The following is a 144,179-nucleotide window of genomic DNA, read 5'->3' as shown; positions in this document are numbered from 1 at the left end:
TTTTTCCTTACTCATCTTTTCTGATGGTTTTTTTTACTAGTTTTGCATTTGGCTAGGGTCAGTGTCACTACTGGTAGGATGAGGCAATACCTGGATCCTATAGAGGTTGCACAGGCAGTCCAACTCCTCCAGGATGGCGCATCAGTACGTTCCATTGCCAGAAGGTTTGCTGTGTCTCCCAGCACAGTCTCAAGAGCATGGAGGAGATTCCAGGAGACAGGCAGTTACTCTAGGAGAGCTGGACAGAGCCATAGAAGGTCCTTAACCCATCAGCAGGACCGGTATCTGCTCCTTTGTGCAAGGAGGAACAGGATGAGCGCTGCCAGAGCCCTACAAAATGATCTCCAGCAGGACACTGGTGTGAATGTTTCTGACCAAACAATCAGAAACAGACTTCATGAGGGTGGCCTGAGGAACGGACGTCCTCTAGTGGGCCATGTGCTCACTGCCCGGTACCATGGAGCTCGATTGGCATTTGTCATTGAACACCAGAATTGGCAGGTCTGCCACTGGCGCCTTGTACTTTTCACAGATGAGAGCAGAGTTCACCCTGAGCACATGTGACAGATGCAAAAAGGTCTGGAGAAGCCGTGGAGAATATTATGCTGCCTGTAACATTGTTCAGCATGACCAGTTTAGTGGTGGGTCAGTGATGGTCTGGGGAGGCATATCCATGGAGGGATGCACAGACCTCTACAGGCTAGACAATGGCACCCTGACTGCCATTAGATATCGGGATGAAATCCTTGGACCCATTGTCAGACCCTCTGCTGGTGCAGTGGGTCCTGGGTTCCTACTGGTGCATGACAATGCCCGGCCTGATGTGGTGAGAACATGCAGATAGTTCCTTCAGGATGAAGGAATTTATACCATTAAATGACCCCCACGCTCGCCTGACCCAAATCCAAGTGAACCCCTCTGGAATATTATGTTTCGGTCCATCCAAAGCCGCCAGGTTGCACCTCAGTCTGTTCAGGAGCTCAGAGATGCCCTGGTCCAGATCTGGAAAGAAATACTCCAGGACACCATCCGTCCTCTCATTAGGAGCATGCCCTGACATTGTCAAGCATGCATACATGCACATGGGGGCCAAACAAACTACTGAGGAACATTTTGAGTTGCTGCAATTAAATTGCAGCATAATGGACTAGCCTGCTGCATAATTTTTTCACTTTGATTTTCGGGATGTCTTTGAATTCAGCCCTCTGTAGGGTGATAATTTTCATTTCCATCAAACAATGTGGCATCCTTTGGTTCCTTACACATTACCCAGTCCATATCAGTATAGATCCTAACACATTACCCAGTCCATACCAGTATAGATCTTAACACATTACCCAGTCCATGCCAGTATAGATCCTAACACATTACCCAGTCCATACCAGTATGGATCCTAACACATTACCCAGTCCATACCAGTATAGATCCTAACACATTACCCAGTCCATACCAGTATAGATCCTAACACATTATCCAGTCCATACCAGTATGGATCCTAACACATTACCCAGTCCATACCAGTATAGATCCTAACACATTACCCAGTCCATACCAGTATAGATCCTAACACATTACCCAGTCCATACCAGTATAGATCCTAACACATTACCCAGTCCATACCAGTATAGATCCTAACACATTACCCAGTCCATACCAGTATAGATCCTAACACATTACCCAGTCCATTTCAGTATAGATCCTCCTAACACATTACCCAGTCCATACCAGTATAGATATCCAGCATGAGATTTTTCCAAATTGAGATCTGATGTGTTTTCAAAGTGTTCCTTTAATTTTTGTGTATATACACTCATAGATACACAGTTTGTTAAGCAAATATGTTAGGCTTGGGGAGGGGACTGTATTAAATGTAGATATGGTTATCCCGAGATTCCTCTTTGATTTATTGTCTTTTTTTGTCCCAAAAAATCATTCAGGATAGTGGGTGGAGCTATGGAAATCATTACTTTATACCTCTGGGCCAGCTGCACCTCCAAGGCTACTGGTTTATAGTATAGATACAGTCTAATAAAATAGAGCCCAGTGACGGGACATGGTGAAAATTCCATATCTTGCATAGATTTTTTCACAAATTGGTAAGCATAGGTGTTAGGAAGGAAACATTTCAGGGTTATCCCGGAATTCTTCTTCATTTTAATTTCCCTTTGGGTGTTCTATAATAATAAAAGCAGTTCTGGCTACAAAGCTCACTATCAATCAGGAGCTGTTGCAGTAGCTCTTCTGTGCCATAAGATGTCCTCACTCTTCCAGGTTGAGTGATGTCCAGCATAATTCAACCCAGGAGACTAAGGAAAGATGGTGTCTGCAGGGCGTCATGCCTCAGTCACCTTAGAGTAGCTCTTCCTGCAGTATATTGATGCAGAAAGTGAAGATCATGTAATCACATTAGAACTTGTGGTGCGCCAAAATGAAGATTCTGGGCCGAAAACCGAAACTGTCAGTTTTTAAATAATATATAATTGTATTATATTCGCCTTTTTAATTAATAGTTTTTGAAAAGCATTTGCGTTAAAAAAAATTAAGCACAAGAAAAGCTCAAGAACAACGTATCCCTTAAAGTTCTATGTATGTCTTCACACTGGTCTGTTACGCCTCCGTGGCCGCATTTTTTTGCATATTGTTTAAATATTTGGTCAGTTACAAAAATGCATCAAAAATGCACCTCCCCATTGAAATTGCGGTAAAATGTTTTTCAGTGCCCGTTTAGGGCACCTTGTTTTCTATCGACAAAACGCAATCCTATATTCTACTGATAAGGGGCATCCCAAATTAGAACCACTCCATCCAGGACTGCTCATTGATAGTAGAGGACCTAGTGGATCACATAACCAGCCAGAACACATCGAAAAAAGGTATGTAAAAAGAAAGCAAAACATACTGTTGGAGGAGAGGGACACATGTTGGGGAGGAGGGAAGAGAGTCTGAAGGTGGGGATTAAACCTACATGTGAGGTGGTCCAAAAGGAACCAAAAAGCCTCCACTGAACCACAATAGAGCCTTCTCAAAGGAGAAATCCCAAAAGATTGCTCAAGACAGTGGGTGGAGCCATGAAAATCATTACTTTATACCGCAGACCAACCATCCAAGGCTACTGGTTTATAGCACAGATACAGCCTAACAATACAGAGTCCAGTGGCAGGACAAAGTAAAAATACTAAACCTTACATAACATGCATACAATTTGCACGGTACAGAATGACATGGGAAACCAGACTGAATTGGGGGGGGGGGGGGTATGACATGTAATGTACCCAATATATTCCAATTATGTCTGCCATGGGCTTAAGTTCCCTCAAAAGATGAAATGTCGTAGACCATGCTTTCGTAATACAGACATGGCTTATAAAACCTCATTGACATTGTTAATGAGTGACTCATCCTACAGGCTGCTCAGTAATCAGTGATAATTGATTGACGGCCCAGACAAACGTTTGTTTTAACCCTTTTTTGCTGGTGTAACGCATATACACTATATTACCAAAAGTATTGGGACACCTGCCTTTACACGCACATGAAATTTAATGGCATCCCAGTCTTAGTCTGTAGGGTTCAATATTAAGTTGGCCTACTCTTTGCAACTATAACAGCTTCAACTCTTCTGGGAAGGCAGACCACAAGGTTTAGGGGTGTGTCTATGGGAATGTTTGTCCATTCTTCCAGAAGCGCATTTGTGAGGTCATGCACTGATGTTGGACAAGAAGGCCTGGCTTGCAGTCTCCACTCGAATTCATCCCAAAGGTGTTCTGTTGGGTTAAGGTGGGCCAGTCAAGTTCCTCCACCCCAAACTCGCTCATCCATATCTTTATGGACCTTGCTTTGTGCACTGGTGCAAAGTCATGTTGGAAAAGGAAGGGGCCATCCCCAAACTGTTCCCACAAAGTTGGGAGCTCAAAATTGTCCAAAATGTCTTGGTATGCTGATGCCTTAAGAGTTGCTTTCACTGGAACTAAGGGGCCAAGCCCAACCCCTGAGAAACAACCCCACACCATAATCCCCCCTCCACCAAATGATTTGAACCAGTGTACAAAGCAAGGTCCATAAAGACATGGATGTGTGAGTTTGGGGTGGAGGAACATGACTGACCTGGCCCTTAGAAACCAGGGCCAGGCCAGGAATACAATTCAGCCCTGGGAATAATTTCATACCAGCCCCATAGCATTATTATACCAGCCCAACAGCATAACATTATTATTTTCTTGTTCATAAAAGGGAAAACCTAAGACGAGGTTCCTGGGTCTCCTGGATCCCGCATGGGCACATGCATCCACAGATAGGTTATTGATCGTGGTAACAAGACTCTGTGGGTCTGAGGTGCGGGGTGGTAGTAAGTCCATGATCTACCACTATAGATGAATCTGGGACGTGGTGACCAATAAACTTGTTCTCCCCCAATTCCATGATCACATCCCGCTATGGCATAACACCCTGCTCCCTGAGTTCTGCTCTATCCCCGGATACGCATGCATGGGCTCAGTTTGGGATCTGTTTCCTTTCACATGTACTCAAGAATGGAGCGCTCAGGACCTTTGATACCCTAAAAAGTCAATATAGATTGCCTAACTACATGTACTTCCGCTACCTGCAGAGCCGTCACGCGTTTCAAACACAGCTCCCACAACCTGTTCAAGACGTTGCACCAGTCCCTATACTTGAGGTTATCAGGAGATCGGATCCTAAGCATCTCATCTTGATCATCTACAACATGCTCCATCTACCTGCCTCTACGGTGATGGCACATGCCCCCAAGATTAAATGGGAGGGTGATGTGGGTGAGCTGGAGGATGAGGAATGGAGTGACGCACTGGATACCTGTAAAACGGTTTCTCCCAAACTGTCTGACCACCTCACCCACTTGTATATCCTTCCCGGCTCCTACCTCACCCCTCTCATTACCACCAGGTACAGGAGAGATGCATCTGTCCTATGCCCTATGTGCCAGCTGGATCACGGTACCTTTTACCACCTAATCTGGAGCAGTCCAGAACTGCAGGGATTTTGGACGCAAGTTGTCAGATTCCTGCACAACACTATGGGCTCCCCTCTGACGCTGCTCCCTAAACCGTGCTTATTGGGGAAATTTCCTGACACCAATATAGACAAGTTTACTACCCTCTTCTTACATGAGACATTGTTTATTGCTAGAAAAATTATTGCATGACACTGGATGCGCGACAAACCCCCACATTTCATGACTGGCTCCGAGAGGTTAATAACACTATTCCGTACAAAAAAATGAATTTATATCCACCGGGGCTGCCCCTCCAAATTCAATAAAATATGGGACAGATGGTTACAGGCCCCAGAGACGTGTATGTGAACTTCTATCTTACATGACCCCGTGGATTGGGTGCCCCTGGTTTAACACGGCGCCCCAACAGGACTCCACTGATTATAGTTTTAATCAGGGATTTTTTTCACAGAGAATAGGTGCAGGAACTCCCCCTTTTCAAGTCACCTCTTGTCTCCGCCCCTACCCACCTCCGAGCACCGTTTCTTGGTTCCACCCATTACCCACCTCCCAAGACCACCCCTTTTAGATAATACAGTAACATTTGTGGTACTAACTAATTTGTATTGAGCTTGGTAATGATAACAAGAAAAGCAGTAGAATAGATCCCCTGCAGCCAGCAACAATGGACCACTCACAACAAAACATCCCCCTCCCTAGCAGCAACAATAGATCTCCTCGCAGCCAGCATCAGCAGACCCTCTGGAAGAATAAATTCTCCTCCCCAGCAACAATGGACCACCTACAAGAAAATACCACCCCCTTCCTCAGCAACAATAGACCCCGGAAGCAACAACAGATCTTCCAGCAGCCAGCAACAATAGACCTCTTCCTCAACAGTAGATCCCTCCCAGAAACGACTGACCCCCTAGCAACATAAGACCCACCCTTAGCAGCAATAGATCCCCTGCCAGCAACAATATATCTCCCCAGCAACAGACCCCCCTGCAATAATAGATTCCCTCCAGTGACAATAGATCCCCAGCAACCAGCATCAACAGACCCTGCAGCACACCTCCAGCACCCCTTGCCATTACATACATTCAGTCCTGGAGGTGACGGAAATGCATTCCCCCCCGTTCCCGCTGCAAAAAAGCCCTGGTTTTACTATGTTGATGGCCCCTTCAACCATATCCACTACACCTCCCATGTAATATCTGTTTAGGAACTAAGCCCATTCCTGTTACTGCTACGCATCTCTTCTTCTTGTTTGTATGAGACGGATGTACTTCTGTATATTTGATATTCCATGCTTTGCTGTATTCCCATGGCATTTGTTTTGCTTGTTTACCTGTATTTTTCTTTCAAATAGAGAACCTGTTCTAAAACCATGCATTTTAAAGCACATTTAAAGAGTGTATATATATATATATATATATATATATATATATATATAGATAAGACAGATATGAAAGCACATAGGGCTTTATATATAAGAGAAAATTCCGGTTAAAAGTGCTGACATGGTACAGGAGGTGGTCAAAGGCTGTGTGGATATGATACAGGAGTACATGTCAGAGGCTGTGGACATGATACAGTAGATGCAGGGGCAGCGGACATGGTACAGGAGATGCAAAGGCTGCAAGCATGGTACAAGAGATGCAGGGGCTACGGTCATTGTACAGGAGGTGCAGAGGCTGCGAGCATGGTACAGGAGATGCAGGGGCTGCGGGCATGGTACAGGAGATGCAGAGGCTGCGAGAATAGTACAGAAGATGCAGGGGGTGCGGTCAATGTACAGAAGATACAGAGGCTGTGGGCATGGTACAGAAGATGCAGAGGCTGTGAGCATGTTACAGGAGGTGCAGGGGCTTCGGGCATGGTACAGGAGATGCAGAGGCTGCGAGCATGGTACAGGAGATGCAGGGGCTGCAGGAATGGTACAGGAGATGCAGAGGCTGCGAGCATGGCAAGGGAGATGCAGGGGCTGCCGGCATGGTACAGGAGATGCAGGGGCTGCGAGAATGGTACAGGAGACGCAGGGGCTGCAAACATAGTACAGGAGATACAGATACTGCGGGCATGGTACAGGAGAGGCAGAGGCAGATAAGCACCTGATTAGAGCCAAAGGCTCTGATAGGCTTCAAAAATGGGTGGGCTCGGGGCGCAGTACCCAGTTGTGTGACAATAGCGAATGAATATTCACAATTGCCACACTGATTCTCCTCCCGGCCAATCAGGAAGTGGGTCCTGAGACCTGTTTCCCGATTGGCCGAAAGGAGAAGGCATCCTATCGGCCAAGAAGGGGGGAGGAGACGGACGCTGAGAAGGGACATGAAGGAGCCTGAGGGGGAAGCCACCACCACCTGTCATTCTGGAGGAACAAGGTAAGTAAACTGGCGGGTGCGGGGGGAGAGATGTGGTGGTGCAGGTGATATGGGGGGGCAGGTCCGTCTGCCGCCCCCCCCCCCGACTGATGGAGCACCAGACGCCACACACGGTGTGCAACATGGGAATGCTATAGCGGAAGGTGAGCTGGGACTGGAGAGAGAAAACTGAGCAGCAGAGGCTCAGAAGAGCTGGGGGACTAGAGCAGGAGAAACTAGCAGATGTCACATGCGGTGTGCAGTGTGGGAGCAATATAGCGGGAGGTGACTAGGGACTGGAGAGAGAAGACTGATCGGCTTAGGATCAGCAGAGCTGAGGGACCAGAGCAGGAGAAACTAGCAATGTCACACATGGTGTGCATTGTGGGAGCAATATAGCAGAAGGTTAGGGGGACCTGGAGAGGACTGAGCAGCAGAGGATTAGCAAAGCTGGGGGACTAGAGTAGGAGAAACTAGCAGATGTCACATGCAGTGTGCAGTGTGGGAGCAATATAGCGGGAGGTGAGTGGGGACTAGAGAGAGAAGACTAGTCGGCTTAGGATCAGCAGAGCTGAGGGACCGGAGCTGGAGAAACCAGAAATGTCACACATGGTGCGCATGGTGGGAGCAATATAGCAGAAGGTTAGCATGGACTGGAGAGAGAGGACTGAGCAGCAGATGTCACATGCAGTGTGCAGTATGGGAGCAATATAGCGGGAGGTGAGTGGGGACTGGAGAGAGAAGACTGATCGGCTTAGGATCAGCAGAGCTGAGGGATCAGAGCAGGAAAAACTACCAATGTCACACATGGTGCGCATTGTGGGAGCAATATAGCAGAAGGTTTGTGGAGACTGGAGAGAGAGGACTGAGCAGCAGAGGATCAGCAGAGCTGGGGGACTAGAACAGGAGAAATTGGCAAATGTCACATGCGGTGTGCAGTGTGGGAGCAATATAGTGGGAGGTGAGTGGAGACCAGAAAGAGAGAGAGAGAGAGAGAGGAGGATCAGTAAGCCAGAAGATCAGCAGAACTGGGGGTTACTACTATGTAGGGAATTAGCAGAGCTGGGAGATACTATCGAGGGGGGAACAGCAGAGCTGGGGGTTACTACTGAGCGGGGGATCAGCAGAGCTTGGGGTACATCTAAGCAGGGGAATCTGCTGAACGAGGGCACTCAAAAACTGGGGATCTGCTGAACAGGGATACTACCGAGCTGGGGATCTGCTGAACAGGGGTACTAATGAGCTGGGGATCTGCTGAGTGGGGGGGGGGGTACTACTAAGCTGGGGTTTTTCTGGGCCCCTTTAAAACAAATCAAACAGAATATGACACAAAGGTTGCACCACTCCAGGTGAAGCATGAGATCTCTCGCTGCTATGACAAGTGCCAGCCCTGATCCGTCACCAGAATATGAACCCCAGAGAAAGACGATGGCGGAACTTCCAGCTTACCCACTTAAGCCCCGGAGGATTTGGCTGCTTAAAGACCAGGGCCTATTTTGCGATTCGGCACTGCGTGATTTTAACGGACAATTGCGAGGTTGTGCAACACTGTACCCAAATGAAATTGATATCCTTTTTTTCCCCACAAACAGAGCTTTCTTTTGGTGGTATTTGATCACTTGTGCGATTTTTATTTTTTGCGCTATAAACAAAAAAAGAGCGACAGTTTTGAAAAAATAACAATATTTTTCACATTTGAAATGAAATTCCCAAAAAAAAAAGTAAAAATCAAAATTTTTTAACATTTTAGGCCAATTTGTTTTCTGCTACATATGTTTGGTAAAAAAAAACAAAAAAACAATAAGCGTATTTTGATTGGTTTGCGCAAAAGTCATTGCGTTTACTAACTAAGGGAAAGATTTTTATCATTTTTATTGTTTTTTTTTTTTTTAACGCGTAATGGCGGCGAGCTGCAATTTTTTTTTGCGGGACTGCGACATTGTGGCAGACAGATCGGACCCCTAACTGACATTTTTGAGACTTTTGGGGGTACCAGTGACATTACTACAGTAATCAGTGCTATACATATGCACTGTTACTGTAAAAATGACAGTGTCAGGGAAGGGGTTAACTTTATTAGAGATGCAGGGGTTAAGTGTGTCCCTAGGGGCGTGATTCTAACTGTCGGGGGGCGTGGCTTGTTAGATACTATCCTACATAGCAGGATCGCATAGCCTCTGTCATGATCTAAGGGAGAATGACAGACGGCTGTGTCTACATCAGCCGTCTGTCTTTCTTCCTCTCCTGAGCGAGATCGCGAGTGGCCGGCGGACATCAGAGCCGCTGGTCACAGGCACAGGGATGGCAGGGAACGAGCGGGGGTGGGAGTGCCGCTGGCGGCGCGAACTCGCCCCCTACAGGCTCGTGGGCGAGTGACGTACCCATACGTCACTTTGCCTGTAGGGGGCTGACTACCGCAGTATATAGTGGTGCGGCAGTCGGCAAGTGGTTAAAGCATTTTTGTTGAGAACGAACATTCCCCTCTGGGTGATCTCTGTACATTGCAGGGATTATAACAAACGTTGTTGCAGATTTCTATCTTTTGTTATTCTGAAGAAATCATTGTTTGTTCCTCTGTGCTGAGTGGGTCTAATGGGAGTGGTTTCATAATTATCTATCAGCTGTGGCAGCTGCAGAGCACTAATGAGGAAATCTGCTGGGTCTGCATCCCTTTAGACGTGTTCCTATTGGGAGTATCTCACCAAAAATGACATTTTTGTTGCAGGGGATGCCAGAAATCTGACTTGTATCTTAGTGCAGACTTCTGGGAAAATTGGTGAGCCAATCACACAAGCAGGAAATGATGTTTCTGGGGGGTGTGGTCAGTATACATTCTGTGTACAGAACAGCTCCAGGCGGCCATATTGTATTGCATTTTCAGAAAATGACAACAGCTGCAGAATGAAAAGGAAAGGGAATTTTTAATAACATTCAATTACAATATGATTTGTGTCGCAATTGTATACGCTATATTGTTTGTTTTTTCTTTATTTGCTATTTTTTCTTTCCCCATGAAAGTGGAGCTACCCTTTACGTTGCTTTTGTAAAGGTCAGGAAGTCAAAAATTTGGTTCTAAAGTTAAGGCGAACGTTCCCCTCTTTTTTCGACACCAATGCCGGTTGTGGTTGTATCATCGGGCCGGTCTTTCCACTTGCATGAGGACGATGGTGAAAGGATGGATGGGTGGGGGAGGGGTGCACAGAGGGATGAAGCTCTTTTTGAGTCCTTGTAAAATTTCCAGTCACAAACAGACGATGCCGCCAGTGACTGATGCAAGGTTCCACCGAGTTTTTCTAAGATAACAATAGGACAGCCATTGAGGTGAACCCGATGTCAAGGCCCACTAGGAGGAAAGAAGAGGAAAACTCCACTCCGGCCCGTGTTCAACCGTCGTCTTCTACTACGATGGGAATTTCCATAGCTTGGGGGTCACTTTAACCCCTGCAAAGTTCAGCATCAGAAATTGACAATTGAATTAAAGAGGAGTTCTGCCCCCCCCCCCCCCACTTTCAAAAATTAAAAGTCAGCAACTATACATACTGTACACACACTGTACACACACTGTACACACACTGTACACACACTGTACACATACTGTAGCTGCTGACTTTTAATATTAGGACACATTTACCTGTTCTGGAGTCCAGCGATGTCGGCACCGCAGCCAATGTTTCCATCGGTTGTCGGGTGCTGCCACCACCATTGCCGGTAAGGGAACCCGGCAGTGAAGCCTTGTGGCTTCACGGGTATGTCCCTACTGCGCATGCGTGAAGCGGGCTGCAAATTAGGATTGACTCAGCGGCGGGGGAAGGAGGAGGGAGCCAAACTTCCGAGGGACGGCGCCACGGCGCCGTATCCCAGAAGTGGGAAAGGGTACCTGTCAAAAACATGTACCCTTCCGCCCTCCCCCCTGAAAGATGCCAAATGTGGTACCGGAGGGGGGGGGGGGAGCAAATGACTGGAAGTTCCACTTTTGGGTGGAACTCCACTTAAAAATTTTGAAGAGCTTTTGATTTCCAGCTTGCTCACGTGTCACTTCTGGACCGGAAGGATTTGCTGCCTTAAAGTGGAGTTCCACCCTAAAATTATACTTACCTCCATCTTCTCGCTCCGGGTCACCTGAAAAACAAATGGATAATCGCAATTTTTTTTTTTTTACTTACCTCGTTTAGAAGAAAATTTACTTACCTTACCATCCACTTCCTCCTTCCTCGGCCGCGGCCCCCGCCGTCACTTCCGCTTTGCAATGATTCCTGGGAGCTGAACGTCATCGCTCCCAGGAATCAATGCGCCCGACGTCAGTTCCGGTGCTGGCGCCGTCATACCTTGCAAAACAGCTTCTGGGCATGCCCAGAAGCTGTGCAGGGATGACACTGCAGACCTGGAAGTGACGGCGGGGCCGGTGCAGGGCATCGTGGGACCGAAGAAGACGGAAGAGGACACAGAAGAGGATCGCGCTGGCTTCAAGCTGCCCACACCTGAGATGGTAGCGCTGGAGAATACATTTTCAAGGTAAGTATTTCTTCTTGCAGGTAAGTGCAACCCGGGACAGATCAGAGGCTAGCCATTGTGAAATGCACTAGCTCTGACTGTCCCGGGGGGATTTTTATTAAAAAAAATGTTCACTGGGTGGAACTTGCAGTCCTGCAACATTGTACCCGAATAAAATTGATGCTCTTTTTTTCCCACAAACAGAGCTTTCTTTTGGTGGTATTTGATCACCTGTGCGATTTTTATTTTTTGCGCTATAAACAAAAAAAGAGCTACATTTCTGAAAAAAAAAAATATATATATATTTTTTACTTTCTACTATATAACATTCCCAATAAAAAAAGAAAAAATCGAAATTTTTCGTCGTTGTAGGCCAATTTGTATTCTGCTACATATTTTTGGTAAAAAAAAAAAAAAAATTGCAAAAAGCGTATTTTGATTAGTTTGCGTAAAAGTTATCGCATCTACAAACTAGGGAAAGATTTATGTCATTGTTATATATATATATATATATATATGCATATATATATATATATATATATTTTACTAGTAATGGTGGCGATCTGCGATTTTGCGGCAGACAGATTGGACCCCTAATTGACATTTTTTACACTTTTGGGGGGACGAGTGACATTACTACAGTAATCAGTGCTAAAAATATGCACTTTTACTGTAATAATGACATTGGCAGGAAAGGGGTTAACCTAGGGGTGATCAAATGGTTAAGTGTGAGCCTAGGGGGGTTTTCTAACTGTATGGGGGAGGGGCTTGTGAAATGATCACAGAGGTCTGTGTTCCTGTATAGAAGGATCACAGGCGCTCTGTGATCATTCCAGGGAGAAGAACGGTCAGCTGTGTTTACAACAGCCCACCGTCCTTCTCTCTCAGTGGGGAGCGATCGCAGGTGCCCAGCGCCAATTGTGGCCACCGGTGTACTGCCGAAAACTCCAACCTGCCGAAATCTCCAACCAGGTTATTTCCGGTGAGTGTACACTGGGAGTAATTACAGATTTGTAGCACTTGGTGTTTTCACACAACACCGGCAGCCTATACACCCCGAGTACATGGTATAATTAGTGCAGATTCTTACTCCGCCCGGTAGTTGTCGTCGCCTCGGAGGCGGCCATGTTTTTGGTTACTAGCGGGCAGTGAAAGAATCTGCACTAATTATGCCATGTACTCAGGTGTATAGGCTGCCGGTGTTGTGTGAAAACACGAAGTGCTCGAAATCTCCAATTATTCCCAGAATAACGTGGTTGGAGATCTCGGCAGGTTGGAGTTTTCGGCAGCACACTGGCCCTGTGCATCGGCATCCCCACTGCCTAGTGACACGTGCGCGACCGTTGTAGAGCTATGTCGTTTTGTGCAGTTGAGCCAGCCTGCCGCAGTAAAACTGTGGCGGGTGGTCGGCAAGTGGTTAAAAAAAAAAAAAAAATAAAAAATTCTCCCACTCCTGTGACTAAGGCTCCGTTCACATATTGGCGTCCCGGATTGAGGGCAGAGTTGCCACAATTCTGCCTGCGATCCGGGACGCCAATATCTGAACGGAGCCTAAGATCCAGTCCTAGTGGATTCTGCATGTTGGTGGGCAGGTGGCTCAGCCCCAGCATTGTTAATGCTCCTTTTACATTGGCCATACTTGGTCAATGATTTCGGCCCGCATCTGCATTTACCTTTCAGCCAGTAATCTGTCATACATCGAGGAGAAGCGTGTTTCTCCTTTCAGTAGCAGTTCATTCATCATGACTGATGAGAATCGGCATTGCTGGATGGATTTACATTGTGGGACATTTTCTGGGGACTTGTTAAAGTGTATAATGTGTTTATTTACTCTTTAGATTTTTCTGTGAATTGAGTAGGGGTAATACATACCCCTTACAGATTCCCATAGGGGAAGGGGGGGTAGTGGAAGTATCGGGGTTCCCCCTTAATTTGTTAAGGGGGCTTCCAGATTCCAGTAATCCCCCTACTCACAGACCCCCTTGTGACAGTGTTCACCGTCACTGGGAGTGAAAGACATATAATTAATGGTTTGCATTGCTTCAGATGAGACAGTACTATTTGTCAGCAATATCTTCATATAGAAATATGAAGATTTATTCCCACTTCACACTGGGAGACTTAGACTGTTATCGACCATTGCCATGAAGTCTGACTCCTAAATAATGTGTGTATTCCATGTCCCTGCATGCCAGACAGGCATACCCTATTGCAGTGATGGCGAACCTTGGCACCCCAGATGTTTTGGAACTATATTTCCCATCATGCTCATGCACTCTGCAGTGTAGTTGAGCATCATGGGAAATGTAGTTCCAAAACATCTGGGGTGCCAAGGTTCGCCATCACTGCCCGATTGTTTGTGTATTGAAATAGAATGTGGATTGTGCCTGTCCCATTGTTAAATGTTAATGACCTCACATTGTTCTGCCCAGATGGCTAGATAATTAGCTCAGGTTAATTCTGTTCCTCTATACACTTTCATTTGCATATGATACTGTAATCAGCCAGAGGGGAGGGATTGTGTACACTGTATGGGATATAGTGTAAAACCCTGTTTCTATTGGATTGTGAATGTCATGTCCTGTTCCCAACAAGGTCCACCTGGGCGGTAACCTTGTGGGGGAAAAGTGTATAAAAGAGCAGCTGTACCATTAAAGTTTGAGTTCTACTTCACCCTCAATCTAGAGTCCTGTCTCTCACATTGGGGTAACCTGTTATAAGGGATTGCTATGCTCTTCATACTCCCTTGGATAATCACTGAGCTCTTGTACAAGCTTGTGTAAGAGCTTGTTCCTGCTTCACTCTCTGGGGAAAGAGGGTGGGTAGGATACGGTGAGACCCCAACCAAGCTGCGGCGGTTCATGGGGTCTGAGGTGGTTATGGTGTCTGGTGGAGTGCTTGGAGCCCTCGGGCAGCACTAGGAGCATCCGTCAACGGAGGTACCCAGTCGGGGTGCCGGTTGATACGTTACAACCCTCATGACCATTGGGCTAGGGCTGTGAGGAAGGGGCCCTTGCCTTCGTTAACATGACAATAATGTGCTTTGACACGGCATGTCCCCCAAGATACCTTACCCATGTTGTTTTTGTGAATGAGTAGGGGTACTACATACCCCTTACTGATTCACATAGTGGAAGGGGGGAAGTGTCTGTATCTGGGCCCCACTTATTTTTTAACTACTTTACGACCACCCGCCGCAGTTATACTGTGACAGGCAGCCGCTCCTGCGCACCGCCGGTGGCACGCTCCTGCCCCCGCTAGTCAGCGGGGTAGCCGATGCATGGGGCAGGTGGCTCCGATTGCCGCCTGACACCTGCGATTGTTCTCCGCTGAGAGAGAAGAATGGTCAGCTGTTGTAAACACAGCTGACAGTTCTTATTCCTGGAATGATCATAGAGCCCCTGTGATCCTTCTATATAGGAACACAGGTCTCTATGATCATTTCACAAGCCACGCCCCCCAGTTAGAATCACTCTCCTAGGCTCACATTTAACCCCTTGATCACCCACAATGTTAACCCCTTCCCTACCAGTGTCATTATTACAGTAACAGTGTATATTTTTAGCACTGATTACTGTAGTAATGTCACTGGTCCCCCCAAAAGTGTCAAAAATGTCAGTTAGGGGTCCGATCTGTCCGCCGCAATGTCGGAGTCCCGCAAAAAAACACAGATCGCAGCTATTACAAGTAAAAAATAAATAAATAAATAACATAAATCTTTCCCGTAGTTTGTAGATGCGATAACTTTTGCGCAAATCAATCAAAACATGCTTATTGCGATTTTTTTTTACCAAAAATATGTAGCAGAAAACAAATTGGCCTAAAATGTTAAAAAATTTTGATTTTTAAATTTTTTTTTGGTAATGTTATATAGCAGAATGTGAAAAATATATATATATATTTTTTTTTCAGAATTGTCACTCTTTTTTTGTTTATAGCGCAAAAAATTAAAATCGCAGAGGTGATCAAATACCACCAAAAGAAAGCTCTGTTTGTGGGGAAAAAAGGAACATCAATTTTATTTGGGTACAGAGTCGCACAACCGCGCAATTGTCAGTTAAAGTAACGCAGTGCTGAATCGCAAAATATGGCCTGGTCATTAAGGAGGCAAATCCTTCCAGTTCAGAAGTGGTTAAAGGGACTTCCAGATTAAGTCCCTCACCCCATAAGACCCCCCAAAACCACCGGGCCAGGGTTGTGCTTTGACAGGGGTGACCCCCATGGTAAAGTATCCTACCCATGTTGTTTTTGTCAAAAGGTAGAGGTACTAGAGGAGGCTTCCAGGTTTCATTTTATCTGGATGATGGCAAAGGGAGTTATGGGGGTACTACATATCCCTTACTGATTCACAAAGGGTGGCAGTATCTGAGGTCCTCCTTAATTTGTTAGGGGGCTTCCAGTTTCCATTAAGCCCCATTACCACAGACCCAACCACAACCACTGGGCAAGGGTTGTCGGGAAGAGGCCCTTGTCCTCATCAACATGGAAATAATGTGCTTTGACAGGGGCCTCCCATATGGAAATGTACCCTTCCCCTGTTGTTTTTGTCAATGAGTAGGGGTACTACAAACCCCTTCCTGAGTCACATGGGGGTTGGTGGTAACTGGTGCCCCCCCCCCTTTATTTTTAAAGTGGGCTTCCAGATTCCGATAAGCCCCCCATCCATAACCACCAGGCCAGGGTTGTCAGGAAGAGGCCCTTGTCCTCACCCACATGGAAATAATGTGCTTTGACAGGGGTGTCCCCCATGGCAAGATACCTTACCCATGTTGTTTTTGTGAATGAGTAGGGGTACTATATACCACTTATTTATTCACATGGGGGAAGGGGGGAGTGGCATCATCTAGGGCCCCCCCCCTTATTTTCTAAAGGGGGCTTTCAGATGTCCATAAGCCCCCCACCCACAGACCCCCACAACCACCAGGCCAGGCTTATGGGGAAGAGGCCCTTATCCTCATCAACATGGGAATGATGTGCTTTGACAGGGGTGTTCCCCATGGTAAGTTACCCTACCCATGTGGAAGGTATGTTTCTATTTTTTTGTGTTCTAAGTATTAGGTAGTAGGTTAAGATCAACTGTGTGCATAGGATTGTGTAGATGGGATTGTATGATTCTTTTTTTTTTATTGATTGAATTGGATGGACTTTTGTCTTTTTTCAGCCTGACTAACTATGTAACTAAATGTAAGTAGCATTTTAGCTCATGTAGCTTTTCAAGCTCTAGGCTTCAAACTACAGGCAATAAAAAGTATATACACACGGTGGCACAAGCAAATAGCATAAGAAACAAATAAATAGTCCATAGGGTAGCCATATAGGCTGCCCTGATTGTCCTTGTGGTGTCAGAAGAAAACAGTCTTTGAACTCAGGGCCACCTTAGTGGGGAGCGGAAGCAATCTCCAGACATGTAAGAAAACAAAAGAGAAAACAGGCGCCTCTGAGTAAAGACTGTAACATTTATTTGGCAAGCTTTTTCATAGAGCTTGAAAAAGGAGCGCGCGCTGGTATTCCATCGCAGTGCGCATGTTACGAAACGCGTCGTCAGCGCGCCGGAAGATTCCAGACGGCAACGGTTTCGCTCACCCTGCGGTCCAGGCCTCGGTCTCATTCCACTAACGTCATCTCATTTCCTGCTGAACAGGAACCGGAAACACAGCGAGGACAGTTGACCTGTAGCAGTGGCTCCATGCCGATTCCCTAACACCGGACGATCCACATACCTGCATTTACTTACCATGATGTAAGTTTTTAATGTACCTTGCCAAATAAATGTTACAGTCTTTACTCAGAGGCGCCTGTTTTCTCTTTTGTTTTCAAACTACAGGCCTCTGAGCACTCATAAGTGAACAGTCACCACTGAAATACATGGAATTCATTATGTATAGGGTGGAAGTAAAAGATTTGGTTATAAAGCTGCGGTGATCTTTCCCAAAGGGAAAAAGGAGGGTACTACATACTCCTTACTAATTCCCAAAGGGGAGGGGGGGGGGGGTTGCCAGTATCTGAGGTCCTCCTTAATTTTTTAAGGAGACACCTCAGATTCTAATAAGTCCCATTACCACAGACCCAACCACAACCACTGGGCAAGACCTTGTCCTCATCAACATGTAAATAATGTGCTTTGACAGGGGCATCCCATATGGAAAGGTATCCTACCCCTGTTGTGTTTGTGAATTCCTGAGTCACATGGGGGGGTAGTGGGTCCTGGGTTGGTTCCTCCTGGTGCACGACAATGCCTGGCCCCATGTGGCGAGAATATGCAGCCGGTTCCTGGAGGATGAAGAAATTGATACAATTGAATGGCCCCCACGCTCGCCTGACCTAAATCCAATAGGACACCTCTGGGATATTATGTTTCGGTCCATCTGACGCCGCCAGTTTGCACCTCAGTCTGTTCAGGAGCTCAGTGATGCCCTGTTCCAGACATGGGGGGAAACACCCCAGGACACCATCCATTGTCTCATTAGGAGCATACCCCGACGTTGTCAGGCATGCATACAAGCACGTGGGGGGCATGCAAACTACTGAGGACCGTTTTAAGTTGCTGCAATGAAAGTTCAGCAAAATGGACTAGACTGCTGCATCATTTTTTCACTTTGATTTTTTGGGTGTCTTTGAATTCAGCCCTCTGTAGGGTGATAAATTTAATTTCCATCAAACAATGTGGCTTCATTTCGTTCCTAATACATTACCCAGTCCATACCAGTATAGATACTAACACATTACCCAGTCCATACCAGTATAGATCCTAACACATTACCCAGTCCATACCAGTATAGATCCTAACGCATTACCCAGTCCATACCAGTATAGATCCTAACACATTACTCAGTCCATATCAGTATAGATTCTAACACATTACCCAGTCCATACCAGTATAGATCCTAACACATTACCAAGTCCATACCAGCATAGATCCTAACACATTACTCAGTCCATACCAGTATAGATGCTAACCCATTACCCAGTCCATATCAGTATAGATTCTAATACATTACTCAGTCCATACCAGTATAGATCCTAACCCATTACCCAGTCCATATCAGTATAGATCCTAACACATTACCCAGTCAATACCAGTATCAATCCTAGCTCATTACCCAGTCCATATCAGTATAGATCCTAACATATTACCCAGTCCATACCAGTATAGATTCTAACACATTACTCAGTCCATACCAGTATAGATCCTAACCCATTACCCAGTCCATATCAGTATAGATCCTAACACATTACCCAGTCCATACCAGTATAGATCCTAACCCATTACCCAGTCCATATCAGTATAGATCCTAACGCATTACCCAGTCCATATCAGTATAGATCCTAACCCATTACCCAGTCCATACCAGTATCAATCCTAACTCATTACCCAGTCCATATCAGTATAGATCCTAACATATTACCCAGTCCATACCAGTATAGATCCTAACACATTACCCAGTCCATACCAGTATAGATTCTAACACATTACTCAGTCCATACCAGTATAGATCCTCCTAACCCATTACCCAGTCCATATCATCCTAACACATTACCCAGTCCATACCAGTATAGATCCTAACACATTACCCAGTCCATACCAGTATAGATCCTAACACATTACCCAGTCCATATCAGTATAGATCCTAACACATTACCCAGTCCATACCAGTATAGATCCTAACACATTACCCAGTCCATACCAGTATAGATCCTAACACATTATCCAGTCCATACCAGTATAGATCCTAACACATTACCCAGTCCATACCAGTATAGATCCTAACACATTACCCAGTCCATACCAGTATAGATTTTAAGCATGATATGTTTCCTCATTGAGATCTGATGTGTTTTCAAAGTGTTCCTTTAATTTTTTTGAGCAGTGTATATTTCTCTCTTTAGCAGGCTAAACTTGAATTGCCCCGGTGATTTGCACTGAGGCAGTTGCAGTGCACTGTGCGCTGTCCAGGGTGCTGAAAAGAATGCACACAAGCCAGGATTGTCTCCATGCAATGTTTACGTGGGAAGCCAAGATATAACCAGTGACCTAATGACAATATCATGTCTGCTGGAGGAAAGGTGATAGAATTTTACCAGCCTCTGTCATGGAAATTTTTCTGGCTGCTCTAACAGGTAAGTCGCAACGTTCCAGGAACCAGGAGGAAGAGCGTGCAGAGAGAAGGATGTGAAGGTGTCAGATTCAGAAACTGTCCCCATTGTCATCGGTCTGTAAACACGTATTTAATTACAGTATATCCTTCAGGAGTGATTTCATCATACCGCCATCATGGCGCCCCCCAGGGTGAACTGGCACCCTCTGAATGGGTAATAATGCGGGGTTTTTGCAACTGTTGCAATGTTTGGAATGCAAATGTATCATCTTTAGTAGTAATACGGAGCCAAGAATATCAGGAGTGACAGTAAACGATACGCAAACCTGTTTGGTTTACTCACTTTAATAAAAGTAAAGCAACATTCACAAGACATGACGTATAATGGAAAATACCTGCATACAGTAAAAGAATTTGAGTCACTTATATGGCTCTGACATATACTGCAGGGTTGTACAAAAAACGCTGAGCCCATCTCATCAGACCTTAAACTATAAGAGCTTACGCTCTAATGCCCCCCCCCCCCCCCCCACAGTCATTTACTACTATTATTTTACATTTATATAGCTCTGAATAACATCAGTGTCTGTACCAGAGGAACTTACACTCTAATATCACCACCAAAGTCATACACTTTTTATTATTATTATACATTTATATAGCTCTGACATATACCGCAGTGCTGTACAGAGATCACTGAGCCAGTCACATCAATCTCTCCACAATTTGGTGCTGCTGGCTCACACTGCTTTGGTCTCAGCTGGAGGAAACATCAAGCCTGGGAGCTTTCCTACTGGCTTCTTCCCAATCACCATGCAGCGGCTGGGGGAGGACGAAGGTGGAGGCTCTGCAGAGGCTCTGAGGACTTCACCATGTGCTCAGGCTGCAATGGATCCTGGCAGGGGCATAACTACAGTGGTTGCAGGGGTTGCAATTGCAACCGGGCCCCATGCTCCAGGGGGCCTGTGCAGCTCCCCTGTACACCTTAATAGGAGGGGCGGTGGGGCATCGTGTAGAGAAATGACTGTCCTCCTTTTTTCCTCTCCTTTATGTAATTTACCAGCTCCCTCCTTTTCTGAATGGACAGAGTCATAGTCACTGACATTGTAAAAAACATAAAATGATAAAAAATAATACAATTAAAATACCAAAAAATAAAAACTACTGACACCAGTAGGTGAACTTCCAGGATCGTAAAGGTCACAATTGCAACCGGGCCCTGGCATTGCACCAACGTGGGGAGGCCCCAAGATGGCAGGAAGGGGTCCCACTGCAGAACGTGTGAAAAGGTCCCTGCTACGAGAGTAAAGGGCCCCAGGATCAGTGGGAAGAGCCCCAGGCTTGAAGGGAAGGGCCCCGGCAAGGGTTCCGGTGGGCCCTTCATGGTTTCTTGCACCGGGGCCCTGAAGGTTCTAGTTACGCCTCTGGATCCTGGGCTTGTCTCTATGCAAAGGGGAGTCCTTACCAGCCTTCCAGGATGGAGTGGTGAATAGACTTTGCCCTATTATTAAGGAGGAACAGAAGCTTGCTGTCCTGAAAGCAGATTTTTCATGAAAAATAAATCTTTGCACAGTACGACTGGGAACAGTAAGAAGGAAGACTCCAAGCTGAAGTCTCTGGAGGAGGCATTAAAAAAAGCAAGAGAAGTTTGTGGCCTCTCTGAAGGAAAGCAGTGGTGTGTTCAAAGAGAAGTATGAGAATGAGGAGAGATTCCAATAGATGAAGGAGAGTGCCAGTGTGAGTACCAGCAGGAGGGTGGATGCCACAGGCACAGCGACAGTACGGATGAGGGGTAAGGAAGTGACTTTACATGGTGGCCCCAGTACTTCCCCTGTCTCAGGATGTGTTGAGTCTGAGTCAATATCTGCCCCCCTCCCTCCCCAGCAGCCTGGGCCATCTCAGGTGGAGGTTGAAGAAAATGGCGGATTGCTGCAAGCCATTGCGGAAATGGAATCTCTCTTGAGTGGCAGGAAGTTTTGGTTTTCCACTGACTCATCAGATGAAGATGAGGAGGAGGATGTCGTCCCTCAGCCTGTAAGGGAAAAAATTGTGTAAAAATTTTTATTTGTTAAGTCTGATCAAAATGGCGGCAATGCTACAGTGTCTGCAAATGGTGGACATGCTGGAACTGTTTCAGTGCAGAAAAATGCTGGTAAAGGAGTGCCTATGGAGAATCTGTCTCAGTGTGTGGAGGACTTTCCTGTGATTGCTGCCACGGACAAGATTGCATCTGTCAATGAATTCTTGCAATCGGCAAGGAATGCAGAAGATGGCGAGAAGCCATCTTCTGCATAAGGAACAAAATATTCAGAGAAAGGAGATACAATAAGACACGAGGCCACTCACTAAAACTTGAGGAAAGGCGGTTTAACCTTAAAGTGCGTAAGGGGTTCTTCACTGTAAGAACGGTAAGGATGTGGAATTCTCTTCCACAAGCAGTGGTATCAGCAGGGAGCATTGATAGTTTCAAAAAACTATTAGATGGACACCTTAAAGACCACAACATACAGGGGTATACAATGTACGGTTAAAGCAAACACACACACACATCATAGGTTGAACTGGATGGACTGATGTCTTTTTTCAACCTCACTAACTATGTAACTATGTAAGCCAAACAAAGAAGTTCCTGTTGTCTGTGAAAGGAGCAGGTGTCCCACATGGACACTAAAACCGCAGAGCAGGAGTGCTGTATGGACACAAAAACCACAGGGCAGGAGTGCCACATGGACATTAGGACTGCAGAGCAGGAGTGCCGTATGGACGCTAAAACAGCTAGTGTGTTTTCTAAACAAAAGACTTTACCTAATAACAGAACTGCTGGTAATTATGGTACTTCTGGGACTATGGTGAGCGGGACTGCAGTGCTGGAGGACAGTAGGGAGGATCAGGTGGTGGGTAATTTATCATGATTGCAGAGGTTCTTAGATTCCTAAATGTGTCTAAAAACCTTAACTCTGTGCCATCTGTCCCGGGTAAGAGCTATGCTAGGGCTGTATCGGGCCAAGTTCTGCTGCTGCTAGAAGGGAGCCAGTTGTGGGACTTTCACCTAACGCACCTTCTTTCTTTAAACCCAGGAATGTGGTGCAGTTCAGGTGAGAAGGAGGAGGTATTCCACCTCTCGTTCCATGGCAGACTCTATGTGAAGGGCAGCTTTGCGGAGAACCGTGGTTTTTCAAGAGTGGAGCTTGGCGGTGTGGAGGAGACGATGGACCATTTCTTGCTTCAGTGCCCCTTCAACATAGAAGTCTATAAGCTGGTGGGTGGGGCTCTGGGTATCCCTTTCCTTTCCCGCTTGAGTTATGCAGAGTGGTCATACGGGTCTTTTGAGTCGCATTGGGATTTTGATTTTGAGACACTTTTTTTTAGTTAGCTTAGTAGTCCGTTACTTCACGTGGAATGCACTATTAGTATACATTTATATAGCTCAGATTAACATCAGTGTCTGTACCAGAGGAGCTTACACTCTAATGTCCCAACCAAAGTCGCTTATTATTATTAGAATACATTTATATAGCTCTGACATATACCGCAGTGTTCTACAGAGAACACTGAGCCAGTTACTTCAGTCTCTGTACCAGAGGAGCTTACACTCTAATGCCCCCCCCCTCCCCACAGTCACACACTTTTAATATACTTTTGTATAGCCAGGGGTCAAATCCTGGGGAAAAAAGTGGGGAACTCACCCAAGATCCCCCACCTTAAAGATAAAAAAGTGTGTGTGTGTGTGTGTAGGTACTGTGTGTGTATATTGTGGGGACTCACTCGGTGGTAGGCGTATGGATGACCCCTTTGGGGGGTGCGTTTACACAAGGAAGATAGCCGAGAAGTGGTTGCAAACAGTTTGGTTTATTCATGCAATTTTCTTCACCAGACTGCATGCAGCAAAAACATCCAAAATAAAATAAAACACAAAATAAATCCTTGCCACTGTGGGCGGCTACCTTCTCACATACCGGAACCTATCTTATGAAGTCTGTCCCCAACCTACTGTTGGGCAGACTTGGCTGATCATACAGCAGACTCTCAACAGTCCATGTTTTATCTTCACACAACAAATGTCCATTGGACATGTCCCTTTTCCTCTTCACATTGAACATGTCCCTTTGCTTGTCGCTTCACATAACAAACAGTTCATTTATTTCTTCCACATAGAAATAGTTCAAGACCTCACCTTGAGTAGTCTTCACACTTGTTAATTTCCCCTTCACACAGGAAATGTCCATTGGTTTCTTTTCACCTAGAAACGATCCCAGACCTCACTTCGAGTAGTCTTCACACTTGTTACCCTCCTCAGCTTCACATCGCTTCAGGAGGTCTTCCCCATGCTCACACAGCTTTCAGGGGGCACACATCTGACTGTCTTCCTCTCCCAGCCCACACGGCGACAGGAGGCAGCAGTCCTTCTCCCATGCCCACACGGCGTCGGGAGGCACACGTCTGACTGTCCTCCTCTTCCCAGCTCACACAGCGACAGGAGACAGCAATCCTTAGACTTCCTTTGGACAAATTATAGAGGCCTTAATTTCCTCACTCTGAACAGCTGAATGGTTTTCAACTTCCTGCTGGCTCTCTCTGCAGCCGACACCCTATAGTAATTGGTGAACTTTCCAAACCAGGTGGGAATGTATCTCCTGTCTGTGACTACATCCACAGATTTACCTGACTTCCTGTCACAATATATATATATATATATATATATATATATATATATACCTTTTGAGGAGCGAGGGCCACTTTAGCGACTTGGTAACCAGTCGCGGGCCACATTGACCAGAGTTGGCAGATATCTGGAGTCAGCATATGCAGAGCGGACACGGACACAGCTCACTCTACTCTATGGGCCCTCCGATCCGCTCAAACAGAAGGGGACGAATCTCCTTCTGTTTTTGTTAAGTGGATCAGATTCACTCAGACTTCACTTCTTCCACGGGATTGCTGTAGGTATCACTGGCTGATGCTGTTCCCCAGGCGGGTATGGCTGGTGGCTGCTGCTGACTGTCCTCCAGGGCTGGTACTGCTGGCTGGATCTGCTGGCGGTTACTTCTGGCTGATACTTCTGGCAGACACTGCTGGTGATACTTCTGGCAGACACTGCTGGTGGGTACTACTGGCTGGTACTGAAGGTGGGCACTGCTGGCGGGTACTGCTGGCGGGTACTGCTGGCTTGTACTGCTGCTGGGTACTGCTGGCTGATTCTGCTGGTGGGTACTGCAGGCTGCTACTGTTGGTGGGTACTGCTGGCTGGTACTGCTAGTGTGTACTGCTGGTGGGTACTGTTGGCTTGTACTGCTGGCGGGTACTGCTGGTGGATACTGCTGGCTGGTACTTTCGGTGGGTACTGCTGGCTGGTACCGTTGGTGGAGTACTACTGGCGGGTACTGCTGGCTGGTACTGCTGGTGGGTACTGTTGGTGGGTACTGCTGGCTGGTACTGCTGGTGGGTACTGCTGATGGGTACTGCTGATGGGTACTGTTGGTGAGTACTGCTGGCTGGTACTGCTGGCAGGTACTGTTGGTGGGTACAGCCGGCTTGTACTGTTGATGGGTACTGCTGGTGGGTACTGTTGGTAGATACTGCTGGAAGGTACTTTTGGTGTTTATTGCTGGCAGGTACTGTTGGCTTGTACTGCTGGTGGATACTGTTGGTGAGTACTGCTGGTGGGTACTACTGGCTGGTACTGCTGGCGGGTACTGTTGGCTGGTACTGCTTTTGGGTACTGCTGGCTTGTACTGCTGGCTTGTACTGGTGGCTGTAACTGCTGGTGGATATTGCTGGCTGATACTGCTGGATGGTACTGCTGGCTGGTATCACTGATTTGTACTGTTGGTGGGTACTGCTGGCTGGTACTGCTGGCTTGTATTGCTGGCTGGTACTGCTGGCTGGTTTCTGACCATCAGTGTGACAGGAGCTGCGCTGAAGGAAGCATGCAGCTGCAGTAGAGAGCAGAGCCGATGCTTCCTGTATCGCTCCTGTCACAAGCGGAGTACATTTAGTATCACTTCGCCTGTGACAGGAGCTGGCGCTATACAGGAAGCATTGGTTCTGCTTCCTCCAGTGCCGGCTCAAGTCCTTCAGTTCCTTCACACCAGGGGGTCAAGTTCTGGAAAAAAAAGTGTGGGAACTCACCCAAGATCCCCCCCCACCTCAAAAATAAAAGAGTGTGCGTTTATGTACTGTGTATATATATATATATATACCTGTTGAGGAGCGGAGCGGGCAGATGACAGGTCTGTGTCCACTCAGCATATGCAGAGCAGACACGGACACAGCCCACTCTACTCTATGGGCCCTCCGATCCAATCTGCCCAGACAGAAGGGGACGGATAACCTTCTGTCTTTTTAAGTGGATCATATTGGAGACAGGCAGACCCGATCGGACTGATCGTGCAAAAAGGGCCTATGGCTGCTTTCACACGGATGCACTGCAGTTTACCTGCACCTTAACTGACCTTAATCTTCACTTCTTCCTCAGGATACTTGCAGGTATCACTGGCTGCTGCTATCCCCCAGGCAGGTATGGCTGGTGGCTGCTGCTGACTGTCCTCCAGTGCTGGTACTGCTGGCTGGAACTTCTGATGGGTACTTCTGGCTGGTACTGCTGGCAGATACTGCTGGTGGCTACTGCTGTCTGGTACAGCTGTCGGTTACTGCTTGTGGGGGAACTGCTGGCTGGTACTCCTGGTGGGTGCTGCTGGTGGGTACTGTTGACTGGTACTGCTGGCTGGTACTTCCTGTGGTTACTGCTGGCAGGTATTGCTGGCTGGTACTGCTGGTGGGTACTGTTGGCTGGTACTTCCAGTGGGTACTGCTGGTGGGTACTGTTGGCTGGTACTGCTGGTGGGTACTGCTGGCTGGTACTGCTGGCTGTTGCTTCTGGTGGGTACTGCTGACTGGTACTGCTGGCTGGTACTGCTGGTGGGTACTGTTGGTGGGTACTGCTGGTGGGTATTGCTGGCAGGTACTGTTGGCTTGTACTGCTGGTGGGTACTGTTAGTGGGTATAGCTGGTGGGTACTACTGTCTGGTACCACTGGCGGGTACTGCTGGTGGGTACTGCTGGCTGGTACCGTTGGTGGGTACTGCTGGTGGGTACTGTTGGCGGGTACTGCTGGCTTGTATTGCTGGCTGGTGCTGCTGGCGGGTAGTGCTGGCTGGTTCCTGACCATCAGTGTGACAGGAGGCGCACTGGAGGAAGCATGTGGCTGCAGTAGAGAGCAGAGCCGCTGTTTCCTGTATCACTCCCGTCACAGCCGGAGTACATTTGGTATCACTCCGCCTGTGACAGGAGTCGGCGCTATACAGGAAGCATCGGCTTCACTTCCTCTAGCGCTGGCTCAGTTCCTTCACACTGATGCTCGGGGATGGCAGGTTGGGAACCTGCAATCTGGGCTTACCGACCCGCCATCCCAGAGTTCACTGAGCCAGTCACATCAGTCTTTGTAACAGAGGAGCTTACACTCTAGGCCCGTTTTCAGCCTCTCCTCCACTGAACAGCAGCAGAAGCGGCAGTGAGATCGTCCAGCAGGGGGCGCCTGCATCTGAGCCACCAGGCTGTTTCTCAGCCAGCATGGGATGCCCTGTCTACATTAATCCGGCCCTGAATCCGGGGACAAAACCCGGAAACTGGATACGTTTGGTCACCCTACATTACATAAAGGGCTAGGCAATTGGTAGTGTACAGAGGATAGAAAGAAAGATATATTTCTGTGCAGCTCACTGGAAGTGTTCTAAATCAAATGCCTCTTTATACTGTATGGTCACCTGCTGACTTGGCACCATCCACAGGCAGCATAACTCAATTAGACACAGAAGTTGAATCCAACACAATTTGACTTCTGTTAAAGTGGAGTTCCACCCATTTTTAATAAATTGGATTACATAGATGTATGTAATCCCCTTTAAAACAACTTTTACCAATGGAAAGGTTTTTTTTTTTTGTTGCTAGTAAATACCTTATTTTCTGCTTTATTTATCCTCTTCTCACTTCCGGGTCTGGTCGGCGATTACGTCATTCGGCGATTCGCAGTGTGTGCTGGGATGGCATGAAATCTTGCATTATTACACAGGAGATGAGCTGCACTGCGTGCTCTGCCCCGCCTCCGCCCCGCCTCCTCTCAGTGAGCTGTATGTATGTAGTGTATTGAGGCTGTGCTCCGCCCCGCCTCTGCCCCGCCTCCTCTCAGTCAGCTCAGTGAGGATATAATGCTTTCAGTCCTCGCTCACTGAGAGGAGGCGGGGCGGAGGCGGGGCGGAGCACGGCCTCGATACACTACATGCATACAGCTCACTGAGAGGAGGCGGGGCGGAGGCGGGGCGGAGCACAGCCTCAATACACTACATACATACAGCTCACTGAGAGGAGGCGGGGCGGAGCACGGCCTCGATAGACTACATACATACAGCTCACTGAGAGGAGGCGGGGCAGAACACACCGTACAGCTCATCTCCTGTGTAATAATGCAAGATTTCATGCCCTGAGATAAATCCCAGTACACACTGCGAATCGCCGAATGACGTAATCGCCGACCAGACCCGGAAGTGAGAAGAGGATAAATAAAGCAGAAAATAAGGTATTTACTAGCAACAAAAAAAAAAAACTTTCCATTGGTAAAAGTAGTTTTACAGGGTATTACATACATCTAAATTGACTAAAATGGGTGGAACTCCACTTTAATTGCAGTACAGAGGATGTTTTTCCAATCTCTTGAAGTGTAATAACATACCTCCCAACTTTCTGAAATGGTAAAGAGGGACGCCTATTAGCAAAAGTATGTAGGCATAGGATACACCCCCTGCCACGCCCCCTTAAAGGAGAATTGTACAAAAAAATGATTGGTTAAACCCTCAAGTTCGTATTTTTTGTCACTACTATTCCTTTCTATTGGCTTTTGGAATTTACAAATGCGGCCAATTTAGAAATTGGATGGAAGGTTTAACACTGGGAAACACTTGTTGATAGATAAATAGTGCATTTTATGTACAACTATATAAATCAGACCAAAACGAGGGACAAATGAAGAGGAAAGAGGGACAGTCTCTTGAAATCAGGGACAATTGGGAGCTATGTACTAAGACTAACACTGACTGGGGAAACATGGAAGAAATAGGGAGGATCTAGCAAAGCCCAATTAACCTCTTTACGACTGTCCGCCGCAGATGTACTGCGGGAGGCAGCCACTCCCAAGCAAATCACCGTACATGTACGGCGCTCACGAGCACGAGGCTAGTTAGCGGGGAAGCCGATGCAGTGGGTAGGCGGCTCCGATTGCACAGAATGGGGGGATCCCCCTAGGGTGTGGGACTTTACCGGCAAACACACTTCCACAAATGTATAAAAGTTAAATGATTTTATTAACAAATGATAAAATAGATCTTACATAGATCTGAAATGTTGCATAAGTTTGTACAGAAAGAATAAATTATGTAGTATTCAAAGAATATATGTAAAAATAATAACTGAAAAAAATGTGGTGATGCATATACTCGGAGGTATATGTTGGTTACTTGAAGGAAATCCTCCCACCCGACGCGTTTCAGGCACGCAGGCCTTTCCTCAGGGGTCTAAAAGTGGGGGGGATTTGTGATTTCCTATATAACATAATAGATATTGTATAAGTTAATTGCATGGAGAATTATGTCAATTTCAATATAGATAGATCTCAAACATTCAATGTTATACCTGTAGATAAGTTTAGGATAAAAAAGTTTCTTATACCTGTGGGTTGTTGGAGGTGTGACAAGTGAGTCACTGCTGCTAAGAGAAAGAGAGGAAAAAAGGGGGTTCCGCTGTGTTGAGTGCCGATGTATGCACCTCTTGGTCCCTGAGGGTGTGGATCTTCCCAAATGTGGCCCCAGCGAGGATGCCCAAAGGGGGGTCGCACTTGTCTCTGTGTGAACGTATATGCAGGAGAATCAGTATTTTTAATATACTCAAAAGGATAGATAATATGATCTTGGGATGATTGCGGTGGTACGAGAAAGAATTACCTTATGGCAATTGTCTCAGCATATATAGTTGGAGATATGCCTGTTGCACTGAAGTTCAAAGGGTAATTGGTATAATCCTCTTAAAAAGATATATATATATATATGTATATATATGTATGTTTCTTGTTGTATATTGAGGTTGGATCGTGTCAGAAATTTTAACAAGGAGAATGTATATATTCATACCTTAATTTGTACCCTGTATATGTTCAGGAAAGATTTAGTGGCAGGGAGCGTATTGTTGATTCTCCGTCAATAGAGAGGGAGTGTGGTCCCTAGGTGAATATTAGGATGGAAGCACATCAGGTTAGGGGAGAAGGTGTGAGGCTGCATTCACATGTCAGCGTTTGGATCGCGGGCAGAACCGCCGCGGTTCCGCCCGCGATCCGGAGATTTATTGCAAATCGCGGGACGCCTAGCGTTGCCCGTTGATTTGCAATAGCCCCCCAAACGCCGAGCGATGTTGCCGCGATTTCCGCCTGCCGAATCAAGTACAAGAGCTTCTTTGGAGCGTATTGCGTCCCGCGATTTTGTTTGCGCGATGTTGCCGCGATTCGGCAGGTGGAAATCGCGGCAACATCGCTCGTGTTTGGGGGGCTATTGCAAATCAACGGGCAACGCTAGGCGTCCCGTGATTTGCAATAATCTCCGGATCGCGGGCGGAACCGCGGCGGTTCTGCCCGCGATCCAAACGCTGACATGTGAATGCAGCCTTAAGAGTATTCATATTTGTAAATATTGATTAGGATATACCTAGATAAAGTAAGTCACTCCATATTTGGTTCTCCCCTCTAGGTTGCTGAGAAGTGCGTCTAGGGACCAAACACATAGCATATATGTTACACACAGTGAGATGATGAGGAGTAAAAAAGAGTGGAGGTTTGGGAAGTTTGAGGGGTATGTCTGGCTGGTGAGTTACCTGGTATTAGGGATGGTGATAGGTGTTCAGGCTGGGATCGACTGCCTTGTGATGTCCCTGAAATGGTACATTTCTTGTTAAGACCAGCCAGTAATAATAATGGTAGAGGTGGCTTGGCAAAGTAGCGAGTTTCCGGGTGTTTACCTGTGGTTGAAGAGATCCTGTGTGCAGTCACAGCGGCGGATGCTGTAGCTGGCATCCGCCGCTGTTTAAATGTCGGTGAGGGACTCAGGGGCATGCGCAGTGCGGACCGCGAGCACGCTCCGACGTCATTCGTGCGGCCAATGGCATCCACCGCACGATGGAACGCAGGACACGCCCCCGGATGCGGAAGCGCGGCCTGCGTTCCAACGGCACCGACGCAGTGATTGGTCCCAGCGCACCCGCGATTGCTCCCCACTGAGAGAGAAGAATGGTCAGCTATTGTAAACACAGCTGACCGTTCTTCTCCCTGGAATGATCACAGAGCTCCTGTAATCCTTCTATATAGGAACACAGGTCTCTATGGTCATTTCAGAAGCCACGCCCCCCCCCCCCCCCCCACAGGTAGGATCACTCCCCTAGACTCACATGTAACATCGGGGGTCTGTTTAGACTCCTGATGTTTCACTAAAGCCCCCTCCCCCCTAACAGGTCAGCTAACCTCTTCCCGACTGCCTGCCGCCTTTTTACTGTGGCAGTGCAGCCCTCCTATGTCGGTTGCGTGCCTGCAGCTAGGGGGCGAGCGTGTGCCGCCCGTGGCGCGCTCCCACCCCCACTCGGCAGCGGGGAAGCTGATGCACGGGGCAGGCGGCTCCGATTGCCACCTGACACCCGCGATCGCTCCCCGCTGAGAGAGAAGAACGGTCAGCTGTTGTAAATACATCCAACTGTTCTTCTCTCTGGAATGATCACAGAGCGCCTGTGATCCTTCTATATAGGATCACAGGTCTCTATGATCATTTCACAAGTCCCTCCCCCATACAGTTAGAATCACTCCCCTAGGCTCACATTTAACCCCTTGATCACCAACAATGTTAACCCCTTCCCTGCCAGTGTCATTAGTACAGTAACAGTACATATTTTTAGCACTGATCACTGTAGTAATGTCACTGGTCCCCCCAAGAGTGTCAAAAATGTCAGTTAGGGGTCCGATCTGTCTGCTGCAATGTCGCAGTCCCACTAAAAATCGCAGATCACCGCCATTACTAGTAAAAAAAAAACAATAAAATTACATAAATCTTTCCCATAGTTAGTAGACGCTATAACTTTTGCGCAAACCAATCAAAATACGCTTATTGTGATTTTTTTTTTTTTACCAAAAATATGTAGCAGAAAACAAATTGGCCTAAAATTTTAAAAAATTTAGATTTTTACATTTTTGGGGGGGGGGGGGGGGGAATGTTATATAGCAGAATGTGAAAAATATTGTTTTTTTTTTAGAATTGTCCCTCTTTTTTTGTGTATAGCACAAAAAATAAAAGTCGCACAGGTGACCAAATACCACTAAAAGAAAGCTCTGTTTGTGGGGAAAAAAAGGATGTAAATTTCGTTTGAGTACGGCGTCGCATCACCGCGCAATTGTCAGTTAAAGTTGCACAGTGCCGAATCACAAAAAGTGGCCCAGACGTAAGACAGCAAAATCCTCCGGTGGTAAAGTGGTTAAGGGGGCAAATCCTCCCGGTCTTAAAGTGGTTAACCAGCACCAAAATAAGTTAAGGGCAGAGAAAGGCACCAAAATCAAATCCGCTTGCTGAGGGCAACCTGAAAGAGAACTGGATAGTGCCCTTTTTTTTTTTTTTTTTGGTCACTTACCTTATTAAAGAAGAAAATATACTTACCTTCCTTCCACTTCCTCTCACTACGGCCGCGGCCGGCGCCGTCTCTTCCTGCTTGTATTGACTCCTGGGAGCTGAACGTCATCGCTCCCAGGAGTCAATGCACCTGCACCGGCCCCACTCGTCACTGCCGGTGCAAGCGCAGTGTTCTGTCAGAATTCCATACCTCCGTATTTGCTGAAATGTTCTTAGTTTGAAAAAAGAAAACCAAGGCAGCCAAAACATCTATGGGCTGTAAACTGCAACATATTACATTGTTTTTGTTTTTTAGTGTAGCTATCCTTGAACTATCTCATTAGAGTTCAGCTTGAAGGGAATAGACCGCATTATTTTTGTCCCATAATAAGCATTAAAAAAATGATAATTCCATGACCATGCGTCAAACAGGAGCAGACAAGATGCCCCTGTCATACAAGAATAAATGATTTCTTCAGGACTTTGTCATATGCTCATCACATGTTAGACACGCGGCTGACGGTCACACATGCAAAGTCCCCCCCGCCATGCGGTCAGCCACAAGGGATAAACACTTATCTTTCTGGGAGGTCTCCCTACACAAATCATAACTGCCTTCCCCACACAGTATGAGCCGAGAGAAGAGCGCCGAAAGTTCAAAATCCATCAGTTTACTGTTAGCACTAAAAATAGCTGAAAAGGCGGCTAAACGGCTCAGAAACTGTGCTGCTTCCTGCGTGGTTAGTGCAGGGGTGCTGATCAGACTGAGATACGGGGCTATGCTGCTGCCTCATCCGTCTTACCATAATCCCCCGCTCTCCTTCACATGATGACAACCTATCTCAGCAATCTTTCAGCAATGATATCTAAATGTAAAATAATGCACTTACAATATTTCAGATGATTGCAAAATGAGCAAAACAGTGTGACTAGACCAAGGGGAAAGTGATTCGAATTATGGGGTGCATCACTAGAGGGCTCATCAGCAGGAAGAAGGAGGTCCTGATTCCTCTATATAGATCTTTATATCACTAAAGGGGTCACCAGCAGGAGGAAGGAGGTCCTGATTCCTCTATATCAGGGGTGGGGAACCTACAGTTTGGGGGCCGTATGCGGCCCCCAAAGTCATCTGGTCTGGCCCCCCATGCAGCTGAGTCTGTGTCTCTCAGCTGATCTGTCAGAATGGAACCGATGCTTCCTGTATAGTTCCTGCTCTGTTATGACAGTCTGAGTGAGTCACAGGCAGAGTGATATCAAATGCACTCTGCCTGTGACCAATACAGGAAACATCACCTCTTCCATCCAGAACCAGCAGTACCAGCCAGAGCCAGTAGTACCAGCCAGAACCAGCAGTACCAGCCAGAGCCAGCAATACACACAGCAGTACCAGCCAGAGTCAGCAGTACCAACAGCAGTACCAGCCAGCAGTACCTACAGCACAGTACCAGCCAGCAGTACCAGCCTGAGCCAGAAGTACCCACAGCAATACCAGCCAGCAGTACCAGCCTGAGCCAGCAGTACCCACAGCAATACCCGCCTGAGCCAGCAGTACCAGCCAGCAGTACGCACAGCACAGTACCAGCCATCAGTACCAGCCTGAGCCAGCAGTACCCACAGCAGTACCAGCCAGCAGTACCTACTGAACAGTACGAGCCTGAGTCAGCAGTACCCACAGCAGTACCAGCCAGCAGTACCCACAAGCCTGAGCCAGCAGTACCAGCCAGCAGTACTCACAGCACCGTACAAGCCAGCAGTACCAGCCTGAGCCAGCAGTACCAGACAGCTGTACCCACCAGCAGTAGCAGCCAGCTATACCCACCAGTAGTAACCGCCAGCAGTTCTTTTCAAAACTTACCACCACAAAAAAGTCGACTGCGCTCCAGACTGACCGACGCAAACCTGGAAAATCTGTTGCAACATCATCAATACCAGCTAACATCACACACCTCACCAAAGAGAAGCAGTTGCAGCCATCACATTAGGGGTGAGTTAATTAAATGTTTGACCAAATATAACAGGCTAATGTTTAAGTTGATCATTTTGTACGGCCCCCGAATGATTTTATAAATACCCAAATGGCCCTTGGCAGAAAAAAGGTTCCCCACCCCTGCTCTATATAGATCTTTATATCACTAAAGGGGTCACCAGAAGGTGGAAAGAGGTCCTAGTTCCTCTATATAGATCTTTATATCACTAAAGGGGTCACCAGCAGGAGGAAGGAGGTCCTGATTCCTCTATATAGATCTTTATAACACTAAAGGGGCCACCAGAAGGTGGAAAGAGGTCCTAGTTCCTCTATATAGATCTTTATATCACTAAAAGGGTCATCAGCAGGAGGAAGGAGGTCCTGATTCCTCTATATAGATCTTTATATCACTAGAGGAATCACTAGCAGCAGGAAGGAGGTCCTGATTCCTCTATATAGATCCTTATATTTCTAGAGGGGTCACCAGCAGGAAGAAAGAGGTCCTGGTTCCCAGGGCTGGCCCTACCATGGGTCCCCGTGGGTCCTTTGGACCCAGGCAGCACTTGGAGAGGGGTGGCAAATTGACTCCCAAGATTTTTTCCCAGCAGTTTTGTTTTTCATCAGTTTGAGGCGCGTTACTGGCGGCATTTCCCCATCTCATCCTGCCACACGTATTGCAAACTGATGAATATGAGAATGCAGAGCGTCTCCTCCAGGGAACGTCCCTCAGGTGATTGTGGCGTAATGACGTCAGACATCAGCGCGCTCCATCTCACGCAGAGCAGGCTAGATCTTCTAGGTGGTGGGCCCGGCAGACACAGGAGTGACAGGAGGACTGAGAACAAACAATGTGTGTTTGGTGGCCGGTCCACTGGTAAGATATGGAAGAAGATAACAGTATATATAATGTTTTCTAAATTTTACATTTATATAAAATAATGAATGTGGGGGCCTTTTGTTGGGCGTGACTTTTTTTTAGGGGGGGGTGCAGCATTTCATTCTTGGACCCAGGCAGCACAATGTCGTGGGCCAGCCCTGCTGGTTCCTCTATATAGATCGTTATATCACTAGAGGGTTCACCAGCAGGAGGAAGGAGGTCCCAATTCCTTTATATAGATCCTTATAATACTAAAGGGGTCAACAGCAGGTGGAAAGAGTTTCTGGTTCCTGTATAAAGATCTTTATATCACTAGAGGGGTCAACAGCAGGAGGAAGGAGGTCCTGATTCCTCTATATAGATCTTTATATCACTAGAGGGATCACCAGCAGGAGGAAGGAGATCCTATTTCCTCTATATAGATCTTTATATCACTAGAGGGATCACCAGCAGGAGGAAGGAGGTCCTGATTCCTCTATATAGATCTTTATATCACTAGAGGGATCACCAGCAGGAGGAAGGAGATCCTATTTCCTCTATATAGATCTTTATATCACTAGAGGGATCACCAGCAGGAGGAAGGAGGTCCTGATTCCTCTATATAGATCTAATGAAAAAACATTGGGATAGAAAAGGCTGGGCTTTGCGGGCCAGTGGGAGTAGAAGGATCAGAGACAAAACTGATTATAAAACCAAAAATACATTTTATTGATATATAAAGAGAATAAAAAACACGCATGGGCTACCATGCATGTATAGTTGCAACAAACTAACATACAAATAAAATCAAAACATATAATGTCACTGTTGGTATAGAAACATATCCCGTAAAGGGATTTAGGCCAAAAGACAAAGCCTGTATGAGGTGGAAGATGGGTCTCAAGCTGGATTCGGTCACGGTAGGTCCCCAGCAAGCCGACGCGTTTCGCTCAAGGCTTCCTCAGGGCCTGAGAGACCATAACAGACCGATGTTTCCTTCTTAGCAGTGACCCGTGTTAAGCGACAGGGCTGCAGCGATACATATGCCGTTCGGAAGGTATTGCTTCCATATTCACCATACAAAATCTAAAATAGACCTCAAATAGACCTCAAAGATATATTTTTCTTGCACCGAGTCCAATATACTGGGTCCCGACTGAGTCCTCAAAGTCAAGGCTTCTAGGGATAGTTCCACTGTAGCCTCTTGGGGTAGAGTCACCCCTCAGCAGGTGGATGTCCTCTTCCTGATTTATTCGTCCTTATATGCACCTTCACTCCCAGATACAATAAATCTAGTATTTATATTACGATAATTACGATAATTATAATCCGGGAGCCAGGCACCTTTCTCTGTGCACTTGGTAAGAAGTATATCCTCAGGATACGGGTCAAATATGACAACCACGTTGACCTCTCCTCAGACTGAAACAGTATTACAGGCAGGAAACAAGGACTTATACAAACATATATTCCAGTTATATGGACCCAAGGTCCTGGGCTATCCAAGCCCTCTGTATCGTGTGCACTGCATCACCTGCCTATATAGATCTTATATCACTAGAGGGATCACCAGCAGGAGGAAGGAGGTCCTGATTCCTCTATGTAGATCTTTCTATCACTAGAGGGATCATCAGCGGGGGGAGGGGTCCTCCTGATTCCTCTATATAGATCCTTATATCACTAAAGGGGTCAACAGCAGGTTGAAAGAGTTTCTGGTTCCTGTATAAAGATCTTTATATCACTAGAGGGATCACCAGCAGGAGGAAGGAGGTCCTGATTTCTCTATATAGATCGTTATATCACTAGAGGGGTCGCCAGCAGGTGGAAAGAGGGCCCGGTTCCTCTATGTAGATCTTTATATCACTAGAGGGGTCACCAGCAGGAGGAAGGAGGTCATGGTTCCTCTATAGAGATCCTTATATCCAGTGGTGGCTGGTGCTCCATCAGTCGGGGGGAGAGGGGGGCGGCTGGCGGACCCCCCCCCCAATCACTCCAGCCCGCACCACCATATCCCCCCTCATGCCAGTTTATTTACCTTGTCCTGCGGGACTGACAGGCAGCGGCGGCAGGCGGCTTCCCCCTCACTCTCCATGTTCCCTCTCGGGGGCTGACTCCTCCCTCCTTCTTGGCCAATAGGATGCCTTCTCCTTTCGACCACTCGGGAAAGGTCTCAGGACCCGCTTCTTGATTGGCATGGAGGAGAATCAGTGTGGCAATGGGGAATATTCATTCGCTATTGTCACACAACTTTTTGGCCTTTGGCTCTAATCACGTGCTTCAAAAAAAAAAAAAAAAAACCCATTGGAATCATTGTGTCTGGTGCCCTGCATGTAGATTAGGGGGCTGGACACATGGATGGGGAGGGAGGCGCCCCTATGCCTCCAATGGACGGGCCGCCACTGCTTATATTACTAAAGGGGTCACTAGCAGGTGGAAAGAGGTTCTGGTTCCTCTATATAGATCTTTATATCACTAGAGGGATCACCAGCAGGAGGAAGGAGGTCCTGATTCCTCTGTATAGATCTTTATATTACTATAGGGATCACCAGCAGGAGATCCTCATTCCTTTATGTAGCTGTTTATTTATCACTAGAGGGGTCACCAGCAGGAGGAAGGATGTCCTGATTTCTCTATATAGATCTTTATATCACTAGAGGGATCACCAGCAGGAGGAAGGAGGTCCTAAATCCTCTATAGATCTTCAAATCGCTAGAGGGATCACCAGCAGGGGGAAGGAGGTCCTGTTTTCTCTATATAGATCTTTATATCTCTAGAGGAGTCATCAGCAGGAGGAAGGAGGTCCTGATTCCCCTAAATAGATCTTTATGTCACTAGAGGGGTCCCCAGCAGGAGGAATGAGGTCCTTATTCCTCTATATAGATCTTTAGTTATCACTAAAGGGATCACCAGCAGGAGGAAGAAGGTCCTGGTTCCTCTATATAGATTTTTATATCACTAGAGGGATCCCCTGCAGGAGGACCAAGGTTCTGCTTACCCTAGAGAGGAGAGGGCAGCTCCAGCACACAGCCTGTAAATGACACACCTGAGCTGTGCATGTTTCTCTATGGTCTGTGTAGAGGGGGTGTGTATCCATTTCTTCCACTCAGGTTTCAAATTACACTCAGCTACAATAATCATCTTTCCAAAGTGTCATGATGTGAATGTAAGTATCCAAGGGTGATAAAAAAAAAAAAAAACACATTTCATGTACTTTGTATGAAAATCACACCTGCCCAGGTGTCTACATACATTGCAACAAAGTCTATATATTGGAACTAACGGGCTAACAGGTGTATATGCATGTAACCCAAAGGAAGAGCTGCAATCTCATCACAGTGCAGGCTTAGCAGGAATCTGAAGCTAATCCTTAATACTGCTCCATATGTTCAATAGTCCTAAAGGAACAGCCATAAATATTGTAACTCACTACTGGCCTCAGTTAACACCTGCCAGAGTCTATATGGCCTTATAAAGGTAACGTGTCAATAAAAATTCACAAATTTTCTTTAGAAATCACACCTGGCCCAGGTACTTAGCAAGTATTGCAACGCAGTCCACTTACTGGAAAATGAGTATTACAGCACAGTCCATTTACTAGAATAACAGCCCAGGATAGGGTGTATAAGGAGATAACATAGGACGAGGAATATAGTCACATGAAGCTGGTCAGCAGAAAACTAGGAGTATTATGAGCTCCATGCAGATGGTCACATTGAGCTATATGCAAATTCCAGACTATTTCAGAGTTCACAGATCATTGCGGAGAATTACTTGGAATCAGATCTTTCCAGACATTGTAGCTGTCTGGAAGCTCCATATAAACTACAAGACAACCCTAGTGGTGTACAGTAAATCAGTATTTATTGAAAATCATTATTATCCTAAATCATGAAAACATTATTTAGAAGTAATGTGTTGTATAAAAGTTCATAAAGCTTACACCAAACAGCTGTAGCATTATGACCACCCACCATAACTCATCGAGGCATGGACTGCACTAGACCTCTGAAGGTACTCTGTGGTATATGGCACCAAGCCGTCAGTAGCAGATCCTTTAACTCCTGTATGTTGCAAGTTGGAGACTACATAGATCGAAATTATTCCAGCACATCCCACAGATGTTTGATTGAATTGATATCTGAATACCTTGGAGGCCAAGTCAACACCTTTAACTCATTGTTGTGCTCTTTAACCACTTAAGCCCCGCAAGATTTTACCCCCTTATTGACCAGGCCCTATTTTGCGATTTGGCACTGCGTGGCTTTAACGGACAATTGTGCCGCCGTGCGACGCTGTACCCAAATGAAATTGACGTCCTTTTTTTCCCACAAACAGAGCTTTCTTTTGGTGGTATTTGATCACCTGTGCGATTTTTACTTTTTGCGCTATAAACAGAAAAAGAACGACAATTTAAAAAAAAATAACAATATTTTTCACATTTTTTTATCAGAAATTCCCCCCCAAAAAAAAGTAAAAATCTAATTTTTTTAACATTTTTGGCCAATTTGTTTTCTGCTACATATGTTTGGTAAAAAAAAATCACAATAAGCGTATTTTGATTGGTTTGAGCAAAAGTTATTGCGTTTACTAACTAAGGGAAAGGTTTCTGTCGTTTTTGGTGTTTTTTTTTTAACGAGTAATGGCGGCGATCTGCGATTTTTTTTGCGGGACTGCGACATTGCGGCGGACAGATCGGACCCTTGACTGACATTTTTGACACTTTTGGGGGTACCAGTGACATTACTACAGTAATCAGTGCTATACATATGTAAGAAAGAGGAGGGATAGTGGCGCTGCCTATAGAAAAAAACTTAATATGAAGTGTAGCAAAAAATGCTAGTAATATGTCATCAGTTGCAAAATATATAAAGTGACTGATGCTTATAAATAGAACCAGTGATGCAAAGTGATAAGTGTCAATAAAAATCAGCAATCAACAGTATAAATATAATTACTAGCAACAAATAGTGTAAATATCAAAGTGCAATATTATAAGGTGCTTCTATAGAAAGATTATAAAGTGACTTGTGCGTATAAATAATATTGAACCATGTGATAAATGTGGTAAATATCAAAGGAGATTAACAATAAACAACAAATAGCACCCAGCAAGTATTTTAAAATTCATGCAGTTATAAAGTGCTTATCAAGAAAGTGCTATAGTGTATATAAAAACCCCAACTCTACCATATAACTTGGTGTAGGGGTAATATAAAGTGCCAACAGCAAACAGTATTCAATATGCACAGCAAAAAAAGTCCAATATAAGTAAACAGTCTCTATGTCACATGCAGTGACCACAAGCAGGTATAAAATCCCAAATCAATATAGGTGACAACACTCTGGTGATTATTTATGAGGAGTGACCCCGTGGTGGGCGGTGGGGTGCTGGGGGATCCTTCTGGTAAAAGGGCACACTTACCAGAAACACCCACCCCACACAGGGGTATATAGCGGGTGTGTAAAGTAAATCCAGTGACCCAGCGATTTCCACTTGTTTCTGGATAGGGACGTCCTACAGGAAACCTGGTTGGTCCTAGTATAAGGTATCCCCTGTGATGTTTAATGGATCCTAATAGGCTCCTAGTAGCGGGTAAGATCCAGGGTGCCCACCGGTGTCACTCGAGAATATATGCCAGGGAATAATAGACAAGGAACATAGTGTAATACCGTAGGGTATTTATTTCACACAAAATGTAGAGAGGTACTCACATTTGAGCAAACTTAAACAAGCATGTAATGGATCGGAGCGCTGTGCGGTCCAAGCCTCGATCTCGAATGGAAAAAACCGGAAGTGACGCGACACGCTGTACGCGCTTCGTAGTAGATACGTCATCAGCCTGATGACGTATCTACTATGAAACGCGTACAGCCGCTCCTCCCCTGGCCCGACTCCCGCTGTGACTGAATACAGCGAGAGCGAGCCTCCGACGGCGCGCGTGCGCCGCCCACAAGGGGAGGAGTCCAGCGATGTAGGTCTACGTCGCTGGACGATAATGAGCCACTTTGCCGCAGTACAGTCAACGTGACTGGTCGGCAAGTGGTTAAAGTCCTGTAAGTTACAAGTTGGAGCCTACATAGATCGAAATTATTCCAGCACGTCCCACAGATGTTTGATTGGATTGAGATCTGAATAACTTGGAGGCCAAGTCAACACCTTTAACTCATTGTTGTGCTCTTTAAACCATTTTTGAATTCATGAGGCCAAGCCACCTTCTTTCATTGCTCCGTGGTCCAGTTCTGATGTTCACGTGTCCATTGTAGGCACTTTAGGATGTGAACACGGCTCAGCATGGGCATCCTGACCAGTGTATAATCTATGTACTGGAAGTAACGGGCTAACAGGTGTGTATGCATATGACACAAATATAAAGGTGTAATCCCATTATGGTGTAGGTGCAGCAAAATACTGAGGGTGGTACTGGATACAGTTCCTTATATTCAATGGTCTTAGAGAGGCCACACCCACTGCCTCTGTTACTTTTACTAAATTTTTTTCCAAGTACCTTTTTGAAGCAGATCTTCACTCTCTTTTAGTAGATTGCATTATCAGGACATTTCCCCCTCCCTTTAACATATTTTAGAAACATATTTTTTGGGTAATAAGGACCTTTTCCATAAAGTACTTGTTGCCACTTTCTTATTCTTCACCTAGACTAGGATGACATTTGTTGGGTCCAACCTCAACCCCCCACCAGCATCCTCCTGGGACACGCCACACATCTCAGGAGTCTGTGGTACAGTCTCCTTCAATCCGTGCATCTCGTGCAGTGGAAAGCCAGCTGTGAATGATCAGGAAGTCACAGACAGCTCCTGAATCCAAGATAGTAGTGCAGGAGCGAAGACAGTGCTGAAGATTCAAGGTTGTATGAAGACAACACTGGACAACATGGGCTGTACCTCTAGTTGAAGGCTTTTGCTTTTTTTCCAGACCCATCTGAAGTTCCCTTTTAGGCACTAATGAATACCTTGAAGATAGGCATACCCAAGCACATACCCATTGCACACAGGAATGTTTGCATAGCATTTCTCAGAGTGGGAGTCCTGATGGTGACAACAGAGGGCCATGCCTATCTAATGAGTTTTGAGAGGACCATTTGTAGTCTCCATCAGAAGCCCAGGTGACAGGGTGACAACTGTCGACCATGCCTGTATTGAAACCGCCATGTGTCCAGTGATGGCTACATGACATTTCCTAGAGTGGGCTTACTGATTGGGACAACTGTGAACCATGCCTGTGTAATGTGTGCGTAGGTGACCTTTTGAAGTCTTCATCAGAAGCCTGTGTGACAGTGTAACAACAGTGGGCTATGCCTATGTTGAAATGGCCATTTGTAGTCTGCATCAGAAGCCCGTGTGACAGGGTGACAACAGTGGACCATGCCTGAATTGAAACCACCATATGTAGTGTCAAGTGATGGCTACATGACATTTTGTCAGAGTGGGCTTAATGATGGTGACAACTGTGAACCATGTCTGTGTAATGTGTGTGTATGTGACCATTTGTAATCTTCATCAGAAGCACAGGTAACAGGGGGACAACAGTCGACCATGCCTGCATTGAAACTACCATTTGTAGTGTCCAGTGTGTCAACTAAACCCCTGTTCTTTATATTATGAGAGAGGTCTACTTGGTTGGTGGCAGACTGGAGGGTGAGTACATCAGACTGGAGGGTGAGTATATCAGACTGGAGGGTGAGTACATCAGACTGGGGGCTGGCTGGCTTCCATGCACCTCTTTTAATCCTTTTTAACTTTTGTTTTTTCTGATACAGGGATGGAGACTAGGGATGATCGAACGGTTCGGGTCGACCATCGGTTCGGCCCGAACATTGGGTGTTCGAGGTTCGGCCGAATTTAGAACTTTTTGCCCAAAAAGTTCGGAATTCGGCAACCAGAACCGACCAAAATGCAATGGGACAGGAAATGGGCTTTAAAAGCTTGTGATTGGACCAGAACCATTAGCAAAAGCCAATTGAGGGGGCAGGAGAATGCTAGGAATGTGATTGGAGTGACTAGGGGGTCCATAGTCCAATCATTAGTGAATACGCCCCCCAGTATATAAGATAGCCCCCACCAAATTCCTAGCATTGTAATACAGGGACATGGAAGAGAGTGGAATGCTGTTCTTTTACTTCTGTTACAAAGTGTTACAAAGTGTCATTTAGCATTTATTAGTGTGAGGAAAGGGATATCTGGTGTAGTTAGGGTGCTCTTTTACACTTTAGTTAGCTTTAATTTATTCAGTTTCTGTAGGGAAAGTGTTAAGTGTAAGGGGACCGTAGTGTAGTGTAGGGTTAACTGACAGTGACTGCTATGGAAGGGTGACCAAACCCTTCCATATCAGGGTGACCGCTGGAATATGACTTCTCACCAGCCACCATTTTTTTATGCTGCAGGGGTTGCCACTGCCAGTGCTTTTTTGAGGACATGTTTGATGTCAGACATGACATCTGAACCTGTGTATAAGGGGGTATATATACACAACCATGTCTGTATATATACACCTAGACATATATAGGTGTGATAGTAGCAGAAATAAATGCTTGCGCTAATGAAATCATTTACAGTAATATATTTCTGCTACTATCACACCTATATATGGCTAGGTGTGTATATACACATAAGTATGTGTGTATATACACCACTATACACAAGTTCAGATGTTTTGCCTGCCTCAAAAGAACCCAAAAAAATGCACAAAAAAACGCTAGCGTCCAAAAAAAAAAAAACGCCCAGGTGTGTTCTTGCAGGCATTTTTTGGGGGTTTTTGGAGGCAGGCAAAACATCTGAACATGTGTATAGTGGTGTATATACACAAATACTTATATGTATATACACACCTAGCCATATATAGGTGTGATAGTAGCAGAAATATATTAGTGTAAATGATTTCATTAGCGCAAGCATATATTTCTGCTACTATCACACCTATATGTGTCTAGGTGTGTATATACATATAAGTATGTGGGTATATACTCCACTATACACAAGTTCAGATGTTTTGCCTGCCTCAAAAGAACCCAAAAAAATGCCCAAAAAAACGCTAGCGCCAAAAAAAAAAAAACGCCCAGGTGTGTTGTTGCAGGCATTTTTTGGGGTTTTTGGAGGCAGGAAAAACATCTGAACTTGTGCACAGTACCACTATACACAAGTTCAGATGTTTTTTCTGACTCCAAAGAACCCAAAAAAATGTCTGCTATTAAACCGGCAAGGTGCTGTGAAAAGCGAGAAGCCATACTCCAGAAGATCTATAATTGCACTAATACAAACGATCTTTTTTTTTATGGTTCTGGACATGCTACAGAGCTGAAACTTCACAGGTACACCTTTTAGACCCCCCAGATACTAAATCCAAAGTCAAAATCAAAAAAATCTCTCTCTTTTTTTTTTTTTCTTTTAATTTTTTCAATAATTGGCTTTTTTATCAAAAATGACAATTTTTAAGAACTTTTTTGTGTGATTAATAGTCCCTGAGGTATGACCCAGAACCCTAGGCACTTTTTAGGGGCATTTATTGGGTTTTAGGGCTTAAAAATGATGTTTTTTGATTACCGAAGTTCGGGTCCCATTGATTTCAATGGGGTTCTGAAATCCGGGCCGAACTTTCGGGAAGTTCGGATGTTCTGGCCGAACCAAACTTTTCAAAAGTTCGATCATCCCTAATGGAGACGCTGGGCATTACCTGCTGGTGTCTCACTTAAAGTCCCACATAGCCTACATTGTTCAGTGATGGCTACATGACATTTCTTAGAGTGGGCTTAATGATGGTGACAACTGTGAACCATGTCTGTGTAATGTGTGTGTTAGGTGACCATTTGTAATCTTCATTAGAAGCCCGTGTAACAAGGTAACAACAGTGGACCACACTTATGTTGAAATGGCCATTTGTAGTCTCCATCAGAAACCCATGGGTCAAGGTGACAACGCAGGAGCACAATTGGAAGACAGGAACAGAGCATTGTTACCCTATAACAGAAAGTGTCTGAACAAGGACCTTCATGGAAGGATCACCAAGAAAGACTTTAATAAAAACTGTAGATGTAAAAACATTAAAAACTACTTTTTAAAAGACATGAACATGTTAAATAGTATATGAGACTTCACTGCCTGGGTTTCCATCTACTATAATGCCAGACTTCTGCGTCTGACGAATGGCCCCCTGAGATGTTCTGGAAATGTTATGGAAAATTTACGCGGTGAGTGAATGTGTTTTATGTCTCGGTAAACCAACATTGCAATACTTACCATAACTGGTTTTATTATTGTGGAGTAAATTTCCTTTTTATGTTGAGTCTATGTGGTTTGGCAGTGAAAACATTCTGAGTTTAAACTTCTGACTCTAAAGGATTGCACAAACCTGGATATCTGGGGGAAAGTCCAGATGTCATTAAAAATAAGGTTATCTCTATGGCTGGCCACTAGCTTTCTGATATTTTGCAAGCCGCCAGCTACCATTATTACTCAGAAAATTATGGATATAATCAGATTCTGGCAGAAATTGTTCCAAAGATGTTCAACTGAACTCAATAACTTCTCACAAACTGGAATATTCCCATTGTAGGAGTCATTACTAAATCCTGAGTTCAGACCTGTGTGAAGGCCAGATTCAAACACGAATGCTGTAGTTAAAGTGATACTAAAGTCTTGCTTTTGTTTTTCGTAAAAAATAATAAACATGTTATACTTACCAGCTCTGTGTAATGGTTTTGCACAGAGCAGCCCAGATCCTCCTCTTCTGGGGTCTCTCTTCGGTGCTCCCTCCTGTTGAGTGCCCCCAGAGCAAGCAGTGAGCTATGGGGGCACTCGAGCCAAACCGTAGCTCCCTGTGACCATTCAGACATGGAGCCGTGGCCCCGCCCGCTTTTTCTCCTCATTGGCTCTCTGACTTTGATTGACAGCAGTGGGAGCCAATTGCACGGTGTTGCTGTCTCAGCCAATGAGGAGGGGAGTCCCAGACAGCCAAGTCTCTCGTGTAACATCGCTGGATCTAGATGGACCTCAGGTGAGTATTAGGGGGGCTGAGGGGGGCTGCTGCACACAGAAGGCTTTTTATCTTAATGCATAGAATGCACCTTCTGCCTTTACAACCACTTTAAAGAAGAATTCAGGCATAGTATATTTTATACATACAGTAATTAAATTGTCCAGTTAGGACCAACATATGTATACCATACCTGGCCGATGCCCCTGGAAGCGGGAACTGAAGTAGACACTGCTACTACACGGCTACTACACCACTACTACCAGAGCTGCTGATAAGGCAGTACAGTCAGCCCTCCTGTACTGGGCCTGGGCCCCATCAGTTCAAGAGGGGGGCCCAGGACACCTGCAGAGCCAGAGGGTTGGCTGTACTGATGAATCTCTGTCTTCAGTCCCTTTCTCTGTCTCAAATGTGAGACATCGGGGATCTGTTTAGACCCCTGATATTTCACTAAAGCCCCCCCCCCCCCCCTCAACTGGTCAGTTAAAAAAATAAAATAAATAAATAAATAAAAAAATTACTTCACTGCCTGTTTTAACCCCACACTAGCACACCACAACAGCTTAGCATGTGGTTGCGGGGCACCTACAGAGCAGCGCTATTCAATTGAATGGGTATTTATTGCTGAAAGTATAGTTTCTTCCATGGCTGTGAAGCATAGCATTGCAGCCATGGCATTTTAGTGAAAATATAATTTGATATTTTAGGAGGTGGGGGGGGGGGACCCAGTTGGAAAAGGCTGTATGGGGCCCCCTGATTTCTAACAGCAGTCCTGACTGCTACAGTGCTCTCCACTATCTTCTAGGTGCCCTGCTGTATTGTGAACACAGGAGGATACCTGCTCAGCCTTGGCAAAATTCACGCAAAGTGTTGTGTGATTGGTCAATGTGGGGAGGCAGGGCAGTAATGGCTGTATAGCCACCGGATCCCTTTTACAGAGCAGGCAGTGTGGCTTCTCCTCCTGCTGTCACCCCAAGATACCTGTGATGGGGGTGTGTGTTTCTCAGCTGATCACATTTAGTTTGCACCCCATGGTTTTTTATACAGCCATGCGTTTTTCATTGCCAGTCATGGATTGGAGCAGGTGGGGGAGGATTGGGCGGCCTCCAATCCCATCTGTTTCCCATCCATCTATTAGCAAGCATGTACTTCCCTTTGTGAAGACACTTGGACACTCAGGTTGAGTAGTGTTATTTAGTGTTAGGTTCTGCAAGAAACGCAGGATGCCTTGTTGTTGGCCTTGCAGCTTCCGCATGCATTTGCAAATATGTGTTAACTAAACTCCTGTTTTTAACTTATATTGTTAGACAGGTTTATTTTGGTTTGTTAGCAGACTGGTGGGTAAGTATTTCAAACTAGGGACCGGCTGTTTTTCACACACCTTCATTTATCCCATCTTGCTTTTCAATTGACTATTCACAGGGATGGAGATACTGAGCAGTGCTCGCCAGTTCTCACATAAAGTCCCAAATTGCCCATTTCTTGTATAGATACCTGTGATACCGCCCAAATAAATGATTTGAAATTTTGTTCAGTTATTTTTGTGATCCAGACGCCTGTCTACATGGTGGCATGCCAATAGCAATGAGCAAAAATTGGAAATTAAATTTTTATGATATTTCTGTGCAATTCAGGACATTTCTGTGGAATTTCAGCACTTTGGCAACATGCATTGAAGATAAGCTGCAGCAAAATTAGGGTCGTTTTTGAGGGGTACAAAAAGCTTTGACATGGATTTGAAGCATCACTGAAGCTCCTTTAAACTATCCTGAACTTGTTTTTGGGTATCAAAAAATATATTAGTAGCAACCCGAACCCTAAAGGTAATGCTAGCTCAGTGTCAGCCCTAAACCTGGTGCTAACACTAAAGATAACCTTAATTCAAAAGCTAAGCCTAGTCCTAACCTCAAGGCTATAGGGTAACCCTAGCTCTAGTGCTAACCCTAAATTTTACTCTAATACTAGTGATAACCCTAACCCTAAAGGCAACCCCAACCCTAGTGCCAACCCTAACCCTCAAAGATATGCCCAACTCAAGTGCTAACCCTAAAGATAACCCAAATTAGTGCAAACCATAACCCTAAAGATAACCCTAACTCTAGTGTTATTCCTTAACCTAAAGATAACCCTAACTCCATAGCTAACCCTAAAGACAACCCTAACTCTAGTATTAACCCTAACTTCAAAGATAACCTCAACTCTTGTTCTAACCCTAAAGACAACCCTAACCCTAGTGTTAGCCCTAACTCTAAAGATAACCTTAACTCTTGTGCTAACCCTAAGTCTAAAGGTGGTAACCTTAACTCTAGTGGTAACCCTAACTAATGTTAACCCTTACCCTAAAGATAACCCTAACTCCAGAGCTAACCCTAAAGACAACTCGAGCTCTAATGCTTACACTAAATTTTACTCTAATACTAGTGCTAACCCTAACCCTAAAAGTCATAACCCTAACTCTGGTGCTAACCCTTGAGGTAACCTTAACCAGTGCTAATCCTAACCCTAAAGGCAACCCTAACTCTAGTGCCAACCCTAGCCCTCAAAGATATGCCCAACTCAAGTGCTAACCCTACAGATAACCCAAATTAGTGCAAACCATAACCCTAAAGATAACCCTAACTCTAGCATTAACCCTTATCCTAAAGATAACCCTAACTCCATAGCTAACCCTAAAGACAACCCTAACTCTAGTGTTAACCCTAACTCTAAAGATAACCTCAACTCTTGTTCTAACCCTAAAGACAACCCTAACTCTAGTGTTAACCCTAACTCTAAAGATAACCTTAACTCTTGTACTAACCCTAAGTCTAAAGGTGGTAACCTTAACTCTAGTGGTAACCCTAACTAATGTTAACCATTACCCTAAAGATAACCCTAACTCCAGAGCTAACCCTAAAGACAACTCTAGCGCTAACCTTAACTCTAAAAGCAAACCTAACTATAGTGCTAAGCCAAACTATAAAGGCAAGCCTAACTCCAGTGCTAACCCTAAATGTAAAGTTAACCCTAACTCTAGTGTTAACCCCATAAAGGTAACTTTATTACTAGCACTAACACTAAACTCTAAGGTGGTAACCCAAACTCTAGTTCTAACTCTAAAGGTAACCCTAACTCCATGCTAAGCCTAACTCTAAAGCTAATTATAACACTCTATTTAAAAGTCACTCTAGCCCTGGCATGGCAATAATATGTAGCTATTTCCTCTGCAAGAGCCACTTGGTATGATGGGTCCTCTGCTCTAATATGACTCTGCAAACTGCTCCCTCCCTTCTGACACACCTGGTTGGGTAATGGGATGCTGCAAACACCTATGTGAGCTCAAGTATTAAAATACTACCCATTTCTATATTGGCATATAGGAAACAAACACCAGGTTTTAAATTGCAAATAAAGTAAGTATATTGTAAAAAAGGCAAAAAACTTGCAATGCATCAACATTAATAAACAGGTAAAGAATCCATTAGAATGCAGTAAAATAACTAACAGAAATACTAGGCTATAGTGTGGCAGTTAACCTAGATCACAGTAAAATTAAACCAGAATGACCCTGATACACACAGCATTAATAAAGAACAGGATAAACAGTGAGAAGTATAAAAGGTAATGAAAAGTCTCACAGTAACTCTTTGCCCAAGTGATCAAAAGTGTTCCAGAGGGCACTCTGTGTATATACCCCTGAGTGTGGGTATATGTATGTTCTCCTGAAATGAGTACCCTCGAGAGGTGGCTGCATAGTACCTGGCACCTGACTTGTACATTTCGGTGGGGCCCAATCTGTATGGTGATGCACTTTTTACCATCTCTTTAAAGAGGAATGTCACTCAAAAGGTGAAGTGCTGTTTTTCTGCCTTTTCTCCCCTTCTCTTTAGGTTTGGCACTTTATTTGGGGAATGGATCGGGTACCTGTCAAGCAGCAACAATCTGAATGGAAGCTCAGCCCCCCTCCTTCCCCAGCAGCATGTCTCAGGTCCCAGAAAGCTGCAGGACCATTTGTAAAGCACAGTGCAGCCTAGCACACTTGTGGATGTGGATGTAATCAACAGGTGTAGCCCTGCATAGGGTCGGGGACTGGGAGGAGTGGGCCTGTACTCAGGAGGAGCAGGCTGCAGTCTTTTTGTCCCTTATGGAGGTGGGGGCTACAACAGATTGAAAAGGGCATTTTAGGCCAAGCTGTGAGATCCCTGTGTGAGGCGATTTCCCTGGAGGCTACCAGGGGAGGTGTAGCTAGCGAGAAGGTGACTACAGAGAGCACAGTCCTGTGAGTACTAATGGTAGAGGAGAGACTGCAAGGGAGGTGCTACATATGCTTTCACTTGTGACTACTGCGGACTGTCCAATAAATATGATTGACTGTGTAATGTCAAGTGATGCCTAAATGTATGTCCTTGTGATGTGACGGTTATGCCATTTCCTGAATTCCACCACTAAGGTACAGCAAAACTACATTTACATGCGGACATTCCTTCCTTCCTTTGGAGACATGAAGGTCAAGGCTGGGAATGTCGTGCGGAGGCCTCTAGCATGGAGTGGGGCACAAGATGGCAGAAAGTTCGGCCTCAGCAGGAGAGATAGGGGTTGATTTACTAAAATTAAGAGTGCAAAATCTGCTGTGGCTTTACATGGCATCCAATCATCTTCTAACTTCATGTTGTTTAACCAGTTGCTGAGATATACTGCGGCAGGCTAGCTCGGCTGCACGAACTGATGTAGGGGTACGTCGGTCGCACGTGTGGTGCTAGGGGGCAAGCGCCCACCGCCAGCGGCGCGCTCCCGCCCCCACTAGACAGCGGGGATGCCGATGCACGGGGCCGGCGGCCACGATTGTCACCAGTCACCAGCGATCGCTCCCCGCTGAGAGAGAACGATGGTCAGCTGTTGTAAACACAGCTGTCCGCTCTTCCTTCTGGAATGATCACAGCACACCTGTGATCCTTCTACATAGGAACACAGGTCTCTATGATCATTTCAAAAGCCCATCTCCTCCACAGTTAGTAAACACTCCCCTTGGCTTACATTTAACCCCTTGATCACCCACTACGTTAACCCCTTCCCTGCCAATGTCATTATTACAGTATCAGTGCATATTTTTAGCACTGATCACTGTAGTAATGTCACTGATCCCCCCAAAAGTGTCAAAAATGTCAGTTAGGGGTCAGATCTGTCCGCCGCAATGTCGCAGTCCTGCTAAAAATTGCTGATCGCCACCATTACTAGTAAAAAAATAAATAAATAAAAATGACATAACCTCCCTAGTTTGTAGACGTGATAACTTTTGCGCAAACCAATCAAAATACATTTATTGTGATTTTTTTTTTTTTTTTACCAAAAATATGCAGCAGAATAAAAATTGGCCTAAAATGATGAACAAAATATATATACATTTTTTTTTTGGGGGGGGGGGGGAATGTTATATAGCAGAATGTGAAAAATAATGTTTTTTTTTTTTTTTTTTCAGAATTGTCACTCTTTTTCTGTTTATAGTGCAAAAAATAAAAATCGCAGAGGTGAACAATTACCACCAAAAGAAATCTCTATTTGTGGGAAGAAAAGAACATCAATTATATTTGGGTAAAGCGTTGCACGACCGTGCAATTTTCCGTTAAAATAACGCAGTGCCGAATCGCAAAAAAATGGCCTGGTCATTAAGGGGGCAAATCCTTCCGGTCCAGAAGTGGTTAATTATGCTTTAACAAAAAAAAAAAACTAGCAGCCGATTGGTTATCATGCACAGCTGCACTAGATTTTGTACACTCCAGTTTTAATAAATCAAACTCACAGTGCTCGAGCAGAGCAGAAGTGGGGTTGGGACTTGTGCTCTTGGAGCCAAATTCTGCCAAACACAAAGTCCCTCTTACACCCGTGTAATCTGAGTTCTCCTACTGGTCAGATCTGCTTATTGTTTATTTCTATTCTTTTCTATTTATTTATTTCTATTTATTGTTTATTTCTATCTATTTCTATTTACTTATTTCTATTTATTGTTTATTTCTATCTATTTCTATTTACCTATTTCTATTTATTGTTTATTTCTATTTATTGTTTATTTCTATTTATTTCTATTTTTTCCTGAGTTCTCCTACTGGTCAAATCTGCTTATTGTTTATTTCTATTTTTTTCTATTTATTTATTTCTATTTATTGTTTATTTCTATTTTTTTCTGAGTTCTCCTATTTGTCAGATCTGCTTATTGTTTATTTCTATTTTTATTGTATTTTATTTTTGTTTTTTATTTTTATTTTTATTATTATTGTTATCTATTTGTTATCTATTTATGTAGTATTTTATTCTTTTTATTTATTTATATTTATTGATTCCTTTGAAAAAAAAAATAATTACACATTTTTATAAATATTTGATAGTCCTAAAAGCAATAAATAAAACATACAAAGACACATGATTTCAGCCCTGTCCTTGTCTGTTGGTACAGGAAGATCAGTCAATTGCAATACGCTGCTGCCAGGTCCTGTTTTTAAGATTACTGCAAATGGGAATTCAAGGAATCCCAGTCAGCGGCAGTTCAACAATCCCTATAAAATGTAAAACCATCAACTCGCCCATTTCCTGACCTATTTGTGGCGGCATGGCATCTCGTAGCATTCTTCCGTGAAAATGAAATTACTTCCCTGTAAAGAATTGATTGTGTTGGGACCTAAATAGCCGCGGTCTGCTTGTACATTATAATTCAGGGGCTGAAGGAAGCCATTGTTGAGTAACTATGAATCGATCATTGATTCTCAGATAATCTAATACACTCATAAATCGTCCCGCTCGTTGATGATGACCATGTGACCTTCTGAGGGGTCATTCTTCTCTTGCCTATGTGCATGGGCACACATTGCCACAATGCAAATTGCTGTATTTATCTATTAGTGGTGCCCTTTGGTTACATTGATTTTGAATGGAAACCCAACACACATGGCTAAAGCACCACAACACACCTCTCTGGGTGGCAGGGCGGGCATTCATACCTGAGCATGGCAGAAACTTGCATTTCTACTACAGCTGTGGCCAAATGTTGATAATAACACAAATATTAATTTTCAAAGTCTGCTGCTTCAGTGATTTTAGATCTTTTTGTCAGATGTTACTATGGTATAATAAAGTATAATTACAAGCATTTCATAAGTGACTGTCAAAGGCTTTTATTAATAATTACATGCAGTTTCTGCAAAGATTCAATATTTGCAGTGTTGACCCTTCTTTTTCAAGACCTCTGCAATTCCCCCTGGCATCAATCAACTTCTGGGCCACATCCTGACTGATGTCAGCCCATTCTTGCATAATCAATGCTTGGAGATTGCCAGAATTAGTGTTTTTCTGTTTGTTCACAAGCCTCTTGAGGATTGACCAATAGTTCTCAATAGAATTAAGATCTGGGGAATTTCCTGGCCATGGACCCAAAATTTAGTTGTTTTGTTCCCCACTTAGTTATCAGTTTTGCTTCATGGCATCCTGCTGGAAAGGGCATTTGTAACGGATCTTAGTACCCCAGGTGGACACATCCGCCGGACCTGTGTCTCCTGTCCTCCAAACGCACCCACAGCCTGCGGAGAAGCCATACCCAGCCCGTAACCCCTCAATCACGAGACAATCCACACAGGTGTTGAGGGTTAACCATGCAGAGCTTAAACTGTTTATTAAATTCCAAGACATACAGTTTTACACACAGTTATGGGACACTCCCCTTAGCCTTGCCAAAGGGGGGGGGAAGGGGACAAGGACCAGCCAATGGGAACGGAACATTTGTACATTGAAACAGGCAGTCTTTTAATACACACCCCCTGCGGAGAGATGTCTCCAGTCCAGACCATTGTCTGTGTCATGAATCCACACAATTAGACACAGAAACAGGAGGGGGGGGGGTGGGGGGGAGAAGGGCTGGAGCATAACATTACATTAACTCAACGCCATGAGTCGTGCCAGCTTCAGCTGTTCAGAAGATGAATAAAGGGAACATAAAATGAAATAAAAGGCAATGTCCCTAGGTCTCCAGTATCTTCTGGCCCAGAGTCTGTCGGTAGGAGGCTTGCGCACAGTCCCCTCCAAAACACACAGTGACAGTGGGTTCTGTCACAGCATTGTTCCTCAACAAACTGTTCTTAGATGGTTGGGAGAAGTTGTTCTAAGAGGATGTTGGGAGAAATTGCTCTCAGAGGATGTTGTGATGGACCCCGTACTCAAGAAGAGTATGTCTGCCATATAAGCTTCCCTTACCTTGTACCAGCGCAATCCAAGATCCCTGTCCCTTAGCCCAGACAGTCGAGGCATCAGTGTAGGGTGGTAAGAAGCGTAAGACTGTTTTTTCAAACACAGGCACAAAGAGATATCCACTGTGGGACAATCCTCCCTCCCCTCTAGCAGCCAATCCACAAACACATATACAACCCATAATAGGTTGATCCCAAGGCAAACAGAAACAATAGAACAATGGGATACAGGCACTTAACAATAACAAACCCCACCCCACCTCAAACTATCTAGCAATGGTCTATGAGATTAACTCCTACAAGCACCCTGAAAAGGTCGAACCGATTTATCATATTATATTTTCCAAGGGATATGAAAGAGCCCCTTCCTTCTTTTAAGCTCCCTGGCGGTCTGATTATGTGGGAATTTTTGTGCTAAAGGCGGTACATTGTTTTGCATGGAAATCTGTTGTTTTATATTTTAGGCCTATAATTCTTAGGAATAACTCACTTAAATCTGTCCAAACAAGAGTCTAGTAGACATCCCGGGTATGATAAAGTTTGAAACACGAAATCATAAATTATAATATAATAATAATAAATTTCATCAAATTCTTCATTATTTTTGAAGTGGAGATATTTCATTATGAGGGAGAATCTGTACTCTGACATGACCGTGCCGAAGAATGGAGTGGCAAGTAATGTATTGGTTGTCCAATACCACTTCTGCAAGGGGTTTCTCCACCACTCCCTGAAGAATTATAAGGCCCAGAAATTTCCAAATGTCATCTTTGGTCACTGGTTCCCACTTCCTGCATCTTGCAAACTTCCGATGCGTAGCTCATTGTTGCTCTTTGTACCAGTTTGTATCTGTAACAATTCTTTCAATAACTTCAACGGTCAGAAATAATTGTAGGTATGCCAAGGGGTTGTCATGGTCAACGTCAACTTTCATACCAGGTGCTCCAGTAAATGGGAATCTTGGGGGCTGTACCGCAGTCAATAAAGCACCAAGTCCGCACATCGCTGAGCTCATTCGCTGTCGTCACTTTTAGTACCTGATGACGAATTTTCCCACGAATCGCTATCGCTCAGTTCTTCATATAAATCCGATTCACCTTCGCTGTTTTCCAGTTCGTCCAAAAGCTCTTTTGAGCTAAAAGAACGCTTTTTGGATGCCATGGGCGTTCTCAATTTTCCAGGCACAAAGAACCGCAAAAAGTACAGGCAGGGCACTGGAAAAGTCATTAGGTGAAATCCTGAGGTGAAATGGCATGATACAAAGTAGTAATCCTAACAGATTACACTGTATCATGTAATTTGTTTTATTTTATTTTTTTTAATCTCCCACCAGTTCCACCCCCCTGCGTCGCGGTGCTTGCAGTGAAGGGAACCGGAAGATAGAATCGGCCGTGCATAGAGCCGGAGGATGGCTGGAGGACGGCGGGGGATCGCAGTGGAAAAGTAAGTTTGATAGTGGGGTAATCCCGAGTGGGACTTGGGTTTACCGCTTTTGGCACTGTATATTAACCCCGAGCCACACTAAACCCCCCCGCTAGGGGGGTTAATTCAAACCACACATATAGAACCCAGGATAACCGGGGTAACACGAAATGCTGAGTCTCGTGTGGTTGTACAATGAGTCTGATTAGTGCAGACCCAACTGGGGTTCTCGGTCACCCTGTGCCCCTAAAAGACACAGGCTGACTTACAAATAGGAGGGGCCGAGGGAGCTGGACAAGGAGCTTCCCGACCTCTCTAAGTAATCTGGGTTCCACCAGCCCCCTGCCCTAAGTCACTCCCGTCACAGATGTTTTTGTATCATTCTTTAGTAATGCCTGAGCAAAACTGTGAGTGAGCCCACTCCCTTGACTGAGAAGCAACCCCACACATGAATGGTCTCAGGATGCTTTACTGTAACCATGACACAGGACTGATGGTAGTGCTCACCTTTTCTTCTCCAGACAAGGTTTTATGTGGATGCCCCTAACAATAGGAAAGGGGATTCATCAGAGAAAATGACGTTACCCCAGTCCTCAGAAGTCCAACCACTTTTGCTTATAGGTGTCCCTCATTCCCATCTCAGAAAGTTGGGAGGTATGTTATAGGCTTACCTATAGGTACAAGTTAGAGAGGGGGGTTTACAACTACTTTAAAAAAAAATGTTAAAATGTTAAAATGATATTTTAATACTTATATTTTTAAGTATTATAATAATAATATATAAATAAATGATAAAAAAAAGTGGGACCAACCTTGTTCAATTTATTCATAAACAGCATTGAGGTCGGGATCAGTAGTTCGTTATCAGTTTTTGCAGACGACACAAAATTGGGCAGGGCAATAACTGCACAGCATGAAGCAGATATCCTACAGAATGACCTGGACAAAATAACGGAGTGGGCAACGACTTGGCAAATGAGGTTTAATGTGGAGAAGTGTAAGGTTTTGCACTTGGGGACTAAAAACATAAAAGCACAATACACGTTAGGGGGGGAACCTTTGGGGTAATCAAAAATGGAGAAAGATCTAGGAGTCCTGGTAGAGGATAGACTAAGTAATAGCATGCAATGCCAAGTGGCAACTGCCAAAGCCGGCAGAATATTAGCATGCATAAGGAAGGGGATGTATTCCAGAGATAAAACTATAATCCTTCCACTTTATAAAACTCTGGTCCGACCGCATCTGGAGTATTCTGTCCAATTCTGGTCACCAGTCCTCAGGAGGGATGTGTTGGAGCTGGAGAGAGTCCAGAGAAGGGCAACTAAACTAATTAGGGGATTGGAGGACCTTAATTATGAAGAGCGTCTGCAATCACTTGATTTATTCTCCCTGGAGAAGAGACGCCTGAGAGGGGACATGATAGCAATTTATAAATATCTCAATGGTGATCTCAGCATAGAAAAAAGCTATTCAGTCGAAAGGATTGCATGAGGACTCGAGGGCATACAATGCAATTAGAGGAGAAGCGTTTTAACCTCAGGCAACGTGGGGGGTTCTTTACTGTTAGGGCTACAAGATTGTGGAATTCTTTACCAAAAGAGGTGGTTTCTGCGGGAAGTATGGTGGCTTTCAAAAGACTCTTAGACGTACATCTCAAGGATCAGAACATTCAGGGGTATGTGAGATGATTACAGCCACACACACCTACACAGGTTGAACTGGATGGACTATTGTCTTTATTCAACCTCAACTACTATGTAACTATGTAAAATAAATATTTAATAAAAAAATAATAAATAAATGCAAAAAATAAAAAATGAAGGACTCTTTTAAATGTGTAATACTCTTCAGAGAGCATTTGACAGGCACTGAGGTGGCATATTGCCTCCTCACCACCTGCTTTAACCCTGCACTAGCACACCGCAATCACATGCTTTGCACGCGGTTGCGTGGGCGCTCACAGAGCAGCGCCATTCACTTGAATGGGTCTTGTTCGATGGCGATATAATTTCTACCATGGCTGCGGAGAATAGAACTGCTCCCGTGGCATTTTACGGAAAATATGATTTGATATTTCAGGTCAGGTAGGCCGGGGCCGGGACAAGGGGTGGGTAGGAAGGGGGGCTGCCCTGGGCGCAATGATTTAATGCAGGGATGGAGGTTCCCTGACCCCAACCCTAACCCTAAGGAAAGGGGGGGGCACAGTTTGGCATCTTTGCCCTGAACGCTGGATGACCTTGTCCTGGCACTGAGATAGGCTGCATGGGGCCCCGTGATTTCCACCAGCCCTGCCTGGTGGAGAAGTGGTTAAAAGTCTTCTATTTTAGTTTGCCTGGAGCGTGCCCTTCCATCAATAACCTTTTTTTTTTTGGCCGGAACACTGTAAGAATAATTTGGGGATAACAAAGAGTTCCGGGCTTTAGAAAGAAGTTACAAAACAAAGATCTGAGGTTGCGGAGAAAGTTCTTCCCTTTTGAATTAAAAGAAAACACAAGATCCCGACAAACGGAGTGAATCAGAATTTCTGGCCAGAGAGGAGGACGGGACGCCAGGAGGATGTGGCGGAGGTGAAAATGTTCTCGTCTTGTTTGGGGAATATTTCTCTGCTGGGAGGTGGGAGGCCACGCTCTCACCAAGGCGGCACTCATTCTATTAGAAGAGAGAAAACAAGAGCCGTGTGTAGTACGAGGTCGTAGAGGGCACCCCAAAGCAACATCCTACCTACAGCAACCATCATCAGCAACCAATCAGAATCAAACTTCAGCCACCAATCAGAAATCAGTTGACACTTTTAATGTGGAATAGGGATGGGCAGAGGGACCAGGCTGCTTTAAAATGACTAATATCCCCTTCAATTAAATATCATCAAATGTGGTCTCAAATTTCTTCATGAGGTCTATTTAGGCAACGCTTGCTTGAAATAGTAAAGTCATGTGACCACCAAGTCAGTTCTGGATTTTTCGAGGTTAGAGTTAGGTCTAGGTTACACTAGCAGTTAGGGGGGGAGTAAAACCAAGTGGTTGAGCCACAGTTTTACTGCCCCTCCATTTGCCCCCCCCCCCCATTTAGCTGCACGGGGTGTGTACATATGCTGCAAGTAGATCATTCTTCAGAGACCAAAGCAAGTGTGTTAGGGTCAGTACTAGGGTTAGTTTTAGGGTTAGATGTTGGGATTAATGCTAGGGTTGACCCCTCATAAAGGGCACAGCAGGTGTACAGACCCGGGAACTCAGCACAGGGATGGTGGGAACCCCTCATAATGGGCACAGCAGGTGTACAGACCTGGGAACTCAGCACAGGGATGGTGGGAAACTGCCATTCCACTCCCTGACAGCGAGGTGTGAGGTTGCTGATTCCTTAGCTCGTGTGCTTCCAGAAGCCAGGGGCTAGAGTTGTTTCTCTGCCCCAGGAGGGATGCTGGATCCTGGGGAGGACCCCGGCGGGGGCCCCCTGGATAGGCCTGAGACTAGGCCTCAGCCTATGGAAGACATGGAGCTCGGCCCAAGGAGGGGTGAATCCCTATCTACCTTTAGACGGAGGATTGTGGACAAGCTGACAAGGATTGAGAAAGAGGAGGAGAAATTGGCAGCTTTAAAAACTGAATTTAAAAAGAAAAAGTTGTATTGTGCCAAACTGTACAGTAAGAAGAGACCGGCTCTGAGGCCTGAATTAAAGGACTTGGAGCAAGCTTTGAGGAAGCAGAAAGAGTTGGTGAGCTCTCTGAAGGAAAGTAGCGGAGCTTTTAAGGAAAAATACAGGAATGAGGAACGTTTCAGCCGTATGAGGAGAGGAACCGTTTCCAGCATGGAGAGTGACCCAGCCAGTGAAGAGATGCAGGTACCGACAGAGTCAGCAGAGAGTGAGAAAGTGGGCCCGGAGGATGAGCCCAGCTCTTCAACACCTCAGACATCTGCTGAGCCCCCAATGGCGGAGGCCTCTGTCTCCCTCCCTCTGCAGCAGCAATGTGGAACATCTGAGCAGGAGGTTGAGGGGGGTACTGGCATGTTGGAGTTCATCGCTGAGCTGGAAACCCCTCTGGATGGAAGAAAGTTACATTTTTCTGCGGATTCCTCAGATGAGGATATGGATACCGTTCCTCGCCCTATGAAAGAGAGACCTGTGGAGAGAGGAACATTCACCATGAAGCCTGCAACAACCAGGAGGAAGTTTGATCCCACCATCAGCCATGACACTGCAGAGGTAACACAGCAAGCAGGTACAGTGTGTGTGCAAGGTGGTGATGTGAACTTTAATGACAATGTGCTTGCTGAGGGTTGTAGTGCTATGGGCTGTCAGCCCACACCCATAGACAATGTGCAGCATGCAGTGCAACCTGATGCACCTGCTAAAAAAACTTTAAATGCGATTGGTGGGAAAACTGAAAATAACTTTGAGCTTTTGGTTGAAGTGTCTGCAGAGAGGAGCACCACGGACATTGCAAAGGCTTTTCCTGACCCAGATAAAGCTGTTGTTCCTGAAAATGGTGCAGGAGATGCTGGGAGCAGTAGTGCTACAACTGTTGGGGATTCTGCAGTAAAAAAAACTGTGATTGAACCCAGGAAAGCAGCTGAGTGCTTAGAGAAGGGGGAGGGGGTGGGTCTTGTCTCTGCTGCTCCAAAGACTGCAAGGGTTGATTCAGGCTCCTTGTCAGCAGGTGTGGTTGTGTCTAAGGACAATGCTGTAATTACTGGTATGTCTGGGAGGAAAACCTATGCTGGTGCTGCTACAGGATCTGGTAGGGGGGAGCATGGAAATGGTTTATCTTCCTCACTATTTAAAAGGAGGAATGTGGTTCAGCTCAGATGGGAAGGCGAAGGTATTCCCCCATATAGGAGAGCTGTGGTTGATAAGATTCTGCAGATGGGGTTTAGACCCGAAGATATCTTCGCCCTGATCAGTCCGACCGGCTCCTATGAGTATGATTTGTCCTTTATCCGTCCGGAGTCTTTGGACATATTTTGGGAGAAATATGAGCATGTGTGTAGGAGCCTGCCGGACTGGAGAGGGCTCATCCCCAAAGTTGTGTCACGTCAGCCACTTATTAAAATGGTGACGATTCTTGTGCGCAATGAGTCCATACCACAAGGGGATTTATCTGTATGGCTGAGGAGATATGGAGACATCCTGAGCCCCTTACACAAAATTATGGATGACCGAGGAATATGGACGGGGGGATGGTCTGTGCAGCTAAAACTGAGAGTTATTGATAATGTCATCCAGCATCTGCCATCCTCAGCTTTCCTGGGAAGGGACAGGCTGACCATCTTTTATCCAGGCCAGCCAAAACTGTGTAATAAATGTGGGGATAAAGGGCACTTTGCATCCTCCTGTCCAGTGATGAAATGCTCTCTGTGTCAGGATTTAGGGCATTTGGCAAAGGATTGCAACATTATAAGGTGCAACTTGTGCAATTCGGTTGGGCATCCTTATAGCCAGTGTCCCGAGGCAATGCATAACCAGCCTGAGCTCATGAGAGAGTTCTTCCGCCTGGACATGGAGGATGCTCAGAGCTCAGCAGCTAGGGTGCCTGCGATTCCCTCTGAGTCTGTGCCAATGCCCAGTGTGCATGTGTCTTCCCAGTCTGTGCGTTTGCCTAGTGTGCCTGTGTCTTCCCAGTCTGTGCGTTTGCCTAGTGTGCCTGTGTCTTCCCAGTCTGTGATTTCCCAGTCTGTGCCAATTCCCAGTGTGTCAGTGTCTTCCAAATCTGTGGTGCCCCAGTCTGTGCGTTTGCATGTATCAGTTACCGAGAATGTGTCCAATCCTTCTGTGTCTATGTCCTCCAAAATTGCAGAGGCCGCAAGAGGTGCTGATGCAGGGGCATCAAGTGCAGTGCCAGTCCCACCCCCTCGACATTTCAGGGCTTCTATTGGGGACCAGGGGATGCAGAGGAGTGGGGAAAATGGTGAAGAGGCTGGCCTGGTGGCAGATAAGGTAAGGGAGAGTGGGGGTGAAGGGGAGGCTAAGAGTGGGGAGACTGTAATTTGCAGTTTGTCCAAGGATGATGTGGAATGGTTGGAGGAGAAAAGGAAGAAGGGCAAAAGAAAAAAAAAGGTGTTCAGTTGCCCAAAGTCCTAAGGTTTTGCCCTTGAAAAATAAGTTTGGGGTCCTGTCAGATGATGACGATGAATGGGACTCGTTGAGTACGGCGTCTTCTATGGATGATGAGTCCCAGGGTGCATTGAAGCGCACTGGTTCTCCAGGAAGAGAGAGTAGTCAGGCTAAGAAACGGCTGCCTCAATTATCCTAATGGCAGTTCCCACTCCGTTAAAAGTGGCAACCATTAATGTTGCCAGCTTAAAATCAGTGAGTGCTCGTCATATGGCCTTATTTTTGCTCAGCGAGTTTGATGCTGACATTTTGTTTTTGCAAGAGACCCATCTCAGTAATCTGGCTGATATACATCTGGCAAAGAAGGAGTGGAAGCGTGGTCCCTCCTTTTGGTCTCTTGCGGCCGAGCCTTACAGCGGGGTTGCGGTCCTTTTTTCTGGTATGGTAACATGCCGACGGGTAATTGAGGTAGAGATTGGGAGATGCATGATTTTGGATGTCTCTGTGAGGGGGCAGGACCTGCGCCTGATTAACATCTATGGTCCCCAGACAAAATGGGACAGGAAATGCCTCTTTACAAAGATTAAGCCTTTTCTTTTTACGGCTCAGCAGGTTATCTTTGGAGGTGACTTCAACACCATTACTAGGCCTAAAGACAGGAGAGGTTTCAGAGATAAGCTGGGCTATGACAGCCTTTTCCTGAATGCAATGGTTAGGGAAGCAGGTCTGGTAGATGTGCACATTAAGCGCTGCCCAGACAGCACGGGGTTCACTTTTCAGCGAGGTAATAGTCAGAGTAGGATAGATAGGTTTTTTTTAAAGGAGGACTCTGCTTTTTCGGCACCTGTTTGTCGGGCAGTGGAGTTTTCTGATCACTGTATTCTATATTTGACTCTGAATGCCTCAGGCGTGCCACCTAGGGGGAGGGGTATCTGGAGATTGAATTCGGCCCTCCTGGATGACGAGGAAGTAAGACAATCCTTTGAGGATTTTTTTCAGGCACAGGTAACTATCCTAGACTTTTGCAACAGTAAGTCAGAATGGTGGGAGCTTATAAAACAGCGGACTGTTAGGCTTTTCAAGGCCATAGGGAGAAAGAGACAGCAAGATAAGTATATCACCTACCAGCGTTTGCGGAGGAAACTTGACCGCCTTGTATCGAATGGAGGAGATTCTGGGGCGATCTCTGAGGTGAAGCTCCTCCTGAGGACCCATCAATATGACCGGCACGCCTCTTTGGTTCAGGAAAGGGACTATGGGAAATACCATTCGCCTGACCCTTACCAGAATTGTAAACAGAGCGTAGCAGTTAAGACGGTCAATGGCCTGAAGGACAGTACGGGCTCTCTGACGAAGTCTAGGTCAGGGATCCTGGAGGTCGTCAGGTCATACTATGCTGATCTCCTGGGAGGAAAGAACCTTGATCGGACAGGGATGTTGAGTTTTTTGGACTCTACGCCAGGTCTGGAAAATATTGTTCCTTTGATGAATTTGACAGATGAAATCACTGCAGATGAGGTGATCCAGGCTATTGATAAACTAGCCATCAGGAAAACTCCAGGGCCAGATGGTTTGACAGCCGAATTTTATAAATGTTTTAAGAAGATCCTGGCTTCACACCTTGCGGAGGTTTTTAATGGCTGTTTGCATGAGGGTTCTCTCCCTCCTTCCATGAGGCAATCTGCAGTGGTTCTTCTGTCAAAGGGCAAAGATCCTTCGATGATTGAGAATTGGCGCCCCATTAGCCTTCTTAATGTCGATAGAAAGATACTGGCAAAGATTTTTTTCTGGCGATTATCATCAGTGGCAGGCGATTTGTTATCCCATCACCAGCACTGCGCAATCCAGGGTAGAAGCACTTTCTCAGCTGTGTTAGCTGTCCGGGAGGCCTTGGAGCGTTGTAGGGCTGCTGGTTGGGGTAAATATCTGCTGACATTGGATCAGGCTAAGGCCTTTGATAGGGTTAATCATGAGTACCTATGGCTCCTTCTTGGCAAGTATGGCCTGGAGGGGGGTTTCATTGATTGGCTCAAGATTTTGTACAAAGGGGCTGAAAGCTTTCCTCTGGTTAATGGTTGGGTTGGGCAGCCCTTTGTGGTTGGCTCAGGTGTGCGTCAGGGGTGTCCTTTGAGTCCTCTGCTATATGCGTTTGCAATCGACCCCTTCATTAGAAGGCTAGAGAGTGGACCATTGTGTGGGGTACCTTTGGGCATCGCTGGTGAGCCTCCTTTGAAGGTTGTGGCTTATGCTGATGACGTTTCTGTTTTTGTCTCTGGGACTGGGGAAGCGCAGGAGGTGGTCTCAGTGACAAGGCAGTATGCGGAAGCATCAGGTTCAAAGGTCAACCAGGACAAGTGTGAAGCTTTCTGGATGGGCGTGGAAGGTGAGAGCTTTGTTCTCCCGGATGACTTCCCGGAGCCCCAACAAAAAATTAGAGTTCTAGGCATTGAATTTGGCCCAGGTGACTATGGTCATGCAAATTGGGTGAGCAGGCTGGAGAATGCCAATGCCAAGGTGGCGAGCTGGAAAAGTTGGCGGTTTTCCTTAAGGGAAAAGGTTGATCTGATCAAAGGTTACCTGATTCCAATTTTTCTGTATGTCAGTTTTGTCTGCATTTTGCCAGTGTCTCTCTATACCAGGATCTATAGTTGTTTCTTCCAGCTGTTATGGGGAAACAGAATAAACCTTGTCAAAAGGAGTGTGACTTATCTTCCTAGGCGGGAGGGTGGTCTAGGAATGATCAACCCTGTAGTCTTTTTCTCTCTGATGTTTGTAAAGTACAACCTTGGTAACATGTTGGCAGAGAGACCGCCTGGGTGGGTTGGTATTTTCCAGTCCTGGTTTAGGCCCTTTCTGCGAAACTGGGAAAATGGTGGGCCAGTGAAAAGCCTGAGGGTCAAGCATGATAAGCTCCCGACTTATGTTGCCCCGTGTTTGAAAATACTTCGGCAGTGGCAAGTAACGGCAGGGGAGATCAGATCTCTTCCAAGGAAACTTCTTGAGAAGCGGATCATGAGCTCTGTTTTTTGCGAACCACTGGCCTTAAGGGATTGCCCAAGCCTAGTTTTGGGGGAGGGTTTGCGTTTGATTAATTTGGAGAGAATCCCAATGAAGTTTAGGGATCAGGCTTGGCTCGCTTTCCATGGAAAACTATATGTGAAGGGCAACCTGAAGTTTCTCTCTGTGAGTGATCGTGGCTGCCCGAGAGTAGAGTGTGGAGGTGCGGTGGAGTCCATGGATCATTTTTTGCTTCAGTGCCCTTTTAATATAGAGGTGTACAAGAGGGTAGGGAGGGCTCTGAGTGTACCCTTCCTCCCCCATATGAGTTATGCAGAGTGGGTGTATGGGGCATTCCAGACTCGCCGGGATTATGATTTGGAAACACTTTTTTTAGTTAGTGTAGTAGTCCGTTATTTCACGTGGAGTGCACGGTGCCAGGTATCCTTACGGAGTAAAATCCTCCCTGTTGAGGTGGTGGTGCAGAACATTCTGGGTGAGGTTGGGAAGATTCGGGGTCTTGAGAAAGACAGGTGGCAGCAGGAGGCCTGGATAAAGGCGTGGAGGAATATCAGGACTCTGTAGCTGCTGCCTGTTGATCTCGGGGTGTGCGGCTTTTCTTTCTGTCCTTGCTTCACTCCCCTAGATTTTCAGATAAAATATATTTTTGATAAAAGGCTACATGCATGGTGACGGTGATGTTCCTTAGTCTGGCTCTCTCGTAGGGTTTATGCTGTGCGCAATTTGGTTTATTTATTATGTTCTTGTTTGGTTTTTGGTTTTGTATAGTTATATTTAATTATTTTGTAAATATGTTATTTATTAATTTATTTATTATGGTTTTATTGTATATAAGTTGTTGTTTGTAAGATTTTTCAATAAACAAAATTAACCCCTCATAATGGGCACAGCGGGTGTACAGACCAGGGAACTCAGCACAGGGATGGTGGGAACCACTCATGATGAGCACAGCAGGTGTACAGACCCGGGAACTCAGCACAGGGATGGTGGGAACCCCTCATAATGGGCACAGCAGGTGTACAAAAATGGAACTCAGCAAAGGGATGATGGTAACCCCTCATAATGGGCACAGCAGGTGTACATACCCGGGAACTCAGCACAGGGATGGTGGGAACCCCTCATAATGGGCACAGCAGGTGTACAAAAATGGAACTCAGCAAAGGGATGGTGTGAACCCCTCATAATGGGCACAGCAGGTGTACAGACCCGGGAACTCAGCACAGGGATAGTGGGAACCCCTCATAATGGGCACAGCAGGTGTACAGACCCAGGAACTCAGTTCAGGGATGGTGGGAACCCCTCACAATGGGCACAGTAGGTGAACATACCCAGGAACTCCGCACGGGGATGGTGGGAACCCCTCACAAATGACCTGCTGATTCTGCCAGAAAACTGTTGAGCTTCTGACTTCCTATGCTCTCTGCCTGTGCTGCACTCCAATCTGTTACATTGTTGCTAGTTATCTCTGAGGATTAAACAACCTCTCCCCTCTATGTTATGAAGCAGAGGGCAGGAGGAAGTCTCTGTGGTCCTGCCATAGGTTGACAACCATGTCTACCTCCAAGGATACAGTGCAGTAAATAACAGTTGTCACCCGGGGTCAGAAAAAGTGTTACTGGCAGGATCACCTAAAATACAGTCAGGTCCATAAATATTGGGACATTGACACAATTCTAATCTTTTTGGCTCTATACACCACCACAATGGATTTGAAATGAAACAAACAAGATGTGCTTTAACTGCAGACTTTCAGATTTAATTTGAGGGTATTTACATTCAAATCAGGTGAACGGTGTAGGAATTACAACAGTTTGTATATGTGCCTCCTACATTTTAAGGAACCAAAAGTAATGGGACAATTGGCTGCTCAGCTGTTCCATGGCCAGGTGTGTGTTATTCCCTCATTATCCCATTTACAAGGAGCAGATAAAAGGTCCAGAGTTCATTTCAAGTGTGCTATTTGAATTTGGAATCTGTTGCTGTCAACTCTCAATATGAGATCCAAAGAGCTGTCACTATCAGTGAAGCAAGACATCATTAGGCTGAAAAAACAAAACAAACCCATCAGAGAGAGCAAAAACATTAGGTGTGGCCAAATCAACTGTCTGGAACATCCTTAAAAAGAAAGAACGCAACGGTGAGCTCAGCAACACCAAAAGACCCGGAAGACCACAGAAAACAACTGTGGTGGATGAGCGAAGAATTCTTTCCCTGGTGAAGAAAACACCCTTCTCAACAGTTGGCCAGATCAAGATCACTCTCCAGGAGGTAGGTGTGTGTTTGTCAGTCAACAAGAGAAGACTTCACCAGAGTGTGATGTAAACCATTGTTGAGCCTCAAAAAAAGGAAGGCCAGATTAGAGTTTGCCAAACAACATCTAAAAAAGCCTTCACAGTTCTGGAACAACATCCTATGGACACATGAGACCAAGATCAACTTGTACCAGAGTGATGGGAAGAGAAGAGCATGGAGAAGGAAAGGAACTGCTCATGATCAAAAGCATACCACTTCATCAGTGAAGCATGGTGGTGGTAGTGTCATGGCGTGGGCATGTATGGCTGCCAATGGAACTGGTTCTCTTGTATTTATTGATGATGTGACTGCTGACAGAAGCAGCAGGATGAATTCTGAAGTGTTTCGGGCAATATTATCTGCTCATATTCAGCCAAATGCTTCAGAACTCATTGGACGGCACTTCACAGTGCAGATGGACAATGACCCGAAGCATACTGCGAAAGCCACCAAAGAGTTTTTTAAGGGAAAGAAGTGGAATGTTATGCAATGGCCAAGTCAATCACCTGACCTGAATCCGATTGAGCATGCATTTCACTTGCTGAAGACAAAACTGAAGGGAAAATTCCCCAAGAACAAGCAGGAACTGAAGACAGTTGCAGTAGAGGCCTGGCAGAGCATCACCAGGGATGAAACCCAGCGTCTGGTGATGTCTATGCGTTCCAGACTTCAGGCTGTAATTGACTGCAAAGGATTTGCAACAAAGTATTAACCTGATTTGGATGTAAATACCCTCAAATTAAAGCTGAAAGTCTGCAGTTAAAGTACATCTTGTTTGTTTCATTTGAAATCCATTGTGGTGGTGTATAGAGCCAAAAAGATTAGAAATTGTGTTGATGTCCCAATATTTATGGACCTGACTGTAAATGTTGAAAAAAGAAAACTAATGCAGCCACCACATCTAAGTACTATTAAACTGTAATGTAATACATTTTCGTTTTTCCGGTTAACATACACTTTAAAAAGTGCAGCATATTGCAGTGTACAGGGGAATAGTCCGGCTGGCAGGAGTCCTGAGCCCTCAGTGTCCCGGAGCTGAATCCGCCATCCGCTCGGGTATACAGGTCACCATTGAACCATTATATAATAATATAATCTCACTGATATAAACAACATTTCTGAGTGTGAACACGGCGCGAGCTGCGAGTTTTCTCGTGGTGGGCACCGCTCGCTGATCATGGTGAGATGTTTGGTAACAACATTCCTGTCAACATCCAAGTACAGCGCCAGTCCAGCAGAAATGCTAAATTTGGACGGAATGTCCTCCGAGGGAAATTCAATAACTCTTCTGTTTTTTATGTGAACTGCAGCATTTAAAGCTAAACCCTGGCCACAAAAACCTTAATTTAACCACCTTAATACCAGAAACTTTCACCCCCTTCCTGCCCAGGCCAATTTTCAGCTTTCAGTACTGTCACACTTTGAATGACAATTGCGCGGTGATGCAGCACTGAACCCAAATGAAAATGTTATCATTTGTTTAAGATAGATAGAGCTTTCTTTTGGTGGTATTTATTCACCACTGAGGTTTTTATTTTTTTCCTAAACAAGCAAAACGTTTTTCCACGTTATGGAAAAAAAGGTTTTTCTTCGTTTCTGTTACAAAATTCTGAAAGTAAGTACTTTTTCTTCTTTACTGATGTGCACTGATGAGGCTGCACTGATGGGCACTGATGAGGCTGCACTCATGTGCACTGATGAGGCTGCACTGATGGGTACTGATGAGGCAGCACTGATAAGCACTAATGAGGCTGCACTGATGTGCACTGATGAGGCTGCACTGAAGGGCACTGATGATACTGCACTATGGGCACTGATGAGGCTGCACTAATGTGCACTGATGAGGCTGCACTGATGGGTACTGATGAGGCGGCACTGATGTGCACTGTTAAGACTGAACTGATGTGCACTGATGAGCTGGCACTGATGAGGCTGCACTGATGGACACTGATTGGCACTGATGAGGCGGCATTGATGGGCACTGTCAAGCTGCACTGATGGGCACTGATAACCTGCACTGATGATCAGTGCCATGATTATCAGTGTAAGCAATGTACTCACTGTGCCCTCTCAGATTTGCCAGTTATCGGCTCTCGATTCCTCACCTCACCTGGAATCCCACCACATAAGCCAAGGGGAGATCACTGCCCAAAAATGACCATGGCCATATTTGGTCAATGATGTCACTACTATGTCCGTCCCTTCCCATATATACTGTAGATGATACCAGTTCAGGGAAGTGCCCTTCAGCTGACAGCATTTGGTTGACGTTTTCTTAGGTGACTCTGGGTCAGTTCCATCACGATTGGTGATGGCTTTGGAAAGAGGGATATTTTTGGGGGATTTATATTTTTTACTGTCTTTACTTACTTTTTTATTGTCTATACTTTTTAAGCAAACATATTTCTATATTCCTCCATTTTCTAATATTCATACTGTATATTAGAGGCTGGTATCTGGGACCCCCCTTAATTCTAAAGGGGGCTTTAAGATTCTAATAAGCCCCTCACCCACAAACCCCCACAACCCCTGGCCATGGGTTTGACGAGGCTCTTGTCTTTATCAAGGGACAATAAGGCTCATCCCTAATAATCGTACCATCCAGCAATGCAGATCCATGTCACTCATGGTGAAAGTAAGAAAATCCCGTGGACATGATCCACTCCCTTCGCCCAATAACATCTCCCGGGGGCCCCACCACTAAAAGTAAACAAAGGAACAGGATTTCTTGGGTAATATCATTGACCAAATATGGATTTGGTCCATGACATCATGGCGGAGCCTGTGACCTCACTAAATAAATATGGTCTGGTCTATATGTAGTCAATAAAAACTGAACATCTTCGGGTTTCAGTGGTAATACCGAGGCTATGGCTGCAGCTGCAGTTATGATCCCGGTACTTTTTTTTTCTTCAGCAGGCAATTCTGAACAAAGTAAAAGCGATCCCAGTGGCTAAATAGCTGCCAAATCACTTTTACAAGTGGCAGAAGGAGGACCCCCACCCCTCCCACTGCCTTCTGCCTCCTTCCTGGGTTCTCCTGTTCCACCAGGGAGCCTGGGACTGAAGCCGGAAATTCTGATGGTTTACTATAGAGATGACTGAGGACAGGAACTTCCCCGATCATCTCTATGGTCTAAGAAACCAAGAGTGACGAGGATGTGTGACATCAGCTGGGGTGCCGACATCCCTGGATTCAAAAGACAAGTAAGTGTCCTATTATTAAAAGTCAGCGGCTACAGTATGTAGCCGCTGACTTCTAATTTTTCCGTGGGGGGCTGAAGCATCACTTTAAGGTAAGTTTATCATAATGTGCTAGTATGCGATATGGCTTTACCTTGCAGGGTAAAAAAAAACCTCCAGTGGTTTACAACTGCTTTAATCTAAGGACACTTACTTCTCCAGCGATCCCACAATGCCGTCACCCGAGGCAATTCTTCAATCGGCTTCGGGTGCATGCGCCCGCATCCTAGGTAAGGGAAACCGGCAGTGAAGTCTTCCGGCTTCACAGCCGGTTTCCTACTGCGCGTGTGCGAGTCGCGCTGCTCTTTGTGAATGGTCCTGCAGTCTTCTGGAACCAGTGTGTGTCCCAGAAGGCTGCAGGGGGAAGGAGGAGGGGCCGAACAGCCTTGTAGATCACAGTGGCTATGTGAGCCGGAAGTGGGAGCAGTCAAAACCAGGTAACATGAAAACAAAAAACACGAGCGACACTCTAAGTGCAGTAAAAGGAGGACAGTGGCTTCATTAAAACAAATAGGCAACTTACAAGATGAAGGATGATATGTGCATGTCAGACCCTCCAGGGGTCAAAGAGGCTGTAACACAGGAAGCGCCTCTGAAGCTCGACAATGTCCGTGCAGATGTCGGTTCAGATGGTGGGGAGAGCAGGAGGCTTCCAGCCCGCCGCTACATGAGACCGTTTGAACGAGCCGCCGAGTCCCTGGTTGGGCGTGGCGTCAGCACAGGGGCATGGACAGGGCGTGGGTAACACGTTTCAGAGCCGCCCACGGCTCCTTTCTCAAAGCTGATAGGTGGAGATCACACACCCTGTATATGTATAAACAGGGGGCAGAGTAACAGATGGAGTGGGAGGGGGGGGGAACAAACAAGAGTGACACAAAGCCCTCATAAACAGTGCTCTATACAATCTTATTATTGATAAAAAGGTCCAGTATTGCCTGAAGTGATACACCTCCATCCCAAAATACTCATATATATATATACAAAGAAGAGAGTTGCCCTGGGACTTTAAATGAGACGAGCACATGTGGCCAATAGATAGAAAGTAGATATAATAACAGTTTATTAGAAAAGTAGGAGAGAACATCAGGTATACAAAATACATAAACATGTTGCCGGACCAATCAATGGTGAAGGCATAGTGTTTTACATGCTTAGAAATTGTGGTTTGCATTATTACATAGTTGTAGATAAGCATCTAATAACTTCACGCGTTTTGTGAGCGAATTGCTCACTTCTTCAGAAGTAGATGCGCATATGCATATCTGTAAAAACATATATATATATATATATATATATGTATATGAGATAAAAATAATTTGGAAAATGTCTGATAATGATTTTACGAGGTATGCACCACATAAAGGGCCCAAATAGGGACCCATACTTACAAATTGGTTGAGCCTGGGTAGCAGAACAGCATTCCCATCCATCGGGGGCAAGAAGACCTGGTCCGGTAGCTGAAGGAACGGGACCAAAAAACACCCAGCTGGGAAAGAGTGGGGGGTGATGTGACGGGAGTCACTTTGGTTGGGGGTCCTGTGGAACCCAGCTTACCTTAGAGAGGTTGGGAAATCCCTGTCTCAGGTCCCCAGGCCACTCTTATGTGTAAGTCACCCTGTGTCTATTAGGGGCACAGGGTGGCCAAGAAAACGATGGCCATAATGGACACAGCCTATGGTTTGGATTACTTCAAATGGGACAGTAATAATTATCAACAATATATCTCAAGAACTATGAAGATTTAATCCCACTTTACACTGTGAGACCTATAGACTGTTGTAGACCGTTGCCATGAAGTCTGTAACTCCTAAATAATCAAAGCAATGCTTTGATGTGTATTCCATGTACTTCAATTTAGGAGATGGACAGACTGATACTGGGGTCTCTTGCCATTGTCTGTATGATGTGTTCTGTGTTCATACTTAGGATAATGTGTAATTTTGTATTTTGTTTTAGCTTTGTTGCCAGCAGCCTTGTCATCTCAGCAGGTTAAAGTGCGCTGAGTTAATTTGCATGTGAATGATAACCTTGTCTGGATGGGATTAAGCCATGAGTCAGCTGTACCTAGTTATCGAACTATTGTGTGATGTTTTGGGTAAATATTCGGGTCATTGTTCATGTAGTGACTGACATACTTCTCAAGTGTATAAAAGTCTGTTTCTTGTTCAATAAAGGAGTTAGTTGTTTTCAGAGCCATGCAAGCTAAGTTGTCGGCTAGTTTTGTATGTAGGGTGGCTGGAAAATCTGGTATATATGTTCAAGACTGGAGGAAGCCATATACTGACGCAAGCCCACAAACACAGTGTGGGTCTACGTTACAGGTGAATATAATGTGAATGTGTGAAATCATGTCTCTTGATGTCCATAGTCACTGGCTGAAACAAATATATATAAGTGTATAAACGGTATAAAAATGAACTGCTTCAATAATAGTAGAGATGAAAGAAGGACTATAGGAATTAAGCACATAACAGCAAGGACATGAGTAAAGGACGTTTTGGGAATGGAAGAAAAGGAGGAGTGTGCCGCAAGAGTGAAACAGATTGAACAAAATGAGTGAATGGATCAAAAGTGTGGCTAAAACATGACTGAAGGAAAAAGTAAAAAAAAAGGAAAATAATATACAATCTTATGTAAAACATATTTCAACATGATAAAAGTATTTTATAAGCATTTTATAAAAACTAGTTAAAAATAATAATAATGGGTACAGCATGTGTAGGCGTCAGTGTATCTCCCTGGAGTGCACACCCGCAAAAAACAGTGCCTACACACACACACACATGCGTGCTTATACCCACATACACACATATCAGAGGAATACAAATGATATTCCAGAAAAATGGATACACTTCTATAGGGCAAAAATATATCAATAAAAATTAAAAAAACATTAGAAAATTAGATGAAATAAAAAATAAATAGAATGAAAAATAATTGAAAAAAAGATGATGAAAAAAATGATAATACCCATCTAGATGATAGCGCTAATCTCAATCTTCTCATTCAAACCATAAGGGGTGAGGGAATTGAGGGTATGGATCCAAAAAGTCTCCCTCTCGCACAAACGCTTAAAACATTCGGCAAGGGGTAAACTCCCAGGTATGGATTCGATCACCCAGACCCCAAGGCCAGCAGATTGTCCATTGTGTGCTACCGGTAAATGCCTAGGGACACTATGCTTTATGGCCGTATACACTTCTATAGGGCAGAAATATATATATAAGAATTAAAAAAACATTAGAAAATAAGATGAAATAAAAAACTATAAATAGAATGAAAAATAATAAAAAAAAAGATGAAAAAGATGATGAAAAAAAAGATAATACCCATCTAGGCTTGGTTCGGGGAGCATAGAGGACTTGTTGAAATAGGCATGACTAAAGATGCCATGAAGCATAGTGTCCCTAGGCATTTGTGGTAGCACACAATGGACAATCTGCTGGCCTTGGGGTCTGGGCAATTGAATCCATACAAGGGAGTTTACCGCTTGCCAAATGTTTTAAGCGTTTGTGCGAGAGGGAGACTTTTTGGATCTATACCCTCAATTCCCTCACCCCATATGGTTTGAATGAGAAGATTGAGATTAGTGCTGTCATCTAGATGGGTATTATCATTTTTTTCATCATCTTTTTTAAATTATTTTTCATTCTATTTATTGTTTTTTATTTCATCTTATTTTCTAATGTTTTTAATTTTTATATATATATTTCTGCCCTATAGAAGTGTATACATTTTTCGTGAATATCATTTGTATTCCTCTGATATGTGTGTATGTGGGTATAAGCACACATACGGGAGATACACTGACGCCTACACATGCTGTACCCATTATTATTATTTTTAACTAGTTTTTATAAGATGCTTTTATCATGTTTGATCATGTTTTACATTGTCCCTTCATATAAGATTGTATAGAGCACCGTATATGAGGGCTTTGTGTCACTCTCGTTTGTTTCCCCCCTACCACCTCCCTCCCATTCCATCTGTTAGTCAACCCCCTGTTTATACATATTCAGGGTGTGCGGTCTCCATCTATCGGGTGGCTCTGAAACGTGTTAGCCACGCCCAGTCTATGCCCTCTGTGCTGATGTCATGCCTGACCAGGGACTCAATGGCTCGTACACACGATCTCGTGTAGCGGCGGGCTGGAAGCCTCCTGCTCTCCCCACCATCTGAACCGATATCTGCACGGACATTGTCGAGCTCCAGATGCGCTTCCTGTGTTACAGCCTCTTTGACCCCTGAAGGGTCTGACATGCACATCCTTCATCTTGTGAGTTGCCTATTTATTTTAATAAAGCCACTACTACCACTAGCCTCTTATTACTGCACTTAGAGTGGCGCTCCTGTGTTTTTTGTTTTCATGTTACTTAGAGACTCCTTCATCTCCTGTGAGCTGCCTTCTTGCTGTACTTAGCAGTGCTGCTGCTGCTGCTATCTACCCGCTGTTCCTGCCAGATTTACTGTGTCTTATCCACCTTGCTTCTCTGCCTTTTGGCTAAGATCAAGTGTAGTATTTGTTCTTATCAGTGATCCAGTGGGGGTGCTGTGTTGTCATCTGACCTGACCAAGGTTTGGTGGCGGCCATGCAAACCTGCTGGAGTGATGGGGGCTTGGAAGGTTAGTACCAGCTGGAACAGAAACCGGGGAGCTCACAGGCAGTTGAGGGACGGGAGTAATTCCCTCCTGGAAAACTGGAAGGCCCCATTACCTCCTGATTTGAACGTTCTACCTTGTCTGGCCATGGGCTGGCAAGGCAGAGAGCTTGCGGTATCTGTGCCCTCTGGGAGTGCTCGCCCCAGAGGTGCTCTTAGTAACACTTGGGTGTGGGACCCCAATGTGTGAACAGGCACATGGTCACAGCTCCAAACACTTTTTCTGCACTGCGCCGCCAGGTTGCTCACACTCGCCCCCTAGCCTCCCGAGAGCGAGCGCAGAACATGTACGGCGATTTGCCTGGGAGCGGCTGCCTGCTGCAGTATAACTGCGGTGGGCGGTCGTAAAGCAGTTAACTTTACCTTCAACAATATTTCGGGGTCGCGCCCGCTGGAAAGATTTGGAATTGTCACGTTTTTATTAATATTTCACATAAAAGCGGTAATGAGCGGATGCAGATAAAATCCTCGCAGGCTAATAAGTTTTGCGGTTGGAGGCGGCTTGTACAGGATAAGCGCTCGGTGATTGATTCCTTTATGGCGGGATTATAGAGATGCGCTTGCATTAATGCCAGGTGGTTTTCATCCGACACATGAAGAACGACCCTCCTGGCCAAGAGCTGGCGCGGGATAACAGCGAGATTTGCTTTTATCGAAGAGACTTCAATGTTCTTCAGGAGAAGGAATGTGGACGTCGGCAGGCTTCCACATCGCGAGCGCACATGCCGCGTCTCATCAACGCCGTGGAAGACAGGTGAACCGCAAGGAGCCACCGCCCCCCAGCTTTGATCAGGATTTTACAGTTTGGACAGATCGAGGGTTCTGTGATGTCATAATCCCGTAAAAACCCCGTTATCAGGACGGCGCCTCCTCTGTTGTGTTCAGCACTGAAAACTAACAACTGCATTTTCTGGCACGATCAGAGAAATTAAATGAGTTCTTGGAAAGCTGAAAAACTCAAATCCTCCGTCTTTACCGTGAGACTGAACAGGGAGAGAGATAAGTCCAGCAATCTCATTTGGCATGAAATGACCGCTCAACCCACGAAGATAAGTGAAGAAAAATGGAGCAGAGGAGCAACAGCTTACAGATGTCATGTTTTGCCATTTAAGTTGTGTTTTGTATGTATTATATCGATTGTTTTAAAACTGGAATTCTCCTTTAAAGAGTCGGTCCATTCAAAACTGATATCCAGTGTTTGCTGGACGCAGAGAGTTAAACTCCCCAACAGTTTCTTCTATTTCTCGCAGACACTGTTGGTGAGATCCCTGTGCTGAGTTCCAGGGTCTGTACACCTGCTGTGCCCATTACAAGGGGTTCCCACCATCCCTGTGCTGAGTTCCTGGGTCTGTACACCTGCTGTGCCCATTATGAGGGGTTCCCACCATCCCTGTGCTGAGTTTTCAGTTTTGTACAGCTGCTGTTTCCATTACGAAGGGTCCCCACCATCCCTGCTCTGAGCTCCCAGTTCTGTACACCTGCTGTTTTCATTATGAGGGGTTCCCACCATCCCTGTGCTAAACTACTGGATCTGTACACCTCCTGTGCCTATTATGAGGAGTTCCCACCATCCCTGTGCTGATTTCCCAGGTCTGTACACCTGCTGTGCCCATTATGAGGAGTTCCCACCATCCCTGTGCTGATTTCCCAGGTCTGTACACCTGCTGTTCCCATTATGAGGAGTTCCCACCATCCCTGTGCTGATTTCCCGGGTCTGTACACCTCCTGTGCCGATTATTAGGGGTTCCCATCATCCCTGTGCTGAGTTCCTGGGTCTTTGCACCTTCTGTGCCCATAATGAAGGGTTTCCACCATCCCCGTGCTGAGTTACAGGGTCTTTACACCTACTGTGCCCATTATGAGGGGTTTCCACCATCCCCGTGCTGAGTTCCCAGGTCTGTACACCTCCTGTGCCTATTATGAGGGGTTCCCACCATCCCTGTGCTGAGTTCCTGGGTCTGTACAGCTGCTGTGCCCATTATTAGGGGTTCCCACCATCCCCGTGCTGAGTTCCAGGGTCTTTACACCTACTGTTCCCATTATGAGGGGTTCCCACCATCCCTGTGCTGAGTTCACAGGTCTGTACATCTCCTGTGCCTATTATGAGGGGTTTCCACCATCCCCGTGCTGAGTCCCCAGGTCTGTACACCGGCTGTTCCCATTATGAGGGGCTCCCACCATCCCTGTGCTGAGTTACTGGGCCTGCATACCCACTGTTCCCATTATGGAGGGTTCCCACTATCCCTGCACTGGGATTGAGTTCCTGGGTCTGTACACCTGCTGTTCCTATTATGAGGGGTGGAGTTGTGTCTTACTTGTAATGCTGCTCATCAAAATGCTTTTAGATCAGGGGTCTCCAAACTTTCTAAACAAAGGGCCAGTTTACTGTCCTTCAGACTTTAGTGGGGCCAGTTGGAGTAGAAAATGTCCTGGCCTCAATGGGAGAAAAGAATGCCCTATCTTTGGTGTCAGTGGGAGGAATAGTGCCACATTGTTGGTGTTAGTGGATGGAATTCTACCCCATCATTGGTGTCAGTGGGGTGAATTGTGCCCTATATTTGGTGTCAGTGGAAGGAATTTGGCCCAAACATTGGTGTCAAAGGGAGGAACTGTGAACCTTCGTTGGTATCAATGGAAGGAATAATGCCCCATCGTTTGCGTAATGGAAGGAATTCTTCCCCATCGTTGGTGTTAGTGGGAGGAATTGTGCCCTGTTTATGGTGTCAGTGGGAGGAATTATGCCCCATTGTTGGTGCCAGTGGAAGAAATTGTGCCCCATCATTGGTGTCAATGGAAGGATCATAGCTGGCAGCAGTGGCGGCTGGTGCTCAAAATTTTTGGGGAGACGCAAACAGAAAAATGTAATAGGCAATGCTTTGCGGCAAAAAACGCTGTAAAAAATTGCGTGACTTTGAGGTCGCAAAAGTGTGAAAGGGGCCTTCAGTAAATAAGGTATAGTGTGCCCCCTTTCAATGCAGAGAGACCAGCGTGCCCCCTTTCAATGCAGAGTGACCAGTGTGCCCCCTTTCAATGCAGAGAGACCAGCATGCCCCCTTTCAATGCACAGTGACCAGCGTGCCCCCTTTCAATGCACAGTGACCAGCATGCCCCCTTTCAATGCACAGTGACCAGTGTGCCCCCTTTCAATGCAGTGACCAGCGTATATGCCCCCTTTCAATGCAGTGACCAGCATACATGCCCCCTTTCAATGCAGTGACCAGCGTACATGCCTCCTTCAATGCAGTGACCAGCGTACATGCCCTCTTAAATGCAGTGACCAGCATACATGCCCCCTTTCAATGCAGTGGCCAGCATACATGCCCCCTTTCAATGCACAGTGACCAGCGTGCCCCCTTTCAATGCACAGTGACCAGTGTGCCCCCTTTCAATGCAGTGACCAGCGTATATGCCCCCTTTCAATGCAGTGACCAGCATACATGCCCCCTTTCAATGCAGTGACCAGCGTACATGCCTCCTTCAATGCAGTGACCAGCGTACATGCCCCCTTAAATGCAGTGACCAGCATACATGCCCCCTTTCAATGCAGTGACCAGCGTACATGCCCCCTTTCAATGCAGTGGCCAGCATACATGCCCCCTTTCAATGCACAGTGACCAGCGTGCCCCCTTTCAATGCACAGTGACCAGTGTGCCCCCTTTCAATGCAGTGACCAGCGTATATGCCCCCTTTCAATGCAGTGACCAGCATATATGCCCCCTTTCAGTGCAGTGACCAGCGTACATGCCCCCTTCAATGCAGTGACCAGCGTACATGCCCCCTTAAATGCAGTGACCAGCATACATGCCCCCTTTCAATGCAGTGACCAGCGTACATGCCCCCTTTCAATGCAGTGACCAGCATACATGCCCCCTTTCAATGCACAGCGACCAGCGTGCCCCCTTTCAATGCACAGTGACCAGTGTTCCCCCTTTCAATGCACAGTGACCAGCATGCCCCCTTTCGATGCAGTGACCAGCGTGCATGCCCCCTTTCAATGCAGTGACCAGTGTACATGCCCCCAATGCAGTGACCAGCGTAGATGCCCCCTTCAATGCAGTGACCAGCGTACATGCCCCCAATGCAGAGATCAGCGTGCGTGCCCCCAATGCAGTGACCAGCATACGTGCCCCCAATGCAGTGACCAGCATACATGCCCCCAATGCAGAGATCAGCGTGCGTGCCCCCAATGCAGAGATCAGCATACATGCCCCCAATGCAGAGATCAGCGTGCGTGCCCCCTTCAATGCAGTGACCAGCATACATGTCCCAAATGCAGAGATCAGCGTGCGTGCCCCCAATTCAGTGACCAGCATACATGCCCCCAATGCAGAGATCAGCGTGCGTGCCCCCAATGCAGTGACCAGCATACATGTCCCCAATGCAGAGATCAGCGTGCATGCCCCCAATGCAGTGACCAGCATACATGCCCCCAATGCAGAGATCAGCATGCGTGCCCCCTTACTTACCTGGAGCAGCAGCGGCGGCGTCGGCTTCTCATCAGTGTCCCGGCGGCGCATCTCCTCCAGTCCTCCCACTCCCGCCTCCTCCTCGGCCAATGGCATGGGGTTTGCCTTGTGGCCAATCAGGAAGCGCGTATCGGACGCGCTTCCTGATTGGCCAGGAGGAGGATCGGTGTGGCAATAGCGAATTTTCATTCGCTATGGTCACACAATGGGTGGGCTCGGGGCGCACCACTCTGCGCCCCGGCTCCACCCTTTGCATCACCCTATTAGAGCCTCTGGCTCTAATCAGGTGATTTAAAAAAAAAAAAACCCCATTAAGCTCCATGCGTCCGGCGCCCCTGCATGCAGATTAGGGGGCCGGACGCATGGATGGGGGGGTTGCCCCTGCGCCCTCAATAGACCGGCCGCCACTGGCTGCCAGGCGCTTCTGTTCTCCACTGCCTCCCACAGCTTGCTTAACTTCATGTTCATTTTTTTGATGATGCTATCTATCCATCTTTTTTCGTTTTCCTTTTCTGCTGTCCTTTTTCCATCCATGTTTCCCAGCATTAGGGTCTTTTCCAATGAGTCCTCTCTTCGCATTAGGTGACCAAAGTATTCGAGTTTCAGCTTCAGGATTTGTCCTTTCAGTGAATATTCAGGATTAACTGGGTTTATCTTCTTGCTGTCCAAGGTCCAAAGTTATACTGCAGCAGGGCGGCCCTCCTGCGCGAACCGACGTAGGTATACGTCAGTGACACGCCTGCAGCAAGGGGCGAGCGCGTGCCGCCAGCAGCACGCTTCCACCCCCATTTGGCAGCGGGGACTCCTATTGCCACCTGACACCTGCTATCGCTCCCCGCTGAGAGAGAAGAACGGTCAGCTGTTGTACAGTAAACACAGCCGATCATTCTTCTCTCTGGAATGATCATAGAGCGCCTGTGATCCTTCTATATAGGATCACATGTCTCTATGATCATTTCACAAGCCACGCCTTCCCCCCCCCCCCCACAGTTAGAATCATTCCCCCTAGGCTCACATTTAGCCCCTTGATCACCCACAGGGTTAACCCCTTCCCTGCCAATGTCATTATTACAGTAACAGTGCATATGTATAGCACTGATTACTGTAGTAATGTCACTGGTCCGCCCAAAAGTGTCAAAAATGTCAGTTAGGGGTCCGATCTGTCCGCCGCAATGTCGCAGTCCTGCAAAAAAAACGCTGATCGCTGCCATTACTAGTAAAAAAAAAAAAAAAAACTATAAAAATGATATAAATCTTTCCCGTAGTTAGTAGACATGATAACTTTTGCGCAAACCAATCAAAATACGCTTATTGTGATTTTTTTTTTACCAAAAAATATGTAGCAGAAAACAAATTGGCTTAAAATGTTAAAAAATTTAGATTTTTAATTTTTTTTAGAATGTTATATAGCAGAATGTGAAAAATATTGTTTTTTTTTTTTTTTTCAAAATTGTCGCTCGTTTTTTTTTATAGCGCAAAAAAATAAAAATCGCACAGGTGATCAAATACAACCAAAAAAAGCTCTATTTGTGGGGAAAAAAGGACGTAAATTTCGTTTGGGTACAGCGTCATGCGACCGCGCAATTGTCCGTTAAAGGAACGCAGTGCCGAATTGCAAAATAGGGCCTGGTCATTAAGGGGGCAAATCCTTCCGGTCTTAAAGTGATTAAGTTATTATGTACATTTAATCTATAGACTTAAATTTTCATTATGAAGGGCCAACCCTTCTTTGTAGTTTCTCATGGAAGTAGAGCTAAACAAGCTAGCTCATTAGAGTTGGCCCTTCATAATGCAAATTTTTGTCTATAGGTCATGTTAATTTGTTGAATGTTGAATTCGTAACAACACCTCTAGAATGCATTCTATTCTTGAAATATATATATACTGTGTGTATATATATATATATATATATATATATATAATTGCATTTTATTGTTGGTCGCACTACATTTGTCCCTGTCCCCCCCCATGGGCCTGTAGTGTATTAACACAGACAAGCTGTACAGGTTGCTTCTTTATTCACTGCACATCAGCCTGCAACTAACTTCAGCCACACCCAGCTCCCAGACATATACATAATTGTAACATTTTGCAGACAGCAACTTAACCCGTTGCTTACCATACTACATTCCCTCCTCTCTTTGAATAAAACATAACATGCACAACGTATTAATAAGATTAACAAAATGCATGGATGAACAACTAAAAATTTAAACTATAAACTCCTGACTATACACATAGTCCTTAAGGTAGGCCGGTGGATTTGTTGCTCGTTTTTCTCTTGGCCATTCCGATGTGGATGGTTGTGGATTGAAGTCTGGATCACTGGCAGTATCATCACTACTCTTTGCCTGTTCGCCATCTTCCGATACCTGACCTTCTGACTCAATAAATTTCTTCACAAATGAGGAATTACGCACTTTTGTGTGTCCATCTAAATCCTCTAAAACCACTTGAGTACCTCTTTTCTCCTTTACGACATAAGGCTCAGGTTCAAAGGACGGAGCCAGTTTGTTAAACCGATCACTTTGAAGCAACACCTTATCACCCTGTTGAAGGCCACTAGGTTGACAATGGCGGCGGTGGTTTGCATACTGTTCAGCCCGGATCTTCCTTTCCTCATCAATATGCCGAAAAGGTTTCTGACTTGTAGGAGGACCCCCAATGTCTGGCAATTTTGTCCTGAATTTGCGACCACAAAGAAGTTCCGCAGGACTAACGCCAGTGACAGTATGCGGAGTTGTGCGATAAGCCAAAAGAAAACGCCACAGTTCCTTTTTCCAGTCTCTTCTCTCTAAATGAGCAATCCGCAAAGCTTTCAGCAAGGTTCGATTCTGGCGTTCTACTTCCCCATTAGCCTGTGGCCAGTATGGAGTTGTACGATGATGTTCAATAGCATTTGATTTCAGATAATCCTGAAATTCCTGAGAAGTAAATTGGGCACCATTATCACTCACAATCCGTTTAGGCAACCCATGAGATGCAAAAATGCTCTCCAACCCCTCAATTACAGTTGATGATGTAGCTTTAGTGAGAACTACCACCTCTTGCCACCTTGAATAATAGTCCACAACAACTAAAAGATGGTGTCCAGATGGAATGTCGCACAGATCAATGGCTAAATCTTCCCATGGTCCCTCAGGTAGAACAGTGTGAGTTACTGGTTCTGGTTTAGGTTTGCTGCCCACCAACTGACATGCTCGACATGAAGAAACCAAACGTTCCACATCCTTGTCAATTCCTGGCCACCAGACTTTCTCACGTAATCTTTGTTTGGTGCGTACAATGCCTTGATGGCCCTCATGGGCTAAATGTAATGTACGTTTCCGTAAATCTTTAGGCATCACAATACGATTGCCACGTAGAACTAGTTGTCCTGCAATACTCAGCTCTTGTTTGATTCTGTGATAGCTTGGGTCACAATCCACCCAAACCCCTTGTCTTACACATTTTCTCAACCGAGCAATTTCCGAATCCACAGATGACAATTCTTAAACCTCCCGCGGTGTCAATGCCTGAGGCATGGCGTTAGTAGCCACAAAACGAATGTACTCTTCTGCCAGGTTATGAACAGGTGCAGAAGACTGAGGCAATCTGGAAAGTGCATCTGCCGCATTAGTCGGTCCAGGTCTGTACCGCACTGTAAAGCGATATGGTAACAATCTGAGAACCCATCTCTCAATTCTGGCGGATGGTTTTGAGCGTGGCGAATATATCACTTCCAGAGGCTTGTGGTCTGTGATGATTTCAAAATCAAGGCCGTAGAGATAGGTGTGAAACCTTTCACATCCCCAAACAACAGCCAAAGCTTCTTTCTCGGTCTGAGAATAACGTCTCTCTACATCAGTGAGGGATCTGCTTGCATACTGAATAGGCCTGTAATCGCCTGTGCATTGTCTCTGAACCAAGATGGCTCCTAACCCCACAGGGCTAGCATCGACAATAACTTGGGTGTGTGCAGTAGGATTGAAATAAGCCAAAGTTGTGGCGCAAGTCAGCCGTCTCTTAAGTTCATCAAATGCACCTTGTTCCAAAAAGCCCCACTTCCACGGGACTGCTTTGCGAGTCAACACTCTCAAAGGTTCACTGACAGTCGCCATATCTGGAATAAACTTGGCACAGTAATTCACTAGCCCAAGAAAACTGCGTACTTCTGCAGGGTTTTCAGGATTTCTGGCATCAGACACAGCTTTAATTTTACAGTCCTCCGGACCAATGCCCCTGTCAGACAGCACATGGCCCATAAAAGTCATTTTATTCATTTGAAATGTGCATTTCTTCTCATTTAATGTTAACCCTTTCTCCTTCAAGCGATTTAGCACTGCACGGAGACGTTCGTCGTGCTCCTGTGTGTTTGTTCCCCACACAATTATATCATCAGAAATGTTATGCGTGCCTTCACAACCATGTAGCACTTGCTGAATCACATGTTGATAGGCCTCCGGTGCGGACGATACACCAAACATCAACCTCTTGTATCTAAAAAGACCTTTATGGCTTGCAAATGTAGTGATGACTCTAGATGCTGGGGTCAATTCAATCTGATGATAACCCCATTTCAAATCCAGTTTACTGAAGACACTTGCCCCATTCATTGCATGCAGAACATCTTCAATAGTGGGAATTGGATGTCTCTCTCTCTGCACAGCTTGGTTAGCACATCTCATGTCCACACAAATCCGAATATCTGTGCCCTTTGGTACAACAACTAACGGCGATACCCACGGAGTGGGCCCTTCCACAGGTTCAATAATGTCAAGGTCTAGCAGCTCTGCCAGTTTGTGCTCAACAGGTGATCTCAGGCTATAAGGAAGTCTGTGTACTGGCTGTGCAATAGGCTTTACATGTGGATCAATGTGAAGCTCCAACTGAAAATCCTTTAATTTTCCAAACCCAGAGAAGCAATCTTTAAATTCCTCTTTCAATGCAGAAATAGCAGGAGACACCATATTCACTCTTGCGCTGCCTACATCACTGCCAATCTGTAACACCCCTAGTGCCATTGCGGTTTGACGACCAAGCAGAGGCGACCCTGTGCCATCTACAACATAGAATTCGGTCTGCAATGGAGGACCAGTCTCATGTGTTTGAACAGAGGTATAAAATTTGCCTTTAAGTTGCAGTGGTGTACTGGAGCCATAAGTATAAATCTGTTTAGTGGTGTTACACAATTTAAGGTGATTTTCTCTGCCATTAAGACTGTGCCAAGAAGCCAAGTGCATAACATTGCATGTAGCTCCAGAGTCAATCAACACTGACACATCTGTATTTCCAATCTTAATGGTTAATGTCCCAGCTTGCAGAGAACACAGGGAGAATATACATTCACAGTCAGGAGCACTCTCTTTATCCTCAGCTATAACATTTACTTGTGCAGATTGTCCTTTGGTTTTGTTATCTCTGGTTGTACTTCTACACACAGCTGCAAAATGACCTGTCTTTCCACAAGCATAGCACATTTTATTCTGTACCACAGTGCAGTCCTGACTTGTGTGTCCCGCCCTGCCACATTTATTGCAGGTGATATGTAAAGTCCTCTTTGGAAAACTCTCTTTCCTACTCCAGATATTCCTATTATTATAGGTAGGTTTGGAGACTGTATTGACAGATGCAGTGTTCTTGGTTTCAATATGCAGAGCCTGGAGCTCAGACAGTTCAATGGCTCTTGCAATCTCCTGCAGACTAGTAAGTGTGAGACTAGGTTCTCTCAATAATCTCCTCCTGAGGTGCACAGATGTGCATTTCTCTATGACCTGATCTCTGATTATCTCCTCAGTTACAGTCCCAAAATCACAAGACTTTGCCAGATATTTCAGCCTAGTTACATAACTGTCTGTGGTTTCTCCCAGTTCTTGCACAGCCTGTATAAACTTATATCTTTCATAGGGAATATTTTTCTTTGGCTCAAAGTACTCACTCAGTCTATTCATGGCTGTCTCATAGTCTGAATCTTCCCCTGTTGCTCCCAGGGTTTCAAAAATGTCCTGAACTTGAGGTCCAGCTAGATGCAGCAGCATGGCTCTCTTCTGAGCAGGTGCAGTCACTCCTGTGGCTATAACATAGAGCTGAAATCCCTTCTTCCACTTGTCCCAGCGCTGTGACAGACTAGTGTGGTCTCCAGACACATCAAACGGTCCGATAGCCGGTAAATCCAGAAAGCTAGCCATCCTCGTCGCCAAAATGTAGTGTATTAACACAGACAAGCTGTACAGGTTGCTTCTTTATTCACTGCACATCAGCCTGCAACTAACTTCAGCCACACCCAGCTCCCAGACATATACATAATTGTAACATTTTGCAGACAGCAACTTAACCCGTTGCTTACCATACTACAGGGCCCCCCCTAAATGTGAAAGCTGGAGATGCCATTGATTGCTTTCTTCCCAAGAAGCGTCTCTTAATTTTATGGCCACAGTCACCGTCTGTAAAAGAGAGTAAGGCGTGCGCTCGCCGCCAGAGGCACGCATACGCGCCCATTTGCCAAAGAGGGAGCCAATCAGCGGGCCTGGCAGACGCAATGTCTGCCAGGTACCCGTGATCGCTCCCCAGGGAGACAGAACGGTGGTCTGCCTATGGAAACAAGCCAGACCGCTTTTCTCTCAGAGATGAACACAGGGATCCTATGCTCCTCCTATTTAGGAACACAGGTCTCTGTGTTCATCTAGTGAGTCCATCCCTCACACAGTTAGAAAGCACTCCCTAGGAGCACACATAAGCCTTTGATCGCCCCTGGTGTTAACCCCTTCCCTGCCAGTGTCATTAGTAGAGTAACAGTGCATATGTTTAGCACTGATTACTGTAGTAATGTCACTGGTTCCCTCAAATATGTCAAAAGTTTCAGTTAGGTGTCCGATCTGTCCGTTGCAATATCGCAGTTCCGCTAAAAATCGCTGATCACCGCCATTACTAGTAAAAAAATATAAAGAAATAAATTAAATAAAAATGAAAAAAATCAATCCTCTAGTTTGTAGACGCGATAATATACACTTATTGGGATTTTTTTTTTTTACCAAAAATATGTAGCAGAATACATATCGGCCTAATTTTAGGAAAAAATTTGATTTTTTTAGTTTTTTAATTGTGAATATTTTATAGCAGAAAGTATAAAATATTGTTTTTTGTTTTTTTTCTGAATTATCGCACTTTCTTTGTTTATATCGCAAAAAATAAAACCGCAGAGATGATCAAATACCACCAAAAGCTCTATTTGTGGGAAAAAAAGGACATCAATTTTATTTGGGTACAGCGTCGCACGACCGAGCAATTGTCAGTTAAAGTAACGCAGTGCCGTATGGCAAAAAATGGCCTGGTCATTAATGGGGTAAAACCTTCCGGTTCTTAAGTGGGTAAGAGACTCTTTAGTTCTTCGCTTTCTTCTATTAGTGTGGTATCGTCTGCATATCTCAGGTTGTTGATATTTCTCCCTGCGATCCTAATTCCGGCTTGTGATTCGTCGATCCCTCACGGTAAAGTATTCATTGATGTATGGATGGTCTGGATGGTCAGACTTTATAATACTACCTAGGTACAGCTCAGATACTCCATTGAGTGGCCTATTGAGTGACCAGAGGAAATAATCTGGTGGAAATACAGTATATGGCCAAACGTTTGTGACCCCCTGACCATCACACCTATATGAGCTTGTTTGACATCCCATTCCAAAACCATTAATATGGAGTTGCCCCCCCCCCCGTCATTAATATGGAGTTGTCCTCCTGCCCCTCGGGTCATTAATATGGATTTGTCTCCCTCCTCCCCCCCATGGCCATTATTATGTTGATCCCCCTTTGTGGCTATACCATCCTCCACTCATCTGGAAAGACTTTCCACGAGATTTTGAAGTGTGACCACTTGACCATGATATCTGTATGAGATTGTTACACATTCCATTCCAAAACCATGGCCAATAATATGGAGTTGGTCCCTTCTTTGTGGCTATAAGAATCTCCACTCTTCTGGGAAGACTTTCCACAAGAGTTTGGAGGGTGACTGTGGGAATCTATACCATTTGTGAGGTTATTATGATATTGGAAGAGAAGACCTGGCTCACCATCGGCATTCCTATTCTTCCCAAAGAAGAAGTAGTAATGGACATTGGACAAACCTGTTAGGTTCTGACTGAACTTTGGCTATTCAGGAGTTTGGATGAACACCCAAATGTTTGTGTGTTCAGCTCCCTGTATGTGGGAGATTCTTTATATGACAGCTTACTGCTGCCACTGATTCCATGTGCTGGCACCCCCTGCGTCCCTAGGAATCCCCACCACATAAGCCAAGGGACATGGATAATGGTGATATTGCTCCCTAAAAATGGCCACTGCCAGTGGCCACATTTGGTCAATGGTGTCACCACTATGTCTGGCCCTTCCCATATGTAGATAATGACAGCTCAGGGAAGTGAATGGGGGGGAGGGGCAGCAGCGCTATCCCACGGTACATAGTCTACAATGTAACTCAGGCAGGCTTGATGGAAAACCTTGAAAAGTTTATTTATAAAAAATATATATAGTGATGATTAAAACATAATAGAATGTATTCCAAACCAGATCTGTGGCGTTGCTGGGGGTCACAGGATTACCGAGCCGCTGGGTGAGCCGGAACTGTGTAGATGATCACAACAGGGAACCAGGCATAAGGGAGAAGGATCTTATGTGCCAAAAGCAGACCGGACCATCCGGTAAGGTGGCGTGGCTTCCTCCCACCCGATAGTGTGGCTGCTCGCACCGAAGCAGTGTAGACGTGCCGCGGAGCCGCCAACCAGAGGTATCCACAGCGGAGGCCGATACTCGGAATTGGCGTCAGCAAGCGTCGGGACCCGGCCAGGAAAGCATCAGGGTTGCCGTGACGACATGTTTCACACTGCTGTGCTTTGTCAGGGAAGTGAATTTGGCTGACAGAATTCAGCTGAATTGCGTTGGGTTGACATTTTAATGGGTGTCAGAATATTTATACTGCTCTGAATATAACAGTGTCTATTTATGTCAATAAGCAAAGATCTGTGAGGTAGGAGAATCTCAACTTATTTCCACAAATCAATATGTAGCAAATTCTTTTTAATTGATTAATTTCTTTTTAAAAGCATATACCAATCTGAGTACAGTCTACAGTAAGGAATATATATATAAGAATTTTTATTCACAAGACATGTATTCACAATATATGATCAAACTTGAAATGACACAAAAAGATAACTCTACATAAAATACAAACTTCAAACAATCAATGCAATGTGATGTGTAGCTCAATAATGAAAGTAAAAATAATGTAAAATGAAAGCAAGATTATCTTTTCTCCAGGTATAGCATAAACCATAGGTAAGTATTCTATATAAACAGACCACAATTGTCTGCGAATTGCGTAGTCGAAAGTCATTCCACTGCAGATGGAGTGAGAATAAGCCATGCAAAATGAAAGACTAAAATCCAATAATGCACTGAATCTGATATTAATAAAAATGTATGAAAACAAAAATCAGCTTTTTAGAGAAAAATCTACTATGGTTTATACGGCTGGGATTGCAATCTTATTACCCTTAAATATGCAATACAAAACATATAAGGAAGGAAATAAACAATATTGAATAAAATCAAATAACACAGCAAGGCATATTTACCACACTTAAAATGGCTGCTAGCTTCAAATGGTCATTACTAGAGTCCTAAGATGGATGCTTTCCCAAGATGGTGGCCAGTGAGGGAGGAGTTTCGTTTGGCGTCCCTCAAAGTTTCAGATAAATGATGGAGTAAGATGGAGTATGTTCAGATGAGTATATAAATGGATGTAGTAGTGTGTATGTTGCAAGTGTAATGTGTGTTGTCAGTATGTAATGTGTAATGTCTCTGTTACGAACCTCAGCGTAAAAAGGAATGAAACCGCCGTTTAGTGGATGTACCACCTTTGCAGCATGTACGAATTACCCCTGTAGCACGCCAGCATACGAATAATCATCCAAAGAGAGCCCCAAACAATCGAACGGCTTTCTGTATAATAAATCCCCCTCCAAAAACTAGACAAAGCTCCGAGTTGAGGGTAAAAACAGGAACTGTTTATTACATTCCAAGACAGACAGTTACACACAGCTAAGGGGCACTCCCCTTAGCCTTGCAGGGGGGGATGAGACAAGGACCAACCAACAACCAATGAGAACTGTACATTTGAAACTGCAAGTCTTAATACACACCCCCTGCGGAGAGATGTCTCCAGCCCAGCTCAGGCTATTGTCTGTATCATGAATCCACACACTTAGACACAGGAACAGGAGGAGGGGGGGGGGGTGGGCTGTAACATTACATTACATTAACTCAATGGCATGAGTCCTGCCATCTTCCTTTGTTCAGAGGATGAATAAAGAGGAAATAAAATGCAATAAAGGTGCAATGTCCCAAACTCATAGGAAAATGACACAAAGGGGTTTACAATCCAGGGACAGGGTGATCCGTCACACATAGTGACGGTTAGCACCGCCACATCTCTTCCCCCCAAAGGTAGACTAATTCCAGGTACCAGACCTCCAACTGGTCTGTGCCTGAATTAGTCGGGTAACAAGTCCCAAAGAGTCAATCCAGGGAGTTCCAAGTAAATCTGCCATGGCCCTCCCCTCCCAAACCAAAACCTATCCCATATGACCGCACTCCATCCAAACATTCAAGCATCTGGACCTCAGAATGTAAGTAGGTCTCTCTGTGATGTGGGCCCAGGATCTGGACCGGCAGGAACGCTGAGGTCAAGTGGCCTAGGTCGTTCCCCAGTAAGACATCGGTGGGGAGCTCCTGTATCAACCCCACATCAATCATACCTGACCCAGCACCCCAATTCAAGTGGACCCTCGCAGTGGGTATCTGGTGCACCCCTCCCCCTGCTACCCGTACCACTACTGAACCTCCAGTTCGGGCGGCATCTGGAACCAAATGTCGCTTGACCAAAGTGAGAGTGGCTCCCGTGTCTCGGAGACCTCGCACAGGCTTTCCGTTTAACTGGACAGATTGGCAATGGTGCTGGCGGTTCTCTGTAGCGACTTTCACTGGGTCAGCTTCGTGAAGAGTACCCAATTGCATCTCGGTGGGTTTGAATATTGGTATGACTGGGGGAGCCTCTGCGTGATAGTAGGGGACCGTTGTCTTTACTGGAGGGGGTGACCCTGGTCGGATCCATGCAGCTTGGTCCCTGCTCTGGGAACAGTCTCGTTGGTAGTGCCCAACCTGCTTGCACCTGTAGCACTGTACCCCACTGCGGGATTGGTATCTGCGTGCCTGCGAGTTGGAGGAGTCCCCCCCTCTCTGTGGTAGGGGTGGTCCAAGATTGGTAATCCGGGGCTTGAGCATTGGTCTGAGGCTAGGTTGTTGCTGCCTGTGGCCATGGTAATAGTGGACGGCTTGGACCGGGTCTGCTTCATGGAGGACGCCCCGACATTCCTCCTGCTCAATGCAGTGAGCAGCAGGCTGGTAGTTGCGTAGATTTCTGCCGGCTGGCCATCTCCATGACTGCGCCTGGTTGGCTGTGTTCAACGGGCACTCCGGCCTTTTGTGCCCAAGCTGTTTGCATCCAAAGCACCGGATGGGTTGCGAATAATCCCTGGAGTTAAAACGGGGTGGCTGGGCATAGCTGTCGGTTTCAGGCAAAGCCGGGGTGCGGTGTGCTGGAGCCTGGTAAATAGTAGTATTGGTGGGTGCTGCTTGTCGGTATTCCACCCTGGCAAGAGCTTTGGGCACATTATCATACAGCTTACGAGCGTCTGTATATTCATCTGCCAATCGAGCGGCTTCCGGGAAAGTGGAGGGTTTACGGTCCCGGACCCATTCTCTGACCCCGGCAGGTAACTTGTTGAAGCAATGTTCCAACATAAACACTTGTAAGATCTCCTCCCCAGATACAGCTTGGCATCCTGCCATCCAGTGGGTTGCTGCACGGTGTACTCTGCATGCCCACTCCATATAGGAGTCACTGGCTTGCTTGGGGGTCTCTCTGAACCTCCGCCGGTATACTTCTGGCGTTACTGCATACCTGGCCAACAGGGCATCTTTAACGGCCTGGTAATCTATAATGTCCTCCTCTGGGATGGCCCGAAAAGCATCGCTGGCCCGGCCGGACAATTTCCCAGAGAGGATGGTGACCCATTCATCCGTGGGCACCCTGTGTAAGGTACACTGCCTTTCAAAGTCTGCCAAGAATCCATCAATCTCCCCCTCAGATTCCACAAAAGTTTTAAACGCAGCAAAAGGTACCTTCTTTCTTCCCACATTATTATGGGGTGCCTCCGCTGCTGCAGCTCCTCTTCCTTGCAGTTGGGCTGTTACCGCTGCTTGCACTCGTTCCACAATATCAGCTGTAGGGTTGGGGCCAAAATGTGCCAGCCTTATTTGCACTGCCCGGTTAAATTGTATTTCCTCGGGTGTTAAATCCAAGATGCCGGTCACATTAGCTCTCTCCCTTTCTTGTGCTGCATCCATCTCCAACAATTGAGCAATAATCTCTCGTTTCTTTAAATTACCTGCTGGTCGTCCTCTACGTTGCAATAACTTTTTGAGGGTAATCCGTTTCAGCTCCTCATACTGCATCGGTAGCTGTTCTGGGCGGTGGGACTCATCCCGTCGCTTGCCACCAATTGTTACGAACCTCAGCGTAAAAAGGAATGAAACCACCGTTTAGTGGATGTACCACCTTTGCAGCATGTACGAATTACCCCTGTAGCACCCCAGCATACGAATAATCATCCAAAGAGAGCCCCAAACAATCGAACGGCTTTCTGTATAATAAATCCCCCTCCAAAAACTAGACAAAGCTCCGAGTTGCTGCCGGAACCTCCAGCTACTTTCTTTACTTGGAAAAGACCGGAACCTCGCTACCGATCCCTGTATCTCGCTACTGGATCACTCCCTTACTACTGGACCCTTCTACTACTAACTTACTAGTGATAAGTACCCCACAGGGGAATCCTCCATAACCTTACTTACACTATCTACCTCTGCACATAAGGACTGTTACTATCTATGCATACTAATTCTATCATCTGCACTGTTACATAGATTGCTAGCTCTTGAGTCTACTACCATCTATCCTTGCACTGGGTTAGTCTATCCTGTATTTGTCATCTGCTGTCCTTACCACCTGTTACCATACTCGATTACTAACCTATCTGCATTCTACCTAATACCATCTAATACTCTCCTGAACATTTCTATCAAGTGCTTACCATCTCTGTCACTGTTCACACCTGTCCCTTCAGCACATCATCTTCATACTATCATATACATCCTATCACTCCAGGAACATCTTATTGAGTGTGTATATCTGTATGCTGAAGCTGACAGGCCCACAGTGATGAGTCTGGAGAGTTGGATCTGGTTATTCAACACATCTCTACATGACTACTGAGTGGAAATTCTGCAGCTGCAAATCCAGCCTACTACAAAAACGCAGGAGCGTTACAAACAGACATTTTGCAAAAGAACACATATGAACTTTCATCCACCTCCAAACAAGATGGAAGCTATGCTGTTCAAAATCCCTATAATAATTTTAAAGGGGCTTCCAGATGCTGATAAGCTCCCTGTCCACAAATGTTGAAAACTCCTGGCCAGGATTGTGGGGAAGAGGTCCTTGTCCTCACCAACAAGGGACAATAGGTATCATCCCAAATAATCATAAGTCATCCAGCAATGAAGATCCAAGTCAATCATAAACAAAGTAAAAAAAAAAGTCCATGGACATGATCCACTCCTTTTGCTTACTTGTGCCAAATTACATCTCCTGGGGCCATGCCACAGAAAGTAAACAAAGGGAAGGGATCTCCTAGGTGATATCGTTGACCAAATATGGAGATAACAGCATTTGGTGAATGACATCATTGGGTTGTCTGTGACATCACTGAATGAAAATTGTCATGTAAATATTTGATCAATAAAAACTTTCATACTGTACATGAAGGTAAAAAACTTAGTATTCAGCTTCTTTCCCCCACAGCCCCCCCTAATGCTTACCTGAGGTTCTATTTGCCAGGGGTCTGGGGAATTCTGTTCAAAATTCGGCAAACCCAAACTTAGAAGTAAATCCCATTGAAGTCTATAAAAAAGGAAATATTTTTGTTATATTTTGGCCATTTTAGGGCTAATAGCCTAGCTATTCTCAAGAAAAACATGGGTTACTGGGTATTGCCGTGAGGCCCAACTGTAAATATTGTTGGAGAGTGTCTGTGGGAATTTGTCCTCATTTGTTAGGTCATGTACTGATGTTGGATGAGAGGACCTGGCTCATAATTGGCGATCTGGTTCATTCCAAAGATGTTCAGTAGGGTTGAGGCCCAAAGTTGTTCATTAGGGTTGGGGTTCAAAGGTGTTCAGTAGGGTTGAGGTCAGAGCTCTGTAAAGGACACCCAAGGTACTCCACACCAAACTGGTCAAACCATGTCTTTTTGGAGCTGGCTTTGTACACAGGGGTACAGTTATGGTGGAACAGAATAGGGTCTTCACCAAACAGTTACCACAAGGTTGGAAGATTGTCTACAATGTCTTTGTATGATGGAGTATTGGAGTATTAACAGGATCCTTCACTGGAGACATCTGAACTCCATCATTTGGAGGGTTGTCCACATACATATGGCTTTATAGGTAACTGTGATGGTCACACCTTAATTTTCAACCACCAGCAGCAAGGAAATTTCAGATACTTCAATGGCTGAACAAACAAAGGAGACAGCTGGAGACAGGAAAAGGTGATTTGAAAACTTGCTTGAATTGACTATAAAACATAAGATGTATCATTAAAGCACATATTCCTAACCAGTCTTTACATCCTTTAAAACTCAGCTATGGTTATTTATTTATTTATTTTTTGCTCCTCAGTTGTGCCAAGCCACCCTTGGACGATGATTCATAACAGCGGCCACGTTTGACAGCGTCATCCTGAATCGCGGTCAGCAGCGTATAATGAAATAAAAATAGCAAGTCCTACCGCAAGAAACCAGAGAGCGGAGCTGTCACTTCAATTTCGTGATGGGATGTTTCTGGAACGTCCGCCACCACCAACCGAATGGAAACGTCCAAGTAACACAGAGGTCGGCTGGAACCACGTGCCATTCCAGGAACTGGTCTAGACGCGGTCTGCGAGGCTTGGGATTCACTGAACTCCAGCCTGATTCCATATCTTCAATTTTTACTTTTGTTGCACGGAATTATTAAAAAAGAAAAACTGCTTTCTTCAGCAGGATACAGCAGGCAGACGCAGCGAGATTTTGTCCCATGTTGGAAATAAAAAAAAAAAAATTCATCCTAATAAGTGACATTCCAAGTAAACAGGAAAAAGTAACAATACCAAATGCGTAATTCTCATTAATTAGGGATGTGTCCGAGCACGCTACTCTTTTTCTGTGTCAAAAGGGAAATTCAGAAGCCTAAAGTGTATCTAAACCCAAAAAAAAATTAAATATATTGCAGTCTACTAGTCCTTAGATGTGGCGGCTGCATTGGTTTGCTTTTTTCAGAGTTTTTCCCCTTTTCTTTATCTGGTGATTCTGCCAGTAACAAATGTATTTTCCTATGGTGACAATGCTCACCATACTGCATCTATGGTGGGATCCATAGTTGGCACCCTAGATCAGAACTGCAGAACACCTCCCCAACACCTGCCCCACAAATGGCACCATATGTCCACTAAAGTAGGGGTTCTCAACTTTATTGAGATGATGGTCTGGTAAGTTCTTAAAACCTTCCATGTCTCACCAGTAAAAAAAAAAAAAAGTTAATACACAACAAAAGTATGGAGATGGAAAGCATCTATTGATATTCTGGAAGGCTCTGAATGGGGCTGGGTGTCACTGTTGGGGGGGGGGGGGGAGTTAGGGTACACCGCATCAGACTTGGTAACCCTGTAGGGGATGAGTTTTCTGGAAGGGACTGGGGGCAACTGTAGGGGGATAGGGTCTTTAGGGGGATCAGGAGGTCTAACCAAGGCAGTATGGGAGACTGGAAGACACTGCGGGGGTTGGAGGACACTGTGGGACACTTTAGGAAGTTGGGGACAATATGAAGGGCTGGAAGCTATGCAGCAGGCCTGGGGGCAATGTGGGAGGTTAGGACATTTTGGGGGCTGAGGATGTTCAGGGGGCACTGTAGGGGATTAGGGTGCACTAAGAAGGGTTGAAGGCTCTGCAGCAGGCTGAGGTGCACTGTAGTAAGCTGGAGGGCACTGTAGGAGGTTTGGGCACTGTGGGGTGCAAGGGCTCACAAGGGGCACTGTGGGAGGTTGAGGGGCACTATGAAGGGTTTAAGACTATGCAGCAGGCTGGGGAGCACTGTGAGAGGCTGCAGGGCACTGTGGGTGCTGAGGGCTCTCAGGGGGCACTGTGGGAGGTTGAAGAGCAATATAGAGGGTTGAAGGCTCTGCAGCAGACTGGAGGGCACTATGGGAGGCTGGGACACTGTGGGTGCTAAGGAGTTCTCTGGGGCCCTGAGGGCACTATGGGATGTTGGGGGAGGGCACTATGGAAGCTGAAAGGCACTGCTGGAGCTTAGGGGATCAGCAGCTGACTGGAGGCCCAGAAGGAGGGAGGCTGTAAACTGGTATAAACACATATGTATTTGGAATTTTGCAGAGTAAAGTAGGGACTGGCCAGAGAGGGATTATTCAGTTGACCTGCCTGAACTTGTATTGTGATATATATGTCAACCAAAAATCCCTGTTTTTATACAAAAAGTTTTCTAGAACTATGTCCTGGTGTAGAGTAGTTTGCAAAGGGTTATTTTGGAATCTGCAGAACACCTTCTCCTGAAATTAACTTTAGCGTACTTTTTACTGAAATTGTGCATTTCATTAACCGTTGTACTAATATTGAGTGACATAAAAAATTGGAACTACCAATCTTTTATTCTCTAGGGTGTCTTCTTTCAAAAAATATCCACTTTAGGCCAGCCCACCACAATTATCCTGGTGCAGGGCAGCCCTGCTGTGCCAAATTACATACATGTATTTTCCAGGTGGGGACACGCGCGCGTGTGCCCGTGGCCCCGGCTGTGCTGTCATTTGATACAACACAAGCCGATCAGCAGGTCCCAGCTAATGATTTATGGTTGGAACCCACTGATTGGTTGAGTGAATGACAGAAGAGAGCCCTGTGTAGGTAAACAACACAGGGCCCTCAACAGACAGCAGCGATGTGTCAGTTTTTTTTACCAAAGACATGTAGCAGAATACATTTTGGCCAAAATTTATGAAGAAATTCGATTTTTATAAAATATTTTTTACAGCAGAACGTAAAAAAATATTGTTTTTGTTTTTTTTTTAATTTTCACTCTTTTTTCGTTTATAGCGCAAAAAATGAAAAACCCAGAGGTGATCAAATACCATCAAAAGAAATCTCTATGTAAAAAAAAAAAGCATGATATAAATTTCATTTGAATACAGTGTTGCATTATGACTGCGCAATTACAAAGTAGCACAGTGCTGAATAGCAAAAAAAATGCCCTGGTCAGGGGGTAAAACCTTCCGAAGCTGAAGTGGTTAAAAAGCGGCAATTGATTATGGTACATAGTGTGCAGAGAAAATGAAATGTCTTTTTTAAATGTGTTTAACCACTTGCTACCCACCCGCCGTCAAATGACCGCGGAGCGGTGCAGCTTTTGTTCTGGGACGCCATCATAAGATGGCGCACCAGAACAGCCTCTCTCGCACGCCCCCCCCCCCCCCGGGCGTGCGGACACGGCGATCGTGGCCGCTCCGTGTTGCTAGGACACGGCGCGACCCCGATCTCACTAAAGAGTCAATGACATGACTCTTTACCCATGTGATCGGCTGTGTCCAATCACAGCTACTCCATGTAAATGAGGAAGTGCCGTTATTCAGCTCTCCTCGCCTCACACTGTCAGAGTGTGAGGCGAGAAGAGCCGATCAGCGGCTCCTCCTCATAGAGGAGACAAGTACAAGTAATCGGGGCAAAACGTAAATAATGTGCCAATTACTGCCCAGCATCAGTGCCCACAGTGCCCACCATCAGCACCCACAATCAGTGCCCACAATCAGTGCCCACAATCAGTGCCCATAGTGCTGCCAGTCAGTGCCCATCAGTGCCTGCTCATCTAGGCACTGATGGGCACTGACTGGCAGCACTATGGGCACTGATTGTGGGCACTGATGGTGCTGCCCATCAGTGCCGCTCGTCAGTGCCACCCGTCAGTGCCTATCAGTGCCACCCGTCAGTGTCCATCAGTGCTGCCTGTCAGCGCCCATCAGTGCCGCCCGTCAGTGCCGCCTCTCAGTGCCAGCTCTCAGTGCCCATCAGTGCCGCCTATCAGTGCTCATCAATGCCACCTATCAGTGCTCATCAGTGCCACCTATAAATGCCACCTATCAGTGCCCATCAGTGTGGCATATTAGTACCTCCTCATCAGTGCCCATAAGTGCCACCTCATCAGTGCAGCCTATCAGTGCCCATCAGTGCCGCCTCGTCAGCGCACATCAGTGAAGGAGAAAAATTATTTTTTAAAAAATTTTTCTGTCTTTTTTCTTTTTTTCTTGTAAGAAATAAAAAACCCAGAGGTGATTAAATACCACCAGAAGAAAGCTCTATTTGTGTGAAAAAAATTATAAAAATGTCATATGGTTACAGTGTAGCATGACCGCGCAATTGTCATTCAAAATGTGAGAGCGCTGAAAGCTGAAAATTGGCCTGGGCAGGAAGGGGGTGAAAGTGCACTGTAGGCAAGTGGTTAAGCCCCCATTGACAATGGAGTAATTTGCCATGCAATTTGAAATGTCAAATCGCATGACAAGTCGCAGCCTATCTCCGGCAATGGCACCAATTTTGCGGCACCGCACCAATTTGCAAAAGTAGTTCCTGCACTACTTTTGGCGTTTTCAGGTGCAACTTCAATAGACATCTGTGCATGAAGCCGCACAGATGTCTTTCACATCACACCCGAAGTCGCACTGACATGCGGCTTTGAAATTGTGCGATTTCAGATGAAGTCGCATGATTTCAAAGCCGTATTAATGTGAACGAGGGCTAAAGAGGATCTTCAGTTCCCCGTAATTTGGCCTCGTCCTCTACAGCACCACCTTGTTTAGGGCCGGGTTCACATATGTGCAAATTGGATGTGGTTTTTACCGGATACAATTCGCATGACACGCTAATGTGACTGGCTCCCAATGGAGCCAGTTCACACATGTCCGAGGCAACCACGGTTTCGGATTCCAAAAGGGTCCAAAAGGGTCCTGTGCGTTTTTGGGTCTGGTTCGGGTGAAAATTCAGGCAAAATTCGGACCTGAATCGCACCTGAACCAGTGAACAGAAACGCATCGGATCCCAGGGTGGAACCCGCGGCTGCACATATGTGAACCCCGACTTAACCACTTGCCGACCGCCGCCCGACTATATACGGGGGCGGTCAGCCCCTCCCAGGCAAAGTGACATACCGGTACGTCACTAGCCTGGGAGCCAATAGGGGCGAGCGCGCACCCCTGGAGGCGCGCTCCCGCCCCCCGCTCGTTCCCTAAGAAGCCTGCGCGTGTGACCGGCGGACCCGATGTCCGCCGGTCACTCGCGATCGTCGGGTGGAGAGGGAGAAATGTTATATGAATGAAGCCGGCACACGAAAAGTCTTCTTCCAAGTAAAAAACTTTATTCCAACATGGATAGCGGTGACAACATGACAAATACTGACGCGTTTCGGCTTTACACCTTCCTCATGGCTTTACACCTTCCTCATGGAAGGCGTAAAGCTGAAACGCGTCAGATTTGTCATGTTGTCACCGCTATCCATGTTGGAATAAAGTATTTTACTTGGAAGAAGACTTTTCGTGTGCCGGCTTCATTCATATAACATTTGGTTTGGATGTTCAGCCTGAGCACCGACACTTAGCTCTGTACACACGTGCAGATTATCTGAAGACTTTTGTCTGCAGACTTACCAAAACCATATAATATGAGGTCAAACCTAAACACTTTCAATTTGTATGCAATCCGGCAGGCCCTTGCACTACATAGAAAAGGTAAGTCTGCAGACAAAAGTCTTCAGATAATCTGCACGTGTGTATGGGGCATAACTTCCCACAGTGCGGTGGAGCTAGGGTGAGTTACTGTTTATGGAGAGGGAGAAAGGCAGGCGGCTAATGTAAACAAAGCCGTCTGTCATTCTTCCCTGTGTAAAAGCACAGATCATACGGTCCTGCTATGTAGGACCGTTGATCTCTGCTGTTACACACACAGCCACATCCAATCACAGTTAGAATCACGCCCCCTAGGGACACACTTAACCCCTCCCTCTCCAATAAAGTTAACCTCTTCCCTCCCAGTGTCATTTTTACAGTAACAGTGCATATGTATAGCACTGATTACTGTAGTAATGTCACTGGTACCCCCAAAAGTGTCAAAAATGTCAGTCAAGGGTCCGATCTGTCCGTCGCAATGTCTCAATCCCGCAAAAAAAATCGCAGATCGCCGCCATTACTCGTTAAAAAAAAAAACAATAAAAATGACAAAAATCTTTCCCTTAGTTAGCAAACGCAATAACTTTTGCGCAAACCAATCAACATACGCTTTTTGCGATTTTTTTTTTACAAAACATATGTAGCAGAAACCAAATTGGCCTAAAATTTAAAAAAAATTTTGATTTTTACATTTTTTTGGGGGGAATTTCATATAAAAAAAAAATGTGAAAAATATTGTTATTTTTGCAAAATTGTCGCTATTTTTTTGTTTATAGCGCATGATCAAAAAATCGCATAGGTGATCAAATACCACCAAAAGAAAGCTCTGTTTGTGGGAAAAAAAGGACGTCAATTTCATTTGGGTACAGCGTCGCTCGACCGCGCAATTGTCCGTTAAAGTCAAACAGTGCAGAATCGCAAAATAGGCCCTGGTCAGGAAGGGGGTAAAATCTTCCGGGGCTTAGGTGGTTAAGATCTGCCATGTGCGCAGATGCTCTAAAGGACTCTTCCTGACCTTTGTTCACCCTGGGATCCCGTACCCAGGTCCTCTTCATGCATGCACGTGAACCCTGCCGCTCATGCAGAGATGTGCTGCAGGTCTCCGAAGGGTTTCAAAGCACATGTGCACACAAGTAGAATACAGCAGAGTGCCTGGAGAGCACAACATCATTCTCGCCTAGGGGAGAAAGAAGGAAGGGCTTCCTTGCAGCACAAAAAAAAAAAAATAACTTTTCTAAATCTCATTGTTGAGTGAATGTCTGCTTTATCCCTTTTGCTGCCAGAGCCAATTTTACAATGATTTTCACACGTGTTAAAAAAATAATTTTAGGCCTGAAGAGTGCCTAAAACCCCCAAAACATTCTATATTTTCTGAAAGCAGACACCCGAGAGAATAAAATGCTGGTAGATCCAATTTTTTATGCTACCCTAAAGGTCTAGGTAATGCTAAATTTCAGTAAAGAAAAATACACTAAGGCTCCATTCACACTACCGCGACTTGTCAGGCGACTTGTCAGCCTTACAAGTCGCGGTCCCTCGCGGTCCATGCAGTGCTACAGGACCGCTTCTAATAGGAGCGACACAAGTCGCTCCGACTTAGAAAAAGGGTCCTGTACTACTTCGGGACGACCTCGGAGCGACTTGCATAGACATTCATTATATGAAGTCCGTGCAAGTCGCGCCGAAGTCGCGGTGCACGGGACTTCACTGGTCGCCCCCGAAGTCCGGCAGAAGTCGTGATGCTGCAGTGTGAATGCGGGCTAAAGTTAATTTTAGGGCACACAAACGCAATACATTTCCAAATGTTTTGGTAAAATATAAACGCTGAGGTTGCACTGAGTAAATACTGTAGATACCTAACATGTCAAACCTTACAGTATGTAGAACCCTCTAGATTAGTGTGCTAGCGGTAAATTGTTTTTTTCTGTAGGGTGGGTAAATTTGGCTTGGCTAGCAGCCAAACCTATGTTGAACCTGACTCAGGGAGGCTGGACGACTCATCAAGCAGCACCTCTGGTACCTCCCCCTACTTGCCGGAACCTTGTAGAAGCTTCCAGAAGAGTGGGTGGTAGGTTAGGAGGAGCTGTAAGGAGTGCCCCAGCCAATCCCCAGCAAGTGGGATTGCAGGGGGCAGCCACCTCTTAAATACTCTGGGGTCATGCCAGCAAGGGGCAGTTGGGTGGAAGATGGAGATGAAGTGCTGAGGAGACTGTTGGTGGCCCTTGAGGGTGCCCCCTAGTCTGGGGGGGGGGGGGTGACTTCAGGCTGGGGCTCAGCTGCTGGAGGGACCCTCTACAACACACAAAGGAAATCTTTCCTGGAGGCACAGGAGCAGGTGTGAGGACAGCAGGAGCAGGTCAGCATGTCCAAGAGGTCTCCAGGAGAAGTCAGCCATGTGGGCTGGTGAGTGTTTAGTCTGGAAGGGCTGTGGAGAAGTTAGCCAGGTGGGCTAGTGAAAGGGAACAGGTGCATCCCAGCTACTACCTCCTGTGCAGTGCCTGGGGAGCCTCAAGAACACAGCACTCAGCCTGTGAAGTCTCTGTAAACCTCCATCTACTGTGTATATATGAAAATGCAGGGCCTTTCTTCAGCTGGAACTTGGTGGAACTCAGTTCCACCACCTCTGGCTCAGGCCTTCTGCTCACCACTATCACTTGTAAACACAGAGGTCCGGCTTCTATGTTTAGTGGCCATTTAGGATCCTCCCACTGTTAGTGAAATTTGACCACACCCGTTATTTGATGCGATTTGGAAGATGTGTGTGTGTGGGTAAGGGGGTCGTGCTTGAGTTCCTGCACCTATTTTCTGAGAAAAAAGCCATGTAAAGATGAATACATACAATTTCAGATACAAATTCACATCCCATCTACGGTTAAGGCCAAGAGGGATGCGGTCTGTAATCTGAAAATCCAGTAGGCTCTAATAATTTATCTATCCCCACCATGTTAAAGGGGCAGCTGCGGCCAAGCAGGTTGGCAGTGCCTGCAGAGGTGGTGTTGGAATCAGTAGCCACAGGGATGTAAGCTGGACACTGGACTTTGCTACACAACCAAAGGGGTTCGGAGTCCCTGCCTGTAAAGTAAAGGTTGACTTTTTTTTCAGAATTACCTATCAGTGTGCCAGCTGGGATATCTGTAAGCAAGTGTGCTGGAGGAAGCAGAGGAGTGTATATAGACTGTATTTAGAGAAGTTGTCCCTGAATAGTCAAGCGGGCAACCCATAGTTTCCCTATTCCCTTTCCAAGTTTTATCCCTTCAATAAAACATAAAAAACAAGCTCTGGACTCTTTCTTGACTCTAGGATACTGTGGAGATTTGGTGTGCCTGGCTGTGCAAGGTGGGGGGTTCCAGTTCACCAGCAGCTCCTATGTAGAGTGTGCTACACTTTAATTTGCGCGCATCTGTGAAATGGTGCCACACTTCAGTGCTCTATATTTTCCATAGGCAATGCTTTAACCACTTTGCCGCTGCTCACTAGAGCTCTACTGCGGCAAAGTGGCTCGATAACGTCTGGCGACGTAGACCTATGTCGTCAGACATTCCCCTCTCTCGGCGGCGCGCGCGCGCCGCCGGAAGCTCGCACCCGCTGTATTCAGTCACAGCGGGAGTCGGGCCAGGGGAGGAGCTCTTCCCCGATCGTCGGGTAATCGAGTGTGGAGATCCGACTGCTTGTGTAAACACAAGCGGGCGGATCTCCTAAGTGACAGGCAGGGTCAGATTGCAGGATTCAGCATAGCTGAACCTGCGATCTGTCCTTGTGTTACATAGTCCCCATAGTCCCCTCCCCCCACACACGTCAGTAAGCACCAGGCATACATTAACCCCTCCCTCGCCAATAAAATTAACCCCTTCCCTGCCAGTGTCATTTTTACAGTAACAGTGCATATTTTTAGCACTAATTACTGTAGTAATGTCACTGGTACCCCCAAAAGTATCAAAAATGTCAGTCAAGGGTTGATCTGTCCGCCGTAATGTCGCAGTCCCGCAAAAGAAAAATGCAGATCGCCGCCATTACTCGTTAAAAAAAAAACACCAAAAACAACAGAAATCTTTCCCTTAGTTAGTAAATGCAATAACTTTTGCGCAAACCAATCAAAATACGCTTATTGCGATTCTTTTACCAAAAATTTGTAGCAGAAAACAAATTGGCCTAAAATGATAAAAAATTTAGATTTTTACATTTTTTGGGGGGGAATTTCATATAAAAAAAATGTGAAAAATATTATTTTTTAAAAATTGTCGCTCTTTTTTGTTTATAGCGCAAAAAGTAAAAATGGCACAGGTGATCAAATACCACCAAAAGAAAGCTCTGTTTGTGGGGAAAAAAAGGACGTAAATTTCGTTTGGGTACGGCATTGCATGACCGCGCAATTGTCAGTTAAAGTCGCACAGTGCCGAATCGCAAAAAGTGGCCCAGACGTAAGACAGCAAAATCCTCCAGTGGTTAAAAGCCCCCTACAGGTTATCAGTATAGCGTTATGGAGGAAGTGCTAGAAATATTGATCTCACTCCGGAGTGCGGTATGCAACATGTTTATTGCAGTCAACATTTTTGTGTATTGACGCCCCGACGCATGCTTTTATGTGCTTATGTGCGTGTATATGAAGGTGGGTGGAAGCCTCCAATATTTTGGTCGATTATTTTGTGTGCTTGGGTGTAGCTTTATTTTATTTTTTTACAATTTTTAATTTTTTTTTTTTTTATTCAACTTTTTTTTTTTTACTTTTTATCACATAGGGCACAAAGAGTCATCTATGTGAGGATTTTTTTTGGTGATAGGTTCTCTTTACCGACTTTAAGGTCTTTAAGACCTCAGATGTCTCACCTGTGCTCCAATGAATCTGGCCAAGCTGGCCGGGGAAAGTGAAAGGAGGACCCGGAAGTGATGTTTTACACATTGCTTCTGGGTTAGCAAGAAGAAGGGGATGAGAGCGGATGCATGCTTTGTGTATTCCTCCAGATCTGTGCAGTAATCCAGTGTGAGACTTCCTGTAATAAAGACTGCTTACTGCTGCTCCCGCTCCTTGTACAGGGTGACTGGTCTGGTCTCCGCCCCCTCCTGTAGTTTTCTGCAGGCAGCCTGTAGTTGGGTGGAGCCTGCCAGGCCCTTCCCACAGCTTTGCTCTCTCTCCTTGTGCAGGGGGACTGATCTTGTCTCCACCCCCTCCTGTAGTTTTCTGCCGGCAGTCTGTAGTATGTAGGGTCTGCTGGGTCCTCCCACAGGTCTGCTTTCTCTCCTTGTGCAGGGTGACTGGTCTTGTTTCTACCCCCTCCTGTCGTTTTCTGCCGGCAGTCTGTAGTATGTAGGGTCTGCTGGGTCCTCCCACAGCTTTGCTCTCTTTCCTTGTGCAGGGGGACTGGTCTTGTCTCTACCCCCTCCTGTAGTTTTCTGAAGGCAGCCTGTAGTGGGTGGAGCCTGCTGGGTCCCTCCCAAAGCTTTGCTCTCTCTCCTTGTGCAGGGTGACTGGTCTTGTCTCCGCCCCCTCCTGTAGTTTTCTGCAGGCAGACTGTGGTGGGTGGAACTGCTGGGCCCCTCCCGCAGCTCTGTTCTCTGCACAGGCTATGTACAGCCTGGTAATGATGTCACTGCTACTTTTACAAAGTGATATCTGGCCGATCCTGGGCGGAAGGGGGGGGGGGGGGCGAGCGCCGCTGGATTACACAGAGCGGGGATCTCCCGCTTACCCGACGGTCACTGTCATATGAAGTCCCACCTCCTATGATATACAGCACACTGATCCAATGCCAGGAATTGTGCCAGGATATCTATCATAGGAGCCCTTCCAGGATGCGGGCCTTCAGATGACAGCAACCACTGGGTAAGTGGGAGATCTCCACTCTGTGTAATCCGGCAGCTCTCCTCTCCCCGCACTGATGGACATGGGTAAGACTGTGCTGATTGGCACTGATCAGGCTGCATTAATGGGCACTGGTGAGGCTGCATTCTTGGTCACTGGTGAGGCTGCATTCATGGGCACTGGTGAGGTTGAATTCATGGGCACTGGTGAGGCTGCATTCTTGGTCACTGGTGAGGCTGCATTCATGGGCACTGGTGAGGCTACATTCATGGGCACTGGTGAGGCTGCATTCATGGGCACTGGTGAGGCTTCATTCATGTGCACTGATCAGGCTGCTTTCATGGGCACTGGTGAGGCTGTATTCATGGGCACTGATCAGGCTGCATTCATGGGCACTGATGAGGCTGCATTCATGGACACTGGTGAGGCTGCATTCATGAGCACTGGTAAGGGTGCATTCATGGGCACTGTTGAGGTTGCATTGATGGGGCACTGGTAAGGCTGCATTGATGGGCACTGGTGAGGCTGCATTCATGGGCAATGGGGAGGCTGCATTCATGGGCAAAGGTGAGGCTGCATTCATGGGCACTGGTGAGGCTACATTCATGGGCACTGGTGAGGCTGCATTCATGGGCAAAGTGAGGCTGCATTCATGAACACTGATCAGGCTGCATTCATGGGCACTGTTGAGGCTGCATTGATGGGGCACTGGTGAGGCTGCATTGATGGGCACTGGTGAGGCTGCATTCATGGGCAATGGGGAGGCTGCATTCATGGGCAAAGGTGAGGCTGCATTCATGGGCACTGGTGAGACTGCATTCATGGGCAAAGGTGAGGCTGCATTCATGGGCACTGGTGAAGCTGCATTCATGGGCACTGGTGAGGCTGCATTCATGGGCATTGGTGAGGCTGCATTCATGGGCACTGTTCTTTATTTAAAATGTAAGATTTTTTTTAAACTCCCCTCCTAAAATTAGGGTGTGTGCTATATGCCTGTGCGTGTTATACGCCGATAAATACGGTATGTTTGGATTAAAGTTTTCCATTGGTGTCCAGAGTTCCCCTTTAAATAGAGAAATTGTATACGTTGTTGCACAAAAACATTTTTGGATCGCTATGATGAAAATGAAAAAATGAATAAGGTATAAAAGTCTTCTGATGGCCCCAATGCCCTCTTTCTATACGTTGCTCCTTCCTGCCTCGTATCCTTGGGTGCTGCGCTCGCTTGCGTTCAGCGTGTACCTTTGAATTGACTTAATGGACCCTGGGATGACATGCATAGACACCGCCGGACCGGCTGCCTTATTGACTCACCTGACAGCCCTAATGGGAAAAGCACACATGGCCAGGACGCAGTCAAGCCTCCCTTCACATCAGTCAGAGCTCTCATCGCCCCTCGCTCCTGCGGGCTCCCAGAATTCCATTTCTCTGCGGTTTTCCTATGTGCCAGCCGGCCGCGTGCGTCGTCTCAGAGCCCATCGCGGCTCTCTAGAAAATGGAAAGTTTGGCGGGGTGGGAATTTCACGTGTTTATGTGAAAGTGATATTTCCTTTGGCTCGGTCAGACAGGCTACTGCACACGGATGCTAATGGGGAGAAGGGGTGCCAATAACGCCTTCAGACTTCCCTCCTGAAATCAGAGCAGATGTTTTCTCTTTCAACCTCGCAGACAAAATATAAAATATGAAATCTGAGAAAAAGATGAGGAAAAACGTTCAGACCGATTTATTCTAACGATACAAATATTCTGTGTAATACCCAAACCTGGGGGGGATAAAACTTCAGCCTATGCAAAGAGCGTAGGGGTCAAAAGCATGTAATATACACAGTGCAGGGGTCCGGGGTTGGTAACAAGCATAATGCAAGGGTCCAGGGTAGGTAACATACACAGTGCAGAGGTCCAGGATGGACAAAGTTCATAGTGCAGGGGTCCGGGGCGGGTAACATACATAGTGCAGGGGTCCAGGATGGACAAAGTTCATAGTGCAGGGGTCCGGGGCGGGTAACATACATAGTGCAGGGGTCCAGGGTAGGTAACATACATAGTGCAGGAATCTGGGGTTGGTAACATACATAGTGTAGGCGTCTAGGGTTGGTAACATACATAGTGTAGGCATCTGGGGTGGGTAACATACATAGTGTAGGCGTCTGGGTAACATACATAGTGCAGGGGTCTGGGGTGGGTAACATACATAGTGCAGGGGTCCTGGGTGGGTAACATACATAGTGCAGGGGGCCAGGGTGGGTAACATACATAGTGCAGGGGGCCAGGGTGGGTAACATACATAGTGCAGGGGTCTGAGATGGGCAATGTACACAGTACAGGGGGCCAGGATGGGCAACATACATAGGGCAGGGGCCAGTGGTGGGTAATGCACATGGTTACAGGTGTTCGGGGTCCCAAGCATACATAGTGCAGGGATCTGGAGTGGGAAACATACATAGGACAGGTGTCCAGGGTGGGCCATGTGATTAGTGCAGTGGTCAGGGTGGGCAATATACGCAGTGCAGGGTGCCAGGGTGGGCAACATACATAGTGCAGGGGTCTGAGATGGGCAACGTACATAGTACAGGGGGCCAGGATGGGCAACATACATAGTGCAGGGGCTAGTGGTGGGCAATATACACAGGGCAGGGGTCCAGGGTGGGCAACATACATAGTGCAGGGGTCTGAGATGGCAACGTAAATAGTGCAGGGGTCTGAGAAGGGCAACTTGCACAGTGCAAGGGCCAGTGGTGGGTAATGCACATGGTTACAGGTGTTCGGGGTCCACAACGTACATAGTGCCGGGATCCGGAGTGGGAAACATACATAGGGCAGGGGTCCAGGGTGGGCCATGTGCATAGAGCAGGGGTCAGGGTGGGCAATATACACAGTGCAGGGGGCCAGGGTGCGCAACATATATATAGTGCAGGGGTCTGAGATGGGCAACATACATAGTACAGGGGCCAGTGGTAGGCAATATACACAGAGCAGGGGTCCAGGGTGGGCAACAGACATAGTGCAGGGGTCTCAGATGGGCAACGTACATAGTGCAGGGGTCTGAGATGGGCAATGTACACAGTGTAGGGGTCCAGAATGGGCAACATATATAGGGCAGGAATCCGGGGTGGGCAATGTATACAGAGCAGGGGTCCAGGGTGGGCAACGTACATAGTGCAAGGGTCCAGGGTCAGGGTGTAATGTCCACTGTCAGTAGATTCTACCCAGGATGAAGTCCAGCAACAACACACACCCTTCTCAGGCAAAGCGGCAAAAGAGGTTTGCCAAGGTCACCCCAAATATTTATACCCCCCACAGGCACCACCAGTAATAACCCTCCTAGTGGTTGGCCAGGGAGTAATCAATACTCATAACTCAGGTTATTGAATCTTTCTACACTATTGGCAGGGGACACTCCCTAACAGGAAGAAATGACCAATACCATTGAGCTGGCGGAACACCCAAGGAAAGCAGAACTATGCTCAGCCTACCAGTACTAAATTTAGACCAGGGACATGCCTGCTTAGGGCAGGGTCCCTATATAAGGTTTATCTGTGAACTACGGAACACCTCAACCCTATGTTATGGAGATGAGGAAAATGGGGGGGGGGGGGGTTCTGTAGTCCTAATTTGTTAACCCTGCTTGTCTAAAGATGCAGGTCAATGAGTGTTGTCACCCTGGGACAGGAAGTGTGTTACTGGCAGGATCGCCACATCACAAATAAAGTTAAAAGAAGCCTAAATAAAAAGAAAACAAATGCAGTAATCACATCTAAGGACTGCTAAGCTGAAATATATTTCATTTTTGTTCTTGGGTTTAGGTACCATTTTTTTAGGGTACTGAATTGTAGGTTGATTTGGAAGTCAGGAAGTAAAAATAAAATGCTGCTGTGAAGATGCTAATTACAGGATAGGCCACCTAGGAAGTACACTGCTCAAAAAAATGAAAGGAACCCTTTGAAAACACATCAGATCTCAATGGTGAAAATCTCATGCTGGATATCTATACTGGTATGGACTGGGTGATGTGTTAGGACAGGGTTTCTTCTGAGGTTGCTCGGGGTTCCTTGAGCAATGGGCAATTTCTTCCTCTCAGATAAGTTTCCACTGACACCATTGTTCCTTTTAGCTATCTGTAAGGGGGTAATTCTTCCCAATGATGACAAGAGTAGGGAGCATTCTTCCCGCTGACTGTCACACTAATGTGTCATGACGAGTTGTAGATTTTTAATTTTTAGCAGGGGTTCCCCGAGACCAGAAATTTATTTCAAGGGTTCCTCTGTGTTGAAAAGGTTGAGAAAGGCTGTGTTAGGATCTATACTGGTATGGACTGGGTAATGTGTTAGGATCTATACTGGTATGGACTGGGTAATGTGTTAGGATCTATACTGGTATGGACTGGGTAATGTGTTAGGATCTATACTGGTATGGACTTGGTAATGTGTTAGGATCTATACTGGTATGGACTGGGTAATGTGTTAGGATCTATACTGGTATGGACTGGGTAATGTGTTAAGATCTATACTGGTATGGACTGGGTAATGTGTTAGGATCTATACTGGTATGGACTTGGTAATGTGTTAGGATCTATACTGGTATGGACTGGGTAATGTGTTAGGATCTATACTGGTATGGACTGGGTAATGTGTTAGGATCTATACTGGTATGGACTGGGTAATGTGTTAGGATCTATACTGGTATGGACTTGGTAATGTGTTAGGATCTATACTGGTATGGACTGGGTAATGTGTTAGGATCTATACTGGTATGGACTGGGTAATGTGTTAAGATCTATACTGGTATGGACTGGGTAATGTGTTAGGATCTATACTGGTATGGACTTGGTAATGTGTTAGGATCTATACTGGTATGGACTGGATGTGTTAGGAACGAAAGGATGCCACATCCTTTAATGGAAATATAGATTATCACACTACAGAGGGCTGATTTCAAAGATACCCCCGAAAATCAAAGTGAAAAAATGATGCAGTAGGTTAGTCCATTTTGCTGAAATTTCATTGCAGCAACTCAGAATGGTCCTCAGTAGTTTGTATGGCCCCCACGTGCTTGTATGCATGCCTGACAACATAGGGGCATGCTCCGAATGAAACAATGGATGGTGTCCTGGGGTATTTCCTCCCAGATCTGGACCAGGGCATCACTGAGCTCCTGATCAGAATGAGGTGCAACCTGGCGGTGTCGGATAAAGCGAAACATAATGTCCCAGAGGTGTTCTATTGGATTTAAGTCAGGCAAGCGTGGGGGCCACTCAGTGATATCAATTCCTCCATCCTCCAGGAACTGGCTGCATACTCTCAGCATTGTTGTGCACCAGGAGGAACCCAGGACCCACTGCACCAGCATAGGGTTTGACAATGGGTCCAAGGATTTTATCCGAATACCTAATGGCAGTCAGGGTGCCATTGTCTAGCCTGTAGAGGTCTGTGTGTCCCTCCATGGATACGCCTCCACAGATTATCACTGACCCACCACCAAACCCGTCATGCTGAACAATGTTACAGGCAGCATAATGCTCTCCATGGCTTCTCCAGACCCTTTCACGTCTGTCACCTGTGCTCAGGGTGACCCTGCTCTCATCTGTGAAAAGCACAGGGTGCCAGTGGGGGATCTGCCAATTCTGGTGTTCAATGGCAAATGTCAATCGAGTTCCATGGTGCCGGGCAGTGAGCACAGCGCCCACTAGAGAATGTCGGGCCCTCAGGCTATTCTCATGAAGTCTGTTTCTGATTGTTTGGTCAGAAACATTTCACACCAGTGTCCTGCTGGAGGTCATTTTGTAGGGCTCTGGCAGTGGTCATCCTCTTCCTCCTTGCACAAAGGAGCAGATACCGGTCCTGCTGATGAGTTAAGGATCTTCTATGGTCCTGTCCAGCTCTTCTAGAGTAACTGCCTGTCTCCTGAAATCTCCTCCATGCTCTTGAGACTGTGCTGGGAGACACAGCAAACCTTCTGGCAATGGCATGTATTGATGTGCCATCCTGGAGGAGTTGGACTGCCTGTGCAGCCTCTATAGGGTAAAGGTATCACCTCATGCTATCAGTAGTGACACTGACCCTAGCCAAATGCAAAACTAGTGAAAAACAAGATAAGTAAGGAAAAAATTTCTGTGGCCTCCACCTGTAAAACCATTCCTGTTTTGAAGGTTGTCTCATTGTTGCCCATCTAGTGCACCTGGTGTTAAATTCCTTAACCACTTTCGCACCAGCCACCACAGTTGTACGGCGGCAAGCTGGTGCTCCCAGGCAAAGTGCCGTACATGTACTCCCACTCCCACTCCTATTAGCTTAGCAGTTTTTTTGGAGGTCTACATCCTTCCATGGCCTACAGCAGCTGAGGATGCCCAGAGGAGACCCCTGATGGTCCCTCATTGCCTATTGCCCGTGTTTCATAATCGTTTTGTGAGTATAATGTGTATACATGTCTATTACAATAAATTGTTTTAAAGATAATGCGCTAGGCTGGTACGCCCTCTGTCCATTTCTCTTTTCCAGTATGGACTAAGGCTGGTGCTGAGTCTTTCATTGCTGTTGTGATACTCTTGTGTTTCCCGGGTGCCCCGTATTCCAACTATCTTCTTTTTTTCTGTATGTATGCACTCTGCGGTATCTGCAAAGTACCACTTCTCTTGTCCTGTATGCCTGTTTAACAAAAAATCAGTGTGTGCTTTGCTGCTTCCTTCCACAAGATGGTGCCCTTTGCATCTGCCTAGTAAAGATCCCAAATTGCTACATGTAAAATGTCAGGGCCTAACAGGCTAACACAACAGCAATTATGGAGGCCCCAGCCTCAATTTATTTTATAGGTACAAGGAAGCCCAGGTTTTGTTTAACCATGTCCCTTAGACCCTCCCACTCAAATGTTTTGCCACACCCACTTTAGCGCGCCGCAAGTCACTTCCTCCCTGTCATTTCAGGTATGTTCTCTATGTATGAACAATCCACAGTGCCGCTTCTCTTGTCTGGTATGTCAGGGTAACAAAAAAATCAGTGAGTGCCTCCTTCCACAAGATGGCACCCTTTTCACCTGCCCAGTAAGATTGGCTATTACAGTGCACCACCCTGTGGGCAGTCCAATGGCTGAGAGCACTGTCCACTGTGTTCTGGTGAGGGGGGGGGACCCAATAGCACAGCTGGGGAGATCGCTGTACTAACACAGCGAGTTTTAGTACAGTGACCTGTCAGTTTTTTTCCTTCAGCCAGTACCCAGCTTTAGGCTGGACAATAGCCAACCAAACTGGGCAATGTTCATAAGAACAGGAAGAAGGCAAAACTGAAATCAGGCTCAATTTTCAAGAGGATCTGAGAAAATAGAATTAAGAATGTGATTGCTTTCTATGAGCAACACATAGTTTTTTTCTTTTTCCAGCTTTTTTTTAATTTGGCGCAATTTGTTTTAGTACCTACTGCTGAACCCCCCCCCCCCGAACAAAAATGTATCTACGGCCCTGTATTAAGTTAACATCTTTATGCACTATGCACTTTATATAACCCCTGCTAATAATTACTATATCTACAGCTTACGGTACATTAGTGTGATGGTCAGTGGGAGGTATACTTTTGACACATATGGTCATTGGAAGGAATTTGCTCTTACAGATAGCTAAAAACAGTGGCGGCTGGTGCTCAAAAATTTTGAGGGGGCGCAAAAAGAAAAATGTAATAGGTATTGCTTCGCGGCAAAAAACGCGGTAAAAAAATTGCGTGACTTTGAGGTCATGTTACAGGCATGGCACAGATGATGGTATAGGCATGGCACAGGTGATGGTATAGGCATGCACAGGTCAATGTACAGGCATGGCACAGGTCAATGTACAGGCATGATGGCACAGGTCAATGAACAGGCATGATGGCACAGGTCAATGTACAGGCATGATGGCACAGGTCAATGTACAGGCATGGCACAGGTCAATGTACAGACATGATGGCACAGGTCAATGTACAGACATGATGGCACAGGTCAATGTACAGGCATGATGGCACAGGTCAATGAACAGGCATGATGGCACAGGTCAATGTACAGGCATGATGGCACAGGTCAACGAACAGGCATGATGGCACAGGTCAATGTACAGGCATGATGGCACAGGTCAATGAACAGGAATGATGGCACAGGTCAATGTACAGGCATGATGGCACAGGTCAATGTACAGGCATGATGGCACAGGTCAATGTACAGGCATGATGGCACAGGTCAATGAACAGGCATGATGGCACAGGTCAATGTACAGGCATGATGGCACAGGTCAATGTACAGGCATGATGGCACAGGTCAATGTACAGGCATGATGGCACAGGTCAACGAACAGGCATGATGGCACAGGTCAATGTACAGGCATGATGGCACAGGTCAATGTACAGGCATGATGGCACAGGTCAATGTACAGGCATGATGGCACAGGTCAATGTACAGGCATGCAGCTTCACAAAAACCACACAGTGTGCCGCCGCCATATTGTCTAATATCGCTACTTCAAAGTTCTTCACTTACCGCTGGGCTGCTGCTGGTCCCTGACGGTCTATCACACACTGCTGGGAGCCTGGGACTGTGGCCACACTGCGGCCTGCCTGAAGTCGACTCGTCTGACCTGGTGGGACTCCGGGAGACTGGTCTCGTCTCAGTCAGTGCTGGTCTGTGGTGGAGAGAGCCAGGATTCAGGACATCTCCTACCGTCCTACGGTAGGTCGCGGACGGCTACGCCTCATTCACTCCTCCTCGCGCTCCGATGTCCGATCCGTCCGACTGTCAGCTCCTGCCTCCTCCACGGTCACGCTGCTCTTGCGAGTCGATCGCCGCTCCTCTCTCTCTGCGCTGGCCGGGCCGCGGGCGGGAACGGAAGGTGATCGTGATCCCGGGACGGTGCTCCGCCCCCAGGCGTCACGTCACCAGGTCCGATGTCCTCCTGTGATTGGTCCACTCTGGACCAATCACAGCCCAGACATCGTTAAAGTGGGGTGTGTCGGGCGCATTGCTCTGCGCCCGATGACCCCCAGAAGAGCGCCAGTCAAAAACCCCATACCCAGCACTAAGTCCGGCGCCCCTAGTGGGCGAAACATTTACTTTTTTTTGTTTTATTTAATCTTTTTTTTTTTTCTGCTTGTGTTTGGGGGGCCGGCACCCCTGCGCCCCCTATGGGCGGGCCGCCACTGGCTAAAATGATCATTGAAGCCAGCAGTTACTCATCTGAGAGGCAGTCATTGCTCATTGTTCAAGGAACCCCTGGCAACCTCTTGAGATACCTGAGGATTCCACGGAACCCTGGTTGAGAAAAGCTGGCTGCCTAGTCACCGGAGTAATGATGTCCTCTGGTCCCTCTTCTGCTTTCAGCACTTCGAGACACTGGAAGAGCTACTGTATGTATTGGAGCCGTTGGCAAATTACATGTTTTATATCATTCCTGTGAATTGAACGGCTATTTTTAAGCCTTCTCAAAGAGTACACATAAGAGCACTTCATGGAAAAAAACACTTCAATAAATGATTCTTTTCCTCAAAGTGTAAAATCCCTTTCCTGGGTATCCAATAAAAGGTTGAAGTCCTAGAAATGTACACAATTTCAATTGCTTTTTGAGTGTCCTTGGACTGCACAGAAATGTTAACTACTGAGGCACCCGCACAACAAAACATTTTAATAATCTGGTAATTTTGAGAATATTATATCTATTTCTATTTTTTAAGTGGACAAACAATGGGTGAAAATCAATCAAGGGAACATTCAGGGTCGGTATTTTCCAAAATTTTACTATTTATGGTGATTTTTTAAGTGGGTTATACTGTATTTTCTTCATAAAAATCTGGTTTGTTTCCCTTTGAGGACTTCATTATTCCAGATGTTATTCAGCCTTTTTAATTTGGAAATATATTTTTTTTTCAGATATCCTTATTTGACAATCTTTAAGAGCAGGGGTCTCCAAACTTTCCAAACAAAGGACCAGTTTACTGTCTTAACCACCTAAGCCCCGGAAGATTTTACCCCCTTCCTGACCAGGGCCTATTTTGCGATTCGGCACTGTTAACGGACAATTGCGCGGACAATTGCGCGGTTGTGCGACGCTGTATCTAAACATATGTAACGTCCTTTTTTTCCCACAAACAGAGCTTTCTTTTGGTGGTATTTGATCACCTGTGCGATTTTTACTTTTTGCGCTATAAACAAAAAAAGAGCGTCAGTTTTGCAAAAACAACAATATTTTTCAAATTTTTTTATATGAAATTCCCCCCCCCAAAAAAAATGTAAAAATCTGAATTTTTTAACATTTTAGGCCAATTTGTTTTCTGCTACATACGTTTGGTAAAAAAATCACAATAAGTGTATTTTGATTGGTTTGCGCAAAAGTTATTGCGTTTACTAACTAAGGGAAATATTTTTGTCATTTTTATTGTTTTTTTTTTAACGAGTAATGGCGGCGATCTGCGATTTTTTTTTGCTGGACTGCGACATTGCGGCGGACAGATCGGACCCTTGACTGACATTTCTGACACTTTTGGGGTTACCAGTGACATTACTACAGTAATCAGTGCTATACATATGTACTGTTACTGGAAAAATGACACTGGCAGGGAAGGGTTAACTTTATTAGAGATGCAGGGGTTAAATGTGTCCCTAGGGGCGTGCTTCTTTTCATGTAACCACAGAGACATATGATCCTACATAGCAGGATCGTATGATCTCTGCAGTTACATCAGGGAGAATGACAGGCGGCTTTGTTTACATCAGCCGCCTGCCTTTCTCCCTCTCCAGCGGGAGATCGCGAGTGACCGGCGGACATCGGACATGTTCCCCATTGTTGGTGTCAATTAAAGGAATTCTGCCTCATTGTTGATGTCAGTGGGAGGAATGGTGCCCTTTCATTGGTGTTAGTGGGAGGAATAGTGGCCCATCATTGGTGTCAATGGAAGGAATTGTGCCCCATTGTTAGTGTCAGTGGGAGAAATTCTGCCCCATTGTTGATGTCAGTGGGAGGAATGGTGCCCTTTCGTTGGTGTTAGTGGGAGGAGTAGTGCCCCATTGTTGGTGTCAGTGGGGGGAATAGTGGCCCATCATTGGTATCGATGGAAGGAATTACGCCCTATTATTGGTGTCAATGGAAGTAATTGTGCCCCATTGTTGGTGTCAATTAAAGGAATTGTGCCCCATTGTTGGTGTCAGTGGAAGGAATTGTGCCCCATTGTTAGTGTCAGTGGGAGAAATTCTGCCTCATTGTTGATGTCAGTGGGAGGAATTGTGCCCTTTCATTGGTGTTAGTAGGAGGAGTAGTGCCCTATTGTTGGTGTCAGTGGGGGGAATAGCGGCCCATCGTTAGTATCAATAGAAGGAATTATGCCCCATCGTTGGTGTCAATGAAAGGAATTGTGCCCCATTGTTGGTGTCAATGGAAGGAATTGTGCCCCATTGTTGGTGTCAATTAAAGGAATTGTGCCCCACTGTTGGTGTCAATGGATGGAATTGTGCCCCACGGTTGGTGGCAGTGGGAGGAATAATGCCCCATTGTTGTGTCAGTGGATGAAAAAGTACTCAAAGGGCCAGATATAAGCAAGCAAATCCAGCCCCCAGGCCGCAATTTAGAGACCGCTGTTCTAGAGCGATGGGAACTTTAAAATTGAATTCAGCGGTATGAAGGTAGCAAGTCCACCAGGTGAAGGTAGCAGAACCAGGCGTTTCTGAAGAAAATATTGATAAAGAACAGCAAACCTAAAATTCTTCAAAGGATTCCATCAAATGGAAAATGCCCTTAATAATGTATAGATTTTAAAGGGTCCATTCCCGCTATGTGTTGTGTTAACATATGTACATTAACCCAACATGTTACTATGCGTTAAGGCTTGTGTCATTTAGGCAGCCCATCTATTCTGAGCATACAAAGACATTGTAGACAATTGTGCTCTTCCAAACTTGTGGTAACAGTTTGGTGAAGACCCTTTTGCTGTTCCAGCAGGACTGTGTCCCTGTGTACAAAACCAGCTCCATAAAGACATGGTTTGACCAGTTTGGGGTTGAGGAACTTGAGTGTCCTGCGTAGAGTGTTGTAGGGCGTTGGGTGTGGCCAGGGCCGGTGCAAGACTGTTTTACGCCCTAGGCAAGATCAGCTACTTGCGCCCCCCTCAAAAAAAAAAAAGAGAAGGGGTTAAAAACTCCTCTATGTCATATTCAGTGACCCTGATCTGATGGTTCCTCCATGTAATGCTGTCATACCCAGTGATCCCAATGTTCCTCTATGTCACATCAGGGGTCCCTGATATTCCTCCATGTCATACCCGGAGACCCTGATGTTCCTCCATGTCAAACCTGGGGACACTGATTTTCCTCCATGTCACACCTGGGGACCTCAATCCCCCATGGCACACCCAGGGTTTCCAATTCCTCATGGCACACCTGGTGACCCCGAACCGTTACACTTGTGACCCCTCTCCCCTATGTCACACCTGGTGACTCAGATTCCCCATGGCACACCTGGTAACCACAGTTCTCTTTCACACCAGGAATACTCCATGTCACACCCAGGGACCCTGATCCCCTGTTCTGGCGACACTTACTGGGCAGTATGAAAAGAGTGGCCTGCACTCTGCCCTCCTTCACTGTGATCCTGCTTATTCCTTCTCCCAGGACGCTCCTCTCCTGGACCACGGTGCTCACCACAGCTCCAACCGGCTCCTGGTGGAGGGAGAAGCGGCAGTCAGAGAGCTCCGCACCTCCTTCATCACCAACCTCCTCAGACCATTCCGGTACCGCATCGCTTCAGCTCCAGTAAAGGTTCCGCCCTCCAGTGCCGAGCTCCGGCTCAGGTTCAGCTCTCCTCCACTCCCTGCTTAATACCGACCCAGGGAAATGAACGGCTGCCCACCAGCTCAGATTAGAGAGTCACTTCCCGCCCAGGGATTAGGCCGCTCAGCTCCAGACGAAGAGGATCATTATGCAGCTAGCACTCCGGTGGGCTCCTTTCCTGCCCCTTGGGGCTCCCCCAACAATGGTGGAAAGCCAGGGCCTGGTAGTTCTGCCACTGCCCCAGACACCTGGCATCTTCCTCTGTCCCTTCTTCCTCCCCCACTGCCGCCCCTTTCCTCAGCTCACAAGGATCATTCATGACGGAGAGTGAGTGCTGACTCGTGGCTGCGCCCCTAGGTGTCAATCCGCCCTAGGCGGCTGCCTAGTTTGCCTAGTGGAAGCTCCGGCCCTGGGTGTGGCACTCTTAGTTGCAGCCCATCATTCCAAGGTCCGATGCTGGGCTGAACAAGTCTTAGCGATCTCTTGAAGTACAGAGAAAAGAGTGGTCAAATGACCACCCCTGCCTTCTGGACACCCAGTAAAGGACTGACTTGTCTTTCTTATTGGGCTCCATGGGCTATATTTGTGTAGCCCCAGTGCAATCATGGGGAGGCTAGTGTCTATGATTAGATTCGATACTGATTGATGCTTAAATAGCACCCTGTCAATCTTTTAGATGGGCTCACAATGTGGGAATAGGACAGGGACAGAACCACCACTTTCCAGAGAGAGAATAGGCATTGAGGAAGCTAAAGGAACCAGATGAGGAAGGACAATGAGGTTTGGTGTAGAGGAACTCGAGTGTCCATTGAGAGCCCTGACCTCAACCCTACTGAACACCTTTGAGGTGAACTGGAACACCAATTGTGACTAGGTTGGTGAGCCCCTTTCATGTTATTGTTATTTTGCAGTGTATAAGGATACCCTGTGTCCTGAGGGGGCAGCAAGGTCATAGGCGCCAAGGAGGAATTCCTACACCAGACATACCTCACAATTCACTATTTGAGCGCAGGAGAATGACTTTTGCAACACCAATTGTGAGCCAGGCCTTCTCGGGAGGTGAAATATAGTTTGCTCTGTCTGCTTATCAGGGAGCCTGATTATTAGTTATGCCTATTGCACGTGTCCATGTGTGATTCATCTGGTCTGAGGGAGTGTCCCCACTGTGTCCAATAGGGAGGCCTGTTGGACAGTGGAGGAAACCCAGCCAGTGACACACAGGCTTTTGTAGCTCTCCCAGTGGGTTGGCACAGAGGATGGTGCATCCTGGGATAGGCTATAAAAGCCAAGGGCGCATGTGCCAGGGGGTCTTTGGATGAGAAGCCAGGTCCCAGTGGAGGGTGGTCACAGGCGATCGGCCTTGTGAGCCAGGAGTGTGGAGCTGAGCCAGGAGGTCCAGGAAAGCTGACTAGTGGAGTTGGAGGCAGATCAACCTTGGGAAAAACAGTGAGTACCGGGAAGGTTGTTGGCGGTTTGCCTAGGAAAGGGACCACTCCAGTTTAGAGTCAGTGGAAGGGTTGTCAGCACACACAGCAAGTGAGAAAGGGGGTGCCAAGTTAGAACCCGGAAGAGTAGTTTAAGCAGGAACATTTGATCTATCTTTACTTCAGTGGCAGGGTGAAACAGTGGCCTTGCCGCATTCTAAAGTCAGTTGTCCTCACCATTGTGAATAGGTTTCAGTTGGAGTATCCGACTCACCCCTTCTCCTATCCAAGTTCTCAATAAAACCACAAAACCAACATCCCCTGGATTGATTATTGGCTTAGCCAAGAACTTTCATTGCTTTTTATCTGCTGTCAGGGTAACCCAAGGGAATCCAGAAAGCGTAATTCTCAGAAGTCCTCTAGGGGGCAGTGCTACAATCATATTACACACTCTGTGGACACCATGTTCATGGGCTTCCATGATGCGTTGGAGCAGAGAATGGGGGAGCCAGAAATGGCAATTTCTGCATCTATCTCCAGCCTCTGCAATCAATCAGGCATTCTGCTGGTTCTCAGGACAATTCTGTGTATTTGACCTATTTATTAACACATTTTGTCCTAATGAGATCTAACCTTTGCCTCACTAGTCGCAGCCAAAGACACGCTGCTTGTAGATCAAACAGCAAATGTATCCTAGCAGGGAGTGAACCGTTATCCATTCTAACCATTTATTTATCTTCTTGTTGACCTCCTGCAGTGCCCAACTTTTCCTTGGTAAGTGCATTAGGTCAGGAGGGCAGTGATGGGAAATCCAGCATGAAAATCTTGAGCAAACAGTGTGGGTGGGTTATGAGTAATCGAGTGTGAATTGTGTAATCTTGGCATTCTTGCAATCCTTTAATCTGGTCTCTGCATGCCCAGCGTACAGTGTGCTTGGCAGGCAGTAGGAGGAAGTATGAGCAGCAAGGAGGACAGGTAAACACAACAACCCATAAAGACTAACTGGAAGTCACTCTTAACTGCCAACTAAAGCCAATGATTTTTTTTTATTTTTCAAATAGAATGGAGAAGACTTAGAATTTCAGCCAAGTATTTATAAAATATAGTAAAACCGTCCATTGGTATATATAGTTATATAGTTACATACACTATATTACCAAAAGTATTGGGACGCCTGCCTTTACACGCACACGAACTTTAATGGCATCCCAGTCTTAGTCCGTAGGGTTCAATATTGAGTTGGCTCACCCTTTGCAACTATAACAGCTTCAGCTCTTCTGGGAAGGCTGTCCACAAGGTTTAGGAGTGTGTCTATGGGAATGTTTCACCATTCTTCCAGAAGTACATTTGTGTGGTCAGGCATTGATATTGGATGAGAAGGCCTGGCTCGCAGTCTCCACTCTAAGTCATCTTAAAGGTGTTCTATCGGGTTAAGGTCAGGTCAAGTTCCTTCACCGCAAACTCGCTCACCCATGTCTTTATGGACCTTGCTTTGTGCACTGGTGCGCAGTCATGTTGGAACAGGAAGAGGCCATTGTCAGGATTTTAACCTGTGACCAGCCACATCCCAGGCGGTAGCCCTGCTTACTAGGCTACCGTCCTCTCTGGACATTCCTCCCTGAACATTCCTCCCTGAAGCCTATTATTTCAACCTTAGTCTTGCCAAGCCTTGCTCATCACCCTTGATTCCCCACACCTGGTACTTCCCTATATAAGTCCAGCCCCTTGCACTCCAGCTTGCTGATTATTGAGCTCCTGAGCCTTGATCAAGCTTCTCCTCACCTGCTGCTCTTATCTACTACCACAAATCCAACGCTGACCAGGAATTGACTACCGACTACTCTTCTGCTTTGTCCCTACCTACTGAACTGCTACCTCTGTTGCCGATCCGGATTGTCTGACCACGCTTACTGCTGCCCGCCCTGACCGTTGGCTCGTCTGACTTCTCTCTGGTTATCCCTTGTCTGCTCTTCCGCCTTCGGACCGAACCTGCACTCTGACTGGCTGGGTGATCCTGAGGACCGCGTCCTGGTGTTAGCATCCAGGGCAGTCTATCCCCACCATCAGGGGCTCTAGTGAAAACCAGCTAGCACTTAGTTTCCGCACCTCAGGTGAACCCGTGTCCTCATCAGAGTACTACGCAGTGTCCATCCGGTATCCAGCACCTACTACCTGCCTGCGGTCTTTGCCACTGGGCTCCACTCCTACCTCCGGCCAGCAGTCCTCTGACTCAGGTGAGCCTGTAGGATTGTTACAGCCATCCCCAAACCCTTCCCTCAAAGTTGGGAGCATGAAATTGTCCAAAATGTCTTGGTATGCTCACGCCTTAAGAGTTCCCTTAACTGGAACTAAGGGGCCAAGCCCAACACCTAAAAGACTACCCCACACCAGCACCCCCCCCCCCCCACCACCACCAAATGATTTGGACCAGTGCACAAAGCAAGGTCTCTGTTGAAGCCCGGTTAGTGCTTAGACCCCGCACCTTGGGTGAGCCCATGTCATCCAACAGGGAGACCTGCTTGTTTACTTAGCCAGCTGGTCAGTGGGAGCCTCTCTACTTCTATAGCTAATGGTTTCTGAGCCTGACCCTTAACAATAGCAGATTCAACCTCTCCCCACAATCATAAGGAAAGTGAAGGACAATTCAAAATGTTGAGTCACAAAAAAAACAGCAATAGAAGGGAAATCTTCCAACAGGGGAAACTTTCTGAGAAGAGCTTTCCCCCACTTTGGAGTGTTTTTCTTTGACTTCCTGTTGTTTCTACTGGACATGAAGTGAAGGAAAATCTTCCCAATCAGATAGAATAAAATAAAAACTGGCATCTCCATTAGAGATGTGCAAGACGGAAAAATTTGTTTTGTTTTTATTCGTTTGTTAAGTTAATAATTTTTTTTGTCATATTTGTTATCCTACAATGATTCATTTTCAGAATTTTTTTCAACTAGATTCGTTTAGTTTATTTGTTATTTTCTTTTCGAAAATTAATTTGCATTTGAATTGGAAAATTAATTCGAATTCGAAAAGGAAACATATTGCAATAAATACAGTAAGGTATAAAAGTGAAATAAGATGATGATTCCTACTTAAGCTGTTTTATAGAATAGAATAGAATACAGGCGGTCCCCGGGTTAAAAACATCCGACTTACAAAAGACTCCTACTTACAAACGGAGGGAGACAACAGGAAGTGAGAGGAAATCTCCCCCCTAGGAAGGGAAATTCACTCCTGTAAGAGTTCTCATGGGAATAAGGTGCCTCCACTGAAGCTTTATCACCAATCCTTGTTTCCACAACAACCCAAAATTTTTATAATCCAATTGTCGAAGGGACAGAAAGTGGGGTGAAATCTTCTGAACAGGGGTACAGACAGCAAAACAAAAAAATGATGGGGATGTTAATCCTTCTCTAGGCTATCCAAAAAATGTAAAAATTATTCTTTTGGCTGGCGCTACACTTAAAAAATGTACCTGTTTCGCCTTACAAACAAATTAGACTTAAGAACAAACCTACAGTCCCTATCTTGTTTGTAACCCAGGGACCGCCTGTAGAATAAAACAGAACAGGAAAGAATAGAATATAATTCAATTATTTTCTATTCTATTCCTTTTTTTCTATTCTTTTCTTTTATTCTCTATTCTATTGATTTTTTTTCCATTCTATTCCATTCTTTGTTATTCTATTCTATAAAGCAGCTTAAAGCGGAGTTCCGGGCTATTTTTCCACTTTGCAGTTTCTGGTACATTAACCACTTGCCGACCAGTCACTGGGACTGTACTGCGGCAAAGTGGTTCGATTCCATCCAGCGACGTAGACCTACGTCGCTGGACTCCTCCTCCTGTAGGCGGCGCTCGCGCGCCGCCGGAGGCGCGCTCCCGCTGTTTTCAGTCACAGCGGGAGTCGGGCCAGGGGAGGAGCAGCGGCGATCACCGCTGCTCTTCCCCGATCGTTGGGGAATCGAGTTTGGAGATCCGCCTGCTTGTGTAAACATCTCCTTTTTTTTTCATCCAAAATATTTTTATTGAATATCAAAGAAATCACATACAGCTTTATAACTGCTGAAATCCAAAATTTGGTAACTTTCAATAATGAAAACTTGAAGAACATGGAACAAGAATATTAGCTAGTACAGTAATCTACTGTCAAACAAAGTAAAATATAAAATAACGTGAGTATAATCAACTTGCAAGTAATGCTGGCGTGTTTTCTGCATCTGACTTCTATCTATACAAGTTAATCTCCTAACAACTTGAGTGGAAAACTGGGTGAGAAAAAAAAAAAAAAAAAAAAAAAACAGATTTTTGACTGAAGTGATGCCCAGGTAGGGCATATGTGTAGTAGGGAAAGAAAAAAAACTGTGCTTTGAGGAATAAAGACTGTTGCGTCTCTGCTTGTTTTATTTCTGTCTCATGTGTGAAAAGAGTTTTAATCTACAATGGTTTTGACAAATGGTTCGGGGGTGTTCATAACATCCTCGTTCACTATATTTGAAGCATATGTTACATTGTTTTGCTGTATGGTGGGGTTAAGCAGGGGATGGCCCGCCTCTCCCGCCTCACGGGCGAGAGGTTCAGGCCCTCCCCTGAGTGAAATAAATTGAACCTATTGAAGGGTGGGGAAGATAAGGGTTCATGGAGAGAAGGGGGTGGAAGAAGGGGGGGAGGGAAGGGAGAGGAGGGGGGGGGTTCGGGAGGAAGGAGGGGAGTGGTTGGAAGGGATTAGGCATCCGCCCCAATCTCCGTCCCCATAAAGGACCAAAGGGTATCGAAGGCATATTTTTTGATGTGTCGATCATTGTTTTACAAGTATATATGTTATCTGTGTTAGAGAAGGGAAATGAAAATCCTCCCACTATCATCCCATGTTTAGGAGTGGGAGAGATTTTGTCTGTTATCTCGAGTAGTCACGTGGTCGGTAGACCCTGGACCTTCTCAGTGGTGGTTTATAGTTTTGTATTGTCGTCAATTTGGAGCTTATGTTTATTCCGTTTTGTATATGGAAAAGTATGTGTTAGTGTTGATATTCGGATCAATTAGTTAGTAAGTCTCAAAAAGATATCCGAGTTGGAGAATGTTATCCATGGATCCCATGTATGGGCATATTTGTCAATAGAGTCTCTTGATATTGAGATTAACTCCTCCATTTTTGCAATTTTGTTAACTTTACGTATCCAGTCTGATATTACCGGGGGGGATTGCGACTTCCACCGGATAGGTATACAGGATTTTGCTGCATTGATTAGATGGGGGATGAGGGTCTTTCTGTACCTATGAGAAGGGAGGTCTGAGAGGTGTAGTAAGTAGGCAGCTGGGGAGAATTCTATACGAGTGTTAGAAATTTTTGGGATTATATCGTGTATCTGTTTCCAGAACGGCTGGATTTTGGGGCATGACCAAAAAATATGAAGGAGGGTGCCCGGATGTTTGGTACATCTCCAGCATAGTGGAGGAGTGTCAGGGTAGATTTTGTGTAAGAGGGTAGGTGTTTTATACCATCTGGTCAACACTTTATAACAACTTTCCTGCATGGAGACGTTTAAGGAGCTTTTATGAGTGAAGAGGCAGATGTTACCCCATTGTTCCTCCGTTATGGATAGATTAAGATCTGATTCCCATGCAGAAGTAATTCTGTTGGTCAGTGCTTGTGAATTGGAGAAGAGCATATTATAGGTGGTAGAAATCAAGTGTCTTTGTGGAGGCTTCTTCATGCATAATGTCTCAAAGGGTGTTGGGGTTCTGGCAAGTGCTCCATTCCTATTAAGCGATGTCAAGAAGTGGCGTACTTGAAAATATTGCCAGAGGGGGATCGGAGACCCATCAACGCTTGATTTGATAGATAATCTATCCCGTAAGGTGTTGTTTGTGTAAAAAAGAAGAGCTCTTACTTGGGTATTGGGCCATATATTTGTGAGGAAATCAGATGACATTCCCGGTGAAAATTCAGGATTTAATGTAATTGGGGTTAGGGGGCCTGGATTTGACGCTATGTCAGAGTGCCGACATATTTCTCTGAAACATTGTAAAGTTGTGCCAATTAGTGGGTGCCTTTTCAGATTTTGTGGTATGAGTGATTTAGATATCCAAGGCGTGTTTTGAATTGGAATATTGGAGAGGGAATTTTCAATCATTATCCAATCCTTGGTGGATTTATGTAGTGACCAATCTACGATTCTAGTCAAGTGGCATGACCAATAATATTTCTTCAAGTCTGGGAGGCCAATGCCTCCCAAACTTTTGGGTTTGGTCAAGAGGTCGTATGGTAATCTGGGGCGTTTCTTGTCCCAAAGAAATTGTAGACAAAGGGATTTGAATGATTGGAAGAATGTGTACGGAAGTCTGATGGGAATATTTTGGAGTAAGTATAGGAGACGTGGGAGAAGATTCATTTTAATTATGGCCGCTCTGCCAAACCAGGAGAAATGGGGCTTGCTCCATCTTTTAACATCATCTTTAATACATTTAAGAGCTGGGAGGAAATTCATACTATAAAGGTCTGAAAGTTTGGTCGGTAGAAAGATGCCGAGATATTTAATTGCGTCAGACTTCCATTGGAATGGGAAATTTTTTTTGCATACAGTAATCGTTTCAGGTGGTAGGGATATGTTTAGGGCGTTGGATTTTGAAAAGTTTATTTTGAAATTGGATATTGTTTGGAAGAGTTGGAATTCTCGGAGCAGCGTTGGAAGGGTTAGGTGAGGTTTTTGTAGGAAGAGCAGGATATCGTCCGCAAACGCGGCTATCTTGTAGGTGTGGGATTGAATTTGTATCCCGTGTATGTCTGGGTTGTGAGCAAGGGATCTGAGAAATGGTTCTAGGGTAAGAATAAAGAGGATGGGAGAAAGAGGGCATCCCTGTCTTGTACCATTGCTAATGGAGAAGGCGTCCGACAGGTGACCATTGACACGTACCTTGGCCGATGGAGAGGAGTATAAGGACATTATAAAGTTATACATCTTTTCTTGGATTCCTATGTGTTTTAGAACTTGAGCCATATACAACCAGTCCAACCTGTCAAACGCCTTCTCCGCATCTAAGGATAGCATGAACCCCTTGATTTTGGAAGACGTCAGCCAATGATGGACATTAATTGCCTTTGTAGTATTATCCCGGGCTTCCCGTCCCGGAACAAAACCCACTTGATCTTTGTTGATGATATGCGTCAATAAGGGGAGGAGTCTATTTGCTAAGATTTTTGCAAATAATTTAATGTCCACATTAAGCAAGGAAATTGGTCTGTAGTTCGTGACAGATGTGGGGTCTTTGTCTCCTTTGGGTATTACGGTGATTTGGGCTTCAAGAAGTCTGTTTGGGGGGAGGGCGGGCAGGGATCTTGAGTTAAACATTTTCAGAAGAGGCGTGGAGAGGCTATCTATAAAGGATTTGTAGTACGGGGCTGTGAATCCGTCAGGTCCAGGGCTCTTACCAGGTTTGAGTTGTTTAATAGCTAATTTAAGCTCTTCCTGTGTTATGGGTCTCTCTAAAGAATGGGAGGTTGTTTCAGATATAGGTGTTGGACAGTGTTTTCGTAGAAAGTTGTTTATGAGAATTAGCTTGTCGGGGCTTGGATGTGAGGGAGGTATATTATATAAAGACGAGTAGTAACTTTCAAATTGAGAGGCTATCGCAGGCGTTGAGGTATGAGGCCTACCCTGATTATCTTTAATGGTGTGGATGGATAAGTCTGCTCTTTTGGCCTGAATGGCCCTTGCAAGGTAGCTACTGCTCTTATTTGCGAACTCATAGAATAGCTTTTGTTGAAGAATGAATTTGCGTCTCGTTTTGATGTTGAGTTCGTCAAGTAAGAGTTGTCTAGTGAGTATGAGATCTTGTAGGGTATTTTGCGCTTGTGAACGCTTGTGAGTCGCCTCAAGAGCCTTGATTTTGTCAATGAGCTCCTTAACTTTGGCTTGTGTGGCTTTTTTTTTGTTTGCTTTGAGGGAGATCAGTTTCCCTCTCATAACACATTTGTGTGCTTCCCAAATTGTAGTAGGTGAGATGTCTGGTGTGTCATTATCCACGAAGAAGTCAATGATTTCTTTCTTAATGAGTTGTATATCTGATTCTGCAGTTAGGATAGAGGGGTCTAGTCTCCAGGTTTTTGATTGTGTGTTGACAGTTGGGAAGGAAAGAGTTAGCGAGATTGGATGATGATCTGAGAGTATCATGGGTTCTATTGTGGCTGCCTTTAATAGGGGGAGGTCTTTTTGTGAGAGAAATAGGTAATCGATTCGTGAATATCTGTTATGGGGAGTGGAGAAGAATGTATAATCCTTCGTTGACGGGTACATTGTGCGCCATGAGTCGTGTAAAAGTAAGTTTTTGAGTTCTAGATTAATCTGTTTCAATGCCTTAAAAGGAAGTGATGTGGTACCAGAAGAGGTGTCAAGGAGTGGGTGAAGCGCCACGTTAAAGTCACCTCCTAAGACTGTGAGTCCAGATTGAAATTGTGTCAGAGTATGGGTTATCTTCCTGATGAAAGGGACTTGGGCAGAGTTGGGGCTATAAATGTTGGCTAATGTGACCGGCTTGTTTGATAATGTACCCTTTAGGAAAACAAATCTCCCTTCCGGGTCTATAATAGAGTCTTGTAGTATCCAATTCATTCGTTTGGATATGAGAATAGAGGTCCCCTTTGTTTTTGCCAATGGGTTGGTGGCATGATAGGAGTTCGGGTAGAAGCGATTTGAGAGTTTTGGTGTGTTTCGTGTTTGGAAATGTGTCTCCTGTAAGAAGATTATATCAGCTTTGAGTTTCTGCATTAAGTCTAAAATTTGGCTGCGCTTCTCAGGGATGTTTAGCCCTTTGACATTCAATGAGACTAGTTTGAGGGAAGTGAAGTCGGTGCTTGGATTGGGTTGTGGCATTATGAACGTGGATCGAGTGTACAGAATGTGATGAGTTTAGATCGACCAGAAGAGTTTGTCGTAAAGGTTTTAGATTTGATCCTTCTTGTAGGGGGACAGAGATCGGGACGTGAGGGGAGGGGAAGAGGTATGAGGAGGGGGGGAGATAAAAAAAAAAAAAAAAAAAATTGGGGATGGGGGGGAGGGAGTGGAGGAGGGGGGAGATTAATGGAATAAGATGATAGGTGGAAAAATGGGGTGTGGAGAGGAAGTTAGACCAATGCTAAGGAGGAGGGTCGTGTCCTCCCTAGAGGAATGTACAAGTGATGGTAAGGGGCGACAGTGGAACAACTGAATCGTTCCCGTCTCGTGGAGGGGGAAGTGGCGTCCGGGTGAGACAACAATGAGAACCAGTCCCGGACCAAAGGACGATACATTGATTGGCATGGATATTGGCCGCTTAGTGTGGTTGTTTAGAGTAAGGTTTTTATGGTGAAGGTGGGTAGTAGTATAGGGTAAAGTAGAACCGTGAGATTGGGGAGACATTTCGAGAAATGTTATTTTGCCTTTTCCGAGGGATAAAGGGGTTTTAGTCGTTTGGTTTATAAACGTTAGGATATAATATATATTACATTAGAAAGTTATGAGGAGGGGAGAAATGGTCGGTAGCTTTTAGATGTTATAGTATGGCGTGGTGGAATTTAGGATATTCGCTTAATCAAGCAGTGAAGAACCTGATCAGAGTGGAAGGACACATGGATAAGCTAAGTAGGTGTGTTAGGGTTATAAGAATAATAGTAACGTTAGCGACTACTAGAACTGAATCGGAAAACCCCTATTTTCTCTCCCCCTTGCTCTTCTCTCTCTGAGTATTTGAACCTCCTCCCCTCTCCCGCTCCATCCCAGCTCCCACCTCTGGGAAAGGCCAGTCTCACAAAACCGTCTTCAGTCTCTCTTGACATTCATTAGCGGTCGAAGATCAATCCCATTGGGACCAATCTCCTTTTTCCCTGTTTTGTAAAATTTGTGAGATTCGAGGGTGCTTAAGTTAGTCATGCAAAGGTAAATTGTAGTCTACACGTTGGGAGGCTGGAAGTGAGGCATCACATATGAGGAGGGAGAAGAAGAAGAGAAAAAAAAAAAAAAGGGGGGGGGGGTCGGCGTTCAGATTGATTTAGATATATGGGGTTTTGTGAGGTTGGCCCTCCCCCTCCCTGACAGATGAAGCAATTCAGGACATATCTAACAAAATATGTTCAGTGCTTTGACATAATACATAGATTAGATTGCTAATGTGAATCAGGTTATATGGTAACCAGATATTGAAACAGTTATACTTCATGGGAGAGGGGTGACATAATGAGTTTAGCATAGAGTCAAGTCATTTCAGTCTGTTATGTGGGCATGTGCTAAGGGGGTAATGGCTTTCGGGAGGGAAAATTCTCTAGATGAGTGCACAGTAAGTACGTAGATAGATAGGGGTGGCAACGTAAGTAATAAAACCATCTTTCCCATAGTGAAATGAGGTCTCGAGGGCGTGTTGGGGGGTTGCACAGCAGGTACGAGTTGCGCCTACCGTGCAAGCCCCAGCATGTGGGATATGGGGAGATAGAAAGGGGTATACATTACCACCCAAAAAGGCAGAGCAGGTTTAGGGCAGTGCAAGAATAGTTAGTCCGATGTGTAGATAGTATGTTATCTTGTCTTGAGACGATGAGGTGTCTATTCTGAATTCGTGGTGTGTCCTTGGAGGATGTCCGTATGGGATCCTGTAGAGTCAATGGCACGGCTTCGGGTGGTAGAGAGAGCTGTTCCAGGTCTTCATTCTTTATGTGGTATCTATAAAAGAAAAGTGATAGAGAAAAGGAGAGAAGAAAAAAAAAAAAAAAAGGGGGGGGGGGGGAGAAGAGGCAAAAATGATGAGGTCCGAGGATGCAGTTGAGGAAGAGTGTAAAGTCTCAAGATCCATTGAAGTTATTCTTGTCTTTCATGACGTGGCCTCCTGTGTACAGGTGAGGCTGTGAGGCTTTCATTTCCTGCATGTCTGGATTCATTGGTTGGAGCATTCCTGGGGAGGTAGATCTCGGGCGCCTGAGGTGGAATTCATCCCGCTCAGGGATGGTGTCCATGGATGTGACTCGTCTCAGTTGGGGTGGACGGAGGCTCCTATACCAGTCAGGTATTTCAATGAGCGGAATGTTCAAGGTGTTGCAGAAAGAAGTTAGGTCTTCTGGGATACGCAAATTAGCAGTACGTCCCTGAGATGATGCTGATAAACAGAAGGGGAACTTCCACCTGTATTGGATGTCCCTACTTCTCAATAGATCTAACAGGGGGCGTAGATCCCTTCTTTGTTGAAGCGTGATGGGTGACAAATCTTGAAAGATTTTAATTTCTGTTCCATGGTATAGAATATCGCGACGTTCTCTCGCTTTCCTGAGGATATTTTCTTTTATTTTAAAGTTCACTATGCAACAAATGATATCCCTAGGGGGATCGGTGTCTCTGGCCCTGGGTCTCAGAGCTCTATGTATGCGCTCAAATTCTATTGGTGTTTCTGGTGGTCTACCCAGGATGTCATTAAAGATGTGCAGTGTCTCTCTTTCAATGTGATTATGTTCAACAGACTCTGGAACGCCTCTCAGTCGAATATTATGGCGGCGGCCACGGTTGTCTAGGTCCTCCAAGTATCTCTGAAGGTCCCTCATTTGTGCAGATTGTGTGTTGGTTGTGGCACGGAGGGAGTGAATTGATTCCTCATGGGCAGAGGTTTTTTCCTCTATTTCCTCTACTCTGTTATTGATGGTTTGAATGTCTCTTTTAATTTCTGCAATGGCGGCATTCAGGGATAGTTTAATGTCTTCTTTAATGTCATTGGCCATGGCCCTCAAGTCTTGCAGGCATAGAGGCTTTGGTGCTGGTGGGGAAGCAGGGCCAGATGGCTGAGATTGGGGATGGATGCAGTCAGTGTTCGCAGAGTGTGCAGCGGTCGCGCCTTTTGTGACCTCCGCATAGGCCCGAGATGGAGTCGGGGCCTCGCAAGGCGGCTGCCTGAAGAGGTCTGGTATGCTGCGACTTGTCTGCATCGGCGGATCGCGTGGGGAGCGGGACCGCGAGGAGGATGAGTGTGTGGAGGACTTACTCATCTTGTTGCACTATCGGGAGGCCAGCGGCTGTAAACATCTCCTAAGTGACAAACAGTGACAGATTGCAGTGTTAAGCATAGCTGAACCTGCGATCTGTCCCTGTGTCACTCAGTCACCTCCCCCCACACACGTTAGTAAGCAAGAGGCATACATTAACCCCTCCCTCTCCAATAAAATTAACCCCTTCCCTGCCAGTTTCATTTTTACAGTAACAGTGCATATTTATAGCACTGATTACTGTAGAAATGTCACTGGTACCCCCAAAAGTGTCAAAAATGTCAGTCAAGGGTCCGATCTGTCCGCCGCAATGTCGCAGTCCCGCAAAAAAAATCGCAGATCGCCGCCATTACTCGTTAAAAAAGAAAACACCAAAAATGACAGAAATCTTTCCCTTAGTTAGTAAACGCAATAACTTTTGCGCAAACCAATCAAAATACGCTTATTGTGATTTTTTTTTACCAAACATAGGTAGCAGAAAACAAATTGGCCAAAAATGTTAAAAATTTTGATTTTTTACATTTTTTTGGGGGGAATTTCATATAAAAAAATGTTAAAAATATTGTTATTTTTTCAAAATAAACGCTCTTTTTTTGTTTATAGCGCAAAAAGTAAAAATCGCACAGGTGATCAAATACCACCAAAAGAAAGCTCTGTTTGTGGGGAAAAAAGGACGTACATTTCGTTTGGGTATGGCGTCGCACGACCGCGCAATTGTCAGTTAAAGTCGCACAGTGCCGAATCGCAAAAAGTGGCCTGGACGTAAGACAGCAAAATCCTCCGGTGGTAAAGTGGTTAAAACAACCTGAAAAAGAATTGGATAGTTTTTTTTTTTTGTTTCACTTACCTGATTTTTTATGAAAATTAACTTACCTTCCTTCCACTTCCTCCTCCTGCGGCCGCGGCCCCCGACGTCACTTCCTCCTTTGCATTGAATCGCAGATTGCCGCCATTACTCGTTAAAAAAAAAAAAAAAAAAAATGACAAAAATCTTTCCCTTAGTTAGTAAACGCAATAACTTTTGCGCAAACCAATCAAAATACGCTTATTGTGATTTTTTTTTGCCAAGCATATGTAGCAGAAAACAAATTGGCCAAAAATTTTTAAAAATTTAGATTTTTACATTTTTTTTGGGGGGGGGGGGGGATTTCATATAAAAAAATTTGAAAAATATTGTTATTTTTGAAAAATTGCCGCTCTTTTTTTGTTTATAGCGCATGCTCAAAAAATCGCACAGGTGATCAAATACCACCAAAATAAAGCTCTCTTTGTGGGAAAAAAAGGACGTCAAATTAATTTAGGTACAGCATCGCACGACCGCGCAATTGTCCGTTAAAGTTACGCAGTGCCGAATCGCAAAATAGGCCCTGGTCAGGAAGGGGGTAAAATCTTCCGGGGCTTAAGTGGTTAAACAGGGGACAGTTCAGAGGCTATCGTTGCTTAAATGCACCAGCCCTAACTTTCCTAGGGGGTATTTTTATCCCCAAAAATTTTTTTTGCACGGAACTCTGCTTTAAGTGGGAATCATCATCTTATTTCACTTGTATACCTTACTGTATTTATTGCAATTCGTTTCCATTGAATTTTCACATTCAAATATTTTTTCTAATTCATTGTAAAATTTGGAATTCATTCTCAGATTCCTATTCAGATAATTTGTTACTTTATCATTTATTTTTTATTAGTTGAAATTCATTACTATTGTGATTCAGAAACTTAGATGCAACTGAATCTCTGAATTTCTTTCAAATTTCGAATCCTAACTAAATGAATCCCACACGTCTGCTCTCCATGCTTTACCCAAAATGAAAAGAAAAGTTGGGTATACTTGGATTTTTCTCACCATGGATGCCTCCTGCGAGTAGCTTGGCTAGATTCTTTTCTTATTTTTCTGAAGGCCATAAGCCGCTGTAATCCTTTAATAAATTCTGCTGAGCTAACAAAACACAATTATTCTGAATTGTTTGCATTGTACGGGTGGTGGAGAAAGCTGTGTATGGAAGGCGGTGAAAGTCTCAGGGACTTACCAAAGACTTATTTCTCATGTAAATATTATGACAATCATGAGATTCTGATCGGAGTTCTGGAAAACGACGGGTCACGGATTGTTTTCCTAATATCCTGGAGGATAATGATGACTGATGATAGCAATGTCTGTCCAATCACTAGTGGGCAGAGGAGGGAACGGGGGTCAGGAAGTCTTTGACATTGCAAATGGAGGATCACTTTAATCCCTTCAATACCACCGCATCATACATCCCCCTTCCTGCCCAGGCCAATTTTAAGCTTTCAGCACTGTCGCACTTTGAATGACAATTGCACGGTCATGCAGCACGGAACCCATATGAGATTTTTATCATTTTTTTTAAACAGGTAGAGCTTTCTTTTGGTGGCATTTATTCACTAGTGTTTTTTTATTTTTTTATTATTATTTGTTGCTAAACAAAGGAAATAAGGCAGAAAAATTCGGAATAAAAATTTTCTTCTTCACTGATGTGGCTGCACTGATGGGCACTGATGAGGCTGCATTAATGGACAATGATGAGGCTACACTGATGGGCACTGATGAGGCTGCATTGATTGGTACTGATGTGGTTACACTGATGGGCACTGATTATCCCTGATGAGACTGCACTGATGGGCACTGATTGGCACTGATAAAGCTTCACTTATGGGCACTGATGGGGCTACATTCATGGGCACTGATGGGGCTGCACTGATGGGCACTGATTGGCACTGATGAGGCTGCACTGATGGGCACTGATGAGGCAGCACTGATGGGAACTGATGAGGGAGCACTGATGGACACTGATAAGTTGCACTGATGGACACTGATTGGCACTGATGAGGCTCAACTGATAGGCACTAATTGGCACCGATGAGGCTACACTTATGGGCACCGATTGGCACTGATAAGGCTGCACTGATGGCCACTGATTGGCACTGATGATGCTGCACTGATTGGCACTGATGAGGCTGCACTGATGGGCACTGATGAGGCTGCATTAATGGACAATGATGAGGCTACACTGATGGGCACTGATGAGGCTGCATTGATTGGTACTGATGTGGTTACACTGATGGGCACTGATTATCCCTGATGAGACTTCACTGATGGGCACTGATTGGCACTGATGAGGCTTCACTGATGGGCACTGATGGGGCTACATTCATGGGCACTGATGGGGCTGCACTGATGGGCACTGATTGGCACTGATGAGGCTGCACTGATGGGCACTGATGAGGCAGCACTGATGGGAACTGATGAGGGAGCACTGATGGACACTGATAAGTTGCACTGATGGGCACTGATTGGCACTGATGAGGCTCAACTGATAGCCACTAATTGGCACCGATGAGGCTACACTGATGGGCACTGATTGGCACTGATAAGGCTGCACTGATGGCCACTGATTGGCACTGATGATGCTGCACTGATTGGCACTGATGAGGCTGCATTAATGGACAATGATGAGGCTACACTGATGGGCACTGATGAGGCTGCATTGATTGGTACTGATGTGGTTACACTGATGGGCACTGATTATCCCTGATGAGACTGCACTGATGGGCACTGATTGGCACTTATGAGGCTTCACTGATGGGCACTGATGGGGCTACATTCATGGGCACTGATGGGGCTGCACTGATGGGCACTGATTGGCACTGATGAGGCTGCACTGATGGGCACTGATGAGGCAGCACTGATGGGAACTGATGAGGGAGCACTGATGGACACTGATAAGTTGCACCGATGGGCACTGATTGGCACTGATGAGGCTCAACTGATAGGCCCTCATTGGCACAGATGAGGCTACACTGATGGGCACCGATTGGCACTGATAAGGCTGCACTGATGGCCACTGATTGGCACTGATGATGCTGCACTGATTGGCACTGATGAGGCTGCACTGATGGGCACTGATGAGGCTGCATTAATGGACAATGATGAGGCTACACTGATGGGCACTGATGAGGCTGCATTGATTGGTACTGATGTGGTTACACTGATGGGCACTGATTATCCCTGATGAGACTGCACTGATGGGCACTGATTGGCACTGATGAGGCTTCACTGATGGGCACTGATGGGGCTACATTCATGGGCACTGATGGGGCTGCACTGATGGGCACTGATTGGCACTGATGAGGCTGCACTGATGGGCACTGATGAGGCAGCACTGATGGGAACTGATGAGGGAGCACTGATGGACACTGATAAGTTGCACTGATGGGCACTGATTGGCACTGATGAGGCTCAACTGATAGGCACTAATTGGCACCGATGAGGCTACACTGATGGGCACCGATTGGCACTGATAAGGCTGCACTGATGGCCACTGATTGGCACTGATGATGCTGCACTGATTGGCACTGATGAGGCCGCACTGATGGGCACTGATGAGGCTGCATTGATTGGTACTGATGTGGTTACACTGATGGGCACTGATTATCCCTGATGAGACTGCACTGATGGGCACTGATTGGCACTGATGAGGCTTCACTGATGGGCACTGATGGGGCTACATTCATGGGCACTGATGGGGCTGCACTGATGGGCACTGATTGGCACTGATGATGCTGCACTGATGGGCACTGATGAGGCAGCACTGATGGGAACTGATGAGGGAGCACTGATGGACACTGATAAGTTGCACTGATGGGCACTGATTGGCACTGATGATGCTGCACCGATTGGCACTGATGAGGCTGCACTGATGGGACCTGATGAGGCTGCACTGAAAGGGAATGTCAGGCAGCACTGATGGCCACTGATAAGTTGCACTGATGGGTACTGATTGGCACTGATAAGTTGCACTGATGGGTACTGATTGGCACTGATGAGGCTGCACTGCTGGACACTAATTGCCACTGATAAGGCTGCACTTATGGGCACTGATTGGCACTGATAAGGCTTCACTGATGGGCACTGATTGTCACTGATGGGGCTGCACTGATGGGCACTGATTAGGCTGCATTGATTGGCACTGATGAGGCTGCACTGTTGGGCACTGATTGGTACTGATGAGGCATCAGGGTGAGGTAATCAGCTCATTGCATTCTCAGGACTCAGGAGGCATGCTGAGAATGATCCAGGCAACGGAGTTCTAATGCGGGGGGATCAGCTGGTGTTTGATGGTGAGGAGAACTTACTTGACAATGTGCCTGATAAGGTAAAGCCTATCAAGCGCCAAGTAATGGATAAAACTGTTTTTGTGCCATTTAACACCATCACTAATGCTGACGGTTTTCCCAGTGACACTCAGGCTGCTAACCCCAAGCTCAGCATGTTTTGCCAGCTGATGTTGCCTCTCAGAAAAAGATATTTTTAAAAATGACATTTCAGCAGAGGGACTACAAGTGCCAGTGCAACCTCAATTATCCCCCATGAGTCTTCCCCTTCTAAGTCTGACTTAAAGGAAGCCCCCCCCCCCCCCCCACCAGGAGTGGTAGAGGGTACCAAAAAGGGTGTTGCTGCCTCTTTTGTGAATCTCCTGTGCCTGTCTTCAACCATTATAGGGCTTCTTCTTTAGTTATTATCTCATCTACGGCTTCTTCACAGCAAAGTTCAGATTCTGAAATGGAGTTGGAGGAGGCCTCAAAAAAAAAGAAAAGAGGCTTCTGGTAATGAGCAGCAGAGAGGAGCTAAGAAGCAATCCACCCAATAACCCAAATGGCGGTTCCCCCTCCGTTAAAAGTGGTGACAATAAATGTCTCCAGCATTAAGTCGGTAAGAGCTCGTTCTATGGCCTTCTTTTTGTTCAGCCAATTAGATGCTGAAATTTAATTTTTGCAAGAGACTAGGCTCACCTCCTTGGCCGATATTCATATGGCCAAGAGGGAGTGGAGATGTGGTCCATCTACTGGGCTCTTGCGGCAGAGCCTTATGGTGGTGTGGCGGTGTTATTGAGGTGGAGATTGGGAGATGTATGGTCTTAGACGTCCTTGTGGGAGGGCAGGACCTGATTAATATTTATGGGCTGCATACAAAGTGGGACAGGAAATGCCTTTTTACAAAGATCAAGCCATTTCTTTTTACATCCTGGCAAGTGGTTCTTGGAGGTGACTTTAATACTGTGACTAGGCCCAAGGACAGGAAGGACTTCAAAGACAAGCTTGGATATAATAGTGTTTTTTAAAATAGTATTTTTAAGGATGCTGGTCTTGTAGATGTGCACATTAAGCACCTTCCGGAAGACACAGGGTTCACCTTCCATCAAGGTAATAGTCAGAGTAGAATAGATAGGTTTTTTATTTTTAGGAGGCCTCTGCTTTCTCGCCCCCAGTGGTGCAGGCAGTGGAGTTCTCTGATCACTGTATGCTATCTGTGCTCTTGAATGCTTCAGACTTCCCTCAGAGGGGCAAGGGTATCTGGAGATAGAACTTGACTATCCTCAAGGAAGAACATGTTAGACAATCCTTTGAGGAATTCTTTCAGGCACAGATGACCATCCTGGACTTTTGTAGCAGGAAGGCTGAGTGGTGGGAGTTGACAAAAAAGAGGATTGCTGGATTCTTCAGGGGCCTAGCCAATAAAACACAGTTTGATAGATACATGACCTACCAAAGTTTGGGGAGGAAGCTGGATATTCTTGTCTCGAGAGGAGGAGATCCTGAGGCAATCTCTTAAGTTAAAACCCTCCTCAGGAATTGTCAATATGACTGGCGTACCTCTTTGGTTCTGGAGAGGGGCTAAGGGAAGTACCACTCACCTGACCCTTACAAGAACTGCAAACAAGGTGTAGCTGTTAAGACGGAGATCGTGAGGTCTTTTCATGTTGAACTTCTTGGGAGGAAAGAGCTTGACCGAGACAAGATGAAAAGCTTTTTGGACTCTGCTCCAAGTCTAAATGGTGGAGATGTCCCTTTGATGAATTTGACAGAGGAGATCACAGTTGAAGAGGTGATGAGGGCAATTGAACAGCTTGCCATCAAAAAGTCACCTAGAACGGATGGTTTGACGGCTGAGTTTTACAAAGTCTTTACGTCTATTCTAGTCCCACATTAGGTAGAGGTTAAAAACAGTTGTCTTGCTAAGGGGATGTTTCCCCCTCCTGTGAGCTACGAAGCTGTGATTCTTCTTTCAAAAGGTAAAGATCCTTAGATGATTGAGAATTGGTACCTCATAAGCCTTCTCAATGTCGATAGAAAGGTGCTGGTGAAGATACTTTTTTGGTGCCTATCCTCAGTAGCAGAGTCTTTGCTTTTTCACCATCAGCATTGTTCGATCCAGGGTAGGAGCACCTTGGAGGCCTTGGAGCAGTGCAGGGCTGCAGATTGGGAAAAGTATTTACTGGCATTGTATCAGGCAAAGGCTTTTGATCGTGCCAACCATGAGTACCTGTGGTTGCTCCTTAGTAAGTACGGTCTGCCGGGTGGTTTTGTCGATTGCTTGAAAGTCTTGTATAAGGGGGCAAAAAGCTTTCCTCTTGTTAATGGTTGGGTTTTTTTAGGTCTTTGACTTTGACTCTAGAGTGTGCCAGGTTTGTCCCCTGAGTCTCCTGATCTATGTGTTTGCAATTGACCCCTTTTTCAGGAGGCTAGAGAGTAGCATGTTGTGTGGGGTACCTGTGGGAATCCTGGGTGAGCAGCCTTTGAGGGTTATTGCCTTTGCGGATGATATGTCAGTGATTGTCACGGGGACAGATGAAGCAAAGGAAAGGGTCTCTTTGACATCACGGTACTCTGAAGCATTAGGCTCCAAGATCAATCAGGAAAAGAGTGAAGTTTTCTGGATGGGAAAGGAAGGTGAGGGGTTTGATCTCCCGGCCACCTTTCCAGTGCCCCAGGAAAAAAAATTAAGACACTAGGCATTGAATTTGGACCCTGTGATTATGGTCTCAAAAAACTGGGAAGGCAGGCTGGAAGTTGCCAATACTAAGGTGGTTAGCTGAAAAAGATGGAAGTTATCTCTGAGGGAAAGGGTTGATCTGATTAAGACTTACCTGATTCAGATCTTCTTGTATGTCAGCTTTGTCTGAATCTTACCAGTGTCTCTCTATGCTAGGATCTATAGTGTGTTCTTCTGGATGCTGTAGGGGGAACAGACTGAACCTCTTTATAAGGAATGTCACCTATCTATCCAAGATGGAGGATGGCTTAGGTATGGTCAACCCTGTTCTTTTTGTTTCGCGGCTAACATTGATAATATGCTTGCAGCGGAACCTCCTGTACGGGCAGGCATGTTTAGATCTTGGTTTAGGCCTTTTCTACAACTTTGGGAAGAAGTTGGCCAAGTGAAGAATCTCAGGAGTTGTTGTGGTCAGCTTTCAGCCTTTGTCGCTCCATGTCTGAAGTTGCGATTGTTGACTGAAGATCTCAGATCCGCTTCTAGGAAAATCCTTATGAGCAAGTCTTGAGAGAAGTCTTTCATGACCCACTGGCCTTAAGGGATTGCCCAGACCCAGTTTTGAGGGAAGGGTTAAGACTGTGTAAATTTGGTTAGAGTCCCCCTTAAATGTAGGGATCTGGCCTGGTTGTGCTTCCACGGGAGGCCCTATGTTTGGGGAGATTTGAAATACCGCAGTGAGATGGATCGTGATTGTCCTCGGGAGGAGTGTGCAGGTGAGGGGTAGACTATTGACCATTTTCTGCTTCATTGCCCTTTTAACATAGAGGTAAACAAACAGGTGGAATGGGCCCTTGGTGTTCCTTTCCTCTCCAGGTTGGGTTATGCTGAGGGTAATGGTGGGGTCTTTTGTTTGCATACACTTTTTTTAGTTAGCCTAGTGGTCCCTTATTTCACCTGGAGTGCACGGTGTCAGGTCACCACTCAGCATAAAATTCTTCCTGTTCAGGTGGTGGTGTGTGACATTTTCCATGAGTTGGGGAAGATTCAGGTGCTTGAGAGAGAAAAGTGGGGTCAGGGGGCTTGGCTGAAGGCGTGGAGAGGTTTCAAGCCTCCCTGACTACCAGGAGTCTCTTTCCCCGCTGTGGCTTTCTGTCTCTTATCACCCGATATTCTTTCTTAGTGCTTAATTTTTGATAAATGGCTGCGTACATAGGTGATGGGTTGTGCCTCTTAGATCCTCTCTGCTACTTTATGTAAATAGTTTTCTAAAAATGTTGGTAGTGGATTATGTATATATTGTATATATTCTGAACAAGGATGGATTGTTTTCAATTGAATTCTTGTACTATGGTTTTGTTTTTTGATTTTGCATAAAATTTGTTGCTTGATTCTTTTCAATAAAAGATCAGCAGAGTGCTCTAGCAATGCAGAGTATTGCAGGAGAGGAGTGGTGATTATAGATTTGTTGCAGTTTCTGGTTCCCTTGAAATGAAATAGAAAAGCAATCTGCCCACAATGCGCAATTTCCCAGAATTGGTCCTTATGGCGGGCGTTTGGAAACAACAAGAGCTGGCGGAGTCAATATTAACAGTGCTCTGGGCTGGTCCATATTGTATTGAAGAGGAGTAAATATTTAACACTGCGTGGGACAAATATGCGGTTTAGAATAGGATTTTAGTCTAAACAGCCCGTCCTGTGTGCACTGCGTATCTATTAATCACATTTTCAGTCATCAGATCATTTTTCAAAACGGTTTAAATGCCAAAAACTATTAATAATAAGAAGGTGGCGCGGTCTGTGTGCGTCCGAACGCCTGATTGTGCTGACTGTATTCCTCATGGAGTGAAGGTTCAGATGTTCCATTACCTAGATGGTACATTGTGTCTGAATACAAAATATCATTTAGAAAAAAAGGAAACTAAAGAGAACAGGTCATCTGCCTCTAGAGTGTCATATGGGAACACTTATTAGACCGTAAACACCCATAAAGGGGGGAGAATTAAGAAGAGCTTTCCCACTGCTTAATTTGCTATGGCTGTATTCGCACAGGCGTCTACATTTCAGAGTTTAGCTGCATTTAGAAGACCTTTCTGAAAGCAGCTGGACTAACACAATGCAAATTAATCCGGTTATTCATACATAATATAGTTAGTATTCATTCTCTTGTTGGTTCTCCTTCATCCTCATGTTGGTATTCATTGCCTAGTTAGTTCTCCTTCATCTCCATGTTGGTATTCATTGAGTTGTTGGTTCTCCTTCATCCTTTTGTTGCTATTCATTGTCTTGTTGGTTCTCATTTATCCTCACGTTGGTTCTCCCTTACCCTCATGTTAGTATTCATTTTCTTGTTGGTCCTCATTTATCCTCATGTTGGTATTCATTTTCCTGCTGGTCCTCATTTATCCCCATGTTGGTATTCATTTTCTTATTGGCCCTCATTTATCCCCATGTTGGTATTAATTTTCTTGTTGGTCCTCATTTATCCCCATGTTGGTATTCATTCAGTTGTTGGTTCTCCATTATCTTTATGTTGGTGTTCATTCTCTTATTGGTTCTTCTTTAACCTCATGTTGGTATTTTTTTTGTTGATCCTCTTTTATCCCTATGTTGGTATTCATTTAGTTGTTGGTTTTCATTTATCCTCATGTTGGTTCTCCTTTAACCTCATGTTGATATTCATTATTTTTTTGTTGGGCCTCATTTATCCCCATGTTGGTATTCATTCAGTTGTTGGTGCTCCTTCAACCTCATGTTGGTATTCATTTTTTTTGTCCTGATTTAACCCCCCCATGTTGGTATTCATTCAGTTGTTGGTTCTAATTTATCCTCATGTTGGTTTTCCTTCAACCTCATGTTGGTATTCATTCTTGTAACGGAACCGTAACCCACACTGTACTTGTGGACCTCCGTCAGTATACAATTTCCTCCCAGTTGTGAACATAGATATCAGATTTTCCCAGCCGCCACCTTACAAAGCTAGCCGACAACTTAGCTTGTACTGGAATCTCCGTTTATTGAACAGTCACACAGAATTTATATACAGCATGGACCTCCCCCTCCTGATCAGTTTACCACACACAGGTCAGGGGTTGCCTGATTACATTATCCTATACAGATGAAATTGTATACAGAAATAGCATTAACCTGAACTAATTATCTAGCCATCTAGACAGAAACAATGTGGGGTCATTAACATTTAACAATGGAACAGACAGACTTAACACAATCCACATCCCACCTCAATAGACAGACAATAGGAAAAGACTGCCAGTAACAGTCTGTCCGTCTCCTACATTGAAGTACATGGAATACACATCTAAGCATTGCTTTGATTATTTAGGAGTCACAGACTTCATGGCAACAGGCTATAGGTCTCACAGTGTAAAGTGGGATTAACTCTTCATATTTCTTGAGAGATATTGTTGATAAATATTACTCTCCCATTTGAAGTTATCCAAACCATATTCTCAGTGTCCATTAAGTATCTGTCTTTTTCACTCCCAGTGAGTACCGTCAAAATTTTCTTGTTGGTTTTTATTTATCCTCATGTTGGTATTCATTCTCTTGTTGGTTTTCATTTATCCCCATGTTGGTATTCATTCAGTTTGTTTATTCTCCTTCATCCTTGTGTTGGTATTCAATCTCTTGATGGTTCTCCTTTATCTTCATGTTGGTATTCATTGCCTTGTTGGTTCTCCTTCATCCTCATGTTGGTATTCATTCTCTTGTTGGTTCTAATTTATACTCATCTTGATATTAATTCTCCTGTTGGTTCTCATTTATCCTCATGTTGGTATTCATTCTTTTGTTGGTTGTCTTTCATCTTCATGTTTGTATTCATTCTCTTGGTGGGCCCCTTTCATTCTCATGTCAGTATTCATTCAGTTGTTGGTTCTCTTTCATCTTCATGATAGTTTTGACTCTCTTGTTGATACACCTTCATCTTCATGTTGGTATTCATTCTCTTGTTGGTTCTTCTTTATCCTCATGTTGCTATTCATTCTCATGTTGGTTCTCCTTAATCCCTCATGCTGATATCCATTCCATTGTTGGTTCTCCTTCAACGTTCTGCTGGTATTCATTTTCTTGTTGGTTCTCCTTCAACCTCATGTTGGTATTCATTTTCTTGTTGGTTCTCATTTATCCCCATGTTGGTATTCATTCAGTTGTTTATTCTCCTTTACCCCTATGTTGGTATTCATTCTCTTGTTGGTTCCCCTTAACTCATAATGTCGATATTGATTCAATTGGTGGTTCTCCTTCCTCTCTTATGTTAGTATTAATTTTCTTGTTGGTCCTCATTCGTCCTCATGTTGGTGTTCATTCTCTTGTCAGTTCTCATTCATCCTAATCTTAGCATTAATTCCCTTGTTGGTTCTCCTTCAGCGCTCTGCAATAGAAAGGGAGACAGTGCAGTTACAATACAGTTCAAGACAAAAGGGTTAGGAGTACCTTGCTCCTGGGAGCTTATAATCTAATCCAGAACTTGTGTAATAAACTCCGTAGAATTAAAGCACAATATAGACATGTCCCTTTGAATTTGTCTGATCTGTATCTGAGAAATGAACTAAGAGTTTTTCACATTGTGACATGCTTACCGTCTTATGTTCCTAAGATTGGATTTCATATTCCGAGCTATACTGTCTCCCTCTAGTGGCCATCTATATAACCTGCAGAATAACTGGTAGGAAGCAGTGCATGTGTAACAAAGACTGATGCCCATAAAAAAATAATAATTGATAAACCA

Source organism: Pelophylax lessonae (assembly GCF_965119305.1).
Source record: "Pelophylax lessonae genome assembly, chromosome: 3".
NCBI lineage: Eukaryota > Metazoa > Chordata > Amphibia > Anura > Ranidae > Pelophylax > Pelophylax lessonae.
This window is presented reverse-complemented; position numbering follows the sequence as displayed.